The 134,584-nt window shown below is 40.6% G+C and overlaps 3 protein-coding genes across 4 annotated transcripts; 2 read left to right on the top strand and 1 right to left on the bottom strand.

Moving 5' to 3' along the window:
* The first annotated feature begins 33,266 nt into the window (after window positions 1-33,266).
* fzd10 (frizzled class receptor 10) lies at window positions 33,267-36,398 on the top strand. The gene has a single exon (XM_073465495.1). It carries the CDS (start codon window positions 33,936-33,938, stop codon window positions 35,685-35,687), a length of 1,752 nt encoding a protein of 583 aa, XP_073321596.1. The 5' UTR covers window positions 33,267-33,935; the 3' UTR covers window positions 35,688-36,398.
* A 27,024-nt stretch (window positions 36,399-63,422) lies between these two features.
* On the top strand, window positions 63,423-84,507 carry piwil1 (piwi-like RNA-mediated gene silencing 1). Of its 2 annotated transcripts, none has more exons than XM_073465344.1 (21): window positions 63,423-63,550; window positions 64,127-64,220; window positions 65,605-65,707; window positions 67,218-67,346; window positions 67,450-67,664; window positions 69,223-69,344; window positions 69,609-69,689; window positions 70,433-70,630; window positions 70,793-70,901; window positions 71,195-71,321; window positions 73,595-73,712; window positions 74,192-74,306; window positions 74,412-74,593; window positions 79,844-79,916; window positions 80,063-80,263; window positions 80,808-80,911; window positions 81,105-81,175; window positions 81,289-81,442; window positions 81,717-81,842; window positions 81,927-82,074; window positions 83,680-84,507. In XM_073465344.1, exons 2-21 carry the CDS (start codon window positions 64,152-64,154, stop codon window positions 83,794-83,796), a joined length of 2,562 nt encoding a protein of 853 aa, XP_073321445.1. In that variant the 5' UTR covers window positions 63,423-63,550; window positions 64,127-64,151; the 3' UTR covers window positions 83,797-84,507. The 2 variants fall into 2 exon arrangements, with proteins under 2 accessions (XP_073321445.1, XP_073321446.1); XM_073465345.1 differs by lacking the exon at window positions 63,423-63,550 and adding an exon at window positions 63,817-63,888.
* Window positions 84,508-89,023: 4,516 nt separating this feature from the next.
* On the bottom strand, window positions 89,024-129,378 carry rimbp2b (RIMS binding protein 2b). Its single transcript, XM_073466408.1, has 22 exons — window positions 129,295-129,378; window positions 127,808-127,912; window positions 124,132-124,182; window positions 119,103-119,307; window positions 115,399-115,532; window positions 113,365-113,444; window positions 112,563-112,672; window positions 111,947-112,082; window positions 111,210-111,898; window positions 105,684-105,835; window positions 104,007-104,228; window positions 103,557-103,817; window positions 102,893-103,046; window positions 102,634-102,650; window positions 102,218-102,349; window positions 98,036-98,144; window positions 95,904-96,085; window positions 94,772-94,940; window positions 94,155-94,258; window positions 91,272-91,343; window positions 89,926-90,060; window positions 89,024-89,050 (listed from the first exon to the last, which is right to left on the bottom strand). Exons 2-22 carry the CDS (start codon window positions 127,907-127,909, stop codon window positions 89,024-89,026), a joined length of 3,243 nt encoding a protein of 1,080 aa, XP_073322509.1. The 5' UTR covers window positions 127,910-127,912; window positions 129,295-129,378.
* Window positions 129,379-134,584: the final 5,206 nt, after the last annotated feature.

The raw sequence follows: 134,584 nt of genomic DNA, 5'->3' as shown, positions 1-134,584 counted from the left end.
ATCACTTTATTTATTAAGTACAATGAGTGTAAGGGAATTCGTCTTGTCAGCGCTGATGCAAGGACATATTGACAACCGTGTAGCAGTGCCAACAAGAAAAATCTCAGTACATCTATTCTCATTCAAGGAGTGGAGGTTACAGTTTGATTACAAAACTTCCACTTCAATCTTGGCTTTAACCTCTTCTGTCCTGCTGCACTGGCTGTGGATGATCCAAGGGGATTAAAGAATGCATTGCACAATCAAAATAACTCATTTATCCAATCATACATGAAAAAACAAGCTCTTTCCATAATTGCCTACATGGGCAGTTCAGTCAACTGTTCAATCTGCTGTGTGTGAGGCAGCCAGCTCCGCAGACGGGCACATCTCTCCATCCGGGAAGAGCAGAGGGAGGGATGGTGCGTTCAGTGGAGCTGACAGGTACCTACCTCTCATCCAATGTGATTTATTTCCGCGCAGAGCTTGGACGTGGCCAGTGCATCGGCAGGTCAATTTGGTTTGGGTAGAAGAAGAGTTGTCTGATTGATAGAGTGGGGGCCGGCCATGTTCTCTACGCTTGGCTCCCCCTCCATCAGGGCCCCTGCTATGGCCGATTAATCCTCCGCACACAGAGCAGAAGCTCTGGCAGTGATTTTGTGTGTGTGTGTGTTTGGGTAAGCCTTTCGTCTCTGACCTAAGACTGCCTCCTCCTGGAAGCAAGCTGTCGTCTGGCTCGTGTTGGCATGAGTGCATCTTGTTAGCTTGTTAGTTTTTAAGAAAATATATATTTCCATAATATAAAGCCAAGAAAGTTATCTGGAGTCCTCCATTACCTGTGAACTTGAGAAATTTGAATTAATCAAATACAATTGTCTCACCACTAGATGGCAATATTGGCTAAAATACGTTTGGTAGTCTTAAATAACAGCAGAGCAGACTGCACAGTCCACATGAATTTAACCCTTTCATGCATGCTCTCCACGAGGGTTGACAGATATTTGGAGGTTATTTTATAACCATTTAAACTAGAATACAAAGTCCATGACTCCAAAGCTCTGTTCATAAATCCAGTTGATTGTTATCCTTGGCTCTCTTTGTCATTTTGAGATCTGGCATCATAAATTCAAAATGGCGGAGGAAGGAGGAGACGCACCTCTGGAAGAACTGCTAAAATAAGACAGGGGAAAAAAAGTCAACTACATAAGGTGTTAGAAATAGCCTACTTTTATCCAGATTTTAAAAACATTTTCTTCTGTGATTTGTTTAAAATTATGATTTAATTTAGATGGAATAGTTTAATTAACCAACAAAATGAAATAGTCATCAGATGTTATCTTAATATTAATATCAGTTAGCACAATATATCCTTGGCACACTGCAGTGGACAGATGTATTTTCAGTTGCAGAACAAAGTTTTGCAAGAAAATTCTAATATGGATGAAAGTATTTCTAACATCTTATTTAGTTGAGAAATATCTATCTGTCTGTTTGTCTGTAATTAAAAGGATTTAACAGTTATTAATAGTAATTAAGTAAGTAACTTTTTATACCATTGACCTAATATAATTTCTGATGAGTTGGAAATGAGACTCAGAAATCTACTTTTCTTACAATAAGTACCTATAAGGGTAAAAACAAACGTTAAAAAAGTATTTCTTTGTGATTGAATAATTCATGCATGAACAGGTTAACAATCTCTGTATGTAAACTTTAGATGACAACATTTCAGAAAAACTTCACTAATACTACATGTTACCCCAATCATTCATTCTGTTCCCTCAAGCTGGTTACACACATTTTTAGACTTTCCTTCCCATGATTTAAATCAGCACTTCTCAGCCCGGCCCTGTCAGATGAACTCATGCAGGCAACTCCTTCGTTAACACCACCCTTCATGTTTAAAATGTGCTCCATTCAAAATATTTTGAGTAGGAAATTGTTCAACCATTAAGAATATAAAAGTGGATTTAATCGTGGATGTTCCAGTCACTCAACAGAACTGTCATGCTAAGATGCTTCGGTTGCATTTGTACTTACCAGGATGATAAACGTTTCAAAACATTTTTCCAATTATTTTTAGCCAACTAGTTCCAACTAGAACCATTCATCCAATAATAAACTGTTTGTCCTTGGGTTGCCTACAGTCGTGGTCCAAAGTTGACATACACATTTATGTCTTGGCAGTCTTGAGTTCCAATGATTTCTACAACTCTCATTTTTCTGCGATGAATGAGTGGAACACACACGACTGTGTCACAAAAAACGTTCATGAAGTTTGGTTCAGGAATGAATTTATCATCTTCTGAAAATGTGACCAAATCTGCAGGGACAATATACACACGGCAACTTGAATGATCAATTTTGGTGATTATAGAAAGTCGTGTGAATCAAATTTACTTTGTAGCATGGCCTCTTAATGGCTTCTGAGTGATTCTGATTGATATTGGCTGATGACTTTTCTGGGCCCATTTTAATTGGGCTTGTTTGATACCCCCATTACCCCCACTAGACCACGAACACTGTAATGGGAAAGTCTAAGGAGCTCAGCATTGATCTGAAAGAGCACTTTATTGATTTGAACAAGTCAGGAAAGTCACTTGGAGCCATTTCAAAGCAGTTAGGCTGCCGTGCAAGAAAGAAGCCCCTGCTCCGGATGTGGCACCTTAAAGCTCGACTGAAGTTTGCTGCTGATCACATGTACAAAAAAAACCTTCTGGAGGAAAACTGTGTGGTCAAATGAAACAAAAAAATAGTTGTTTGGCTGCAATGAGCAGCAATATGTTTGGAGGTGAGGCCTTTCACCCCAAGAACCCCAAACTGCTGCCAGTAGATCAGCTGCTCTAAAGAAAGTAAATGGAATAATGAAGAAGGAGGATTGTCTCCAAATTCTTCAGGAAAACCTAAAATCATCAGCCAGAAGACTGGGTCTTGGGTGCAGTTTGGTGTTCCAACAAATCCCAAACATACATCAAAAGTGGTAAAGGAATGGATAAATCAGTCTAGAATTGAGGTTTTGGAATGGCCTTCCCAAAGTCCTGACTTGAACCTCATCAGAACATGTGGACTGTGCTAAAGAAACAAGTCCGTGCCAGGAAGCCAACAAATTTAGTTGAACTTCACTGATTCTGTCAAGAGGGGTGGTTAAAAAATTCAGTCAGAGGCCTGCCAGAAGCTTGTGGATGGCAGGAAGTGCCTAATTGAGGTGAAAATGGCCCAGAGACATTTAACCAAATATTAAGAATTAGAATTATATGTATATTTTTGACCAAGCAGATTTTGTCATATTTTCAGAAGACCTATGGTAAATTATTATGAACCAAAAAATGTTTTTTGTGACAAAGTAGTGTGTTCCACTCATTCCATCACAGAAAAATGAAAGTTGTAGAAATCATTTAAAGTCAAGACTGCCATGATATACTGTACATGCTCTTTACAAGTGTATGTAAACTTTTGACCAGGACTGCAGATATAAAGCAAGAAATCTCTGTCTTGTCCATCTGTACATTATTTGCATGTCTCGAGAACCATTCAGACTATCTTTTTCACACTTGGAAGGTGTATTGCTGTGGACCCAAGGAAGTGCAGTGTCTAAATTGGTGCAATTTGGACTTGCACCACCTTCAATATTGATCATTTTTTAAGAGAACACCACAGCAGGCGGGGCGTGACTTCAGCGCTCTGCAGACTAAAGCTGGGCAAACACATGATACCTCTCTCACATGACCTCATGGGGAAGCAGACATAAACAAAACAGAGACTAGCATGGTACATCAAATTGCTGTGGTAGCACATCCCAGAAAGAAAAAAACAAAAGCAGAAGGTTAAGCAAGCCTGGATGAGTGGGGAGACGTGGTCAACACAGGTTTTCTATCCTTCAGCAAGAACTGGAGATGAGATTTTAAGTTTCTGTCGACAGTAGTATGCTAGCTAAAGTTAGCCTCAAGGGCTGAAATGTATTCTGTTGCTTGGCTGCTGCACCAGGATGCTTGGTGTGCCAAGCAGAATGTTTTAAATGGGCACTGCACTGGCATAAATACAGTTGACATGACTTAATGTGTGGAACTGTCATTTTTATTTTATCAAATGATGGCTGTAGCTCAGGAGGTAGAGCAGGTTGTCCAGTAATTGGAAAGTTGCTGGTTTGATTCCCCTGGCTGCATGTCGAAGTATCCTCCAGCAAGGTACCGACCCCCATATTGCTCCATGGCAGCCTCTGCCATCAGTGTATGAATGTGTGTGAGAATGGGTGAATGTGACAAGTGTTGTTAAGCGTTGTTTAAGCGGTCAGTAGACTAGAAAAAGTGCAACATAAATGCAGGTCCATTACCATACGTCCATTTACCTGAGCTATTTCACAATTTTTCCACATAAATCTTGGTAAGTGCAGAGGTACCCCTAGCTGGAAATCACTGATCTAAATGTCAGCTTCACTGTTGTTTTCGTATATGCACTCAATAAGACATTATCATATAATGCTACCGAAACAGTCTCAAAAGCAGGCAAATGAAGGAGAGCACGGAGCTGCTAACTCTCTGCTTTATCAGTCACAGCTGCACAGCCGGCCTGCTCCCTGTAGTTCACTTCAATCTCCCTCTCCTGGTGCTTTCTCTCAGTGCCCACCCAGAGCCTGGCTGTGTTGGATGAGACTTAACAGCCCCTCAGCCCCTCACATCTTCAAGGCTAGCTGTGGTCAAAGTGATGCCTGATGTCCCACTGACCCAGCCCACCTCAGAGTATCTTCGAGGCCTCCCTTTTGGCCTGAACCCCCCCAAAGGCTTTTTATCTCTTTATCCGGGCATAAGATCAGAATTCCAGATCAGGATTAGGGTCAGTGTCTGGATCAGTTGTATCAGATATCTATTGAAGCATATCTCTCCATCTCCCTTTCTCCTCTCTAGCTTTGCTGGTCCACCAAAAGGCGTTTTATCTTGTGTTCTTCTTCTCCTCTCTCCTGGAGATGAGTGACACATCAGAGATAGCCTTCAACTAATCCCATCCTTTATGCTCTGTGAAAGTAAGTTGTGAGCCTGTAGCCCTTTCGCACTTTATTTGTTGTCGTTTGAAATCATACTTAATGTCATGCTCGACGTCAGATGGGAACTCGCTGCCTTTTTAAATTTCACTCAGTCCGTGATGTGCCTCTCAGAAACACAGGAAACTCAAACATCAAAGCGAGACAAGAATTCTTCCAGTCAAGCTGTTGGTTATTGTTGGAGTTGCTCCAGGAAACAGTTGATGAATGCATTGGCAGCGCGCCTTTCAAGCCTGCATTGTTTTGGGTTGGTTTTGGTTTTGAAAGCTTCCCACTCTGCTGTCATCATTGGACTCCAGACACCAGGGAATGATATATGCAAGGCTGTGATGATTAAAATTAAACTTCATCCTCTTATATATCTCTCTAGCATCCATAAAAAACACTTCACAGCTAATCAGACTTTCTTGTTAACTTTTCTGCTTTGCTAACATCTGCTGTCACTCACATTGAGCATCATCTGCTTTGTTTGCTCATCTGTCCAGCAGGTGGTGCTGCAGAGCTGGCGTTCCCGCAGAGAGATGGAGGAGAATGGCGTGAAAGAGGACCTATCCCCAGAGCTTTACCTGACCTCCCATTCCCCTCCGCTGCACACACCTTGTCAGCAGGTTGGGCCTTATCTCTCTCCGACTGAACTGAGCCATTGAACGCACACTTGACCTTGTCATTATCTTGTACCTGGCTTTGTTGCCACTCTCCTTTCTACCTTTTGTGTGTTTCCTGACTTTCCCTTTCCACACTATTTGAACAAAGATAAGAATAGAGTCTATTTACACCCCCTACCCTCACCTCCCTCATCACACACACTCACACACACCCTCTCTTCTATCTTTCTCTCTCCTTTGTTTATGAAAGAAGGCTTGTGTTTATAACAAAGTGAGGCCCTTACCATGACCTTCCATGGGGGTTTGAGGCCTACCAGTCAACACCACTAAGTCTTCTTTCTCTCATTTGCAATATAGAGGAAGGGCAGAGGATCATATTTTTTTGTCATAGTACAAAGCACATTTAATGTTGTATACATGTCCTCTTCCTGTTAAACATTAAAGAAAGAGACTACATATAATGAACTAACTTGGACTATAACGAAAGGCAGGAAGAGGAAGAGCTCTAAGGCCATTAATCTCATCGCTTATGTGCAGCACAAAGCCCAAACAACAAGAGAAAAGTCATTTCAAGAGCACCGTGTAGACCTGAGAGTGATAAGAAAAGAATGTGATTATAGCTGTTAGATAATCACAGGTGTAACTATAAATATGCTCACATGTTTAGTACTTCCATTAAAGGTGCAGTATGTAAGATGGTTAAATGTGGAGTCTCATTCCCAGGATGTCAGAAGAGTAGGGTCAGTCACCAACACAAAGTGTTGCGATTTAATGACCAGTGTGGTCAGACACTTGGAATAAGTGTTGGAAGGCATTTTAAAGAAAAAGCACCATCCTTTTAATGAGGTGCATGCCCCAAGATCATGGCGATGGCTGAGTTCAATCAGGCGTGTTGGTGCAGCTGTTTTTCTTTTTCTTTCTTATGAAGAAGTCAGGGCCTGCTAGCTGCTGATAGCCGTGGCTAAGCTGTGTTGTTAGCATGGCTTAGAAGTGATATTTTTGTTCGGTTTATGCTTCAATGATGCAAGCACCTCCTAGAGAGAAGTAAGTGAAAGTTTGATGGCTTGGTCTCGTCTTTCGGTTGCCTGTTTCTCTTCATTTTATTTTCCATCACTGGAGTTGATGTTTTTTTCTTGTCAAGCAACCGCCATTGCTGATTAAAATCCACCTGACATGACTCAGGCAGAAATGTTCACAGACGAGGTCAGTTTCAAGTTTCAAGTTGTTTTCATGTTTCATTCAGTCACATTCTTCATAACTCTCTGAAGTATCATCTGATGTTTACCAGGAAGTTATGTTGACAGATGACCAAATGAAACACACCATTACCTCAATAAAATCTGGGATTTCTCAGGGTTTGAATTGTTGAAAACATTTAGGATAATGTAAGTGACAAAATATATGACAAAAGTTTAGTTGTTTTTTGATATTTTAATGCAGAAATGTTTCATATTATTTCTTACAGTGTACATAATATAGGATATCCAATACTTCCATAACAGGAATACTTTTTTATTTTTTTTGCCAAGAGTTATGTAAGAATATTCATTTCTCTATCATGTCTGTCTATCAAATATGAAGTTTCAGCCCGAAGAGTGTTAGCTTAGCTTGCCATAAAAACAGGGAAACATCTAGACTAGCTCTGTCCGGAGCTAGCTGCAGAAATCGCCCTGCACATAACCCATGTGAAATCAATTGTTTTTCCTTTTTTCCCATGGGTTAAACAAACAAGATAAAACATGTTAATTAGTGAGCTTTGGAGTTATCTCACCTCTGGCTAGCATTGCACTGTGTGACAGTACAAGCTAGCTGCTGCCTCCCTGTTTAGCTAACCACCTGTGGTCGAGTTCATGCACCCACTTCAGACGGGGTATGCTTTTAGCTTAGCAGCTACAATGAATATTTTATCTTTTAAAGGTTGTAAAGGAAAAATGCTGCACTGTTTTGAAGCTCCAGAAGTGTTCTGTGGACTAAGCTTCACCTGGCTTTCTATGGTCCCGACGGTGAGTCGTTTTGACTACATTTTCATTTTTGGGTAAACTGTTACTTTAACTTACAGTGATGCTAAATATTCCAGTCTCATAGTAAAGCGTAGTTTGTAGTTTGATAAACTGAGCTGCAGGCGTTGCTCTAATTTTTGTCCCGATACATTTTCTACAGTATTCTTCTGACGTGAAATGAATGAAGGAAAACTGTGATGGTTCCCATTCTGACTGTAACCATGAGATGCACTTGTGTTTCAAAGTCGCTTTTGGAATTACAATACGCATATGCTACCCATAAAGCAAGCCTCAATATATCTGTCTATCAAAAGGTTCACTGACAGCATGCAGAGAGATGCTCGCCTTTGATTCTAATGCTAAGAGCATAATTTATGTAAGATGTTTGAATGGCTTTTTGAGTAAGAATAGATTAAAGGGAGTTTCATGCTTGAGGAGTCAAAAAAGTGCCTGCAAAGCACTGTTTTTAAAACTCCTGGGGATGCAAGAAGGTTGATGAACAGGGCGGGTGCAAATGGTGATTAGCTCAAGCCATTTACTGCGCCAACAAAACAGTGTGCCAATCACGGCCGTCCCTTGAGTTTTCCCCTCTTTTCTGTAAATATGAAAGACCTTGTCCCGACAGTGACTTCAAACGTGGCAGCGGCAGGCCCCATACTAGGCCATGGCGTCTCCCTGAGCCCTTCCCCTCCACACATCAAACCCCAGCTGACAAAAGCAGCTCTAGGTGGCATAATGAGACGCACCGCTCCTTTCAACTATGTGTGAAGTGTGACATTCTCTGTCTTCTTGTGTCATGTGTTGACACTGCAGCCTGTGTGTGAGGAGTTGACCGGACAGTCCAGACAGCACCCCCGCTCCTTGGACACTAGCCATGAAGGGCAGCATCAAAGCCCTGCTAGTTCCTTAGGTCAACAGTCAGGGCCGTGTACACACACACATACACACACAACTGACTCAAAGGGAGAGAGCAGTTTTGGTGCAGCCCTCCCCCTCGTAGCTTCCTCAAGACTGTTTCTTGTGTGTCCAGAGGAAGGCCTGCAGACTAAAACGTCAACTGATAACTAAATGTTCATGAATCCTTCTTGGAAGGCAGTGTCAGTTCCAAGGAACAGTTCACCCAAAAACGGAAATTCAGTCATGATCTACTCACCCGCCAAGTTCTGTAGTCCACAAAACATTTTCTGGAACTTCACATCAAAACAGCGTTGCGGCATTCTCCTCGACAAATGAAACAGATGGAGAAAAAACAACCAAGAAAAACAAAAATGGTTCCACAGTTCATCCAGTGTCTCCAGAAGCCCAGACATCCCACACTGATTTGAAGAGATGTTATTTACATCTTTTCTAAAGCCAAAATCTTCGCTGTAGCTGCTTAGCTAAAAGTGTTAGCAGTCACCCCGTTTAAAGCTACAATGAAAATTTAAGCTTAAAAATGGGTGTAAATTACGTCTTTTGAAATCAATTTAGGATCTTGGTGCTCCCAGAGACTGAGATCCTGCTGGATGGGCTGTATTGAACCGTTGGACTTGGTCTGACGAAGGAAATGGTTCTATACAGCTCGTCAGGCGTAATCCAAGATATGCTAAAATAAAAGTGTTAACGCACACCCCGTCTGAAGCTACAATGAAGATTTGTGCTTAGCAAAGGGTGTAAATAATGTCTTTCAAAATAATTTGGGCATGGAGCCTTGGGACTAAAAAAATACAGCTGACAAAAAAAGAAAGACATAAAATGGCTCCATACAGGGTTTATGTGTGGCATAATCCAGTGGCAGAGATTTACTTGCTTTTGAACCACATGTTCCCGTAGACAACTGGCTGTATCGTAAGCGTAGTTGTTCCCATACTCACCGATATACTATGCGTGTTACTGGAGGGTACCACGTTGCACACATTGCCTTGTAGTCCCTGCTGCTGCTGACATGTTTAATGACTATATTGCATCTTGTGACACATAGTGTTAATTTTTGAGGATGTGCGCAACCGATGGTCCAAAATACTTCAGACAGGTTGTTCTTTGTTAGCTTTACAGCTAGAGTGAAAATTTTTGCTGAAATCAATTTGGGATTTCAGGGCTAGATGAGCTGTATGGCGCTATTTTATGGGTTTTTTTTCTGTATTTATTTATTTTTTTTACATTTTAAAACAAGTCTCCAGCTACTTCAGTTGTTTAGGAGAATGCTGCAATGCTGTTTTGCTGTGAAGCTCCAGAAATGTTTTGTGAAACTTCAAACGACTTTCCATCAGCATGGGGGTTAGGAGATAATGACTGAATTTTCATTTCTGGGTAAACTATACCTTTAACTGTAATCAGATAGGAGATACTGGTCAGCATGCTTCTGCCTTATGACTGACTCTCTGGTATTTTTGGGGGTGATGAGGGCCATTATCAGTGGATTAACAGAAACTAAGATGGTGGGGGCTCACAGTGTTGGAACATACTGCCCTAATTCTCCCTAGCCTGTATCCCACGTATTACCCTTGTCTACAGGCGGGCAGATAAGATCCCTTGGAGAGACGGAAGCTATGCAACCACTCGCTGCATCTCTCATATGACCATAATGCAAGAGCCAAAAGTAAAAGGCAAGTCCAATAAGCTGCATAAGCCTTGCCTCGCTCCAATCCACTGACAGCTTTTCAAGAAACCTGGGCTCTGAAACCTCCGGAGGCACATAAAGTAGCATTCAACATGTCACAACACAGCCAAAAAACAAAGACTGGTTTCTGCTCCCTGGAAGCACACACACAACAGCTGCATTCATATCCAACCACCATTCATCCCGATTCATGGCATAATACAATTGGACAGGTGGATTGATAATCTAATATGGCTTAGTTTTTTTTTTATCCTATTCCTCTCACTTTTCAAATAGTTTACTTGGAGCCCGAGGGTGTGAGCCATCCTGTTTTCTATGGCCGCCGAATTACCTCAGAGCATGCAGTGCCTAGCTCACTGCCAGAGAGGGAGGCGAGTATTGTTTTCATGACAGAGATCAATGGGTGGGTGAATGTGCTTTAATTCTGCAGGAGCTCCTCTCCCAGGCTAATAAATGCAAGCCTCCCTGCTGACTGGGCTGTCGTGCTGAGCCCAGCGGGGGTCAGCCTTTTTGTGTTCCTGTGCCCAAATTATGGAACCATCAATACGCTCCCTGGAACCAGTCAATAGAAGCCCGCTTTGTGGCCGAGGGGAGACCAACTTCAAGGCTAATCAAAAAAAAAGGAGGAAAAAAAACTAAGCTCTGACACATTTACCAAATAAGATCAGGATCAGAACATAGAGATATATAATACATTCAGAAATTCAGAGTCGCTTGTATTGCTTGTGCAACAGATATTGGGTGTGCCCCTCCAGCCAAACCTGTTTTGAACACTTTGTTAATCATTATTTACATGTTGCAAATTCATTCATGGTTCATGGTGTCAGTGCACTATAATTGAAGCTGCAGCCACTTCTGCATCATTGTAGTTGTTCTCTAAATGTCTATGCAGGGATTAAATTGTTATATTGGCTCAAATGTATAAGGAATTGAAGCTAGACATGACAAAATGTTTTACTTTTGTCAGCACAATTAATGAAATCCATTTTCCAACATTGGTTTGCTTTTGACGATCCCTAAAACACGTTTTTTAACAAAATACTACATTTGTGTTGCCTGAACCAGGGGTTGTTGTGACACACTTTCTTTTGACAACGCGTGGCCGTTGAAAACTGTTGTCATGCATGAGCGTGTTTCCATATTGCCTTACTGCTGCATGTAGCATCAAGAGAATTATTGAGTATCCGGCTTCAAAAACCATGTAAAACTCTGTCCTCAAAATCTCAAACTTTTTTCCTCGCCTCTTGCCTTTTCTCTCCCTCTTTTATTTTTGTTGGCTTCTCAAACATCAAGTTGTCTCCGGATTTTCAAACGGGTTGAAAAATAAGAGTTTCCCCAGCTTGCAAGCACATTCAAAGGGCGCGTTCTTCAGATGTGCCACCTTGCAGCGTGGCGGTGGCTGTGCAGGAACAGGATCATTCAGATATGCTAATGGATCAGCGGGGTAGCTCCAAGCGCGGCTTACCCCGCTTTAAAAGACAGCTGCCTTCTCCCTTTCTTTTCATGCCCTACTCTCAGCCTGCCTCTCTCTTTCCCACTCTGCATTGATAGCAGGTTGAAATTTAATAACCATTAAATTTCTACTAATTAGACAGATAGAGCAATTAGCCGGGTGCATGTAAATCCAGGTTGTGAAATATGTTGGACAAAGAGAGTTCAGAGGATGAGTTTGGGCAGTCGTTGAGCGCAGATGAGGTTGGAGTCGGCGCAGTGTAATGATATCATGCTCAATGCGGAGAGCTGAAGATAATAGAGCCAGTGCCCACCGGCCCTCCCCTTGGTAAAGTGGCCCTCTGTGTCAGAGCCTGTGTATGAGCCGTTGGCGCTGCCGCCGAAGCCCCAGTCCCACACTCTCCTGGGCTATCTATTCTCTCCAGCCAGAGTCATGCTGCGCAGGAATCCTGGGTGATTGGGTTTCTTTCAGGGGCCTTATAGTCAGTCATAAATCGGAGGGGATCCTGCCCGGCCCCTCGCTCTCGCCCCTAACCCTGGCTCCAGCTGGCAGGGGACGATTGTTGGAGAGCCGAGGTCATTGCAGGGTCGCTCTCTGTGGCGCTTCTTAACTCCCCTTGCCTATTTTTTTCCACCCCTCCTCTCCTCTACCCCCCCTCTCTTTTCTCTGTCTCCCGGCTGAGGTTGCTAGGGCTTGGTATTTGCTTTTTAAGACCATGTTGTAATTACAGAGGAGCTCTACTCCCCTTGCTGCCTCTGGCTCCCTCTCCTCTTTTTTTATCACTGCTGATTGGTGGTAAGAAGCTATACTGGGGCCATCTCACCCCCCACAACCAGCTTTTGTGCTGCCTCTTCCCTGGGCACACACAGAACTGATTCATTCACATCTCCTAACCTTTACAGAAGTAGAGAAAGACCAGGGTGGCCTCCTCACGCCAATCGGACAGCAACCAGAGAAGTGGAACACCTACAGAGTGGAGATGGTGCAGGATTCCCAAGAGTCTCTGCAAAACAACCTGTAGAAAAACAGGTATTATCAGTTGCACTGTGCTATAGTCTCAACACAGTGGTAGACGTGTTATTTTTCAGTTATGTTTTCACTTGTGTTCATTTGTTGGTTGGTTGGCTGGTTGGTTGGTTGATTCGTTGGTTGGCTGGTTGGCTGGTTGGTTGGTTGGTTGGCTGGTTGGTTGGTTGGTTGGTTGGCTGGTTGGTTGGTTGATTCGTTGGTTGGCTGGTTGGTTGGTTGGTTGGTTGGCTGGTTGGCTGGTTGGTTGGCTGGTTGGTTGGTTGGCTGGTTGGTTGGTTGATTCGTTGGTTGGCTGGTTGGCTGGTTGGTTGGTTGGTTGGTTGGTTGGTTGGTTGGTTGGTTGATTCGTTGGTTGGCTGGTTGGCTGGTTGGTTGGTTGGTTGGTTGGTTGGTTGGTTTATCACCAGGATTACACAAAAACTACCAAACCAACTTCTACAAAACTTGGATGGAGGATGGGTCACGGCCCAAAATAGACCCCATTAACTTTTGGTGTGGATTTAAAAGGAACGGGTCCATATTTACGTGTTTCCTGTAAAAGGGTAAGGTAGGGAGGGACATGCTATTGTAGCCGATAGCGTTAGTGCTGAATGTGAGTCACGCCCCCTGCCACAAAACTACAAAGTCAAAGTCAAAGTAGTGTCTGACTGGATCACTGGGAACTCGGAGTGAACAGCCGATTAAGTGATCAGCAGGCTGGCCAAACATGAGCCGGACCTAATGCAGCATCCAAGACTGACAGCTGCCAATTTGACAACAGGGAGTATAGTACTTATCTTGCCAGGTTTGAGTCCTGACAACCCGGGCCAGGACTAATGTTTTTTCAGCTAACAGGACCGCTAATGTTAGCTGCCTAAACAGTCTAACAGCAGTTAAACTCCGTGAACCAACTCAGCACTAGATTCCCTGTCGTCAGCCGCAGTTGGTCTTGGAGTTTGTGTTCAGTTCCGACAGCGGCTGTGTTCACTTGGAGGCCGGTACAGTTACAGGCTAGACACACTAGGTGCATGTGCAGTGCTGCTGCGTGGCGTTACCTCTCGCTTTTCATTTCGGCATCCATGTTAACAGGTTGAACCGGCCACACTGGACGCATGAGTCCCGCTTCTCATGCGCATGTCAAGTGAGGCTGCTGCATCACTTCATCTACAGATTCGGAGTCTTACCTACATGCACGCGGTTCTCAAAATAGACCAAATTAGACCTGAAAACAACCTGTAGACAGTCATATCGACATCATACCAGCGTTTCGCTACAGTTTTAAAGTCTGTATCTGAAGAATATGTCACAGACATGAAGAGAATACACATAACAGGTGAAGGGCAGTTTTTTCCCTGTGCTCTCTCTTTTTCTTTCTCTCCCTCTCTTTCCCCCTCTCACTTTCATATTAGGACATAAGAGGGAAAACACCATCTCAATAAAATATGATCCATCCATCCATCCATTGTCTGTAACCTCTATCCTTTTCAGGGTCACAGGGGGAATGGAGCAAATCCCAGCTGACATTGGGCGAGCAGGCAGGGCACATCCTGGATATGTCGCCAGTTCATCACAGGGCTGACATATAGGGACAAACAGCCATTCACACTCACATTCACAGCTACAGACATTTAAGAGTAACCGATTAACCTAACTTTTTTGCATGTCTTTGGATTGTGGGAGGAAGCTGGAATACCCAGAGAGAACCCACGCATGGAACCAGCACAATCATGGCTAGAATCAAGGGGGAGAACTCAAACTCTTGCACAGTATAATGCCATGAATTGTTAGTAATAATAATTTATATTGAGATTTTGGAAAAATAACTATTTTTAGATTTTAGATATTTTTATTCTTGAATTTAGTTATGTTTTCTGATGAAAGCTCGTATAATACAGTTCGTTCAAGATATGATGGACATTTTTAAAATGTGACAATAAGTAAGCCATATCATTTTTTTAGTTTCTGGCAATGATAGTGAGTGACAGATAACATGCCTTCAAACCTGCATGTGGATTTCAAGCTTATGTAAGCACACGTGACATTTTGATATAAAAATACAAATGGTAGTGTAATTTTCTTTGGCATATATTGTTAAATAGGTGGATGGATGTGATGTAAAATGGTTAAAAAGGCATTTTTCATTTCAGCTAGACTTTTACATTGTGTGGAGATGATGATTCATTCTGCATTGTGTTGTTGTCCTCGTGGTTAGCTGTTACAGATCTGGTGGGTTTAAATTATGGTTAAGCAGTTATAGGTGATTAAAGATTTTGAGTGATACAGAGCTGTCGAGTTTGATATTGGATTGAGTGACATTCTAGCTTGGATATAAATCTGCTGTGATAGAATCAATGGGATTGTAATTGCAAAACAGTAAATCCTATTAACTTGGTCAACCAAAACAGTTTGCCACAGGCTCAGGCCGCATTTCTTTCCTGTATCGGCCGATGGCTGCGTGGGTTTTCTTGGGAGAGAGAGTCTGTGTTTGCTGTTTTAAGAGAACTGCACCACAGAGAACATCAGACGCTGCCCTAAATTGTCTTTTCTGTGGGATTGCACCCCTCTGCCAACATCTGGGACTGTAAACCAAGATCAAAAGTGACAGTGAAAACAATAGTGTAATGACAACAAACAAGCATGCCATTGGACAATAAGAGGAGGAGGAGTTGCCTTGGACTACACTTTGGCCGAGGGGGGGTCCTCACAAAGAAGAGAGCAGTCACTAAACTTTGCAGCTGCTCTTGTGCTGTCTTTACTTTAATCTCATTTGTAATATAACAAAAACAAGCTGTAGGTGCAAACTGCCAACTAATGTTGCAGTAAGAGCTAAAGTCACACAGTTCATCATTCACCGCAGCTGCTGCTCAAACTGTCCTGGGCCTGAGATGCAGCAGCTAATCATAAATACACTGTACGTATAACTATTAAAACACAGTCTGGAACTAAATGATTATATCCGCTCCACAAATCCTTTTTTCATTTGATGCTATGCAGAGGCTTGTCTTTCCCCTAACACACTTCAAAGCAAACGGAACCAAAATATCACAAAAATGCGTACAGTGTATAGCTACAGAAGCATGGCTTGTCTTTCATGTGTATGGAAAAGTGCCACAAACTAAGCATTGTTCCCTATGAAATAGGATACGGGCTTGGAAGAGCCATTGTTCTATTTCAGTTTGCTTGAATCTCCTCTGTTGCATGCTGGCTCGCTGCTTCACCGTTCTGACTTCTGACAAACAGCATCTGCACCAGGGACGCCGCTTCCTCCCACGAGGCAGATGGGAACAAACCCAGTATAATCACTTCAAATAAACAGGATGCCATTAATTGTTTGCCCTATCAATTGAAGTGTGTCCCTTGGTATTCAATGAGAACTTGATTAATCGTTTTAATGGTTTGACTTATTGGATGCCAATGAGGAGAGATAAATTGTCTGGAAAAGAATGAATCAGTGGTTAAAGCCCACATTACTCTGCAGAGGCCAGGCTTATTCATAACTATAGACGGTTAATCCAGTTATACTGGAGCTGTACTATAACCTCATGTGACTGTAGAGAGCTGATGTGAAACCAGAGCTTCAAGGTTTTATTTCAGAAAACTTCACGGCATGTGGTTCACTCATTATGTCTTGAGGAAGCGGACTTTTCTTAAAAACACAAGTTCTAATATGGATGTTTCTTTAATATTTCATTTCCAATGAGCCTTAAAACCAGTGTTTCTCAAACTTTTTACATCATGTACCACTTCAGAAAATATTAGGCTACCTAGTACTACTATTATGACCAACACTGAACGCCCCTTAAGTGGCCACCAGCACAGAACAGACCCTCCTATTTTTTGTGACATCCATGCAGCCACTATGCTACAACAAGTTACTGTTCCGCTGTACATGAGGGAAATGTGTCCTCCAAGTGGACACCAAAATGTAATATAAACATAACTACTACGCATCTGTTGTGTCCACATCTGTCCATGTTCTAGTCATTTCTGAGTATAATCCAGATATAATGCTTCATGAACATTATGATTTACTTGCAGTCTGTTTTCATTTGTTCCTTGTGGCATTTTATTTTTGTTTTTTGATGCCTCAGCCAAGTTTTAAAGCTTTATTAGTTGTTTGTTTGTTTTTTAAGAATTTTGTGTGTTTTCACTCAGGTTTTTATGATCAGATTGAAAATGGACATACAAACAGGTGGATGTAAACGCGCCTACAGACGATGAGTGAGTACTCTGCTGAAACAAGTATGCCTATCTGATAGAAAGGCTTGAGGAGTAACAGAATACATGTAATATAGGATTAAGTAATTAGGATACAATAAAGGTAACTGGATGTAGTTATAGATTTACTGAAAACAAAAGGGGATTACTAACTGAATTACACTTTCAAAATAAAGTCTGTAACCATGCACATAAGCACACATGACAACACTTCAAGCGTCTCACACAACATCATTCTGGTCTCGAGTGAAACTGAATACATGAGTATGTAATACAACAGAAGACACACTTTTGTATCAAGATTAAATAAAAGTCCTCTTACTGATATTTCTTTTCTTTATCTGCACGTTTTTTGTTGTTTTATTGTTTGTTTTTACATGTTGATATTGTGATACGTTGGATAAACTACATTTTTTAACAGGTAATCAGAATCAGAAATACTTTATTGATTCCTGAGGGGAAATTGCTTGCATTGCAGCTGCTCCCATTCAAAGTCCAGAAATATGCAGAAAAAAAACAATGATAATAATAATAATAACAATAATAATAATACAAACTATATATAAGCAAGAACAACAAAAACAAAACAACAATACAAGAAATGTAAGTGACTGCAACAGGCTGCATGCACGGTGGCTCATGCGCACTACGATGATGTACGATAATTAGTAACTGTATAGGAATGCATTTTAATGTAACCCTCCCAATGTACTTTTTACAAGTAAAATGTGTCAATATCCATCCATTCAAGTTTATGTAAAAACAGATAATTCAGTTGGCTGAACAGACACAAATAGAGATTCTTGCTTATTCCTGCTATAGACATACCCACGTCTTAAATTGACAAGTATATGGAGCTGTAGTTGGGATTTGTTTTTGTAATATCTTCCTAAAAATTGTTTACTTATTTGATATAACAAAGGTTTTTCACTTGACATAAAAAGCAAAGTAGAAGATAATCATTCATCTCAGAATGCAGAATGCAAGTTTTCCATAAAGGTCAAGGAAAAGTGTTTAGGTAAAGACACAGGAAGTACGTTTATTTTACTATTCAAACACAGTCCAGGACTTCAGCTCCATATACAGTACATGCCTGCAAAGTAAACAAGAAAAAATGTTTGCTTCATATTTCTGAGCTAAGACAAAAGTGTCAAATACTTATCTCACAATGGACTGCACACTGGAATGACATTCACACATGACATGTATCCCTTACACATATCAGATGTCAGCACTGAGCCATATGTCAACAGACGTAAACAAACACCTCCAGACAGCAGAGCAAACAGTTATTAGAGCGGGAGCAAACAGAACTGAAGACTTCCTCGCTGTGCTGTCGGGTCTGTCTGCCTCGACGTCGTCACAGCGGCAGGTTAACAACTCTGCCATGGTCAGATCACAAGGGCTGTGACGGCTGGATGAAAGGGCTTCACCAAAAGGTGCTAATGGAAACGTCCTGAACCTGAAACACCAGCCTCTCTGTCAAAACCACAGAGGGAGAGGAGGAAACAGACACTGACATGAAGAGAGGCTACAGTTGTTTGTCCAGACTGAGAGGGTCATGGTGGTGACAGCATGTCCTATTCTTTACGGTGATAGCTAGAGGATAGGGGACAAGGGTGTCAGTCGTCACAAGGGAGCGGAGTTGGGGGTGGGGGGGTGAGTATGTGTCAGCTCGTGGAGGACAGAGGGAAAGCTGACGGTGTTGTCTTTCACTCCTGCTGACCTGAACCTACTGTCACCCTGTTTGGACAGCTAACAGTCTGCTCACACTGAAGCCAGACTGTCAACAGCACTTGACACTCAAGAAGCCACTTAAGACAGAAGTTTTGTTTACCCAACGTTTGGTCTTCCTCTCAGGCGAATAAAGGCTCAGATCTTCTCAACATCTGCAGCGAAGATGAAACAGAATAATAATTGGAGGAAACTATTGAAAAGGCTGCTGTCACCCAGACCTCAGCCTTATTGTAGGAACACCTGGTAGATGCTGTGGAAGGATCTGCAGGTTAGATGGGTTGTTACTGTAAGAACCGCAGAGAGAAGTTACAACATGCACAAACAGACACAAACAGATCTCGATTATGAAGTATTGTTGATTGCATAACAAAATGAACACCAATTAAAAGACATTAACCTCATGGGTGTGTTAAATCCCATTTAGATTTGAAGTGGTGTTCAGACTAAACACAGAACGAAGCTTACAATGCACAATGGCACCTACTGCCTTCAATAGTTCTGGACGGCAAAAACTGGAGTGCTTATTCAGAAGGAAATAACTTCAGTTATGACGGAACAGAAATAACATCAAGATTTTGTTTGACACTCCTGGTGAGTTCTAAAATTAGTCAGAGTTGTCACCCAATAATAAATACCAGCATTCAAAAATGTCAGATTAATGGAAACAAAAATGTGCTCCCTATTCAGTCTAAATACTACGGAAGTGAGGAATTTTTTTTGATGTGATGCATTTTCTAAGTCTTGTATAAATTGTTTTCTCTCCTGTATTAAAGTTTAGAATAAAAGTTTTGCCAGAATAGTCTTTACAAGTTCCTTATTTTCTTTTCTATTTGTGAAAACTACTTTTTTCAGTAGAGAAAAAAAATGTCATGTGAAACTAAGTCAAAAGATTTTTCTTTCACTGAAAAAAATGTTTGCCATGTATAAAACCAAGTGACATTTTTTTTTTTTTTTTGGGGGGGGGGGGCAATTCAGGAGGAAAGTTGTTTTTGTATGGCTCATTTTTCGAAGTGTTTGCTTTTGTAATACTCGTTTTGACGACAGGAGGCTGAAGTGCACCACTGCCTCATGTTCTAAGCAGGACACGAGGTGGTGGTGCATTACTGACCTGCCGATAGTACGCAATATTCCATCCGTGACACTGACAGCAGATAACTAGCAATTATAAAAACTGATTTTTTTTTTTCAGTTTCACACATGAAGAAAAGTCTGACTAGGTCTCATCCATGGGAAAAAATCCCTAAAGAGCAGCCCACACAGCAGATGTAACCTCAATCTATAAAAAGAGAGCAAATAAATATTTTACAAACTTTTGAACTATTGTTTTAAGTCTGTAGCATCCAATGCACAGCATTATAGCTACAACATTCCAGCAAACATTCCAGTAACATTTGTATGTAGAAATTGGTTTCAGTCTGAACAAACCTTTTCGCCAAAAACGCAAATTCCTTTTGACTGTGTTGCCATGATTGTTCCTAATAAGAAACTTTGTTTTAAGAGAAATAATAACGACTTTAAAAAGCAGACAAAGAGCTCTAAGCTTTAGGCCGTGAATGCTTTTAATAACGAGCTTAAGGGCTCAAACCTGGTCTGAGTCTGTCACACCTAATCACATCGTAACAACAGCCATCTTTGAGCACTCGGTGTATACTTTTTCTTTGCTCGAGTCACTGGCTTCTTATCAGAGCCACAACCAATAAAACTGCTGTAAAATCCCTTTACTCTGCATCAACATCCTTTTACCGTGACAAGAAGCAGCAATGGCCTCGTCTGCAGGAACTATGAAGAAGAAAAAGGAATGTGTGTGTGTGTTACGTGTGTGTGATGGATGGAGATGAATGCATATTGTTTCATGTGTTGTTTAGTTGTAGGAAAAACCAGCCTTTCCCCAAAGATACCATTCTGTTTTACTTTAGAGATAAAGCTGAGGCGTATCAAACAGGATGTATGAAAGTCGCATGTCAAACAGCTCCAAACAGGACGACTTCTGTCTTAGTGGTTACGTCTTTTGACAGTGTTGGATAGCTTACAGGGTTGGAAATCACTTGGTGTTAAGTTTGATATCATGTCTGGGACACCTTCTTGAACACCAAACATGAGAAGTCAAACAGCCACTGCACTTGCTCAGAGTGTAAGAGGAGGAGAAAAGCCCATGGGCACGTTCCATAACTGGGTTACCAACAGTTGTCTCTCTGATGAGGCCTGAAATTTGTGAAAACAAGATATTTTTATTGCTACTATCATTCAGTTTATTTTTGAGGCATTTTACTGCAGTACAGATTATAGATAAAAAAGTTTACTTGATAACAACACTCCTTTATCTCCTGAGGTCGGAATTTCAAAACGTGTAATCTGGATCTGAACGATTAAGAACGTGAAATCTAACTTTTCTCAGTCATTGATCAAAATGATCTCACTGACTTTGTCCGTGTATCTCAAAGCTTTGGCAGACTGGATCACAGTGATCCTGATCAGTGTTAGGTGGTACTACTTTTGAAAAGTAACTTGTTAAATAACAACATTGCTGCCATTAATACGTAACTTGTTACATTCCCAAAAATGAAAACGCCTTTGCAATGTTGTTGCTAATACTGTCCCAGTGGATCCATACCTCTAATGACCCAGAGGCTGCCCTCTCTGCTCTGTCCATCTTGCAGAGTTACACCTGCACACTGACACAACACAACTGCACTTACACAACCAAAGGTGGCTGCATGCTGCCTGCCAAGAAGTAGGAGAGAAACAGGAACAGGGAAATATGGTGAATTTCTTACAGTAATGGATTACTTATTAGAAAACATAACTACAAAACGGATTACCTGAATTGCAAAACTAACTTGTTACATTACTTCTTACAAAAAGCAAGCCAGCTACTCAAATTGTCACATATTTAAAACAAGGGCATAATGATCACTAATTGTTTTCTTAGGTCATGCTAACGGGAGCTAACTTGGCTCTGTTGACCTCTGGGATAAGGAGCTGTTGGCTTTGTTGATGTTTGGACCTTGATTTGACCCATCCTGTTGTCTCTGCTAGCCTACTGCACAGTGGTGGAATGTAACTAAGTACATTTACTCAAGTAGTGTACTTGAAGTTGTGCTTTGAACAATTTTGAGGAACTTGTACTTTACTTGAGTATTTCTATTTTATGATACTAATTCATTTTTTAAATGAATTTATTTTATCTGCAATCAGATAAAAACAACACTGATTTGACAACGAGAAAAATACTAAATATTGGCTTTGATTACTGGCCAGGCCAACTGACCTATAGTATACATGTACATTGTATTCAGCACATATATATAAATATATGTATAATTTATTTTTACCTCATTTTTACTTTTCAGATACTTTAAGACTTTTACTCAAGTACTTTTCATATGGGTGACTTTCACTATTACCAAATACTATTTTAACACAATATCTCTGCTTTTACTCAAGGTTGACTTTGAGGTACATTATACAACAATGCTACTGTGTGACCACAAACACACAGTGTGTCTGTTGTTGTTAGTGTTTTTGCTGTATTACAGCAGCTTTTCAATGTTTTCATGAAGTAAAGCGGCCCAGCCATACCTTGCATACATTTCTTCAATTACTTGGTTCTGTTGGAACTAAAACACCTCTCACATTTGAAGGGTACATTCAGTTTATTGTTCAGATGTAATGACCATCTTTGGAAACGGTATCTGTAAGGAGATAAGCCTAGGCTACCTGTAAATCTATGTCAAATCCACCTCTGAGGTGGGATCCAAATGATCCTAAAGTCTGGCATCAAATTGATCCAGATCTCTGCTTTAAATTTCGAAATACCCAAATGCAGCATTTTATCTGGATTAAAGATAGGATCGGATTTCCAAATCTAAATCCAAATCTTCAGGATCATAAAAATCTTTGGCTCTGCTTTGAAATAGCTGATTATCATATCAGAATTCAATCCAATCCAAGCAACATAATTCTGTGAGATCATTCTGAAATACTGCCTGTCTGTCTATAAATCAACCTACAATGGTCTGACCTTTACACTAGAGGTTACACCATTGTAGGGTTTTTTTTTTTTTACACTCAAAAATGGACCACAAGCTTGATCACGCAGCAGCGTCTATGTTCTGGGGAAGGAGAATGACAGGTTATTTAGTGCTGTTTTGATATTTGAGCCTGAGGAATTCCTGCAGATACAGTGATCCTTCTGTCTGAGAAGGAAGCTTCATAGATGAGGTAAGACTGCTTACAGCTATGAAACAATATCTGAAACAGATTAAAAGACATTTTCCTCTGCTTGATTCATGTTCCTTTCAGCTCGCCCAGGTGTTACACCTCACAACAGAAAGGTGAAGCGAGCATAAAAGATGTGCAAATGCGCTCTTGCATGTGTTTGGGAGAAGCAGAAAACAAAGAGAGTACATTTTTTATAAGTTGCTGAAACCTCCAGTGTCGTCTGGCAGACATTTTAGATTTCTCATCAGCTTTTCCAACATCTTTGCCACATTATTCTACTATAGATAAAGACTGATGTGCAAGAGTGTGTAAAGATCCAACACGAGAAGAATTACATCAGAAACAGAGAAACACTCTTGGTCTGCGGCGTCTGATTGTTCCAGCTTGTCTTCATACCTGCTCAGGTTTCACTGCAAGGCTTGTCAATCCCTCTGCGGACTTCAAACGCAGCACTGAATCCTTCACCTGCACCTTCACTCATCCCTTCACACCTTGCCGACAACCCGCAGCGCAAATACAACAATTGTAAATTATACATAATTACCGAGATTTGAGTTCCACATAACAAAGACATTTTGTTTGCTGTTGCGTTATTATTGGAACATCACATTCAAGCTCTCTCTCTCTCTAATTAAAGCTGACATCTTTCCCATGTGCAGTTATCTGCTGCGCGGCACTGAGAAAACTTCATCTGTGCCTGAGTCTTTGTGCTCGCACTGAACATAAAAGCAAATAAAAATGGCCAGAGAAATGTCTGCAAAAGACACTCTTCAGTGTTCTTGTAAATCTAAACTTCAGAGACATAGACTCCACATGTGGTTCCTTTAAAAATGCACCAGATAAAAAGACAATGACAAAACTTGGCTCTACACGCCTGCTTCTATCCAGAGAATCACATCTAATAACAGCACTAGACAATGTCTTTCCAATGCTCGCTCTTGATGCCACTCTCATGCTTGCCATTAGATGTTCTCATTATTCTTCCCTGTGTCTCAATGCAAAGTGAAAACAGATTTGGACGGCAATGAAAAGTTACCCAATCACTTAGATCTCTTGCGCCCTGTGAAATCCATTTATCCCTGATCATTATGACAGTGTTTTTCTGTCTGTATCGATAGTCATTTCCTCTCTCCCTGCAGCAGCCTCACAGTCTCCGATGCTGGCGCTGAGCACAGCACAGTCCCACGGAGTGCAAGCAAAGGAGGAAATCAATGGAGAAAATATTGCTGCAGGCTCACACATTTTTATCTTGCTTTGAACGAGTCAGCTTTAATTTTGCTTTGATCTCAATTTGCTGCTTTTGGGATAGCTTGGCTGCACATTCAACCAGGAGGAATAAGCTTCCACCAGGGCTTACTTACAAAAGACCCTTTCAACTGAGGCCTTTATTTTGCCTATTTGTGTCAGTGTCCATTACTGCGTTACAAGGAATAAAGATACAAGGAATCAAAACAACTAATACTACAGGACTCTGACACACTGGTGCACATCAAATGCAGACACTCCGCCAACTTCACTTTATCTATTCTAGTCAGGGAGGATTTATCGGCCAAGCAGAGCAAATGTTGGACAATGTTAGCGAGGGGCCACAATAAAGAGATCCTTAGTGTTGCTGTCAGAAACGGCTCAGTGTTGTTTTGGGGTAACAGGTTGACAAGATGCACAGCTGGCGTTGTTCTCACTGCTCTGCCACACCACTCTGCTCCCCCACACATCATTAGAGCTGACACACCAAAGGGATGGCGATATCATAGCATCACCTAAGGTCTGCTAAAGATGTCTGCCTCATCCTTTTCCAAACCAGCGCATTCTTTGGAGAGGAGTTGTTTGGGAATTTGTTTCTCTTTTATAAAGCAGAGACAAAGGGGAAGGATAAATGACCGGGCAGAGAAAAGACCAGCGCCTTGCTGGGGAGAAAGGGAAGGGTCTAATCTAATTTGGTTAGAGGAGGATATGTGTGTGTGTGCGCACATGCATGGCTGCGATGCACAGTGTGAGGGGACTGTGGGAATGGGACAGGAGGGCTGCGCTATTGAATGGAGCCTCCAGAGCCAGAAGCAGTGGGGAGTCTCCCCAGACGCGCTGATTCCAGGCCGGCCACTCAAAGAGGGATTAGACCAGAGAAGGCCTTCCTGATTAGCAATTCACACTCAAGTGCCCCCACGAGGACCTTGGGTAATAATATTGCCATCAGTGTCCTTCACTGATCCAGGCAATAAAATGTTTACCCCCTTTTTGACTTTTTTTCCCCGCTCCTCCTTCATCTATAACGTCCACTAATCACTCTCATGTTTTTTGAAAACTTTACAGAAAAGTTGCCGAGCTTTTGCACATTTCTCCGCTGTGACTTCCTACAACTAAAATGCGTTTTGCGAACAGTTGACTGTAACTGTTTTGGTTCATTTCATCGTCTCAAGCTACTGAACTCCAACACCCCTCCTCCTCCTCCTCCTCCTCCTCCTCCACTTCTTCCTCCCTTCCTCTTTTCTGTGCTGTTAAACGACCACCACATGAAAGGGTATGATGTAAGAACCCTAATATTGCTGTTTCAAAGCAGCCTCAACACTGACGTTATTGGGCTTCATAACAAACAAGAATTCATTACAACACTGTTTATTGCAGATTGGCTGACAGCTCATATAAAGTACCATGCTTATAATTATACTAATCTACTCTATAAACACTTGAAAGGTTACAATAACGCAGTGACTTCCTCTTATCAACCACAACACACAATGAATGAGGTCAGAGGGTTAACCTTCAACTGATGGGAGCCTCACCATAATAACAGCAGTGAAACAAAGCAGATTTTAATGGAGCAAAGCAAAAAGAAGAGTGAGACAAATTAGTCCTCATTAATAAGTTACTTTATTGAACTATTTAAACCATATGAGCAAAGAATACTGCCGGCTTTGATGTTGACAGGGCTCTTCAATAATTAATTGCTTGATTCATATGCGTTTCCTCAAAACATCTGACCCTTTACTGAAAACTGGTGCTCTTATTAGAGCTCCAGCAGTTCAAACAGGACAGAAAAATACCATGTTTATTATAAGGCAGAATTATCTCTGCTAGCAGCTGCAAAACAATCTTTAAAAACTGGGATAGGACACTTTAATATTCAACAATTTTACTACTGATGCTTTGCCATCTTCTATTTTTTTTTTTTTTTTTGGCTCGAACCTCTTCACAAATCGTGGAGTGGCGATAAGGGAGAAAATAACAGATTATGTTGATAAATAGGATCATCCTGAGCTAAACGCTGAATGCGTGCGATCAGGAGGGAGAACAGGATCCTTGGACAATGTGCAGGGCATGTGGACAAATAGTCTCACCTCCAACTGAGTGTGTTGTTTCTTCTCATTGTGCCCTCTGAAAGAGAAGAGGAGGGCCTTGGTTAAGAAGATTATAGTCCTACCCCACCCGTACGTTTAATCAACATGCCCTTTCAACGCCAGCAACAATGCCAAACATGTCTAAAACGTCCCCCATCTCTCCCATAGCATACCTCACATGTTGGAACAGCATGCCAGTCATCCAACCACAGCAATTAAGAGGAATACTAAGATTACTGATACAGAGTTGGTGTAAGTAGATCATATTTCCCATCAAAGAAGTGACGGCGTCATTTCCAGAAATGTCACCATCAGTGGCGTGTTTGATACCCGTCTAATTTCAGGCTACGCAAACAAAAATGTATTAGCTTCAGTTCATTTTAACTGATCAAAACTCCCTTAAGGACCCAAGGAGCTTTGCTTCCTCACCCTTCATTTCTTTCATCCATGGTTAAATATGTAAATAAAATGTCTAAAGTCATTCTTCAAAGGGGAACAAAAGAAAAAAGGGGGCTGAGGGAAAAGACAGCCATAAAATTCCTCCGATTCTCCATAACATTAGCCAGAGGGGGGCCAGCTTCCAGCCAGAGCCTAGCAGCAGGGGAGCGAGCTCGCTCCATAGAATCACACATCGCAAATCCCACACACAAAAAAATAAAATATCTTTTCAGCTTCAGCCATCAAAGGGCCCCCCCCCCTTTCACTTTATTAGTTACAGAATTATCTCACAGTTGCTGATTTCTCAGAGATGGTGGAGCTGCGCTGCTTTTCTTCATCACACTGTTATGGTTGCAAAGATGAGATAAAGTTGCTGTGTGTGTGTGTGTGTGTGTGTGTGTGTGTGTGTGTGTGTGTGTGTGTGTGTGTGTGTGTGTGTGTGTGTGTGTGTGTGAGTAGAAATGAGCTATAGGCGGGGGTTGTATATGAAACGGGGGGGGAAAAAATCATAAAAGAGGCTGTAGTTGCTGCAGAGGCTACAGATGCTAAAGAGTGAACAGGGCTGATTCCTCCCTTTTCTTCTCATTTTCAAAGAGATATCATCATGACCAGCAAAACAATCATGAAAGAGAGGGAGGCAGAAGGAGAGACAGGAGCGAGAACTGAACAAAGGCGACGAATTACCACAAACCAGTAGTCTGTGTCTTCTTATTAGACTGTGTGACAGTATTATCTTGTCAGCTTCATTACACCAAAGGCGGCGATAATAAGGGCAGATATTTGCTTTAAAATATGCCAGACAGGGTTTCCTGAAAGCTGGATGATCAGTAAATGAAGAGCAGAATCGGCCCCGGCTCTGGGAATGCATTGATATTACATTATTCTTCTTCACATTAAAGCCGTCATCTCTTTTTGTTCTACTCCTACACATCAGCTCCCTAATAAAAGTCTAGTGGAGAGGGAGGGACAGAGCAGGCATGTCAGCTGTTGTCCTTGTCTTTGTGAGGGGTCACAGTATATGAAATGCATGCTGCTTCTGCATCTGGGCTTTTTTTTAACAAAGGGAAATGGTTTGCATACAATTACGAGTTTCCCACCAATATTATTATAACTCAACAGAAAAGGTTCAAAAGGCCGGAAATCAAACAGTGTGGCAGCAAAAGGCATGACTTACAGACTAGGAACAGATTAGCAGTTGAACATTGAATATGACTTTTTCAGTCCAATCTCCCAGATAAAATGTTGGCAGTAAACATTTCTGCAAACCACTGATACATTCACATGTGTACCTCTAACAGGCTACGTACCATATTGACACTTCTACAAAATGTGTTAGTTACAGTAGTTACAATCAAGAAGAATGGCAGGCCAGTGACCACAATTCAAGACTGCATTTCAACATGTGTGTGACACCACTGGATATTATCAACACATACAGAAACGACTAAAAAGGTCGATTTCCATTGACCCCCAAAATGAGTCACACGCTAGCAGTCTGGTTAGATTTAGGCACTAAAACTAATAGGTTAAGTCTGGCAAAACATGGTGGTTTGGCTTCCCTATACAGACTTTTCACCAGAGATGTCAAAAGTCCACATATTGGTGACTCAAGTACAGGCACAGATATTTATGTGAAAAAAGACTTGTAAAAGTAGAAGTACTGATTCAACTCTTTACTCAAATAAAGGTAATAAAGTACTGGCTCTGAAAAATACTCAAAGTATAAAAGTAAAAAGTGTCCCTCTGAAGGACATTTCTACCAGACATTTCTGTGCGAAGCTAACTGAACCTCACGTCATATTAATATAATTCAAGGACTATTAAACTTAAAGGTGGAATCAGTAGGATTTGTCCAAGCTGTTCACAAATGCACCACAAAGATAGCTGATTGTTGAGTCTCATTTCCAGCAAGTCAAATACCAACATTTTGGGTTGGTAAAGTGTCCCGAACACAGCAACAAAGAAAGAAAAAGAAAATAAGAAAATCCAGGCAGAGGGCTGCAGGGTCTCTGCAGATATGAGACAATAAACACACCTTTTCTCCCCATTCCAGTTTCCCTCTCCGTCTGTTTCCATCTCGACACGTCTTTTACATCGTTTCATCTCACTACGTCTGCTGTCCGTAATATGCACTGATAGGTTGAAATAAGTCTTGTGATGTTGGGAAGGTGGCGTGCAACGACGCAAAAATAAAAATAATCAATAATTCCCCTCAATTGCATTCAAACTAAAGTTGGAGAAGGTAAAGTAAGAGAGTACAGATATTTGTGTTCAAATTAAGGGAGTAAAATTAAAAAGTTGTCAGGAGAGTAAATACTCAAGTGAAGTACAGATATCTGAAATGTCTACTTAAGTACATGAAAAAAGTATTTGTACTTCGCTACTTCCCACCTTTGCTTTTCCGTCTTCATAATCCTTCTCCTCCTTTGCAGATCACTTCAGCCGCTAGAGAGCACCACTTAACAAGAAACGTAAAAAGGAGGCATGATAAGCTGCTTTCCCATTCAACCTATATGGTTGTTTTTTCTGATGAGGACGGCCTGGATATTTTTGACGAGGGACCATGGCATTTTAGCATTTGTAAGCTTGACACCACAGGATATTTTTAACGAGACCCCGAGACATCTCCAGCTGTGTTTGTGGCAACCAAAACAGTTTTTTTTAATGCAAAACATGATCTTTTCCTGACCCTAATCAAGTGTTTTTTGTGCCTTAGCGTAACCAGAGCATAGGCGCAGTGTTGAAAATTGGACCTAAAGAAACGTCAAGTTGCAGCACAAAGAAATGTAAAGTTTCAACAGAGCCGTGGTTTGCAGAAACCTACATCGCCAAACATTTATTGAGTGACAAACAGATATTTTCGCCTCAACTTTGGACCAAACGTCTTCAAACATTAACAGCTGGATGAGTGAAATCTGAGAAGCACATGCTGCATAGGAGTAGGTCATTGTGTTCATAAGTGTATTCATACCCTATATTTATGCTCCTGCTGCATACACTGAGTGCTAACAGCTGAAATGCCACCACTCAGATATGCTGTGCTTAAACCATTTAGGCACGCTGGTGCCAGGTTTCTCATCTTGCCCGGACACATTTCTGAAATAGTTCTAAAAGCACTTTAGTGACTCTTGTAAAAATGTACTAAAAGCACTCCTGTTTACTTGTGATCAGTGTTTCAGCCTTGATGAGGACCATGGCGGGGCTGGAGTATAAATCTTACCACCACAGACTTTTTACAAGGTAATGTGAGTGAGGTCTGGAGGATCTCACACACTATACACACACGTAAATATGGCCTCATAACCTGTTCGTCTCTCCACCTTCTTGCTCCTCCGTGAGCAGACTGACGCAACATGTAACCAAGATGGAGTTGTTATGCATCATCAGGGTTTACTAATGCTGTTTATTACAGCAGTCTGTGTATTGATGAGTTGTATTCGGTTTATTTTACGACACACTGTGACTTTGTACTGCTGTGTCTTATGTAGGCCGGCTCTCTGCAGGAATTGTTTCGCTTTAACAGGCTAATAAAAACCCATCCATCCATTCATTTTCTAAAGCACTTATCCTGTCCAGGGTCACAGGGGGCTGGAGCCGGTCGCATGCAAGAGACAGGATGTATACAGGGCAGTTTAACACAGGGCTAGCACGTATATAGTGAGTATAACATCCATACTCATGGCAAGATGGTCATTTGACTGAACCTAAATGTCTTTCTATGCATAAACATATCCTTTATACAACTCAGGTAAAAGCCTCTTTGAAAAAAAAAATCTCGCTTTCAAGAGTAGAAAATGAGTTAACACAATATCCAACTAAAGTGCAACACAAGATCAGGAAAACAAACTCTTATGATGCATAAACAACAATATTCTAAAACCATTTCAGTAGAGATTTACAGTCACATTGACCATGAGTACTATAATCAAGATCTTTTAGGATTGACTTCAACGCTGACAATTTCAGGTCCTTCTGTAGATTATTCCAGGAATTTGGGGCAGCATATTTATTTGGTCTTTAGCCTAATTCTGAACTAACTCTGGGGACCAACATCTGTAGAATACTGTGAGAGTGCAGGCCATATTGAATTTGGTTTTTAATTACAGATAAGAAGGAATCAGCCCAAAGAGAGATTATACAAAAAACAGCAAAAGTGACAGTCTGTGGACACAAAGAGAGAGGGCCATTTAGCAGCAACATACAGAGTACAGTGGTGTATGGAGTTGGAGTGTGAGAGGAAAGTGGAGCACCTACAGGAGACCCACATACGAGATCAACTTGCTAGATATTCTTCCAGCCACCACTGATTCATGTGCAATCGTAAGAAATTATTTCAAAATAAAAGCATTCATTCTAAAGACAGCTGAAGCAAATCACTATTCAGGCAACAGTTGGGCAGCTTGTTAGTGCCCTTTTCTCCACTGAGTTGGACAATATATTCTTAGGGAGAATGTTCACCCTCCAATAAATTGAAGCTTATTAAAATGTAAAAAATGAAACTATTATTAGTGTTTATTATTAGTGTATATTATTAGTATGTGTCTGTCAGGCCGGATTAACAAACTCTTAAAGTGTCTGATTAAACTTTCCAGGATTTTAAACTAGATATAAGGGTGTATTTACAGGTGCATTTGTGATATCACTCCCAGTTGATCTAAAGTAGAGCCTGACTGATACTTGAAATGTGGGGCCACTGCAGATACCAACCTAAGGGATTAATAAAAACATTTTTTTAAAGCGATATAGTGGATATATTGTTTAATATCTTTTATAACATATATACACGTTTGCCTCAAATTATCAAACACTTAGATAGGTCTGTAATGGAAGCAGGATATTTTACAGTTTAAGAAAGAATGACATCAGTGCACTGATACAGTAAACTAATTCAACAATACACAAGCATCCTTTTCTGCATTACGCTCTGTAAAACAGTTTTCATATTGGCCCATATTGGACAACATACACAGCACTTAGATACCAATAGTTCTGTGTTCTGTGAATGTCACATAAAGTCAATCGGAGCCAAAACTCAAGACATTGCTGTGACGGTTCATTTATGGCTCAACTAGAGAAATGGACACCAGGCAAAGTGATGAAAATACTAAAATTGTCACTGTGAGACATGGCAAGTAAATTCTGAATTATTGATGTGAGCTCCTCTGAGCTTGGCAATAGAAAACTGTCAACAATTTAGCAAAAAGAATGGAACCTTCTTATTTGTTTACTGGATCACTTCCTTTATGGGAAAAGACAGGATGTGACTGCAAAGCGTTGTTGAGTTTTACACTTTAAGAAGACAGAACACACTGACCCTATCTTATTTATCCCATTATTATAAATGAATCTTGCTTTTATCAACTTCTTTAAGTTTCATACAGACTGACAAACACTCTCTTTGTCAACCGAATAAAACTGTTATTGTTGTGTGTGTGTATATTGGATGCTAACTCGCCTACTAAGGAATGAATAAAACCTATTCAGTTGAACTAAAGGGATAAACCCATCAGCATCTTTTACTCACAATCAGTAGTTCAGTCGCATTTACACATGTGTGTATATATATCATTACATAAAACATTAGATGGTATTATTTAAAGGGGAAATTCAACTCATCTCCATATTACAGTGATCAGCATTCACTATGCTGGCATGATATTGAGAGGTTTGGTCTATGATCATCATATTTTAGTTTTTATATACCAGAAATCACTATGGAGGATTCAAGTCAGTCTACAAGAAGTTGTCAATGACAATGATGGAAAGTAATGAAGAACATTTACTCAAGTACTTTGCAGGTTCAGATTTAACACACAAAAACAAATAACATTCGGTGCATTTGTGAGTACTATACTCAGCTGCAAGATTAAAATGCTGCTTAGATGTTAATAAAAGAATAAGAATAATACCTTTATGTTGTGTATGCTTGTTTTTACTTAAAGCGCTTTATTTTAACAGTGAAATATCGTTACTTTTACCTAAATAAGTACTTATTCCAGCTCCTGGAAGCATGATCTCTGTTTCTGCGTCCATGCATGTTCAGTCCTGTCTGTCTGTGCAGAGGGGACAACACTGAACTAACTTTCATATGAATTCTCTCATTATTTTTTAGTTTAAGTAATAACATATATTATATGAAGTCTGTAATGCAAAATGAAAGGTTGCACTGGTCCAAAACGAAAAGAGAAAAAAAGAAAATGCACAAAAAGCATTGATTGCAATAATAAAAACTTTAAATATTCTGTTTTTCCTTATTTGTCTGCTATTTCAAGGAGGTAAAATGGATTGCAAACATTTGGAAAAGCAATTCAATGGGGGAAATAATAAATACGTCTCATATGTGCAGTGAAATCATGACTTGTGTGGACCGGTGCGCCTGTGAGCCATATTGCGCAACATTTTGGTTATCTCATAAAACGTGTCTCTGTCCTGTTGTAGTTTAAGTTTGTGGCTCTGCACAAACAAACAGAGAGAAGGAAGTTCGCTGTGAGCCTTTGAAAGTGCTGTAATGAACAAGCTGTTCCGCACGATTTGAAAATAATCCGCGTGTCAGTGTCATCTTTCTTATGCAAAGTAGCTGTCTTTGAAGGCGGATCTTTTGGCAGGTTAGACCGGGACGGAGGCTTCGACCAGCTCAGACGAGCGCTGCCACCAAACGCATCGACTGCCTGCTGACGGGAGGAGCATAATCCTGCATTTCTGGGACACATTTGTTGCCATCACCGAGGATATTTATTTAACTTTATATTTCGCTGATTGACTAACTGTTTCGGTGCCTCGTGAGCAGCCATCCCCGCCGCGTAAAGGACCGGAGGAAATTTATTTTGTTTCTTTTTCCAACTTGTCGCACAAGGACTGAAATCGCGCTGATCGCGCAGACAGATACTCCCGAAAAGTGACATGAAACGTGAGGACGGACAAGTGAGTCTTTTGGAAACATGAAGGGAACAAATCGGAACACATGATCCTTCAGTTCCACTCTCAGTAGACTGATATGCGACGCGCAAGAGGCTGAACAAGTAGCTCCAACACTTCAGAGACAAACTGAGCGCATGAAAGCATGGACCTGAACGCACGCTGCTCCCAGCGAGGAAACATTTTCGGACCATTGCGGGATTTATGTTTTTATTAAACTCTCCAAACCTAAAATGAGGAACCGGTGGTCTTGCAGCAGGTAGTTCTGTAAGTTTTTCAATTTATCTGACAGAGGAAGAGTAGCCAGGTTTGACTTTTTTAATGAAAGAAACCTGAGTGTTGTGGCAGTGGTGAACATTTGGCCTATTTTTTCTTTAAATCAAGAGGAGACAATGAGTTCATCTATTGAACTGAGCCTCATCTCTGTGCTGCTGGTTCTGTGGAGCAGTGGGGGATCAGCCATCAGCTCAATAGACCCGGACTGGTCAGGAGAGGGGAGATGTCAACAGATCAACATCCCCCAGTGTAAAGACATTGGCTACAACATGACTCGCATGCCAAATCTTATGGGCCACGATGACCAAAAAGAGGCAGCGATAAAGCTGCAGGAGTTTGCGACGCTGATACAGTTTGGATGCCACAGTCATCTCAAATTTTTCCTGTGTTCGCTGTATGCTCCCATGTGCACAGAGCAGGTTTCCAACCCAATCCCAGCATGCAGAGTGATGTGTGAGCAGGTCAAACTGAAATGTTCACCTATCTTGGAGCAGTTTAGCTTCCCCTGGCCTGACTCTCTGGACTGCTCCCGGCTGCCAACCAAAAACGACCCGAACAACCTCTGCATGGAGGCGCCAAACAACGGCTCCGACGAGCCTCCCAAAGTCTCCCACACCCAGCCTCCTGACTTCAGGCCACAGCGGCCTCTGAGCGGGCAGGACCTGCACCTTAAGGACAGTGGCAGCAAGCAGACCTGTAGCAATCCTGGCAAGTTCCACTTTGTAGAGAAAAGTGAGTCATGTGCCCCCAAATGCTACTCCAAAGTGGATGTGTACTGGAGTCAGGGAGACAAGCAGTTCTCCCTGGTGTGGATGGCCATCTGGTCCATCCTCTGCTTTGTCTCCAGCGCCTTCACTGTGCTCACTTTCCTCATAGACCCGCAGAGATTCAAATACCCTGAGAGGCCGATCATCTTCCTCTCCATGTCCTACTGTGTTTACTCTGTGGGCTACCTCATCCGACTCTTTGTGGGGGCTGACAGAATAGCCTGTGACAGAGACAATGGGGTCCAGTATATTATCCAGGAGGGTCTGGAGAGCACCGGCTGCACTATTGTGTTTCTCATCCTGTATTATTTTGGCATGGCCAGCTCCCTCTGGTGGGTTATCCTGACCCTCACATGGTTCCTGGCTGCAGGGAAGAAGTGGGGTCATGAGGCCATCGAAGCCAACAGCAGCTACTTCCACCTGGCAGCGTGGGCCATCCCCGCCGTCAAGACCATCATGATTCTGGTGATGAGGAAGGTGGCGGGGGATGAGCTGACGGGCGTGTGCTATGTGGGCAGCATGGACGTCAAAGCTCTCACAGGATTTGTGCTCATTCCTCTCTCCTGCTACCTGATTATCGGCACTTCATTCCTGCTGTCGGGCTTTGTGGCCCTCTTCCACATCCGGAAGATAATGAAAACAGAGGGAGAGAACACAGACAAGCTAGAGAAACTGATGGTTCGCATTGGAGTCTTCTCTGTGCTCTACACTGTCCCCGCCACCTGCGTCATCGCCTGCTACTTCTATGAGAGGCTCAACATGGACTACTGGCGCATCCTGGCAGGGGAGCAGAAGTGCGTGGACAGCAGCGGGCCGGAGTCAGATGAGTGCGTCATGAAGACGTCCATCCCTGCTGTTGAGATCTTCATGGTGAAGATCTTCATGCTGTTGGTGGTGGGCATCACAAGCGGCATGTGGATCTGGACCTCAAAGACGCTGCAGTCTTGGCAGAATGTGTTCAGCAGGAAGCTGAAGAAGAGGACGAGGGGGAAGGCTGCCAGTGTGTTCACCAGCAGCAGGCCTTACATCAAACCTCACCCATCTCTCAAAGGGCACAGTACTAAGTATGAGCCTACACGGCCTCCTCCGACATGCGTATGAGCTGGCTCTCTTTGTATAAACCCAAAAATACATGTAAAGCCCTTACCTAAACGAGACTTTGTAATCAGAGTGCCATCAAAAGAATCAAGGTTTATGTTTTATTTATGCAAACTCCATTGAAGACCATGAAATGTGGGGTTTTTGTATCTTGAGCCATCTCATGCAACAAGAGCTGCCTTTGTTTGAGAAAAAAAATCTGCTACTCCTGGATTCACTTATCCTATTGAGGAACTTGGTTGAGGAAAAAAAATCATATTGTTCCCGAGACAAAAAGAGTGGAATAAACCATTTGGATGTGCCATGGGGTTACTTGAATAATGTGCAATAGATGTTTTCCTTACAGGCAAAAAAAGACACTTGTACTGTTAGTGACAGATTACAGACAATGAAAGGACCCCACAGACAATGGAGGCGAATGGTCAGAGAGATGAGTGTTGTGTTTGGAGGCTTTTTAATGGAAATTGAGGCAGTGTCATATATGTTTGAACTGGAGTGAGAGCAGCTGTTGAGAACTGCCCATTGTGAGGCAAATCCATGCCATAAATTAATCAAGCACTCATTATTGAAAAGTTATTTGTACACAGTTGAGTTTTCCATTTTTTTGTCTTTTGCTATTTTATAGCACAAGGGAACGTTTGTATATATTTCTAAAAACTTCAGATTTTATAGAAAAATTAATAAAACGTTCTAGTTTTAAATGTTTGTAAAGCTGCAATCGTGTGCTGCGACTGTGTTGTTCTTCCCTCCATCCTCATGCAGCCGCATGAAGCTTGTTCTTTTATTGCTGCAGCACTTCTGCTTTCCACCCTCGCTGTTTATCTGCAGACAGTCATTTTAATACATCATAAAAATCTAAATCATTAACCCTAATTTGTGAATGTGATGGTATGTCAGAGCTGGGTTTTAACAGTATGTTTGGCTTTCAGAATAACTTTAAAATAATTGACAAAAAGTGACAAAAGAGACATTTCACTCAAGTAATAACTGACTGGTTTTATGAGCATTTCAGATCAGCTCAAATAAAGTGTAAACAAGCTTGACATGTTGGTGCTTAAGTCAAGAGACCAGAAGCAGTAATATCAGCATCTTTATTCTTGTTTTTAAATGTTCATAAGTAGGCAATGGGATAATAGTCCCATTGTTTCCTGTTTCCTGTTTGTCCTGTTTGATGACTTAAAGCAAATAAAAAAATAAATGTAAAAGCAGTGTTGTAAAAAGTAAAAAGATAGAGATATCATGCTAAAATATTAGTCAACCATACGAATAGTACTTGAGTAAAAGCCTTAAAGTATCTGATATTAAATGTACTTAAGTATCAAGATTAAAAAACTATTATACATATATCTACATGTTTGTACAGTATAAGTACTATGGGTTGACCAGTTATCACCCTGGCCAGTTATCTAATGCCGTTTTCAGCATTTTTACGATTATCGGAATCAGTATTTTTGTAATCCAATTACCAATAAATTAACTGAAATGTACTGCTTTAGCTGTAATGCAGCATGCAATCTGCAAAGTAACTAGTAACTAAATGTAGTGAGTAAAATGTACAGTTCTTGCCTCCAAAATCTAACCATTTTGACATCTTGGTGCTTAAGTTAACAGAGAAAGAAAATAATATCTGCATCTTTATCTTTTGTTTTTAAATATTTATAAGGAAATAATGGGACATTTGTGTCTGTCCCTATGCATGAATGTAAAAGCAGTGTTGTAAAAAAGTACCAAATTCACTTGAGTGAAATACATGCATTTACATTCATATATATATATATATATACTGTATATTATGGGTCGACTGATTTTCACATCCAATATTCACCATTCTGATAATCCGAGTCAGTACTTTTGTGATCCGACTGCCAATAAAATTAATTAATTTAAAAATGTGGTGCTTTGGCTCTGATGGAGCATGCAATATGCAAAGTAACTAGAAACTAAAGTTATTAAATTAATGTAGTGCTGTAAAAAGAATAATATTTGCCTCCAAAATGTAGTGGAGTGGAAGCAATACTTAAAGTACCTCAAAATTGAGTACAGAACTTGAGTAAATCTACTTACATTCCATCACTGAATATCAGCATCTCTATTCTTGTTTTTAAATGTTTTATTCAGAAACAATTTGACATTTGTGATTGTCCCCCCAAAATGAATGAACAAAAACAAAAAGTGGCATAATAGGATTGTCCATCTGGGGTCTTCCATTTCCTGTTTACATCCAGTACAATAAGGCAACAAAGTCAGTGGTGCAAATAGTTTTATCTTCATCTTCATCTTCATCTTCATCGTCTTCCGCTTTGTCCGAGGCGGGTCGCGGTGGCAGCAGGCTCAGTAGGGAGCTCCAGACCTCCTTCTCCCCAGCGACACTTTCCAGCTCCTCTGGGAGGTTTAGGTTTAGATGTATTGAATTTTGAATGTAAAATCCCATGTTAAGTTTGTGATTTTAACACGTTTATTCCTGCGAAATTATCAAAATGTTTTTTCAGGTTTGATTACAATTTTGCAAACAGAATATGTACTATCTGACTACTATCTTGAAACCATTACTCCTGTCAGTCAACTTTTAAGCCAATAGTCATACAGCTCAAAATGAAGGTGGTGATGTCATCAAAAGGACAAATTAACATTTGTTGGTTGGGTTTGTTTGACTAAATGTCCTGGCTGAGTTCTGATAACCTGTCACTGCCTTCATGCTGGTTGTTTACATAACCCTCTGTATAGTTTTTCACCTCACCTGAAGTGGATATACAACTTTATATTAGTCCAGTCTCTTCTTCTACCCCCCACTATCACCCTTCCTTGCTGTGTTGCATGTGTCGGTGTGTGTATCAATGAAGGGGTTATACAATAATCCAGCTCTCATTCAGGACAGGATTAGACTGTTTGAAGGGTTAGACTTTAGGAAGAGGATCAGCTGCAAACCCAAAAATACAGAATATCAGTCATCTCTTCTCATCTTATCAGCGGGGCATGGTGGCATTTCTAAAGACACATCTGGCCTGGATTTGAAGTCATTACATATTGACTGAAGCGGCTTTTTCTAGCATGAACAGACTGAATACATTGTGTGGTGTCCTGAGATGTTTGGTGTTAAATGATCCTTACACTGTCAACAGTTTTAAGGTACACACTTCGAGAGCAACAAGTCTCGTCTTGACTGCAGCACAGAGCTGTCAGAGCAACAGGAGAACATGGATACTTAAAAGTCATTTACAAGTACAGTATCTCAACCATTTAGGACGGAAACACATGCAGTGATGGAATGTAACTAAGTACATTTACTTAAGTACCGTCCTTGAGTACAATTCTGAGGTAGTTGTCTTTACTTGAGTATTACCATTTTCTGTGACTTTATTCTTCCATTCCACTACACCGTTTACTCGGTGATGTAATGTAACTAACGACATTTACTCAAGTACTGTGCTGAAGTACAATTCTGAGGTAGCTGTACTTTACTTGATTATTTCCATTTTCAGCTACTTCATACTTCCACTCCACTACATTTTGAAGGCAAAATTATGTAGTTTTTTCAACTTTAGTTACTATAGAAACTATAAGTTTCGTTACAGGGCAAAAGTAGCACATTTTAAAATTGATTTATCTGCAAGTGGATAAAAAAAACACAGATTCCAATAATCAGAAAAATGCTCAATATCTTGATCTAATAATGACTCAACCCATAGTATACAGTATATACATACACTTAAATATATGTATGATTTACTTTTTACTTGGACTTGTATTTTTGATATTTGAGTACATTGTCTTGTCTTGTCTTTATCAGATACTAATATTTTAACATATCTTTACTTTTACTCAAGTTTGATTTTTTGGGGGGTATTTTTTACAACACAGTTTTAGCTCCACTACCTTTATTGCCACTAGTTACTTTTCAGATTGCATGCTGCATCAGAGCTTAAGTAGTACAATTTTAAATTAAGTTGTTTTTTTTATCGGCAGTGGGACAAACAAACAGATAATTGGCCAGGATCAGTTGAGCAATAATAGTAATAAACATACATGTAAATATATGTGTAATTTTACTTTTACTTGTCCCTTTATACATTTATCCAAGTACATTTGATGCAAAAAAAATACTTCTGTAATTTAAATATATTTACTATCAGACACTAAAACTTTAAATGGTTTAAGATCCTAAAGTCCCTCAAAGGGTAACTACCAATTTCCCAAGTCTTGGGAGGTACTACCGCATGTGTGAAAAAGTAGTATAAAGTCTTTTGTGGCTCCAGAGGAAGCTGCATGTAATCTGATAAATTGCCTCCAGTGATGTCGCTCAGTGACTACGTTGCATTTTGGGTAATATGGGCTCCAGGTTTTGAAAAGCAGTCCGCTGGTTTAGCATTGCAGTCCTTTAATACTGTTGGATGCATCAAAATCAGTACAGCGGAACCAGAGAGATTTTTTTTTTATTATTCTACGCATTCTTTTTGCTTTTCAAAACCAGACACCTACATCACCCATAATGCAACTCAGCCACTGAGTGACATCACTGGAGGCAATTCATCAGATTACATGCAGCTTCCTTTGGAGCCACAGAAGAAAGAAACTTTTTCAAACATGTTGAAGAAATCCCCAAAAAACTGTGAACACACCTTAATGTGTAAAATCAGTAGAGATACCCTTTAATTGACTGTCTCCCTGTACAAAGTGTCCCTCTGCCAGGCATATTCAGATTATGAAAAATAATAAATTGTGATTTAGTTGTTTTTTTCAGACCCCACTTTGGCCAGCCCCGCTTTACAGGAATTAAACTGTGACTCCTGTTGACAGCTAAGGTTGGACGCTTACCCAAAGTGTCAGTATTTGACAATCTGAGGATGTGATTCAACAATCAACCATCTTTCTCCAGGAAGTTAGCTTGCTACATTTACATAGTATACAAACATGTAAATAAATGTATGATTTACTTTTACTTGTGACACTGAAGTACATTTATTATCAGATACTTAAAGACTTTTACTCGAGCACTATTCGTATGAGTGTCTTTTACTTTTACCAAAGTATAAACACTATATCGGACTCAAGTGTAACTTTTGGTTACTTTTTACAACACTAATCACATGCAGGAATAGTGATAGATTAGTAAGCATAAGTATGAAATTATCCTTTTTAGTATTTGAAAAAAAAAAGGTTCAGTTTTGGAGTACAAGCCCTTTTCTGCCTTTATCGGCCTCACTTTCAAATCCTTTCTGAGAGTTAAAACCTATGGCAGAGAGTCCTCTCTGGTCTAATAAAGTTTCAGAAGTGTAGTAATGCTTTTTCCCGGAGGGCATTCAAGTTCCAGCGTCAACCCAACCCGTTTTAACAGTCAAAAGCACATGACTCACAACCTTTATGTGGCTGAATCAAAGTCAGCCACTGTCTATTGATACTCCAAGTTGCGAAAAAGGTGTGAGTGCTTCTGAGAACTTCAACAGAGGCCACCTGGATAACAGCCCCTGAGGTGTGTGGGAAGGCTGTAAATATAAATGACAGTTACCACCCCCCTCCAGGGCTTCTTCAGCCAAGCAGCCTTCACTTCTCTTCTTCTCCTCTCTTCAAAGGGAAAAATCCCGCTCAGAGCAAGGGCAAAGTATTTCTAGCAAGAAAGTTATTTATTTATTTTATTTTTTTTGAAAATCAAACTGAACTGTATGTATTACTGGATTTAGGCCTTTAAAAGTATAGATCTTATTTCATCTGATCACAGGTTACCCAGCCAGGCGTGTCTGGCAGCAGAGTGATACATCTTTCGTCTTCTGTTGCTGATCAAGTTTTGTTCTTTGTGATGGCATGTTTAACTGGCAAAGTGGGGGAATCCCGCCACAACCATGTGACTAAGTCTGATGAATCTCAGACACACATATTCATAAACTCCACCGGGACAAATGCACCCCACACCCTTCTACTTCCTGTCTCTCAGTCCCTCTGCTATGCTGTGCAGGAGAAAGCTGAGTCTGTGTTTCCCTATGATGTTTTGGCAAAAAGGAGATCAGTGTTGTTGAAATGGCATCAGACCGTTGATAATCACTTGATTTAATTTAATGCGACTGATGCGCTAGCGAGCCAGGACTTTCAGCTTTTCACACTCAGAAACTGAGCTGATGTTGAGTGTCTTTGTGGAGCCCAACATGAAGTTAAAATGACATAACAATTAAGCCTTGTCTGCATGTCAAAGGCTGATTTGATCACTCATCGAAACCATAAAGCTATTCTTCAACAACAATAAATGACTCCTCCCTTTTCTCCGTGCCGTGTTATTGTTTCTGAGGCTGTGGAGGAACCTGTGTACCTTTACTTTGTCTGCTGCTGTTGCAAGCAGTCATAAAGTTCTTTGACACAGTGACATAAATCAAGTTGCAGGGATGACTGGCGGCTGAGGCAGCTCCTCTTTGATCAGGCTTTGTGGAGACGCCCCATGTCCTCATCCTCAGCTGCTCCAGCAGCACCTGTTTACTAGTTCAGGCCTGTCTGTTTGGAAAGCAGTGCTTAGCCTCTCAATGTCATAGACTCATACATGACACACACAACATACACACAAAGGAATTTGGCTTGTGCTCGGGGATGGGTGGGTTTCTTCCAACATGTATGCTCCTAATGCGCTACACCATACTGATTCTTGGCACTCGTTCCTCTTATTAGACAGCTGCTCTAAATGTAAATCTGTCGCCTTTTGGAGAGCTCTGCCTCCTTTGGCTGTAGTAGCAGAGATGAAAAATAGCTGGTGCATCATGACAACTGAAACAGCTTTGTTGAAGCTGAAGAAGTAACATGGAATAAAAGGGTTATTGATGAACAAACTTTACAGAGAGAGCTGCAAGTTTTGAAGACCAAAGTGTTATCAGAGAATGCAGTGAAAGCACTCTTTCATCCCTCAAGTTCTTCTGCTACATAAAGCCCGAGTTCTGAGGATTATGGTTGAAGGAGATGTGGGTGGGCTTCATGTTCTGAATCGATCTATGTAGCAAAGAATCTAGGGCAATGTAAGAGTACATTATATGTGCCCAATCTGCAGTAACAAGCGCTAACAGCTCACAGACACACACACACACACACACACACACACACACACACATACACACCTCAGTCTGCTATGGAAGCATTTGTTCCCAGCCACTGCTGAAGGTGAGAGTAATTACATAAAAACCTGGCAACAATGAGTTCTCTGCCTGCGAGGCGGGGGCAGGGCACTTTTTCAAATGCATAATGAACTGCCTCGCAGGCCCTCTGCTGATCAAACAAGTGTTTGATAGTGGCTTTGGTTTGAAAGAGGACTGAATATGTTTATTTGCATGTGGAGAAGTGAGTGACTTTGAGGTGGAGATCAGGCGGATTAGTGTTAACTGACAGAGACCTGTGCAAACAGACACTCCCCCTGCATACAAGCAGGACAGCGACGCACTTCCTCACAGGACTAGTTCGACTGAATGCAACATCAGACAGACCGAGCATGGCGACTGCTGCTACTTTTCATGCATTGTTCTTTTTTATGTAAGGCTCCTCCCACACTTTCTCTCTCTCTTTTTTTGTGTTTGTGTTTGTTTAACTCGGTGCATGTGAAAGCATGCAAACTGATTGCTGGCACACCTCGTGTATGAGGGATGAGAACACCGATAGCTGTCAGATACTCATCAAAGATATTTCCTTAGAAATCATTTAGAAAATCTCTTAATAAACACAGTGTGTACTGTGAAACATATTGGCATCAGATAACCAGGGGCAAAACGATTTTAAAGAGTAGACATCAGACCACAAAATCTCATTAAAATGCAACCGTAGTTTAGGCTGCATCATCATCATCTCTTTCAATTTAACCTTAATGTTTTTTTTTTTCTATTCCACTGCCAGACAAAATTGTCAACAGAAGCTGGAGAAGTAACTAACCCCAAACCAATAGTTCAACATTTTGGGAAATGAACATTCACCTTCTTGCTGAGAGTTGGATAAGATGATCAATACCACTTTTAAATATTAAACTGCCACAAGTGCATAGCTTGAAGCCTGGTAAGATGGATTTGATGGAGGTCACATGCGATGTGTGATGTGATCTCACAAATCCATCTGCCTCTCAAGGTAACCTCTAAAATCAGGATTTTGTTACTTTAAAGAGGCTCTACTTTTCACTTTTTATCGGCCATATGTGAGCAGATTGTAACGTGACGTGGAAAGTGAGATCTTCCCCGTCTCTCTCGGTTGAATACACAAACCTGTGAATGATTTGTTGAAGTTGTTTAATGCTGCTGGACTGTGGATCTCTTTGAGAAGGGCTTGGGTCAGATTTTTGGTGACAGTACAAAGGATGTGACTTTGCGTATGTTCTCCAGTGCCTCGTCTCAGTGCCTCTCCGCTAACAGAGAGCAACAGTAGCTAACGTGAGTTCAGAAATGGGTTCCGTTGACATAAACCAACAACCTGCTTCTAGCACAACACAGGAGTTACACAGAGCCCCTTTAAGACAGAGCCAGGCTAGCTTTTTGGATGCTATAGTGCTGCAGGGATGACGTATTTTTGAAGTTAACATCATGCTGGTTCCCTCAACAAAAAGCCTGGGGAAATTTGGGTTATTGCAGAAAATAAGCTCTGTAGTAAACACCAACTTCATGATTTTTGAAGCGTAAATGCAATCGCCAGAAGTAAAAAGCTGATGCTGGGCTATAAACAAACTACATGCAGTCACATGACTTCAGTGTCACCATCACTAGCTTCCCAATACACTATACGCCAGAGTTTCTCAAACAATTTACACCATGTACCGCCTCAAAATATTAGACTCTCCAAGTGCAACCTGTGACCCACGTTAAAATACAGTAGCGTAGGCTTACTCTTTTTAGCTTACTGTTTTGTGGCACTTTCTGCTAATGCTAGCAGGTGCTTTGGACACTTCAGCGGTGCTGCTTAAGTAACGTTAGACACTAGCACTCATGCTCAGTCCATCTTGCCACCACAGTTTGACTTAAGCTTGTAACTAATCATGGATGACGTATGCACCCGCAATGTGGGCTGAAACAAAAATATTACAGGAAAGACAACATTTATTTCAAATAACATTTCAGTTGAAGTATTGGAATTCAAAATTCTGCAGTATGTTGATAGTAGAAATATATGTTTTTGAAATAATTTCACTTTGAAACATATCTGGGATTACTCTATGTATCTCTAGATGGAGCTTGGGTCCCCCCAGTGGAACTCGTACCACAGTTTGAGAATAGTGGCTATTCACATTTAACTATAAATTGATCAGTATACACGTTTTAAAGTTATTGTTTGAAAAGTTTGCCACCAAAGTCCTCATGTGAAGACAGACTAGTGCGTAGATGGGTGTCAATGTTCGGTGGGATGATGTTTAATGTCACTGACAACCTCTGTAGTCTCATTTAGCTACTTGTTAGCAATCGCCATTTCAAGGACACATAATCAATTTTTAATTCATACATGGGGTATTTACTGACGGATATCATGTCGTAAAACAAAGCATGAAGCTTTGTTTTTTACGACACGAAAAAACTCATTGACTTCAAATTGGATTAAAGACTCATTCCTGAAGCGCTCTATTTGTAGTTATACTGCAAAGCTGAGATGACCGGATGCTGGTTGTATAGTTAGTGTACAAATGTCAGAGTAGTATCGCTCTTCTCATCCTATTCTGCAAGAAAGGGAATGAGCTCATTTCCAAAAATGGCAAACTATTCATTTTTTTGTCAACAACAGCAAGTAGAACGTAATGCTCACGTTATCTGCCATCACAATGACGATATGCAACATTCAACACAACGCTGTCAGATGTAAGGAAGAAGTAGTACAAGGAGCGCTGGTACCCATGCGCTGCAACGTGACTGAGAAGGCGAGAGATTGTGTGGTTAGAGGGATGTGAATCGTCTGGTGTCAGCTGGAAGCAAGGTTTCACCATGGTGATTTAGCAGCAGACTCTAATCTGCCACCTTCCTAATCCACACTGCAAAGAGCTCTGATCATTTTAAAACACAGCTGAATCACAGGGGCAGCTTTCTTTTGTCAGTGGACACTCTCATATATACACCCCCACACATATACAGGCTGTTTGTGTTGATGATTTGTCTTCGAAAATTCAATATGTTCAGAAAATTGATGAGATTCATGTTAAGTGTACGCAACTGCATGTATATGTGTGCTTCTGTTTGTCGTATAAGTGGCGTTTTTTAGAAATTTTGATGTAGGCAGTGACAGGATTGATGGTGGAATGGAGCGAGCCGGAGAGAGCCACAACAGGAGACTGTCTACATGTGTATATATTTCTGTGTGTGACATTACAGACAGTATGGCTGCTATAGAGGGATAGACAGAGGGAGAGGGATGATGATGGATCTGGCAGGGCTCATGAGCACCGCTGGGAGAAAATGCCTGTGGTTCAAAGACGCTCTCAGCAAACTTAACAATGAAAGATGGCACAGAGGGGGAGAACATGAAAGGAAGCTACACGATCATCTCTCACATAAACTTGGAGAAAACATCCTGGTCCTGCTGGCTGAATATACTTTAAGCAGAGATTTGACTATTTTTACATAAACTCGAGACACAGAGACACATAATAGCACTACTACTACCACCACCCATTTAATAATGATTTAGTAACATAACTTAACTATAAATCTCACACCTAACACGCATGCTAAAAAGACTTACATCAACACGTAATTGTGGGCTCGCAACTTGGTGACCAGAAGATTTACGAAGCCTTCTAACCACTTCTTTTCTAATTATCCAATAATTAAATCAATAGTTACTTCTCATATGTGATTTACTTAGCTTATACTATAACTTGTATAAAAAGCCATAATCAAGCTCGAGATTCAGTGTGTTGCTTGAGTTAACATTAGCAGTCTTAAGGGGACGGTTCCCCACAAAATCAATTATTTTGTTAATCTTTTTATCCATCTAGATGTTTTTGGAGTGAGTCGATGGGTTTTTGAGATATCAGCCTTAGAGACGTCAGTCTTCTCTCCAATATAATGGAATTAGATAGCACTAGATGCACTAGAGCAATGTCTCTCTCAGGAAATCATGACCCGGTTACTCTAGACAATCCACAGACCTTGTTGTGAGCAGTTTGTGTTGGAACTTCTGTATAATCATGACAAAGAAGAGTGCATCTACTCATGAACAAGAGGCTAACTAACTAAACTAGCTAATGTTAGGCCTACAGCTCAGCTGAGGAGGACATTTACATCCCGCGCTCCCGTGAGCATGAGCCTCTTGTCCATGAGTAGAAGCATGCTTCTTTTTGCACAGTGATGCAGTTGGTTGGTGTAGTTGGCCATTGTGAGTGGTATATTATTATATACTATATCATTGCATTAGTATTACTGATACATTAATGTGTAAGTGTATTCTACTGTTGCAACTGGCAGACGTTTGAACTATTGAACTATTTTAAGAGTTGGGTAGTTAAAATTTAGTTTGAGGGGATAATTTGACATTTTGGGACATAATGTTTTATGCTTTCTATCCAAGAGTTGGATGAGAAGATCAACACACCCTCTCTCCTGTACATTAAATATGTCGTTGAAGCCCACAAGTGGGTGGCTTAGCTTAGCATAAAGACAGGAAACAGAGGGAAACAGTTAGCCTGTTTCTGTCCAATAGGCGATTTGAGGGGAGATGATGGGGGGATGCCACCCCCCTTGTCAGCAAAATGACCAAAATAACAGTAAACAACTTGGATGTGAGGCATTTAGCCATACTGTTAGTAGGCCTATGACTGACCTGTTCTCCCCAGACTCTGATCAGTGGGTCATGCCTTTGCCATAGTAGGATTCAGCATACATCCTAAAGAAACTGGCCACATCAACAGATGAAAAAACACATTTGCTTTCAATAAACAACCAGGATGCGAGGCCTATCATTACAGTGTGTTTTAAACTGGTGTACAAACAATACATTACACTCCATTCACTGTGTTTTCGGGCATTCATGCAGTACTCCAAAGTTGGAGTACCCCCTGTGGTCCACACCGACGCAGCATCAACGTTCTACCTGATTCGCCGGATTCTGTCTGAATGGGGCCTTAGTCTAGTCTGCCTGACTTATCAATCCTTTATCTAACTGAGGTTGGTAAGAGTTGGGAACTATTGCACTGACCAGAGCTCTTAAAAGAACAAAAAGAGACTGTTCGCCAGTCGCAGGTGAATGAATCAAGAGTCCATCAGCCCTGTGGAAAATTAACAAATTGCAATCCTCTGATTGAACTCTCAGCAGGAAAGTGAATAAGAATATTTGTCAGTAGTATTTACTGCACTTCTTTACTTCAGTTAATATATTTTACTATGAACACATGATGACAGCAGGAAGAAGTAAACCAAAAAAAGTCGAATTGTGTCTTTTTTTGCATTTGGTTTGCCCATAATCAGCTGTGGTGTTCAGCTACTTGGTATCCACACTGTCAGGATTTGCAATTCAAAATCTCACTTTTACATAGTGGGAAAATACAAAGCAACACAACTACATTGTTTGTCAGCTTGCTCATGTTTTTTCTGCTCAGGTTTTGGGCCAAGTTCACTTCAGCATGGCCAGAATCCGTGCAGAGATTTTCTTTTTTCTTTGGGCATCAAGTTTATTTGAGTGGGCATGCACAACACAGAACATGTGTTGCTCTACAGCAGTCCAAGACAATGTCTCATTTTGCTCTCAGCTTGCTTTATGCAGTGACAAGACTGGAAGCAATTTGGGATAAGTATCGAGGAACAGTTGAGGAGATGATAAATGACTTTATTGTTGGGTTTTGCAACCGTATCTGATACCAGTGCATGTGTTCCTTTGAGTAATCAAGCTTTAAGCATGGTAAAAAGAATCTTGGTTTCCTGGATGCTGGTGGCAGGCCAGATTGTCTGGTCCTGATAATAGTAATGGGAGTGATGGCAGCAGCAGCTAATCTGCACAGAGAAGGGGTCAGGACCCACTTATCTGGCCTGAGTGGAAAATAACGGCCCACTTAAAGAGCCAATCTGTGATTGCAGTATGACAACCCGACTAAAGCACTGTTGCCCCTCTGCAGCCTTTGTTTACAAAGTGACTTTCTGGAGTTTAGACCGTTTTTTTTTTTTCATAGTCACATTTATTTCCTGAGCTTTTGATGTGGGACTTCTGGCTGCTCGAGTTTTGTTTATGTTCCTAAACTTGTCAACACTTGAATAAAAAGCACTTGTATTTTTAGTTGCCATGGTTTAGGAAAGTTTCAAAAAGATTTATTTCATTGTACATATCAAAGACTTTAAGAACAGATGTGAGCATAACTAGATTTACACGGCCAAATAAAAAAAACTTGATTGTAGTCCACGAAACAGCTGTCATAAGTACAAGACAGGCCCAAGCCAAAGGCATGCCATCGTGTTCTGTGGTAATGGGTGTTGCACAAAAGCATGCAAACTATGTGTGCACATATTTACTGCACAACACCTGCACAGCATGCTTATGAATGTTCATATTATAGTGTATCATAAGCGAGAATGGCTGACATGGAAATGAAGGACTAAATTTAGCTCCCTGTTTGATCAGAGCCTCGGGTCACAGACAACACTTTGAACCAACCAGGCCAGATTCACAAAACAACATGAAGACAAGCCTCTGTTCTTCTGCTCTTCAAAGGAGAGAAAGGAGCATTGCAGCAGACAACAAAATGTTCTATTAAGCAGGAAACACATGACTTGATGCAGATGGGGAATAAATTGATTGGTGGCGCTGCTGTGGTTTTTTGACAGTACCAGGAGTTTGTTCACGTGCTCGATAAATGTGTTCGATTTAAATACTTCATGGTGTCTGGCATAGAGAGGATTTTTATCACAATGGTTGTACCCCCTCATCCCAGTCAGATCCCAATCAAGTACCAACTCACTGATGACATCCATCATAGCCTATTCCAGATGCATTCTGAAACGCATGGAATTTTATCATACAAGAATGAATGAGTGAATGAATTCAAGTTTGGTCCTATGTTGTTGGTAGAAGCTAGGCAACTCTGAGGAAAACAGAAAGCGACCTGGTTATTTTGTATCAACAATAATACCACTTGGACACGCTAGGTGGAGGAGAATTATGTTTCCGCTTCAGAGCTCCGGTGTGTAGGATTTAGAGGCACCTAGTGGTAAGGTGGCAGATTGCAACAACTGTATACCCCTGTATCCGTTAATTAATACAACTGTGTATCAGTTTCTCTTGGTTAACTCTTTCAAATGTTTCCTCTCTTAGCAAACAAATGAAACCTTTACATTGGCTACATCTGGCAAAATATTTCAACCATTTCAATCACTCATTTTAGGTGATTATTAAGTGTTTATCAGTTATGGTAATTAATTCAAATGTAGCTGATATTTGTAGCTAACCATCCACTAATTTTAGCTGACTCCTTCATATTTATTCTCTCTAAGCTAACTATTTTGGCTAAACAACTAGTCCATTGTGATCTATAACTGTACTGTACACTGCATTTAAGGCATAGGCTGCTAGAAAAATGTCACTACATTGAGTCTAAAATAAATTTAATAAAATATAAATAATTATAAGAAATAAATCTGAATTCTAATATGTTTGTTTCATGTGGCATGACTTGTCATGTGGCATTTTTCTGCTGTTGTAATTATTTTTGGTTAATTATTTCAAATGTTTCATTTTAGATCACTATCCAGTACTTTTAACTCTTTCAAAAGTTTATCTTAATCATAGCTTTCTGTTCAAACCCTTTATCCATTACTTTTAGCAAGTCATTTTGACATCTTTTCTCACTTTCTAAATAGTTTTAATGCAAATGCCATGGCAACTTCGGGCTTTAAGGTGTTACAACCAGTGTTGGGGGTAACTTCTTACAAAGTTATCCATTAGAGTACTCGGATTACTTTTTGTTGTAACAAGTAAAGTAATATGTTAGTTCTGCAATTGAAGTTATCCATTATTTAGTTATTTAGTTTTTCATAAAAGTAATCTGATACTGGAAAAAAATGCTGTCTTTTCCTTTGCTATTGTCGCCACAATGATAAAAGAAAATCCCTGATGCATTCGCACTGTTTCTGTTTCTCTCCTGCTGCTCAGCAGGTGGCTGTGTGCCAGCAGAAGGTAAACCTACAGTTTATTATTAGGCTGCAGAGTTACCGATTGTTGGCCGTAAAGAAGGCTACAAAATGACAGCAGAGTCAATATATTCAAAGGTACATGTGCAGTTGGCTACACACAGTCTGGACAATATAACTGAAATGCCGCAATGAGTCGCAAAGAGGTTTTGCCGTAATTTGTGGTAACTCTAAAGTACTATAACGCGTTACTTTTCTCAGTTAATAACGCAGTAACGTAACAAGTTACTTTTTAATGGCAGTAATCTTGCAATATAATGAGTTACTTTTAAAAGTAACGTTACCTAACGCTGGTTACAACTGACACAGGTCAGAGGTGTCTCCTCAGCAATCTTCTAGTTCTATGTTTGTTTTTCACCTGCAAACAAAAATGTGGATATAGTTTTCTTATTTAAGTCATAGTTTAAATTTCTTCAGAAGAGCAGAGGAACTCCGGGGACTTTCCACCTGGCAGCTGCAGAAGTATCCCCTGCAGTACAAGTGTCTCTGGTTAGAAGTTACTGATCTAGCAGACAACAAAGTAACTGAGCCAACTTTAAACTCGGAGCAGGAATGCGTGTGTGCTGATTAAGTGTTGTTTAACCCTGTGGAATGAGTCTGGCAAGAGTCTGGAAGCAGGTCAGTAAGGGTCAGAGAGGACAGCCAGAGCTTCTTATGAGAGTTGGACACTTTTGAGGACCACTGCAAGGGGCACTGAGTCAGTTCATTGATATTCAAGGATTTGACCCACTGACAACAGGGATGTCACAGAGGTTAAGACAGCCGTGCCTCTTTGTATTGTGTCCACCGAAAAGCCAGGGGGTCCCCCAGCCCCCCACCCCCCTCTGCGCGGTTGTCATGGTGAGCAAATCAGTCCGGCAGCACTATGTCACACTCATGTGGGCACATTCTCTCTTTCTTCCTCTCTTTCTTTTCTTCGTCTGACTTTGTATCGTGCTGCTTCACCGAGGGGGCTGCCAAAGAGAGCTTTCTGTCCCCTGACAATGCCTGGTGTGTCATGGACATCCCCATACATATACAGTGCAAAGAAGAGCAGGCTCTGAAAATCCAGAGGCTTCCCTTCTCAAAACGCATGGCAACAGATATATTTCCTCTCTGTTGTGCGATCTGAGTGGCTGTTTTATAGCCAAGGACATGTCAGATCAGGTGGTGAATCGACACTGCAGTTCACCAAGTCCAAATACCCGCCAATCATATTTCATCCAGCAGCTTGGGCGAGGGACTGTTGCACCAGTTATGTCTCATTATTACTTTGAGCTACCACTAGTCTGTTTATGGGACAAAGTAAAAGTAAAGCTCACTGATAAAAGCAAAAATCAATCAACAGAAATTAATTTTCTTCACATTTTGCAGAGCATACGTTCCTCATAACCTTACTGTGTCATCTAATGGAAAACAATTGACTGATGTCTGGCGCTGCGATGTCTTGTTGTCACACAAATATGTTCCAAGAGCCAATGTCAAGGAGATTAGGCTGAAGGGAAAATTGCAGCTGTATTCAACAGTAGAGCTGGCGAGTGGCTGCTCTCAGGTGATGGGGCATGTCTGTGCTTCACCCTATCTGAACCTGAAGGCTGCTGCGGTTGGCACTGTAATTACAGAGGTTAGGCATAAATCACAGAGCAAGACATTGGAGAGAGAGGGAGCGAGAGGCAATGGGAGAGGGGGGAGAGAGAAAGTAAAGAGGGAGAGACTAGTATAGCCTGAGGGCCAGAGGAGGCCCTGACACTCAAAAACATACTGTTCTCTGCAAAATGCTCTCCCCCTCAGTCCCTTCTTTGACTTTCTTTCTTTTTTCTCTTTTTCTTTCTCCCACACAGTCAAACACAAACACACACTCACAGTCTGTCTGTCAGGGTTTACATCCTTCCTGTGGCTGTGGCAGTCAGACCATAGTGGGTCCTTTACTGGTCCTGTGGGATCCTGATTACACCATACTCTTTCATCCTGTACATATTACAACATTAGCACCAGGCCACAGGAAATAATGGTTGGGACTGCTGATGTGGACCTTTGCCATTCTTCTAGTTTCCACATCCATCTGAAGGGAAATTTTGGATTCTCCACAAAATGTGTCACAGCCAGCGTCACAGAAAAGACCAGATTAACCACCTTCCATTTTGGGAAAATACTCCTCTCAGACATCTTTAGTGGAGAAACACAGTACCACAATACCACATCAGGTATATTTTAATGTGATATTTTGTGCATCTCTGTCTTTATTTTGAAGCTATACAGTAGTGCCGCTGAAGTTGTGATTACAGTATGCAACATTCATCTTAACCCTTAAATCACTAAGACAGCCCACCACAACAGTTCTTAGTATTATTAAGTGGAGCTGGAGCGTCTTTTTTACGTCTTTACGTCCCCAGCTACTTCCCTTGTATAGGAGAATGCTGAAACACTGTTTTGCTGTGAAGCTCCAGAAATGTTTAATGGACTACAAAACTTCCCCTGACTTTCCATCAGCATGAGGGTGAGGAGATTTGAATGATTTTTTCATTTTGGGTGAGGTTTTCCTTTACTTCAAGGCAAAGGCAAGGCAAACTTGTAGTACTATACAGATTACACAGGTGAAAGCACAATTATAAAATCAATAAGAGGAGGCATAGAAATGCATAGAGCTTGGCACTCAGTAGAGTGCATACCTTCACCATGGCCCAACAGTCTCATTTTGTACTCACTCATGCTCATGCATTATTCTCTGAGAAAATGAATGATTAATGAAAATCTTGAAATCTTAAAGAAAGTGATTCCACACCAAAAGTTAATGAGGTCTATTCTGGACTGAGACCAGTTCTTCATCCAAGTTTTTAAAATCCATTCAGTATATTTGGTGCAATCCTTCTTGGCAGAGGTAATGAAACAATAAGACGAACTAACAAATGTTGTATGGGATAAAATGTATTAAAAGCAGTGGTAAACTGGTAGGTATTAAGCTTTGATTGAAAAGTAGTTAGCACTGTCTCAAGTCTAAGCTCTTCAGGCAATTCGTTTCACATTTGAGAATCAGCAAAAGCAGCTTTACCATTTTAATTTTGACTCTGAGAACAGCAAGTAATCCAGAACCAGCCCACCCGAGAGCTCTGTGAGGTTCGTACTGGGTCAGAGATCTGACAAGTACTGTGATTTACGGACAAGTAATACAATTTCAGGTTAATTATTTGAAATTGACTCTGTTTCTGTGGAACTGATATTCTTGTTACGACAGCAGCAGCATTCTGAATGAGCTGGAGCTGTCTGATTGCTGTGAACAGTCTACTGCAACAGTCCAGCCGGCTAGAGATAAAAGCATGTACCAGTTTCTCCAGATCATCTTTAGAAACCATGTCTCTGATCCTTGTGATATGTCTGAGGTGGTAAAAGGCTGATTTGTTATTGAATAAATGTGACATCTCAAATTAAGGTCTGAGCCCAGGACAACAGAGAGGTTTCTAACTTCATTTTTACTCTGCAGTGACAGAATATTAAGGTAGTGTCTTTCTTCATTTGCCACCTCAGCAAGACAGAGTTTTATATTCTATTATTAGCATCTTTCATGAGACATCTTCAGGGTTATTAAAGTTTAGAAAGATCCCTTCATAGCCACAAAAGACATTGTACGACTGTTTGTACAGACTGAGGACTGCTCCTCATGAAACAAGTCCTCCTAGTTAAAATGCATATACACTGACGCACTGTGTCCATGTCCTCCTGAAATATACACTGAAGCATTTTCTGATCTGAGGCCCCTCAAAAAAATGATGTGGCGGCACTATGGTTAAAGGTGCCTTGGGGAGTTTTTTTGTCAACAAACAAACTATACTCACCAAAACGCACTGTGTGTATCTTTGAGATCTTATTTTAAATCAAGCAGTGTTAACATGTATGTTTACTTGCTAGCAGTCGTTGTATTGCAGTATATCGATATATTGATGTGTCACAGCCACCAGTTGATGAGTGGAATAGTGTGAAACCGTTGGTAGGACTGTGTATCTCGTCACCTGCAGTACTGGAGTAAAAACTCAGCAGGGAACGTTTGGACACAGAAACGACTTGGTTAAACTTTAGCTCACACTACATGACATTAGCCAACCGCAAATCAGGCGCAGATGGGAGCTTGCTCCCGTGTGCGACGATCACCATGTCTAAACTGTTCAAAGACGCAATCCAGGAGTTTGCTGATAGATCATTGATATCTAGCAGACACTCCTCTCCTTTCTCTCCCTCTCTCCTCTGCTGTCATCCGCAGCAGCTCTCTGAAGCTGAGTCTTCATCATGCATCTATTTGTTTGGAGCGGCACAGTAATAGCATGTTGTTTCTATGAGAAAAAAAAGATCCCTTGCTGCTCTTGACGTCCATCCTCTCTCACCCATTGTTTGTTTCCTTGTCTCCCTTGCTTGTTTGGTACAAATCAGCGCACAAATAACCTGGTCTGTTCCTGTGTCATGACTCGAGTGTGTGATCTTGTAATGTGTGCACTGATTAGTCATGTAGTGTGCAAACCACAATGACTGCACGACTCCCAATTACAAGACAGTTACAGTTGTGTATTGCGAACATTACCGCGATCCAACAACTTTGAAAGTTATACATTATGACCAAGGCATTATGGAAGTCTTGTGGTTTTGGGGAAAACCTAGTACTTTGTAAAGGTTGGTGGACCTTGGTCATCTTGATTACAATACTGGTGGTGTAGTTAAGGTTGGGGCATGACAAGAGTCGTGGTAAAAATAAACCCATGGTGACGGCCACTAAGGAAGGGAAACAAGCATTGGTCTCCTGTGTCACAGTCTGATGTTTTCTTTACCCAACTGTCCACCCTGACCTCCTCCCTCTGGACTCTGTCGCTCTATAACAACGTGACATTATATCCCCTTATAGCACCCTGCAGACGAGAGTCATAGTCTCTCTACCTGTCTCGTTCAGTGTTGTTTTTTCTATTAGTAGGAAAGTCTGAAACTTGCCTTTTTTGACCTGTGGTGTACCCTTTTAAAGGGTAACTCCACCAATTTTACACAGATATACAGTAGTACTCCCCAAGACCTGTAAACATATTTTATTTTGTGTAAAATGTATGAATTTACCCTTTAAGCAAAATTAAGACAAAACAACTGCAAAATGAATTTAGAAACTTTGAATGACAAAATGCCTCACATATTATTATAATCTCCAGGAAGAAAAATCTCTTTTATTAACGTTTGCATAATGATGATAACTAAATCCTCAGTGTATTCACAATGGAAAAGACCTCTTCTGAATACATCCCATAAAAGCAGCTAAAATGCTTCATCAGTCAAATAGAGTGCATCAAAAATAATGTTAAGAGAAGCCTTTGATCTTAATCTCTTTATGCTTTCCATAGGGGCAAAGACTTCTTAAGATATTTAGAGAGAAGGAGGAAAAGAAACCTACTTACAAGCTCTAAATGTGATGGTGTTAAAGAAGAATACTGCAGGTCACAATCTCAGTTACAGCTTGATGATCATAAATTGTCTACAACAGCTTCATTGGTAATTGTGACATTAAAATTTAAACATCAGATATTTTTGAGTATCTACAGCTGTTGAAGGACATGATATCAGCTCCACTGACAAGCCTGGAACAGGAGAACCAGTCTTTCATGATTGGCAGTCAGTTGTACATTTCCTCTCTATTATCAGGCCGTACGTTACCCTTCTGTTCAACTAGCAATATATCATGCTGGTGGGAAAATCTATAGACTGTCACGACAAAATCCACTGAGTCTGGATCATTTCATCCTTTGAGCTGTAAAATGGGAGTCTGAAGCCAGCCGAATTAGGACATATGGAAATGAACATATCTCTGCCGCAGCTGCTCCATCCATATCAGACAGAGATGGAGGCACGGCACTCAAGGTCAACACTTTTCATGTAAAGATAATGTTGCTAAGAAAACAATCAACACTTCTCATTGCGTTTGGAGCCAGAGACCGTAATATGACTTCTACTGATCCATAAAATCATTACCAAGAAGCTTTTAACAGGTTCCAAGGACCACGGCTTACTTTTTGAATAAAATATAAACAAGGGAAAATATCAAACCCATTAATCTTTCATTAAGCTCTCCGGATAAAAAAGAATCGCTTAAAGTATCATTCGTTACCATCACTGCGAGTGCAAAAGCCCCCTGCTAACATCAAAGGCTTCTCAAAGAAACAGAGCGGGAGAGAGTCAGTTAGCTGAATTTGGCTGAGAACCAGCTTGTGGTTGGGTTTTAATTTCCACTGACTCATAATGGCACCGAGGAGGAAACGGGGACCAAGTCTGTAATGGTTTTTGTGGCATCGAGGCCTTGTCGAGCAGACACTCACATAAACAATGTGTTGCCGTTACTAAAAGAGCTGTGGATTCAGGCTGGATGTTGACAAAGGTGGAGAGCTCATCCCCATCTTGCACAAGTCTTTGTGGCATTGAAAGATCAGAGGCTTCTCATGGCCAAAGAATGGGGATACTCCATTTCAAATACATACGCTACACACAGAAACACACATTTGTGCAGGAGGAGGGGGGGAGGAGGAGTGGTTGGCATGTTTGTGAGGGAGATGTAACAGCACTCTTTAGGAACCGTCTTCTCCTGCTTCATATGTTTGGGTGGGGCATCACTGCGCTGCAACTATTTTGTAACTCGTCAACGTAGGATCATAAAACGATATGAAAATCATACGCAACATGTTGGAATTTCTTCATCAAACCATTTTATAGATGCTCCCACTGTCCTTGCACATGAGAAGATCAACATATATGTACGTAAGAACTGGCAACTGAAAGACATACGGATTATTTACCTGAACGGAACACAATGATGCTCCTGCTGACATCCTGTCTCTTCCATTAGCTCTCCTGCTGTCATTTCAAAGCACAAAAACAGCCTGGCAGTAATGCCAAGTAGGTTAATAACATGCAGTGGATTAAGGTTTAAGTATAGCTCTGCTCTGCTGCTATACTAAAGAACTGATTTAGCAGGGAATAAAATAAACCAATCCCAATGTATTTTCCTGACTTGCATCGTGTGCGGAGGTACATCTCCGTCAAAATACAGTGACACCCTCATTTCTGTCTACAGTACACAAAGCGAGCGAAGACGCATTCAATAGACTTCAGAGGCCCAGTGTATTACATGAGTTAGTCATGGCTCATACTGAATTAAACATGGGAAGAAGAGTTTCTTTTTATCTACAGCCAAAGTACTAAATCTGACCACTGCAACCAATACTCGCCCACTTCAAATCCTCCCTTTGATAGTGAAAGCGTAGGAGCTTCAAAATCTATCAGTTTGTCCTCGTTTTTTTAATGGGTTTTAGTAGCAAACACCGGTTGATGTTTGCAGCCGAAAACAAAATTATACAAAGCACTTTTTTCTGCCTTGTTCCCTGCAGAGCAAATGCTATGTTTTGGTTATTCTTTCATATCTGATTTTATTCTTTGTTTCCTTCTCAGGTAGATTTAATCAACCAACAGCAGGGTGACAGTTTCCCTCCAAATCATCCTTGTTAGGCGTAATAATTATTACATTGGACATGAAGAGACAGGCTTTTGTGGTCTCCCACTGTTCTTTGGAGTTGGATGATAGTTAGATAATGCTCTGTTTATCTCAGAGATGCCACAGACGTGTGTTTTTGCTTGTGCCGGGCTCATCTTTGCTGTTGTGGAGTTGTGATATTTTTGGACAAGCAAGGATGAAAGCCCTGGGTCCTGTGGCTAATGAGATACCGAGGCAGTGGGAATGATGGTTTTAATTACTGCCCAGGCCTGGTCTAAAGGGGGTGATTGCTGAAGAGCCTGCTGAGTGTCCTAGGTTGGGAGTTCAGACCGATGCCAGTCATGCTGTGCCTGGCTGCCTTTGATGCTCCCTCCCCTCTGCTTTATTCCCACATTGTGCTTATTAGATTCTTTGCTGCTGATGCTTCACTGCACCTTTGTTCAAACCAATGCTTCAGACAAAGAGAAGCATAACCAGTGAGATTTCAACTTCAAACCCCTAGAAAGTTTCAGTGATGCAGAAGGCAACTTAATCTTTTGTGGAAATTAAATCTGCAGCGCTCCCATTGTGCGGTGGCTCTCTGGCACAGAGGAGATGGATTGTGAGTTTGCTCTGCGGAGACGACGTGATATTTTTCATTGAAGAATCAAAATGCAGGAGACCAAGGGTTAGTGTCAAACCATGTATGTAAACTAAAATGAGCGCTAAAAATAGCAAAGGCTTCTGAAACGATGGAGACTGAATTGGGGAAAATTCCCCCCCGCTGTCTGCTCACATTCAGGGAGAGAAATCTACAGAAGATTCATGAGCAGGCTGTGTCCTCCGTCTCCTCGGCAGCTCCCAGCAGGAGGGTGTTGCTACGTGTCTGCTCTCTGTTCTCCTGCAGCCCAGCTGTGGACCAACCCTTGTTGACTTTTTAGAGATCACATGGCATCCTCACTGAGGCAGGCTCTGCCTCTGCAGGACTCTGCCATGGTCAGCACGGCCTCCTCCTCCTTCTACTCCTGCCTTTACCCCCTGCATCTCCAAAAAAAAGAGGCTGGGCTGGCCGGTGTTTGAACACATCAGGAGTTTTCACAAATACAATATTTCATTTTTCTTTCACACACAAGTCAAATGTTGTGATCACTTCTTCTTAGCAAGCTGACAAATGATTGACAATTTAATCCATTTCACTTTTTCAATTGTTCACTGTCTACATTTACTTTATTCTCCATGACTATTGAATCAAATCTGTCTCTACCTAGAATTCCTGTATCTGTATACACAAATAATCTTCAACAAGTCAAGGCCTCCAGCTGGGGGATTTTATTTTCATATGAACAGGAAACAACATTTGCCAAATAAACAGAACTTGAATGGGATATGTCCTTGGCACTCAGGCTTGCAGGAAGTGTAGATAAAGGGGTGAATAATGATGATGTGTGAACCTGGTTAGAGTTTTGTTTTTATATGAAGTGATTAAGTGTGTGTGGTATTGAAGGGTCATTTTTTGCTGTATGGTCTACCAGAAAATGTCCCTGAAAGACATGGAAGTGAAAGAAGAGATCATATGTGGCAATTTGAGTCAAATTTTAAGCTCTTAAAGGAACAGTTCAACCAAAAGTGAACATTCAGTCATTAGCTACTCACCCCCATGCCGATAGTAAGAAGAGTGAAGTAGAGATAGAGGTAGGATCATTTCCAAAGAGATTCTGAATGAAAAAAATACTGTAAGAGATGTTTTTCTTCCACAAAACATTTAAGTAATCACCTTTTAAATCATTTCAGTTTCTTACCGTGCTCACTTTGTCATAGTAGGTAGCTAGAATGCACCTTAAAGGATAAGCTCACCCAAAAATTAAAATGCAATCATTATCTCCTCACCCCATGCTGATGGAAAGTCAGGTAATGTTTTGTAGTCCACAAAACATTTCTGGAGTTTCACAGCAAAACAGTGCTGCTGCATTCCCCTGAACAACTGAAATAGCTGGGGACTTGTTTTAAAACGTAAATAAATAACCATCTAAAAAATATATAAAATGGCTCCATTAAGGTCATTTGGCATATTCGAAGTCTCCATAAGCCCTGAGAGCCCACGTTGATTTGAAAAGATGTTATTTACTTTTTAAAGTTGAGTGCAAACAGAGAAGTGGGTGCATGTCTTTTTAAATCACTTTGGGGTCTCTGGGCTTCAGGAGACTGCCAGATGAGCTGTATGAAGTCATTTTATGCTTTTTCTCAGCAGTTTTTTAACAGCATTGGGGTAAGTAGATAATGTATATATAATTATTTTTGGGTGAACTGTTCCTTTTAGGTGCATCGCAGCCACCTACTATGACAAAACGAGAATGGAAAGAAACTGAAATTATATGAGCGGGAATGTATTATTTACACCATATTATCATATGTGTGTCATTAAAGCTGCTGTAAGCATTGTGGTCATTTCAGCTAACTCCCTTTCACTTTTCCAGGTAGCAAAACCCTCCCTCCTCTCTGTCACTACACTTGCACGACTCCTTTCTGTTGTCGAGGCAGCTCTCCTCTTTCTTTTCTTCATGCATTTGTCATCACTTGGCCTGTTTGGTAGTATAAGTCATCACTGGGAGTGGAATTGGTAGCTTTCTCTGTTCCACCATAGCAGGTGTAGGTACCAGAACAGGAGGATCCTGCTCTCTTTGTTTTTCCCAAGCAAACAGGACGGCCTCTTTAAGAAGTTCTCTGTTTTGATTGGATGAAGTGGGCAGGGATACCAGAAGATTTCCTTTCTCTTTTACTGCATGAGCAGGGGGAGGAGAGATGGGTGTCTGGTCAAACACTCTGTAACAGTGATTACTGTTATACATGAATACAGAATACAGAGCTTTATAACACATATTTTATCAATAACACTTACAGCAGCTTTAACACAATATCAATATTTTATCTTTAAATATGACCTTATAGACAATACCAGTATATTGCAACCCCCCGAAGGAGGAACTTAAATGCTTTGAGGAAGAAAACCATCTCTAATGGAATTTTGTCATGCAGAATCTGTTTGGAAATGATCCTCTCCTTCTGATGGAGGACTGCTACCATTGCGAACAAAGACAGTAACTGTTACGGTGTTTTCTGTTGTCATTATAACACCAGTTTGCCTGAGATCTAACATTCTGTATCCTTGGTTTGGCTGCTTATTCTGCATGGGCTTCGAAACCTATGGTGCAAGTGTGTGTTTGTGTGTGATGCAGTGCCTGCGTCTTTTAAAGGATGAACACAGTGATGCTGAGCAGATTAGGTTCCACGGCAGGCGAGAGAATAATCTAATTTTACTAACCCGCTTACTGATATCATGGCACGCTAGATCCGTATTATTCAGAATCCGCTCTTGTTTTAGTTCTGCAATCAGGAGTTCAAGCTTAATAGGACCTCTGTGATACATGTAGAAGAAAGCTTTCATCTGGTTTTGTCGTTTCAAACAGGAAAGATGAGGTTAAAGGCTATGAATATCATGCAAATACCATCTTTTAATATAGAAACATCTTCCTGTGATGACGATGATGATATTCTTTGGTTGTGATGATAATAATATAGGAATAAAGGGTGTGTGTTTTGTGAAAGTGCAGCCAGTTTGATATACTAACTGTGTTGCATGTTTCCTTTCATCAGCTTTGGGCTGTAGTATTTCACAGAGCATGATTAGCGTAAGCGTGGAATCCACACCGCTGGGGGCTGCGGGGCAAGCTTGAAGCCTGAAGCGCATTCATCAACGTCCCTGGCAGGGTGCACCTTTCTCAGCCGCACAACGCTCAGCTTGCAGCCATCTCCCCAGCCAAGTTTTAGTCTTTTTCTTTCATTTTTACTCTATTTCAATGGCCTTTGTTGTTTTTTAAGAGATAGCAAAACCTTTCTTCTTTTTTTAAATCAAAGCTTCTACAGTGCTGGACTGTTTGTGTCAGATGCGTATTGTTCATCATTATGACAAAATAATATTACTTTGTGTATGTGTGTAATGTTGAATCACATCTGTCCCTGTTCAGATGCTCATAGGCACACACACCCAAGTGGATTTTGGTGTGTTATGTAGCTCATGGTTTTTACCCCACAGTCAGGCTTGATGACACTGATGTCCCTGCCTTTTTCTCCATCTCCCCTCAGTCTTCTTCCAGCAGGTAAACAGTGACTGAAGCAGGTCCTCTCAGACTGGTCCCTTAGGTCTGAATTTGTAATCACTCTAAGATCTCAGACATGAAAGACTTGCGTACATCTTCCTAAAAATGCCCTCTGAGGTGCCAAGTTCTGTTTCAAATCATAGGATGTGGAGAAGAGAAGAAAAGTTTGGAAAGAAATAATAGCTTGTGATCAGTTTCCTCTTCGAAGGAGTGGAAAAGAAGAGTTTTTGACTTGGTAAAGACATTCTCAACACTTATATGTCTAAATCAATCAAGTTAAACTTCACGAGAAAGGGAATGATCATCTTAACAGACAAGGCCTTCAAAAGGTCTGGGAGCAAGCCTCAGCCTGAATCCATCTAGGCCTTACTTACTGGCCAACAAGCCCCATTAGGACTAATTTCTTCTGCATCTAAAACCTTTACTTGATTTATAATGTTTAAACTTGACATATATTGCAAATGTAACATTGTATTAATCATAACGTTTCACAAGGTTTAAGTCATGCTAAGCCTTTCATTTTACCTCTTCATCAGTGATTATGATCAATAACAAAAACTGACATTTTGGGGTTAATGTTCTTATGGTTCTTGTTATAATTGTGGTTCAGACTAATTTGTGGCCTGAACAGCACATCTGGACATTTGTCAGTTTATTTCTGATTTATAAAAAAACAACGATACGTCTATCAAAGCCCTGAGTTTCATCAATGAGTCAGTGAAGAAGGCGCTGCTCTGTTTACCAGCACTGGTCTGGATATTTACTGTACGGGCGTTGCTGCCATCTAGTGGTTATTGTTGAGATCGCAGCATTGGGGGAAAAAATGACACAACAGCACTAGGTCAAACGTATCACTGCGCTTAAAAAAGTAGTCCAGAGGCTTGTCTGATAAATAATTTCAGCAACCCTTGGATGACGTCTGTATTAGATTAATTATAAACAATTGCACTTTTAGCAGATGATGATAAATGCCTTGTTTAAACCGAAAAAGTGATGAAAAGCTGAATGGCAAGCGTATTGATTTTCTAAGTGAAGAGGCCTATAAATTAATTGTCGTAAGCGTGTCTTGTCCTTTCCATCGTGGACTCACCTGTGGTGATTAACTAGCTGATCTCCCGACATCGAATTGTCAATTTCAGCAAACTTTCTTCAAGAGTGAGTATGTTTATTTAAATTGATGAAACATAAGTTAATATTGACACTAAATTTGGAGTCAATTGGATCTCTTAGATGTCACTTTTAGCCAGTCAGTGAGGTCACGGTCACCGTAGCTGTTGACTAATGTTAACTAGCTAAATTATTTGAGTAGCATAACAATTACATTTTAATGTGAGTGTCGTATCCTACAAAAGTAAGAAATAGAGTTACTATTTGTCGGTGACTCTTATTAGCATGCTATCTTAGCTAGCCACAACTTTAGCTAGTTCACTGAGCACGCAACTAGCACGCGTTGTGGGCTCACTTGTCGCAATGAGCACGTGCAGCTCAAGCTTGTAATTAAGTACTACTCCCGATTTACTTATTTACTTTTTGTTTTTGTGATTTAACAACTCGTATCAAATTATTTGGCTGGTGGGGTTTTTGTGTTTTTTGTTTTATATAAATTAGTTCTCTTGAGCTTTCAAATGTTGGTTCAAGTTGGCTAAAGATACCGTGGTCAGAAAATGTAAATTTTCAGTGATTCCTTTTTTTAATGTTTTGATGCCAGAATAACGTTATTTTTCTAAACAGCGCTACCATTTGAAACGATCCGAAAATGACTGGTCGCGCCCGAGCAAGATCAAGAGGCCGAGCACGGGGTCAAGAGACCACAGCACCGGGAGCAGTATGAGCAGTCTTTAACTAATGTCACTGTAATGTGTTGGTAGTTTTACATGTTGGTCAACCTTTCATACCTTAATGATACTTGTGTGACTATTTCAGGTCCACCATTATCAAATATCACTGTTAATAGCACACTGTGTAGCTGTACAAATATTTTTTGCTTTCTCTTGTGAAGGGATGAAGGACTCGCTCAGTTTTGTGTTACCATCCACTTTAATTTGAACTTAACAGCAGTTGTGATGCTCAGCGATGACACATGACATCTAAGTAATTATCCCTGTATCTGAGAAAAGTATCCACCAAGCAAAGGACGTCATTTAGTCATCTCTGCTAGATAGAGATCCAATGTAGTCGACTATCTGTAACACAGTTCTAGCCGAAAGGATCTTGAAATTGTTTAGATTTAGTTTTTGGTACTGCAGCTTGCAGGATGGATGATGTTTTATCACCTGAGAAAAGTAGATAGTGATTACAAGGTGATCAGGTGTCAAGACAGTGAACATTATTACAGCGTCTTGGCTACAGCCCTGATATAGACCGGCAGCAACCAGCTAAATTGCGATTACAACATCAACTTGTCACAAAGAATATATATCATATTTAGGTTTTTATAATTTGTTTTTGTAGGCTGAAAGAGACAATATTGATTTCGTTTTAAGTACTTCTCCAAAGTCACTGGAAGGTGAAATGTGGTCTACATGAAGACTTCATTTCAATGCATTTACTGTTTCATATAAAATGTGGCAAGTATGGAACCATAATGGGAACAGTTCTATACATTAATGTAAAATAAAAACATTGTGCTTGCTGCTGTAAAGTGCATGCAACTTGTGGAGCAAAAAGTCAAAGAAATGCATGTGATGCTTTACACTAAGGATTGTATGTGGTTGCAGTAGTGTAGCAGATAGAGCAGCCGCTCGCTACTCAAGAGGTTTGTTCCCCGACTCTCCTAGTGAAATTTAAAGTGTGAAAGTGTTTTTTTTTTTTTTTTTTTGTTTTGGCTATAAATGCACCTGTTATCCTCTACAATGTGCAAATAAGACCTTATTATTTTTCAAATTTCTCACTTGAAAGCCAGTAATCCTGATGAAATATAGTTTAAATGTGAACGTTTAAGCAACAGCTTTAAATAGATGTCTACTAAATCTGCAGCCAAAATTTAGCTATGTTCTAGCCTAGATGTCAGTTATCTATGGAGAGCTATTATGTCTTTTAGACACAAAATTGCTTGCTTGAATGAGGAAATGCAAGTAGAGGACACACCACTTTACAGGAAATCTGTTGTTCAATACTGCCCTTAATAAAAGTATTTGAAATGTCTTTTGAAAATAATGCATTATTTCTTGAACACAATTCCCACATCTCCAACTTTTTCTTTCTTGAAGAGCCAGGCTCGAGAGCCTGCGCCAGCAGCTCCCCCACCCACAGAGGGAGAGCTGGTTGGTAGAGGGAGGCAGAAAGGTGCTCCGGGACCTTTTTCTGCAGAAGGTACAGTCAAACACATCTTAATATATTTGTTTCTTACTTCAAATGATCTTGGCAAATCCCTGTTTTTGAAAGTCTGTGAAAATGTAATTTTAAGTGTCTTCCAGAGAGATGATTGCATTATCTTTCAGTTGCATTGTCTCCACTCCAGCAGTGCAGGAGAATTGGGTATTTCAAGCCAGGGGATATTTTTCAAAAACCCATAGAAAATAGGCATACACTGTACTTGTGGAGTAAATACTCCAGCTTCACTGTGGTGATCAGTCCCTAAAGTATTACCTATGCCAGTCGTAGACTCTCAGGGCAATAAAGTAGAGGGCGACCAATTAATTGCTTTGGCCGATTAATGAGCGCCGATGGACCTTTTTTACAAACTATTATTGGCTGGACTTGGCTCCGATGGCTGCATAGCCTCCTCCGACCACATGGGAGAGTACGTTACCATTTTGCATGGACGATACGCTGAGTCAATCATCATTTTAGGGCCACTTCTGCTGAAAATATGTGTGATTGACTCCTGATAATCTAAAGTAAACAAATTGATACAATCATATCTAGTCTTGCATACCCAGACCCCTCTCATCTGACCCGTATATAACGTGACATCATAACCTTGTCCACGATAGGTACAGGGCTCTGAAAGACGCCAGGCAGGCAGGAAAAGAAACCATTCTGTTAATGTTACTTAATACTGTATTTACCAATGTGGCGTTCTCTACTCCAAACAATCCAGCCACGTAACTATCCATTCATGAAATGAAATTGCACACTGCAAGATTCTCCTTACTCCAAGAATATGCAAAATATTAATGCTTTGTAAGGGTGGCATTTAACAATGTAACGGGATGCGCGACAGAAGTAATCCTGGCCAGTTCAGCCACAGAACATTGCATTGTCCATTGTAAATAGAACAGATTCCAACAATGTAATCCACTAAATCACGTTTCCAGATCTTGTGTATTTATCAAACAGCCACTTCTAGCTTTTCAACTCAAATTAAAGACTGTGTCCTGCACATCTCCAAAGTTACTCTATTTTACTGATGTAACAAAGCACGAGTTTCACTGTAACTTATCACTGAGAGGGTGGGAGAGAGAGAGACGGCCCTAATGTTCAGTTTAACAGTTCAATAAAGTTAATACCAAAGATGTTCAATTTCAACAGTGTTACATTTTATGTATGTATGTATATGTATGTATGTATGTATGTATATATATATTTTATATATATATATATATATATATATATATATAAAAAATATATGTGTGTGTGTGTATATATGTATGTGTGTGTGTATGTATGTATATATATGTATGTGTATATATACGTGTGTGTGTGTGTGTGTGTGTATATATTTTTTTTTATATCGCCTTTTTTCTTCTCCCAACTATCATTATTATATCGGCCTTAAAAAATCCACTATCTGTTGACCTCTACTGTGTATTTTTAGGTCTGTCATTTGTATTGTGAGGTACTCAAATTCGTCCTTGCAGCTTCACTTTGTTTTTATCAGCTGTTCTGCAGATTTCAGCTGGATTTCAGCAGGTGAAGCTTGGAGAAAGAGGTGGACGCCGCAGGGATTTTCATGATTCAGGGGTTAACACCAGGCAGGCTATGGAGCACGTTAAAGAGTCAAAGACTGGTCTGTAATTAGTAGAAACTGATATACTCAGCAAAAATACATTTTTTCAATTGGTGCAGAAGATTCTAAGTTGCTCACTTAAATTGTGTGTGTACTTTTTCAGGAAGTACTGGTAGTCCCATTCCATTGACTGCAAACTTCTTTCGCATCCTGTCACGCCCTCAATGGGTTCTGTATCAGTACCACGTGGACTACAATCCACCAATGGAGTCTCGTCGTCTGAGATCTGCTCTCCTCTTCCAGCATGAGGAAGCACTTGGCTCAGCGCGGAGCTTTGATGGGGCTCTGCTTTTTCTGCCCCACAGATTGCACAGCAAGGTAATCTAATACCAAAATGACACACAATGCACAACTGTTTTTACCAACTGTTGGAATAAGGAGTTTAAAAGACAAAAAATCTTTTATGGCTTATCAGACTGTTGGATGGTTATCGATGTTATGTAATCCGAGTCCACAAGTCCCCAGAGTTGCTTGCATTCTATTAGATCAGAGTTAACTCTGACCAGTCAATTAAGATTGCATCATTAGAGCCCCATGCTGTCAAAGCTAAGATCATTGCTGTACAGAGAGTTGCTATACCTTTTTAAAATCACTAGTTATCACAATGTGATGAAGTGTGGAAAGTGAGCAAAAGGAAATAGCTTTTGGATGTTTGGCTAAAATTGGGTTATTTTGCTAAAGCCTGCCCACTTTTCAATACTATCACTTGTAATTTGAGTTGAAGGTCCAATTGTAACCATTAAACCATTTTTCCTACTCGATTCCAGTACCTGGGCTTTGGGTATCAGCTGATACAGAGTACCGATCCAATACCAGTGCTTGTTTAAGGAAAATAGATTTTCATTTAAAAGCTGTATATATTACTAACCCTATGTGGATGTGGCATGTTTGCCATCATTGTTGTATGGCCTGGCTCAGTTTAAACCTTGCAGAGAGTGATTGCTGTACAATATTCTTTAATTATCTATTTCTACAGTCGAAAAAGAACAAAAAAAAGATCTAGGAATAAAAATTCCTTTAAAATCTGTTTAAGTGCAGCCACTTTTCAAATAGAACAGTTTAAAACAGTAGTGCAACAGCAACTTACATAAATCTAGGAATAAATAATTCCCTTTTAAAATATGCTCACGGAACTGGTTTGCTTGCAGCACCGCACTTTGAAGGGCAAATGTTGATATTTCGATACTGTGTCCACCCAATGTGCAGACTCGGCAAAGACGTGGGGCACACGTCGGAGGTAAAATTTCAGTAGTAAAGCTGTTCACCTGCACGTCTTTCAGCCTATGTGAAATGTGTTCCCTCACTATCTCATATAGTTTGGGGAGAGCAGTTTTGTTGTGCTCTCTTGCATGATGTGTCTACAAATGCTTATAAGTTTGCTTCTGTTGAAATTGGAAACACTCATGCAACCCCTCAAAATGACAGCCTTGCATACTGAACATGTGGCCATTTTACTGGTGGGGTTATCGAGAGTAACATATTTAACATTTTTGAATTGCTGACATGTTGACTCAGGTGAAATCAAATTATTCGCCACTCTAAAACAGTACTTGCCAGGGGCAACACAGCACAACTTCCTTTGTTGGCTTTTAGAGCAGCGAAGAATTTATTTCCGATGTGTAATGTTAAGCAGAGCTAATGGAGCTAACTGGGAAGTAGCAGGGTCCCGTTTTTAAATTTCGAGGTATTGGATCGGTGCATAGACGCGCATAGACTCACATACACGCCGATGCCTGCATTTTGGGCAGTATAAGCAGCATTTCCGATACAGGTATCGTAATCAGAACAACTCTTAACTTCATTGGGACAGAGAGTCTGGTTTCCTCCTGATAAATGTTTTCCTTTGTTGTGCTGCAATGTCTAACCTTGTTTTTAGGAGACTGTACTCCACAGCGAGACAAGGAATGGAGAAAAGGTTCAGATAACAGTCACCCTGACAAATGAGCTGCCACCCTCATCTCCAGTGTGCATTCAGTTTTACAACATCCTATTCAGAAGGTAGATTTTCCACTTTTCAGGTCTTTTTGAAAATAAGTAATGCAAAATAAAAATGTACTTATGTAATGCAGCAGTCACGTTACATGAAACATCCTCCAATAATTGTATTTGCCTATGACTTGTGTACTTAAGGTTATGGGTCTTACTTGTTGAAATAGAAGTAAATCAATACACCAGCTGTGACACTAATACAGTTCACCACAGCATTTAAGATCTTTGGAAACTTCCAAACAGCTCATTAATGGTGTCATTTCCTTTCTACAGGATCTTGAGAATCCTCAACATGCAGCAGATTGGACGCAACTACTACAACCCTGATTTTGCAGTCAACATTCCACAGCACAGGTATACACGCGCAGCATTAGAGCTATTCAGTCCATAAAGGGCACACTCGGTTCACTTTTTATCAAACTGGCCTTAATGAAAAATAAAAATGGTTCCTCATTATCTGATTGCGTAGCAGCAATAATATAATATGAAATGTGCACAAAGTCAAGTTGCAAGTAAACCATTAGACAATTAGATTAACCAGGCTCAAACTAAGTGACATTAAAGAGAAAAAAGTAAATAAAGATGAATACAATTTAAATGGAATTTAATAGAATGAAGAAGAAAAAACAACAACAACGAAGCAGGGGGGAGGGGGTTTAGCCCACCGATGAGGTTGGTAAGGAATTAAAGTAGTTTATGAAAGACTTCTTTTTTGGGTAAACTTTGTAGAGTTGCCTTTTACTGTTAAACTTATATTTTCTAATTTAAGAAAGGACATAACATCCTTAAGCCACAGAGGTATAGATGGGGGTTAAAAATATAACATCTCACCAGAAGGGAAGTAAAGGCCAATATTTCAGATGACTTCATTTTAGGGTCAGGTGAGGCTCCAAATATAGCAATATAGGGGTCCAGCTTTACCTGGGTTCTGAGAAGGTTTTTTTTTTTTTTTTTTTTTTAAAGTTATCCTTATGTTTAATGGCTAAAATGATTGAACTGTAGCAGAAATTCGGTTTTCCGTTTTGCTGATTACAAGTCTTCCGTGCTGTTTTATTAGGTATGGAATGAAAAATGTGCACCTGTCCCTCTTATCCTAGGCTGACAGTCTGGCCAGGCTTCACCACTGCCATCTTGCACTACGAGAGTTCCATCATGCTGAGTATTGATGTGAGCCACAGGGTGTTGCGCAGTGAGACAGTCCTTGACTTTATGGGCAGCCTGAGGCAGCAATGTGGAACCCAACGCTTCCCCGAGATCTGCGCTAAGGAGCTTGTTGGACTGATAGTCCTCACCAAGTAAGATGCACATTTGACACACATTCTTGGATTAATATGTAGAGGTATTGGATGCAGAAGTAATGTTAATCTGTTTCAGAGCACCTCTACTTAACTTCACCTAATTTCATACTAGTGCTGGACTAACTCTTCTCTTGTGGCCTCTCACTTTTGTTTTTTTAGGTACAACAACAAAACCTACAGGATTGATGATATTGCCTGGGATCACAGTCCCAACAACACATTCAAGAGGGGAGACTCTGACATTTCCTTTAAGAACTATTACAAGTCTGTAGGTGTCACACACTCAACATAAGTATTAGTCCAACAGGGACAATAATAATCAACTTTTCTGCCTCAACAAATGCACACTGACACACATAATAAATGTTTTATAGAGCTCTATATTGGCACATTCAGTTTGAGTATTGGGATTGGGCAACAAGAAGGAAACAGACTCGAGACTTAATAGGCAGTTAATGAAATTACTCCTCTTTAAAGTTTGATGAATTTTTAGGTTAAATATGGAAAGCGAGCAGACTGATGCACTTAAATATCCTGTCCTGTCATACTTTCTGTTCTAAGCAATACAACCTGGATATCACTGATGGGAACCAGGTGCTGCTGGTCAGCCATGTGAAGAGGTTGGGCCCTGCTGGAGCTCCTCCTCCTGGCCCAGCCATGCTCATCCCAGAGCTGTGTTACCTGACAGGTTACTGTCTTATTCTGTGTCACTCTATTCACTCATTTTAACATGTTGACATTTTTGGGCATTTATTGCTTTATGCATTGCATCGGTATCAAATGTATATTGAAAGGTAATTTTACTATACCTGAGACTTTTTTTAATAAACCTTTGCAGTGGTGGAGAAAGTTTTCAGATCGTTTGCTTAAGTAAAAGCACTAATGCCACACTGTGAGATACTTTTTTTTTTCACATTATCTAATTCCCAGTTACAAATTTAAGTCCTGCATTGAAATTGTTGCTTGGGTAAAAGTATCTAAGTATAATCAGGGAAATGTACTTAAAGCGTAAAGAGTAAGAGTACTCTGTGGAAAATGCCCCAGTGACTATTGATACTACTACTGATAATATTATATCATCAGGTTTCTTATTACTCATGCATTAATGTTAAAACAGTATTTTACTGTTGTAACGTTTAACATTTTTGTATAGGACTGCAACTGATGATGATTTTCATTATGGATTATTCTGCTGATTATGTTGTCCATTACTAGATTGCTTGGTCTGTAAAATTTCTGAAAATAGTGAGAAATGTAGTCACAAATAATTAATACAGGGTTCCCGCGGGGTCTTAAAAAGTCTTAAAAGCATTGAATTTATGAATTTGGAAATAATACCTTTAAAAGACTTGAAAAAGTCTTGAATTTTGATATCTGGGTCTTAAATTTTGTGCTGTATGCATGGATTAAAGTTCTCCGTCGCTACGACGGATTTCCGTCATTCAAACTTAACAGAGGCGACTTATGAGATCAATGTAGATCGGAGGAGAACTGTTGGCTGATTTTTATTGACAGATTGTCACACTCTACAGCCAATTATATCGTTAACAGTGTGTGCTCGCCTGACCAATGACAGTGTAGTGACCCACACAGGGCGGGATCTCAACACGGAGCGGCGCTAAAGTTTAGCTGCTTAGCTAGCAAGGACTCGTCGCACTGCTACGTTATCAACTGAGTTTAGTCAGCACGTGAGAACTCGTCTGACACGGAGAGTCTCCTGTTGTGTGCTACATGTGTGAAATAACAACTATAGTCTGGACTTTGTCTGCAGTGTATCTGTGTAAACGGCTTCATTCAGCTTCTCTCCCTCCCCTCTGGCACCGTGAGTTACCATGGTTACAGGAACGCCCTGAAACTTTATAATGTTGATCAAAAAGAAGTTTTTGGTTAGTTTGGCTGAACAATATCATGAATGTTGCCTGATTGTAGCTCAATGCTGAAATCTTGTATTATAACATATAGAACAAAGCCTCAGAGCTTCTTTGATTATTAACAGTGTGTTAGTGATGACAGAAAGGTGATAACTCGCCATCAGACTGACAAGGCTGCAAAAGTTGCTGTTTGTATGATGTATTTTTCTATTAAACGATAAGAGGCTCACTTTACACAATATTATTAATAATAATAATTGATGATGATGATGATGAGAAGAAGTAGAAAAATAGCTTACTGAAAAGTTCTATAGATGGTTGATTATTTGAAAGAGTAAAACTTGGCCACAGCTAATGGGGGGCAAGGTGACACCACCTCATCCCTTACATACCCACAGATTTCTGTATTTCTTTATTTATTTTATTTAACCAGTAAATCACATTAAGACATGTCTTTTGAGTACTGTGGACGTCTTTTGTTTGTTGAATAAATGAACACTCTGAAATTCAAGGATTTCATTCTTCTTTGCCGGTAGGGCCATGAAATAGGCAGAGAAATAGGTATTAATTTTTGATATGAATGGTCTTAAAAAAGTCTTACATTTAACTTGAAGAAACCTGTAGGAACCCTGTAATAACTTGCGCCCAAAGTGACACTAACAGTGTTTGTTTTTTCCACTCCAAACCTCCACGTAATTTAAAAAAATAAATGAAGTAGAAATATTCACATTTGTGAAGCTGGAACCATGGAATGATTTTAAATGAAAAATCTGTTTCTGTGTAAGTAAAGCGCTTCATGTTTTGTATGCAAAAATCTTTAAAAAGTAACTAGTGTGGCATAAAAGTGCAATTTAAAAAAAAAAGTACAAGTACTGCATGATAAACTTAAGTACAGTACTTGAGTAAATGTACTTTGTTGCATTCCACCACTGTACATTTGTCATCTGAGAGTTTTGACAATCTCCTGATCACAACACTACAGTTAAGAGCTTGGTGGCAGCATTTGTCTGTTGGCTGTCATCCAGGGTAAACTTTAACCATTTGGTGAAATTTATTACAACTTTAATTGGAAATGAATTGTGTTCGACAGGCTTGACTGACAAGATGCGAGCTGACTTCACCATCATGAAGGACTTGCACGGCCATACCAAATTGAGCCCAGGGCAGCGGGAGGAACGCCTAAACAAATTCGTCATGAACATACAGAAGTAAGTGATAATCATTGTGTTGCAGAGATCATCAGTAAACCAAGTTTAATTGGTGTAGTTGTGGCTGAAAGTTTGATCTGGCCACATAAGACCAACATGGTAATTCATGACCTGCTCCCCGCAAAATATGTCTAATCAACACATGGTAGTGTAGATAGTCTCATAGGCCTTGAAAATATTAATATTCCTTATTAGTTTCTCCTTGAGTAGATAAGTTGTAAGTTTTTTCTCGAATGTTAATTAAATCTGTCACAACTGCTTTTCCCTGTATGTTTAAATACTTTAATTTATCTAGATATTTATACTTCTCTTTAAGTCAATCATGTAGGCTCTTAACTGTTTTCCTACAAGTTGTCCTCATCTCAGCAGCTTGTGTAATAGTCTCTTCATATGAAGTTAAAATGGCATTTATTCCTGTCAACATTTTCAGGCAATATAATCCCAGGCTTTGATTTAAATCCTTAAAAATTATTTCATAGGGATGCTGACGCACAGGCAGAATTGGATAAGTGGGGACTCAACTTTGATAAGAAGCTCCTAAATCTGAATGGCAGAGTCCTCCCAGCGGAGAAGATTTTCCAGGGATCAAGATCGGTATAATATGCTTTTGGTTACATACATTTGCTCTTTAGAATTCATTAAATGGATTTATTCATATTATCTTAATTGAGAGATTAACAAATTATTTGTGTCATCTAGTACGAGCCCTGGAAAGCCGAGTGGGCAAAAGAGATGCGTGGGATTCCTCTGATCAGCGCTCCACCGCTGGATAACTGGATCATCCTTCACACCCGACGTAATGGCAATGAAGCCCAGTCCCTCCTGCAGACCATCCACAAAGTCTCAGGTCCACTTGGTATCCACGTAAAAAGAGCTGTCATGTGAGTTCTCGCATAAGATCAAAGGTATCCTGCAGTCAAACCAGGGTGTTGCTTTGCACGTTGATCAGCAAACTTACTCCTCCTGACAAAGGTAGCCATTGATTGTTGATCTGTGGCTGGCTCCTCACTTTCTGCTGGGTGCTTTACTCTCAAATTACTGTGCAACTGTTGATTTGTGGTACGTTAGCTTTATGTGGCTGAATTTGCACTACACCTCGTTTTGTTGATTTTGTTTTGGAAGCAATTCTACACTGAACTTTTGACAGCTGTTGTAGTCTTTGCATGTTTCTGCTGTTTATATGTACTGTAGCTGGGGTTTGGTACCAAATTTCAGAAATCAGAATCAGAAATTCCTTTTAGTCCCGCAAACGGGGAAATTTGTGGGTTACGGCAGCCAAAGGACAGTTCAATGTAACAATAAACAATATAATAAAAGGGTAAGAAGAGCTAGAACAGAAATAGAAATGGAGTCGTATATACATAATATGTACAAATATAAACAGTGTAATTATAAACAGTGTGGGCAGTGTATTGTTAATAATAAATATAAGTATGAAAATTGACCAGTTAGTCCAAACCAAAATGAGTTACGTATACAATTTTTATTGCACAGTGCACAAGTGAGTAGGGGTGTCACGATTCTCCAAATCCTCGATTCGATTAAATTTTTCGATTCTAAGGCCACGGTTCGGTTCGATTCTCGATTTTTACATTTATTTTTTGTAAAGCACAGGTTGCTATACCATTTTTAGACTAGACTTTTATGCAATATAATATCTGACCTTTGTTCGCAATGTACCACACTACATTGTCAAATTTAAAACATTTATTAACAACATAATGTAACAATAACTTATATCTTCAGTCAATTAGAAACTTAAACAAAATAACCTGCCATCTAGTTTCTCTTTTGTAACTGCAGTCTTCTTCAAAGAAGATGACATTCAAGTTCACAACAAAACAAACAAAAAAAATAGAGGAGGGGGTTCAAGTTCTGTCGATGGGTCTCCTGCATCTGCAGTTGCCATTTTTGTAAAAGTGGCGTAGCCCCTTTCAGGAATAGGGCATGGTGTGAGTTGGCGAGCGAGAGTGAGGGAGCGTGCGTACGTGCGGACAGTGAATGAATGGGGGAGGAAGGAGAAGCGAAAGAAGTAGCAGTAGTAGCGACAGCAATAAAGTGTACAATATAGGCTGCAGTTTGGCTGTGAATAAAGGCGACGGCTCCTCAAGATAGAGCAAAGCTCCCTGGTATTATTTCCCGACCAGCTTAACACGTGAAAGGGGGTTCACCCCGAAGGTAAACATAAAATTCAGCCCTGGAGGAAATCATCTCCCCTGTGCTTCCCGACCATGGTCCGGGAGCCGAACAGGAATGGTGTAACACCATGCTATCGTTTGACTGGCTGTAGCTAATAGCTACTGGCTTAGCTAGTAGCTAAGTTGGAGGAGGTTGACTCGCAGCACTTCAACACGTGTGTTTTTTTCCCCTTGGCAAGCCGACTGGCTGGACATGGGGGCGTGGCAGTATCGACGATTCCATTTTTTAATTCGAAGTTCGAGATTGACTTAATTTTGGTCGATTTCGATTTAAAATCGAAATCATGACACCCTTACAAGTGAGGTCTACTGGGAGCAGTGCTGATTGTAGAGTCTGACAACAGCAGGAAGTAAGGACCTGCGATACCTCTCCTTCACACGCTTGGGGTGTATCAGTCTATCGCTGAAGGAGCTGCCCAGTGCTGTGACTGTCCTTCACCAGCAGCGATGACAGCTTATCCATCATCCTGCTCTCTTCCACCACCTGCACTGGGTCAAGAGGGCATCCCAGGATGGAGCTGGACTTCTTGATAAGTTTATCAAGTCTCTTCCTATCTGCTGCCGAGATGCTGCTGCTCCAGCAGACTACTCCATAGAAAATGGCTGATGCTACCACAGAGTCATAGAAAGTCCTCAGGAGTGCCCCCTGCACTCCAAAGGACCTGAGCCTCCTCAGCAGATGGAGTCTGCTCTGACCTTTCTTATAGGTTGCTGCAGTGTGATCAGTCCAGTCCAGTTTATTGTTCAGGTGAACTCCCAGGTACTTGTAAGATGTCACCATCTCAATGTCCGTTCCCTGGATGTTCACCTGTGTGCAGGGTTGTTTGTGCCTGCGGAAATCCACCACCAGCTCTTTGGTCTTCCCGGCATTGAGGTGGAGGTGGTTCCGCTGGCACCAGTCCATAAAGTCCTTAATAAGTTCTCTGTAGGCTCTGTCATCCCCATCCCTGATGAGGCCGATGATAGCAGAGTTGTCAGAGAACTTTTGTAGATGGCAGTGGGCTGATTGGTGGGAGAAGTCTGCAGTGTACAGGGTGAACAGGAAAGGGGCCAGGACTGTTCCCTGTGGGGCCCCCTTACTGCAGACAACTGTGTCCGACACACAGTCGGGAGTCCTCACATACTGTGGCCGGTTGGTGAGGTAGTCGAGGATCCAGGACGTGAGGTGTTGGTTGTCCCCCAGAAGTGCAGGCTGTATGGTGTTGAAAGCACTGGAGAAATCAAAGAACATGATCCTCACAGTGCTCCCAGGCTTTTCCAGGTGAGACAGTGATCTGTCCAGGAGGAAGATGATGGGGGCCTCCACTCCGATGCCAGGTTGCCTCCACTCCGATGCCCCCCCCCCCCCCCCCCCTATACAACGGTAGGGGAAACACTGCAGTACCAAAGACCCCTCACCCAAAGGACTTCAATAGCTACAGACCAGTTGCTCTCACTTCACACCTGATGAAGACCCTTCATCAGGTGGTCCTTGTCCATCAGCTGGTCCTTGTCCATCTCCGCCCTCTGGTGGGTCCTTTTATGGACCCACTCCAGTTTGCCTACCAACCTGGCATCGGAGTGGAGGCCCCCATCATCTTCCTCCTGGACAGATCACTGTCTCATCTGGAAAAGCCTGGGTGCACTGTGAGGATCATGTTCTTTGATTTCTCCAGTGCTTTCAACACCATACAGCCTGCACTTCTGGGGGACAACCAACCACTCAGTGATTTTGGTGAGGCAAACGTTAGCTCTGCTGCTAGTAGTAGCGAGAGTATCTCTGCCGCTGCTGGTTCAAGCACAGAGCAGAGTACATCCATGGAGCAGAGCAGTAGCCCACCTGCTTCACCCCCTCCCCCCGACAAGCAGCACAAGTCCAGTCATTATAGGTTGACAGGGTTCGACCCAACTTAGCTGTCAGAGAGGAAGTATTCCTCCTGGCTGTACAAAACTGATATTGGTAAGTATGCAAAAAAAGAGAAACAAATAAAACACAGATGGATAAATAAACAAAAGTAGATTAATAGTTGTAAATAGTTGTAAGTAATTGTATCTGTAATTTGTACAAAAAAGAAAGATATTGCAAAAGTAGTTGTAATTGTTGGAGAGAAAAGAGAAAAATATTGTCAAAGAGTGTTCTAAAGTATTGTTATTAAAATGATTCCTGTTTGATGCCTGTTTGGGCTGCTGCTCCAGCACTGTGTGGTACCACTGTACTGGTACCACGCAGGAGGTTTTCCACAGCATTGGCACTTTTCCCAGCTTCAGGCTCATTTTGAAGAGGTACCTGCACAGGACTTGAGGAGCCTGAGCTGATCCCGTCTGGACCCGTAGCCTTCTTCACTTCATCTTCCTTAGCTCGTTTCTCACCTGGATAGTGGAGAGGGACATAAAGGCTTCTTAAGGAGAGCCTTTTGGAGAGCCAATATTATGTGAATTGCATGCTACCTCTGAGGAAATATTACCGTATGCATTCTTTGATTCCGAATCGATTTTATATAACAAGCGCTTAGACTGTTAGCTCAATGCTAACACATAATTGGAATTCCTATTAATGCACTAACGAAGGTTAGCATCGCGGCCACAATAAAACTATATTTACAAAATGTTTTTAATTTACATACTTTCCATAAAGTCACATGTGACCATATTTACAGGCATATACAGTAATATGTTCTGTACAGCAAGCTCAAAGGTTCAAAACTCAAAATGCCCAATGTGTTTAAATTACAGCCACCACTGGTGGAGACATTGCGTGGCAGGAGAGGGCAGCACATACAAAGTGTATATCTTGATGTTTTCTATTATTTATTCTTATAGCACTCAGTGGATGAACAGGAACAGCTAAATGTAACATTTTACTTAATAAAGTGTATATATATTTTTTGTTTCTTTCTATTGTACATTATATTTTCCACTTTTATGAGGTTAGGTCATGGGGTTTAAAAGGACAGATTTCGAGTTCAGTTTTATATGTGAAGGATATTTAAAGGCTGATGTTTGTGCAGAGTGCAGGGCTTTATTCATATTTGTCCAACATCTTATTTTATTTAGCCTGTTATTTTATTAATGCAGCAGGGATAGCTAAATGTAGCAGTTTACATTTTTAAAAATATTTCATTTACCAGTTTTATATACAGTTTAGTAATGACGCTGGTGAAATAAAACTCAGAAAGCGTGACTGACGTGATGTGCATTGTTATTGGAAATATGATAAATTGTCCGTAGCAGTGCATGACCTTTTTTCCATGGGCAGAACTGTATTAACACTTACTACACTAGTCAAGTACTGAAGAAAGGTACTGTTGGGTATTGGTTCAAATGTGCCGGTACCTAACCCTAACTGTAGCATATAGTGGCATGGGCTTATACTGACCCCGTGCAGGAAAGACCATACACCATTTACCAGAGCCTGGCAAGAATGAGATTCTACAAAGGCCTGTTACAACTTTATTTCCTGGTGCCGGTAAAAACAAGGGAAAAAACAATAAAAACAAATTTTCAGAAAAAAACATAGTTGCACAGCGTAACCAAATTATTCTAATTTAACAAATATTTGAAAATCATGACCCATCCCGAGTCAGTAATGCAGTTCAGCAGCACACAAACTGCAGTCTCCAGAATGACCGTAAAGCTGAATCAGCACCTCTCTAAAACAGTTGGAACAATAACTGAGAATAACTTTAATGAAAGGAGTGTCGTATTAGACCACAGTAGTTTTAGCTTAGTGTGCCTAATTAACTGGCAGGTGAATGTCTAACCATGCATAACAGTGAATTTTTTTCAGGCATCATGTTAGTAAATTTTTTTTATGTTGTCATGGAAGTTAAATATTTTTAAGGGTTTATAAACCTTAGTCAGTGTATTGTTAGCTTACTCCGTAAATGTTGATTTTAATGCCCAGCCCTGTTTGATCATGTTTATATTAATTATTGGAAGCTGCCCTTTATTCAGGATCCAGTATGAAGATCATCAGGAGTCTCTCCTCAGATCCCTGCAGCAGAATGTTGGACCCCAAATGCAGATGGTGAGTGACTGAATATATGATGCACAAAGGAGCAAGTCATCTTAGCTTTTACTGTTGTTCAGTGCGGTGACATTACTTGTGAAGTTTAATGTTAACATGTTGTGTATGTATGAGACGTTTCAAAGCAGTATATTTGTGTTTGTTAGGTGGTGGTGGTCCTGCCCAGCAACAGGAAGGACAAGTACGACACAGTCAAGAAGTACCTCTGTGTGGACTGCCCCGTTCCCAGCCAGTGCGTGTTGGGCCGTACTCTGTTCAAGCCTCAAACGCTCATGACTGTGGCTACCAAGATTGCACTGCAGATGGCTTGCAAGATGGGAGGAGAGCTCTGGAGTGTGGAAATCCCTGTAAGTCCTGTGCACACAATGTTGGATAGCTTAAATAAAAGTTGAGGTGTGTTTTGGAAAACAAATTGAGTGGTTCTTAAATGGATTCAGATGTTTTGGAGCGGATAGAGAATGAAAATGGTACTGTGTAAAATCAGTAATTTTAATTGGTGTCGTTGAACTCTTTTAAAATCGGCATAAGTGTATCAACAATGTCAGGGTCTGAATCAGGTTTGTTTATCGTTAGATATGGGGCAAATATATAATGATATACAGTAGATATATAAATATACATCCAAAGCCTTGTGCTCAGTGTTTGTCAGCCCCAGCTTACAAACCTGGATACCTGAGACCAAATTTTACTTGCATGGTTTCTCCATGGGTGTAGGTTAATGGAAAAAATCTGTAACTTCTTGAAATGAAAAGCATTTCTGGCTGAGGAAGTGGCAATGCAATAGTTTCCATGACTGTTTAAAGGTGAGGGTTGGGGTAAAACTTAATGCTGTTTGAAGTAGAACAGGAACATAACACTATGCTGCTAACTTGTCCCACCTGATTTGTGCAGCTAAAACATCTGATGATTGTCGGCATTGACTGCTATCATGACACGACTGCTGGGAAAAGGTCGATCGGAGCTCTGGTGGCCAGCCTCAACCACAGCATGAGCAGGTTAGTTTCTAAAGCACAGACTTTTTTTTTTAATATACTGTACCTTGGTCTGCAGTGAGAGTCAGGTTGTGGTTAAGACGTGCACTTCTGTGCTTTACACTGAATGTTTTGGTGCCCTCCAAGTCCAGTATTTGATGCAGTGTCATAGAACAACCGTTGTTTGTTATTTTGTCTATGTTATGTCTTTGTCAAGGTGGTTCTCAAAGTGTGTGCTTCAGCACAAAGGCCAGGAAATCATGGACGGACTGAAGATGGCCTTAAGTGGTGAGTTGCTTTCTTTCATTTTACAAAATTCTTCTTTTATTTTCAATATACACGTTAATTCTTCTAATTCTAATCAACAGTCCCAGTATAAATGTCATAATGTCGTTTTCCAGCTGCACTGAAGGACTATCTGAAGTTCAATGACTGCCTGCCTTCGCGCATCATTGTGTACCGTGATGGAGTTGGAGATGGCCAGCTGCACAGTGTGGTCAACTACGAGGTCACACAGATCATGGACTCCATCAAGTCCATGGGTCACGACTACATGTGAGTTTTTCATGTGAAGTTGTCAAGTGTTTTTTTTTTTTTTTTTTTAATTTAACTTTTTTTTTTATCATTAAGTCCCCAAAGTGCTGATGACATTATCACCTATATATAATAAAGACCTCCATGTCTTCTGATTTGTGTATGACGGAGAACTGACTCTGGTTTGTCTTTTTATATTGGTTGCTTGGTACAAGAGCTTACTTGCCAAAATAAGTTAAATACAGCTCAAATTATACAGTAGGTTGCTAGTTTTTGATCCGTCTGCTCATGGTAGGCCCAAGCTGAGTGTGGTGGTGGTGAAGAAGCGCATCAGCAGCAGGTTCTTTGCCCACATGGCAGGCAACACTACCAACCCTCCTCCAGGCACAGTCATCGACTCAGAGGTCACCCGTCCAGAGTGGTATGCTACTTAGCTAATCCTGCATAGTTTCATGTATTTATTTAGTAGTAGTGGTCTTGAGCTGCTGCAACCCTTGTTTGCCAGGTATGACTTCTACATTGTGAGCCAGTATGTCAACAGTGGATGCGTCTCCCCAACCCACTACAATGTTGTGTACGACACCAGCGGATTGAAGCCTGATCACATGCAGCGACTCACCTACAAGCTGTGCCACATGTACTACAACTGGCAGGTAGGCTGGCTTTGAAGTGCGTAATTACGTTTTGTCCAGGATGGACGCACTCACAATTTCTCACACAGAAGTTTTGTGAACAAATTTAAATCTAATAATTGAGATTACACTAAAAATTTCTTTCAGTACAGGTGTGGACATGAGGATGTCGGCAGGTCCTTTAAAGTCTTCAAATGTCAGTTTTATAAATACTAGGCTTTAGAAGTCATTCAATACTTAAATTTGTATGTGTGCTGACTTAATTGCCACGAACAATTAATCTAATTTCATTTATCCTTTTTAATTTATTTTTGTCAAAATGAGTTGCTTTTCTGATGTTACAAATCTTCAAACCTACCACTAAACCAAGACTAGAGATATGGACATTTTTCGATTAGAAGATGCATCGGGATGTGGTGCAGAGGCCTGTGATCAATATGAGACAATATCATATGCTCATTTAACACAATCAGTTACATTTACATCAACTCACAAAAAGCAACTAAAATGTGATTTGACAATCTTATTACTGAACTCTTCAGTGGAATTATAGTTTTATCAATGGTTCCAGACATTTTAATTTAATAAAAAGAAAAGAAATAGACCTTTTGTTCACTATAAAGTGCCACATTTCTTAAATGCAAATGTTTCAGTTAACTTAAAGGGCCCTTGTTGACCTTTCAATTTGAACATAAACCATGAACATCTATGACTGCTGCTGACTTGTTCCCGAGAGGGGAGTAAATATCGTCTTTTTCTCCACCTTTTTCTTGGCTGCTTGCCATTTTCTTCCGGGCGCTAACTAGCACTGTTTAGAAAGGAGTTGCGCATGGATGGAAACGGTGACTCAGACGTGCCATGGGAATTTCATAATAAAGGCGTATACAAATCGATGTTTTCACTTTGCATCAATGCTGTTGGGTCATTGATCATTGAATTGATATATCGATCTGGATCGATGCATCGTTACACCCCTATAGATGCCTTATTTTAAAGCTGTTATGTGCAAACAATATTATTGTAAATTATAACTATCATGTAAGGCACTGCAAATGGATAAATGTTTATGTATTGAAAAGATGCAGCTTTTATTTTGTAGACTGCTGTAGTCTGATTATTGGAAAGACTTTCTGAATAACAGGGGAATTTAAATGATGAAAAAGTAGCCATGTGGGGTAATATAGATCATTGAGGATGCCATACACTGAGATGCATTGAGAATTGTTTTGCATTCAAATCATTGACAGCTGAATGGTAATCAAATTGTGAGGCCAGTCAAGATTCTCACCTCTCACCAAGACTGCCTTTTTTACTTCATACTTGTTACATGTTTGTAAAATGTAGATTAATCAAACTCACTGTAATAACCATATTAGTACATAAAACCTCCCTTTGCATGGACCCTATATACTAATCTGCAATACTTGAAGATAAGATTATTAATCTGAACATGACCTTTACAAGGTCATAAAAAGCATTAAGTGTAAAAGATACCCATGGACACCCTGGACTTACAAAGAATAACCAATCAAAGCCAACAGCATTTAACCCTGTAAAGAAGTAATAAAGGTCAAAGAGTGATTTTTGAATTGCCATGCTCTAGTTCATTTTCTCTATTTGCTTTAGGGGATCATCCGAGTGCCAGCTCCCTGCCAGTACGCCCACAAGTTGGCTTTCCTCGTGGGTCAGAATATCCACAGGGAGCCAAATGTGCACCTGGATGACTTGCTCTTCTACCTATAAGGACACAAGATGAGCAATTTGTTTGGCTCTGTCTAGCTCTGAAGTTTCCTTGTAATGAACCATATATATGTAAGCCTTCGTTTGAAATGTTCACGTCACCAAGTACGTTTTAAGTTTAGTTTGGTGCCAAGAGTTTGTTTGCATTTCTAGCTTCAGATTGAGTCAGATAACCCTGTGTATTAAGTTACACAGTTTAAGAGGTTTGTAGTGCACATTGAAGTCTAATGTAAAGAAAAAGAAACAATCGGGAGGTCAAAAGTCGTATTCTGTATGCTGAAGTGATTAATATGCACCCTGTCTGCTGTTGGAAATTTGTAACGTGAAGTGGATGATGTTCGGACTGAAATGTCACTTTATCTGAGAGTTGATCCAAGCAGAAATAGTTCAAGGAGACAATGTTATGTATTCAATAAGAACTTGATTACCAAAATAAGATGATTTTGGATTCTGGCTTTTGAGCAAGTAAAAAAATATCTAAGAAAAGCTTTTTTTTATTATTATTCATAGAGGAACCTAAAATCTTTGTTTACCTTTTTGTTAGGCCAGTGAGCCTCCAGTTGATTTGTTGATACTGTTCTCCATAGTGGGGTGTAAAAATGTGCTGAAATGTCCCAATTTGTTAGTAGTGTTTCTCATGGGTCAACATCTTGGTCCTGTTATTGCTGTGATGCAAATGGTTCTAATAAATATTTGTTCCTATGGTACATTCAAGATCTGGTGTTTATGTTGAATAACATGCAAACATTACAAAATATCAAATTTATTTAGATTTTTTTTTTTTAGAAAAGATTGCACATGCACACTCACACAATAATTTGTAATCATCAATATAGGCTGATAATTCTTTTCATAAAGCTAGCACACAACTGCAGACTTTTAAACAATATGGTCTTCAAGACACCATGGGGAAAGCTTGCACTGTTGGATTATAAAGTTAAATGTACAAAAAAGGCAGTTTGAAAATCAAGTATAAACATTTAAAAACAATTTTACAAATGGACAAAGTACAAAAAGAGCAACAGTCACTCAAAATGAATTGAAGCAATGTCTGAAGACATGGTCCATAAATAGGAAAAGATGTACATCAGTTGACCGCAGGTTAACATGGCTGTTGGCCGAGAATTGTACAGAAAGTATTACAGAATGTTTTGCATACATTCTTTTTTGGCAGTTTCAGTTCAACTCGTGTGTGTAGAAAAAATAAGCTCAATTTGAAAAGACATGAGGATGAAATGGAAAAACAGAATGGTGTGAGGAAATAAACGTGGACTGTTTCATTCCACGCACAATGACGGACATCTGCACAATCCTTTTGGGCAGCTCTGAAAATACATTGGCTTTCATTTCATCATACATTCACTACTCTACATTAAGGTGTAGATATATATATATTGATATACAGTACTTGTATCCTGCACCAACATAACTCGGGACATACTGAACAGGCATCGATGACAGATTGGCTTGAACAAACATTTCAGATCTAATAGATTTTGGGTTTGAAGGGTAGAGGGGCAGTGAAGAGGTAGCCTTGTGTCTCACTGCTAACTACTGCGAAAACAGTCAAACCTTTAGTCTTTTGGTGAAGCCCAAAAGTGTTTCATGTTGTGAATCATGCAGTACAATGAAAAGCCTTCATTTGCTGATGCTATATCACACATAAATTATTTGTATTTATATTTTTATCTGCTAATATAATATTGTTTCCTTAGTAGAGTAGTCATCATTTTAATTAGATGTGCATCAGTGTGGCTTCAAAAACAGTTAAATAAAGTGCCTTCATACGCAGGGAGGTTTTTTGACCTTTTTAGAACTATTTTCTAAAATATATTTTTGTAAATTTATTTTTTGGGCTCAACTAAGAATGATAAACACAGTCAATACAGGAGTCTCAGATGGTTATATGTAAGCTCTGGTCCTATGGAAATCACGACAGTCACACAATACCCTGCACATCACAAGTCAGGATTAACATCTGCAAACATTTCTTGTTTCATGAAGTCACAACATAAATGAATAGTAGGCATGAAACTGCACGCTCTACTGGACAAAGTACTAACCATTGTGCGATCATAAGGCAAATACATGGAGGTTGGATCTACTAGGCATTTCCATTCAGGCTGATTTCACTGCAGAGATCCTGTCGTAGGTACAGTATGTGCTTGTTTTGTGAGTGTCTGACATGTTTGTGGTGGGAATGCTCTGCTCTATCACAGTTGTTGCAATAGGGCATTAGAATAGGAGTGAATTCTGCTGATTTGTCACAGTTTTACTGCACAGCGTGTCAGCCATGCCGTATTAAAGTAGTACTGCATGCTCCAGGTTCCATACTGAGCCCATCACATGGCATGCACTCTCAGGGGATCAGGAGGGAATGTGCTGAAGTTAAGCATGCAAACCTCTCATACAGGTTAAGTGACTTTTTTTGTGATCTTTTTCTTCAGATTCAAAATAGACTCCAAGGTTTAACTGAGCCCTCGGTGTTCGAATTACATTCTGATTTCTGTACACAGAGACAGCGGTCAGCCTCATAATGTGGTGGTGTATTAAGTGCCATCGGACTTGACCAAGTGCAAAATGGAGCCCTGTCTCTGTCTACAGCAGAACTTAATCAGCTTCAGACTTGGAGGTAAGATGCTCTATACTAAATCAGCCGACACCACAAGGTCTCGGGACCAGAATATGAAATGTGTTATTGAAAATATGTTGATACTGTTAACAAAATACAAATATTCTAGTATACAACAGATGTACAAGAATAATGCATTTGCTAAGCTCACAAATGCCACCTGTCCACTGTGTTATATAGATTTTTTTCTTTTAACACTACAAGAAAGTGAATAAAACTCTCCAAGTATGTCAAGATATTATTTTACAGCGCAAGTCTTTGCAATAGTTTCTTTCCTTTGGAGAGCAGTCCCTTTTTCTTTTTGGAGGAGTACATGTCCAGTGGGGCCCTGATGGCACTGCCGGGCCCCACGGTGGCAGGGCCTGAGCCAGGGATGTGTGGACGCACTGTGGGAGAGGCTGCTCTTCTGGGCGGACCCGATTTTTCCAATGGAACCTAATGGGAGACCCGTAAGGGACAGTTGAGGGTGTTAAAAAGCCAGCCGTCTGTCACACCTCAGTCACTACTCCCCTCCTTCTCCTAAAGTCCTTTCTGTCTCAGCAGGGCCACCACAGATCTGAAGTCTACCTTCCTGAAAGTTGTCCTGTGCACTCAGGTATAGACACACTCCCTCCTCCCCCGCCCCACCTCTCCCTCCCACTCTGTCAGGTAGAAACAGTGTTTTTTTTTTTTTTTTATCAAACTGCTATGAATAAGCTACAACAACACAGAAGCATGATATTGACTAACTTCCACATCAATGTAAGGTGACATTTCCCAACAATGAATATCAAAAGCAGGGCAGTTTCTCTCACATAAACAGATACATTTGCATTTTGGGACAAGTGGGACATATTTATAAATATCACATTCACTTTCCTTTCTCTGATATATATATATATGTATATATATAGATATTTACTGATACAACTGGGTTACAGTGAAACTACTAGTCACTATTCCTTTTCTGTAATCATGAGCTAAAAGGCTCCTTTAAATTGCACTTTGGGAAGACAGATGGTTCAAGATTCCCATTATATGAGGCTATATTTCTATAAATATTGTACGTGTGAATATAATTTAAAAGCCAGAACATGTAAAATATCAAAATCAATCTGCTACATTTGCTTTTTTATTGAAATGAGTTTAAAGTGAGACTATGTGTTGTTGGGATAAAGGGATAACGGGGGTTTTTCAGACTTCAAACTGAGGGTTATTAGAATTCACTGTTGTGTCAATATATTATAGTCCTTTTCTTTATAAGCAAGCATAAAACAATCGTTAATAGTCTGCTGGTATCCCGGTTATTAACTAGCTTGCTAGCTAATGTTACATCATTGTTGCTGATTTGTGCATGACAGTCCCGCATATTGATGTATTTAAAGCGCACAATTTATGGGAAAAACGCCTTTTCAACCCATAAAGTCTGGTGACTTTTGGGGCAAAGTTACCAAACTTATTAAGTGTTATTAACACAATATCAATATTTCATTTTTAAATATCACAATTTTCGTCATTATTGTTATATCGCAACAGCCCTTTACATAAATGCCATCAACGACTGCTGATGATGTATGAGGGTCTTGAAGCGTTGTCTCATTTCATAGGGGGGATTTCAACCTCTTCCCCTTGTAAGTCTGTTCTGAGGGGCAATGCGGCACTCACAAACAAGGGTTAGTGGTAAAATTGTACATGGGATTGAGCCTTAGACTTACTGCTCAAGCCTTACTTGGTCTGGTAACACTAGTAGTTTATGGTGGCAAATGTTAGCAAAACTGTAAATATTGCTGTATGACCCAGATTACTGAGTCATTTTCCTGATTTTGTGGCTCTTTACCAGTTTTGCTACTATTCCAATACCTTAGTATTTTAGCTAAATCCTAAAAAGTAGTGTAGCAATTTAGCATTATCCCATAATGGTCAATTGTAGCTGCAGTAGCCGCTGCTCAGAAAAAGGTGCATAGTCTCACTTTAAATCAATAACGTGCAATTGAATTGATGGTTCACAAAATTAGCACTTATTTGAAAACCAAAATTCATTTAAAAAAGTGTTTTGTATTTCATACATTTATTTCTAATTATTCTTTATATAAAAGAAAAGGGTTCCAGATATGGTTAGAGCAGGGTAAACCAAATAACAATTATTAAAAAGGTTTTATGCTTTTCTTTGGGTTTTTGCATAGAATTGGTAGGATTTCTGTCTGGGATGCAGCATGTCACACTGCACTGAAGGTAGTCTAAATGTTAGTACCATTCATTTGATTTGAACTTATTTATAATTGAGCACAATTGTACAACTATGGCCTTTTAGCTTACCATGAGTTACAGCAGGAGACTTATTGCAGGAGACGGACATTGTCATGTACAACACTCAGAGAAACAACTGAAGATACCATACTTCTTGTCTAATGCATTGGCGAGGGTTACGATCTCCAACCAACAGACAGTATCGAGAGTTTTGGTAAAACAAAGAAGACCCTATCACTACGTAAAGGAATGTCATATAAAGTACACATGTTGCATACCAGAAACTAAGGGTACCCATGTCATCTGCATTAGACGAGGGGAGCGTAATCTTGGTATCCTCAGTTGCTCACTTACGTGACGGAAACAGAGCCTTTAAGGTGTGAAATGAACACTCTTCTTCTGTTTTGCCAAGCGGGTGAGGAAAAGAAATAAAAAAAAATATATGGTGATGGCATTTCAATAGTTTGCACTATGATAATGGCAAATTAGAACACACTGAAAGAAATATCTGATGACACCTATTAATATTTCAACAATTGCATTATTTGTTAAACACGAAAATAACATCACATATTTACATTTAGTAAATAATTACTTCTGAAATTATTCTCTGATGGCAACATAGGCTAAGTGACCTTTGCGTGCTACTTTACAAGAAAGCAATATACAAAACAAGGCGTTGTTCAGGAGCAGATACAAAAGTTGTACTACACTAGACTTCTCTTTATATAAAATGTTTGAGAATTCATGCATCTGGACTATAGAGCATGCTGAGCTACAGACTACATAGTTCATCTTTCAGTACAACAAAACTATTTACTCTATTAGAAATTATTGGAGATCAAACACAGACTATATTCATAAAGCATCTGTTAGAATGCTAAATATGCATGTGCAAAAAGTGTTAACTGCTGTTTTCAAGACATGACAGAACAAGTAAAAAGTCAAAGGAGCCCCCCCTCGTTTACTCTCATTGAGAATGCTTTATGAATACAATATATCCATGTATTTTTATACAATGCAGAACTTCCCCCCTTTTCACAGCAGTAAACATGAAAAATAAAAGTTCCTCTGTCAAGTATTAGTCTTAAAGTTTTATTTTTTTCATAGATTTCTTAGACATCTATTTATTTACAGTGTAATGCTCCAAAGTCAGAAATCCCATTGTACTTCAATGAGACACACACACGCACAGACACGAAACTAAAGGAGATAGAGGGAACTGAAAAGAGTAAATGGATGACAGAGGGCTAGTACTGCAAAGGAGCATGTACCCTTTTGGTCTTTATCCGTGCTGGAGTGTCCTGGGTGTAACGAGATGGTGAGTCAGTGAGAAAAACCTCGACATCATCAGGCACTTCTTCTAGAAAGTTGGAAGGAACGAGTCCCTTGTCTCCATTGAGTTCACCCTGTGGAGTACAGAAGGACAGTGAGCCTCTCTCTGCTGTATTTATCAACTTTAAAGTTCCCATTGACAGCTGGTGGAGTGTTGTTCACATCCATTCCCTATAGTTCAACAATTTCTACCCATACTTGTTTATATTATGACTGGACAATGTGCTTCTCCCTGGTTTGATACTATCACAATACATAGACGGGAACTTTGACCTTTTTCAATCAGCTTTGTATTACTACAATGTTGGTAGTATAAGCCTATTAATTATGTTACAACTTTATCTCCATGTCTGAAGTCTGACAAATGACGCGAAACACCTTATCTGATTGACTTTAGGGGTGTTGTATCAACTACGTGTTGCTCTGCACATTGTAGACAGCCAAGTTTTATACAAGGGCCATCTCTCCTGTGGTGAACTACTTCAAGTGCCAATTTGATGTATTTTGTTCTGAAGTATTGAGATTCTATAATTATGAATATATTAATATCACACATCACAGTCAGTCAGTATGTTTTCAGCAGAATCATTGCTTTAGTGCATATAAAAGTGGTAAGTACAATACTTAAACACCTCACAGTTACTAGGGGCCACGGGGGAAGTCAGGCAGTGTGCATTTATACAGAGCCAAACCTCTGAAACCTCTGATTTTTTCAGTTGGATCCTCCAAATTTAGCTCTTGCTGGTTTCTACAATCTTTAACAACCCTGGCTTTAAGTGGCTCTTAGCTTTTTTTAGACTAATCAATACATGCAACAATCATGTAAATACAGGCATACTAACTGGGTAAGCTGCTGAAGGCATAAGGTCGCTGCTGCCATTAACAACAATAATAAATAAAATAGAAAATGAAATATATACACAGTATATGTGCTTCCCTCTCCTGGCCTCACAATGTCTCCACCTAGTGGTGGCTATAAACCCGTGGGGAGTTTTGATGTTGCTGTAGCTCATGAGTGTAAAATGTTAAGTCACCAATGTTAAGCAGTTGAGATAATAAAATCACGGTCCCGTTGCTAATTTCTGTTAATGGTAATTCTCATTATGTGTTAGCATCGAGTTTCAGGAATTGTAAAGAAGCTTATCACCATACTTACTTGAGTATGTGTTTTTTAAATGTAAATCTGTGTGTTCCGTAGGACACCTGTAGGGATACACTGTGCTCTAAATAGTTAGAAAAGAACAAAACAGAAACTGACACTAAGACAGAAATGTTTGGTACTTACGTAGTAAAAGCCGTCTTCATCTATTTCACCAAACACTGTGATGACGTCACCGGCACAGAAAGTCAGTTCAGCCTGTCGGAGAAGAATGAGCCGTGAGACACATTTGGCCTGTAGTGCTTTGGTTCTAGTTTACAGCAGTGTAAGTTTGCCGAAGACTTTCCACTACATCAAATCTACTGGGGTTTGATGAGTTTGAAATGCTGTGCTTCCTTCTCCAAGTCAATGTGATGCATCTTAAACATGAGTTTCAATTCAGTCTCGGCAGACGGACTGTTGCAACTGTAAATGCATCAAATGTTTGAACTTTGAAGACAGGACTGCAACACACTGAGCACATATCTCCTACGGGATTCTTGAGAACACACAAACCAAACAGAGCGTATGTACAGTATGTAGGAGACAGGTCGACACAAGAGACCAAACCGAGGAGGGGAGATGCTGGCTCAGGCAATGCATGAGGGCCTATTATCATGACCACCAGGGACAGAGGGCTGTGGCCCCTCATCTGAAGCCCGCCTCCTCGTTTGCACTCCAACAAACGGGGGAGGAAACACACACAGAGCAGACAGTACCGTACCCTCCTCACCCTCACTCACCTCCTCATTCAGTCTGTTTCCCTCATACTGTGTCGGTGGCAGTGCCAATAGAAAGGTGAGAGTAAGTGAACGGGGGGGAGGGGCAAAAAAACAGAACGCGAAAGTAATTTAATTTTCTAGCTTACACAGTGCTAACTGAAACCCCTTATTCAACCTCACCTGTGCACATATGAGTCACACATAAAGGAATAGTTCAACATCTAGGAGATGGTAAACTTAGCCTAACATCAAGATTTGAGGCAGCACAGTGTCCTTAGTTACCAAGGTCTTATGTTCCCTAATTCACTATAATGTTAACACACATTAAAGGGGAATTCTGGTATTTTTAAACCTTCATACTTATCAAAAGTTTTGGAATCAGTCCAGTATATTACCTTAGCTGGCAGCCATGATATGGCTGCTACAGCTGCAACATAATCCTTTGGGGCAACCCCGACCATCAAAGTTACGTTCACTGAAAATGCTAGTTTCTGCAACTGACAGGCTCAGGATGTTATTCTGAGTGTCTGACAACATTATGGAAACGATGCCTCCGCAGAGATACCCTTTTGTTAAATAATACGATATTTTTTGAAAAAAAAAAGTCTTGTTCAAGGAGAAGTCTTGCTCTGAAAGCTTGCAAGGTGAGTTGTTACAGTCGTCTAAACTCCAGATTGTCAAAATCATTTAACTAGACAGTCATGACTTTGGAAGTAATTCTTGCTGGCAGTTCCTCGAGGTAAACTCCAAACTCCACTGTCCAACTCTGACTCCTGTTTCCACCTTCATCTGCTCAACTCACATCGTGCAAGATTTCAGAGCGAGTCTTCTCTTGAATGAGACTTGTGTATCTGGTCACAAAACTGATCTTTTTTTTTTGTCACAGAAAAGGATAAAGTCGTCAGCCTGTCAGTGGCAAAAACAAGTACTTTTAGTGGATGTAACTTGACGGTCAGAGTTGCCCCAAAGGATTACATTGCAGCCATGTCATGGCTGCCAGCTGAGGCGATCTACTGGACTGATTCCAAAACTTTTGGTAATGAAACATGCAAATATAGGGCCCAGGATTAATAATGAAAATACATTTTCGCTTTAACCCTCCTATTGTTTTCAGGTCAAATAACCCTAACTGTAGAGCTGGGGAACATAGGAACCTGTGAACAAAAGAATGACTCCAGATTGGAAGCAGGGATAATCAGCTAGCCTGGCTGTCTGACGGTAACAAAATCTGCCAACCAGCACCTTGAAAGTTAATTAATTTATGCTTATGTCTCATAAGAAGAAGTAAAAAAAACATGGATGTCTTGTCAGCACTGTGAAATAACTGTTAAAATTGTCTTTCAGGTTTTGTCAAGTTTAAAAAATGAGTTAAATTGGGTTGAATAAATAAAAGTGAGTTAAAGACAAAGTTTACCACTCTAATATCTGTCCATTTTATACAAAGCTAGTCCGTAGCTACACTTCACATAAAGACTGGAAGCAGCTACCTTGGCTGCAGTATTAGGGATCCAACTGGATTTGATAACAAGAACTGCTGTATTTTTACTCGAACCCTAACCAATCAATCAGACTCCTAATGCCTGAGGCAGCAGTCACAGAACAGTGGCATTCGCCTCCTATGCACTTCCATTCTGTACGAGCAAATGGGCAAATAAAATATTTGCATCTGGTGGCGAAGCAAGTTCACATCTTGGCTTTGCGTGCGGTTCAACCTTGCTGAACTTTGACCAGCGAAGTTGCAGCCACAACCAAAAGCAAAGACGTGTGTGTGGTTGATCCACAAACGGACCACAAACAAGCAAAGTGAGTTCTGTGTACCTCCCATCGTGCACAGCCCTAATTAAGCATCAGCCGGTGATTTTCATTCACCTGGCTTTACGTATGTGTGGCTGTACCTTTAACCTAACCAACCCAACCAATGAAGGCAACCAATCAGTGGCAGAGTAGGGCAGGCCTTGCCAAGAAAAGCAGTTTTTGTATGGATTAAATAAGTGGTATAACATGTTCATGAGCAGGCTGTAGACAGATCCAGACAAGCGGTTTCCCCCTGCTTCCAGTCTTTGTGCAAAGCCAAGCTAACCATCTTCTGGCTGCAGATTCATATTCAACGGACAAGTACCAATCTTCTAATCTAACTCTGCATCAGAGTGATTAGCCTTCCTTCCTAAAATGTCAAACTATTCCTTTAAATTCTGAATGAACAAAATCACAAATAGAATATCCTTTGACTGCTTTTTTGTCAACATGATGGTGGTGACAGAGAATGGTCATGACAAAGCGAACAGCTGGAGCCGCAGGAGGGCTGTACCTCTACATCAACGTTAGGGGAGCTCTCTCGAGGGTCGTAGTCATACAGCGCCACCATTCTCCGCGTTGACATGGGATGTTGACGGCCACTTCGCCTGTTCCTCTCTGTGGAGAGGAAAAGACAAGAAAAAAAAGACTAATAAGTGAGAATGTAATGTAAAAGCTTCACTGAAAGATGTGATGGTACATAATGCCTTGCAATTCCAACAATCTGATCATCTGGCTTGCAAGGTAAACTATTCCTATGTTAATTAAGAGAAAGCTTAGTGACGGAAGATATAGTGGAAACTAGCTGAAAGCACTTCACAGATGGATAAGGATGGTGAGGAGTGAAAAAAGCAGTAAAGATGAAGCAGAAGGGCATCTCATTGGACACAGACCTCTCTTGGATTTTCTGGACCTGCGATTTATTGAGCGGCCATCTTTGAAACGATCACAGTTCACTTTACAGGAAAGCAGAAAAACATAATTAAGAGGGGAGGGTAGAGGACAGGAGAAATATGTCAGCTAAAGACAGTTCAGCAGAGCATTAAGTTTGCCAGACTCAGGGTGTAAGAGCAAAGTAAAAAAAAAAAAAAAAAATAGCTGAGGAGGTCCTGTAGGAAAATGATGTCTCACCTAACTTCTCCACAGGAGTGTTGAGTGGCAGGAAACCCTGTTTGAGTAGCTGGTCCATCATTTCGTCATCCTCTGTTTGGATCTCTGAGACCATGTTACAGGGGATCAGACCCACCCGGTCTCTGATCTCTGCCCTGTAGAAGCCATCCGTGTCTTTATTCCCAAACACCTGAAGGAACAACAAAGTGTAAAGAAACCGGCACAGATAAAACCTGCAACAAGGACTGAAAAGCACTACTAATATTTAAATGTTATTCTAAAGGCACTGGCTAAGATAATGTTTAAAGGGACAGTTTACTTAAAAATCAAAAACACATTTACGTGTAGTGCCATTTATCCATCTAGATCTAAGTACATTTATTCAAGTACTGTACTCAAGTACAACTTTTAGGTACCTGTACTTGAATATTTCAATTTTTTCCTACCTTATACTTCTACTCCACTACATTATGGAGGTAAATATCCTAGTAATTACTCCACTATATTCATTAGATGACTTGAGTCACTAGTTACTTTACAGATTACATGTTACATTTACTTTTACTTGTACTCTTAATACTTAAGTACACTTAATATCAGATACTTTACTTACTTTGAGTACTATGTGAATTTTTTAGGAAAAAAATATATCAAAGTTCTTTGAATTCAGTTTCTTAAATTTGATTATTTTCTGTTTTCTTTCCTAAAGTAAACTGAGTATGTTTGGGTTATGGACAAAATACACATTTCAGGATGTCACACGTAACGCTGACTGACATTCACCATTTTATGTTTAATAGACAATGAAAAAATTCTTTAGTAGAAGCCAGATACTGAACTGCATCCATGGACCGTAATGCTGCGCTGAAGTTCCAAGTGCGCTTCCACTCATGGACGAGAGGCTTAGCCAACTAAGCTAGCTAACGTTACAGCTCAGCTTGAGGAGGATGCCATTAATGTTTATATCCCAGTCTCTCTGGACTCTAGTCCACAAGTAGATGCACACTTGACATTTCCTCCTGCCGAATAATATAGTTGGCAGGTGCAGGTCGGCAGAAAGAAAATAGTTCATACATGAAACTGCTCACAACAAGGTCTGTGGATTATCTTGAGTAACTAGGTCATTATTTTTAGAGAGAGATCAAGTTCCCACCTTGATGATCTGTCCCTCCTTGAAAGGCAGCTCCTCATCAGCAGCGTCAGGGTTCGGCGACATAGACATGGGGTCGTAGTCAAACAGAGCCACAAACACGCGGGTCATCTCCTCCGGCTCGGACTCGTCATAGTAATCCAGGCAACGCCGCCCCCGCCCCTGCCTCCGCCCGCCATAGCCGTCTGAAACATAGAGGAGGCCTCTGCTGCTACTACCAGCCTTATACAGCCACGCTGGCTGTAGAGGCAATGAGAGCAGAAGATGTCTCTCTGTTAGAGCTGACAGGGGAGAGGGCGATGAGGTGCATGTGTGAAAAAAGAGCCAGAAATCGAATGAGATAATTATCCTTTTGGTTTTTAATTTCTTCTGCTGTTGTTTCACGCACTAAAAGCAAAGGATGCATTTAACAATAAATGCTCTGCACAATCGTAGAACAGCAGGGTTCTTCGTTCACACATCTCTGCTTGCTGGCGTGATAGTCACCAAACATCAGAACACAGAACAACACAGCACAGACAGGAAACACATGTCAAGCAGTTGTTGGGGTGCAAGGGAATACTGAATGACTGTGCACACCAGGAGGACACAAGTAACACTGCACTATTCATTGCTGTTTCACTGCCTTATCTCACAGAGGCTGATTAACATGCATGCTTTCCCGGAGTCAGACACGATGAGGGCTGCATTCCTACAAATGCAGGTGTACCGTCATGCTTATAGGACACATTCGGAAACAATGTGCAACAAAAAGGTCAAAGGAGGCATGTTCCTGAGGGAGATAACACATCAAATACTCAGCAGGTTCTAGTGAGGCAGATATCAGGGACAGTGAGGGGGAAGGGATGAACCTGATATCAGTTCCCCATGCTTCTCATGGATCACCATGTTAAATGTTTAAATGGCAGATTGTAGGTCTGAAGAATGGCTCAGCGACTCTGCAACCAGTGCTAACCAAGCAACTGAAATGTGCTTTTTGGGAGATGTAAAATGTGCTTCGACTTTGATGGTAGCAGAGTTAATGAATGTGCAACCGAGCGATACCAACAAGGCAAGAATGCACCAACCCATCAAGTAATGTTTCTTTCCTTCTCGCTGTATTGTAAATGGCTCATGCACAATTAAAGAAGACGGGCTGCTGGCCAATGTAGGTGGGAGGAGAAGGTAAAGAGAAGGTGGAAGAGGAGGTTGGGCTAAATTGAGGTGGGGTGAGAGAGTGGCCTGGATATGGAGGGTGAACAGGAAAAGTGAGTGAATTAGGGTTTCTTGGGATTGAAGGTGTAGGAAGGAGTACATACAGGGAAGGGATTTTCATTCTCCAGCAACAGGAAAAGTGGCCAGTCTTGTCTTCCCCCGTCAGCTTTATTCAGCTAAGGTAAGCTAAGCTGACTAAACAAAGCAGCTGACTGTCCAGCACAGAACAAAGACCACTGTGATATCACTGCATGTGTTCAAGAACGATTCTTTGCCTTTTCTGACCTTGTCAAGGTGAATTGTCATCTTGGAGAGAAGCTGCACCACATACCATATTGATCCTCTGAGGACATAGATCGCCATATCCTGCGCCGAGCTACACTGCCATAGTAAACATCCTCCTTGACGGGTGAGAGGTTCCCCTCACTCCCCTCACTGTTACTGTCCATGGTGATCTCTACAGAAGACACCAATCACAGCATTACGGTCAGAGATCCCCCGCACACACACTCTGCTCTACCCCATGGCCCATTCACTCATGCTGAGACAGTAGGATGATGAGGTTGCCCTGAGGTGAGGAGGGGTGTACAAGGCAACAGGTTTCACTCTGGAGTCACTGGGTGTAAAACAGCAATGCTTGCTCTGTTGCAGGGAGATCAAATTGGGTGGTCATGTCAACATGTTAACCCACAGTAAACACAGGCATTGGGGGTGTATCGGGGATAACTTTCCTGCAAAACTGCGTGTGAACATTTGGCGATTCCAGCTGGTGAGGATGGACAGCTACATAAAATAAGGGTCTACATGGTTGTTTAAGCTCTATGGGCGAGATGTACAGCTCAGCTCACATGGGTAAGGGAAACACATGGAATAAATAGCACAAACATCAGTGGCCCTGCAGGTGGGGATGAGGCGTCTCCTCATGTGGTGACCTCACTAACCAATGGATGGGATGGGCCGTTGCTGAGGGGGGGTGCCGATGTGAACTAGCCTCCTCCCTGAGTGGTCCAGACGATCAGCGCTTCCGTGTGATGGTGAGTTCCCAATGATCTTTAGAGTGAAAAACAACAGAAAAGACGTTAAAACAACAAACTGCCTGCATTTTCTAGATGACTAAACATTTAAAAGAATCCCACCATCCTGTTAAAACAACTGAAAAACCATAAGAGCAAATGATGTGGCTTCCATTTGTCCTTAGGGAGGCAAAACAATAGAAAAAAAAAATCCATCCATCAAAACAAGTGAATCAAATCAACCCCAACAGAACAACATGGACTGGGAGTTAGGAAGGGTCAGATGTTTAGCTAAAGACCATTTGTTTGGTTTGTTTTGTTCTGTGCATGTCAGCTCCTTGATGAGAAAAGAAGCAAATGACGGTATAAAAGACAGAAACGATGAGTGAAGAAGAGAGAAGGGGGGATGAGAAGAAAAAGTGATTATTGAGAATGGACAAAGATGTGGTTAGATGAGCAAAGCCATTATAGCTTCAGCCTGGGGCTTTGCATTACAGCAATCAAAACATTTAATATATGAAAACTGATGATGAACAAGATAATTTTTTTGCTGAAACAAGTGAAAGAGACAAGCGAGAGAGGATGTGTATGGGTTGATGGCTAAATGAATCACCGCAGGCAGCAGAAGTCTCGATCTGGCCTTTTTTTTGTACGTGAAGCAATGAGATGCAGGAAATAAAGCTCCAAGCACAGGGTGGAGTGATACGACTGCAGCTCTACAGGGCGAGACACTGAGAGCACCAAATGAGGTTGGCAGCTGGCAGAGAGAAGGCGAGGGCAGGGGGAGCAGAGACGGGAGCAGCATGTCCCCATGCACTGCACAGACACTTTCCTTTAAAAGGAACCTTTCCCCTCAAAGACATGAGAAGTCAAAACTTGGTTAAATGGCCTTTAGGTAATTGAAAGCTTTACTTTAAAATCCACCATCCCACAGTCTGAGTACGAGCAAAGTAATTTACACAAAATAAAACATCAAATCAGACCAACCATGAACATGTGATACTTGAAACAAATGAAAAACAAAATGCCAAATAAAAAAGGGGGGGAGGGGTTAAATCATAAAGAAAAAGACAACATTAATAAAACAGAATGGCTGCAGCTTGCTGATAGAAAGTACAGCAGAAAGTCTGAATCACACACCAGCGGCTGGTCCCGGTTGAGCCTGGACAAAGACTGGGCCCTAGCCTCCCTGTGGGGGCTGTAATAGACCCTGTCCAGCTCGTTCAGCCGACCCTCGCTCAGGGTCCCGTCCCTGGAGTAGTTTCTTGGCCCGGCCTCCCGACCAGGCCCAAAGTGGTCCCTGTTCCTAAAGTCACCCGTGTGTACCGACTTGGCTGCAGTCATTGGCACATCAGAGAACTCCTCCTCCACGCTGCACTGGCGGGTCAGAGTTCTTTTACGGCCCATCGCCAGCGCCCGCCTTTCTATCGGGCCTTCACAGTGAATGATGTGCACGGGCCCCCGCATGGGGCTCCCATGAACATAGTACCCTCGATGACTGCGGCCTAGAGAGCCTTCTTCCTCACTGCCACAGTCTAACCCACTGTCAGGACTCTTGGTGTTCTGGCGGTTGGGTCGTCCATGACTGCGGTCGTCTGGGTTGTAGCCGTAGCGGCCGTCGGTGAAACGAGGGGAGGAGCGCTGGCGCTGCAAGTGGCGGGAGCTCTTGCCATGGGTGAGATGGTTGTACATGTGGGAGTTTTGGGGGTACATCCTCCGCTGAGTGTGTGGTGTTCCCGGCCGCCCGCCGTCTTCAAAGCACAGGCGCTGGCCCATGCCGTCCATGCCATCCAAATCTTCCTCAGCCACCTCAGGGATGCTGTGGAGACGTTTGCTGCGGAGCGACTTCTGCTTTACAACCTCCCTCTGGAGGTCCCAGCAGTCTCTTTCCTCGGCTAAGTCCTGACGCTTGTAATATGCCTTCAGTCATGACCAGGAGGCAAAGTTCCACAATTTCACAGTTCAGTTAGTCAATTCAAAAGGTCAAAGGGTTGAAAAGTTTTTCGAAGGTTTTAGAACAGGCAGGAAACAACACAGTATGTGAATAGAACAAATGGGGGGGAAAGACAAAATAAAGACAGAATTAGTTATTTGTGGCAATGTAGTAAGACATGCATTCTCATTCCGTGAGAAGAAAATGGCATGCTCTGAACAGGAATCTGTGAAGGCTCAAATATGGAGTGATAACTGATAAACTGAGCGTGGGCACGGAGGTTAAATGTGGAAAAAAGAATTTGCTTGTGAGAAAATAGAAATATCCAAACAAACATTAAGTGAAAGGCTTAGTTAGTGCCACAGGTGAGGGATACATGAAAACATCAATGTGGATAGAATAAATGAATCTTTAAAGAGCAAAAAAAATTGACAACATGAAGCTGAGTGAGTAGAAGAATCAGTTGCTCAGGACATACTGCATCAGGACACTTCAGATGTAGTCAAACAGACACAAATTCCTTCCATGTGCTCACAGAAAACAAGCAGAGGGAGATTTGACTTTAAAGGAACAGTTCACCCATAAGTGAAAATTCATACATTATCTAGTCACCCCCAGGCCGATGGAAAATCGGGTGAATTTTGTAGTCCACAAAACATTTCTGGAGCTTCACAGCAAAACAGCAGTCCAGCATGCTCTTAAACAACTGAAGTAGTTGGGGACTTGATTTAAAGCACAAAAAAACAACTAAAAAAACATAAAATGGCTCCATACAGATGGTCCGGCAAAATCCAAGTCTCCAGAAGCCCCCGAGATCCCAGATTGATTTGAAAAGATGTCATATATACCTTCGATGCCAGGTTGAGCTTGTGCACCCACTTCAGACGTGGTACACTTTTAGCTCATCAGCTACAATGATTTTGGCTTAAAAACAGGTGTAATAACATCTATTTGAGGGCTTCTGAAGACTTGGTTTACGCCGGACTAGCTGTATGGTGCTTGTTATGTTGTTGTTTTTTTTATGCTTAAAATCAAGTCCTCAGGTACTTCAGTTGTTTAAGAGAATGCTGCAAGGCGATTTAGCTGTGAAGCTCCAGAAATGTTTAATAGACTTTAAAACCTCACCTGACTTTCCATCGACATGGGGGTGAGTAGATAATGAAAGGACTATTCCTTTAATAATTCCCTTAACAATATCTAAGTCAAATGTTTACATCATTACTATACACATTTTGAAGTAATTTATTTACAGAAATATAAGGGAAGGATAAAATGCAACAGTGATTTACAAAATAGGTGGCGATGATGAAAAGGAGATGCTGTATTGGTGTATTTAAAGGGTAAATACACCAAAGAATACACTTTACACCCCATGTTGTACAGGTATCTAGACACAAACAGAGATAACTTAACGAGATTTGCTTCTGAAAGCAAGTCTGCTTTATTACAAAGGACCAATCAGCCACTACAGTACACCTCACACTCACAACAGGATGCTTTTCTATAATGATGGCAGATTGGCTTTACATCCACACATCCCCACTGAAATGAAGACAGGATCATGTACTGACAATGTTCTACATCCATAGAAAAATTAAACATTAGGACATGACAGACACAAACAAAAGTGAATATTTCCATTTAAGTACTCACTTAAATGAGATTCCCATATGCACTTCATATGCCATGACCCTTTGATACAGTACAGTATATTAAAATTTGCAATTAAATATCAAATTCTAACATTTGACTTTAACACTTGTAACACTCCTTCTGTGCAATATTAAGAGCATCAAAATGCAACGCAAGCCTTAAAAAAATGCTCTGCTCCTAGAGTGCAGCCTCCCCCTCTCGCATGCTGTATTGTTATGTTTACACAGCCATTCCCATGAGCTCAGCCCTGAATGAATAAAGCGGTGCTGGAGGGTAGCGGGGGGAGGAGCAAGGCTGGAGTGGGGAGGCTGATTCGGCTAAGGCAAGGCACGGGAGCTCAGCCAGGCAAAGCCACGACGGGCCTGGTTGTGGAGCCTGTGAGAGAGAGCAGTTACCTCTGCAGTTGGCAAGACCCTCCCTCCCTCTCTCCCTCCCTCTTTCCCTCCCTCCCTCGACCTCCCGTCTTCCCCACCTTCTTCTGTCCTCCCCCTGGTCACTACCGAATGAAGGTGTGCAGTATGTACCTTAAGAGTGTTGTGAGAGTTGATGCTGCGCCTGCGACCCTCCTCCAGCTGCATCTCAGAGTAGAGATCTTCCTCGTCCTCCTCCATTATGTCAGACAGGTCAGAACCCCGGCTGCTCTCTGTGTGGTACTCCTCACTGTGGCTGTAGTGGTGTTGATGGTGCTAAGGGAGTTGGAAGTTGGAAAGAAGCATATTGGGTAGAGAACAACAAGTTCATAGTTTTATCAGGGCTCTTGCAGATAGTTTAAGTCAAATTAAGTGCTATTTATGCCTTTGTAATACCTCAACAAATATAATTTTAAACCCAAAAAGTTTCCAAACTATTTCTCTGATACAATGAATGCCCCTCTGCCTTTTGTGTTTCTGACTGTGATTTTGCCAGAATACACGCTGAGGAAGGGCGTCTTGCACGAAACGTCCTTGTGGCAACAATAAACAGTTGGATGAGAGTGCTGTCCTTTACATTTCCTTTCTTTATACAAGACTGGAAAATAGAACAAGTCTACAATATTGATGCATTCCAGGTACACAGATACAAACACCATTTAGGAGGTGATATGATTGGATTGAATTTGTGTTCACCTACATGTAGGGAACTGAGTCCATGTTCTTCCTAGAAACAAGTGACACAAACTCATTGATTGGCTGAGCAAAGCTTGTTGTGTTCTCTGTAAAGTACCTGTCTGCCCAACTCTGAGCCTCTGAGGAATTCATCCACCGAGGCTCCTCTCCTCCTCGCACGAGGAGAGTCATAGCCATCCTCCTCCTCGTCAGAGTTGAGTGGATGCAAGGCGTTACCTCGATCACTGAAGATATTCCTTTTCTCAACCTGAGAAAACACATTGTAGTAATTAAGATTGACAAATCGAAATAATTTAGTGTAATATTCCTAAAATCATATTTTCTTTCTGGATCCAAGCAAAAAATTGAGTGAGATATTTCTATCCTCACTAATTTTATAATACCAGACAGACCATATATATTTATATATATATATACACATATATATATACAGAATATATATACATATATATATATATATATATATATATATATATATATATATATATATATACACATATACACATATATATATATATATATATATATATATATATATATATACACATATATATATGTATATATGTATATATATATATAACAATCCGTTATATATATATATATATATATACACAAATACACATATATATATACACAAATATATATATGTATTGTGTATATTATCAATAGCACAGTGAAAAATCCGATTTCCAGGATCAATACTAGATTCTTCCACATGCTGAGATAAATACTGTTCTATAATTAAATACCCACTCACCCTGTTGCCCTCTGCAAACACTCTCTGGGCAGCTTCCCTGGCCATGGCCTTGGCGATGGTGTTGGGGATGGGGACTCCCTGAGGCTGTGGCAGGATCCTCTGAGGCGAGGGCGATCGCCGTGGCGGGAAGTGTGGTGGCTCCAGGTTGGGTCCGCGCATGGGAGGCAGCGGAGAGGGGGAACGCTCCCAGGGCTGGGCTGATCGCATGCCCACCTCGTGCTCTTTGGTTTCTGGCTCTCTGGCACTTACTAATGGTTTGGACTTGGGCATGGGGTGGCGCTGGAAATGAGGCTGGGGCGAGGGATGAGGAGGGGGGTGGCTGGAGGGCTGCGAGTGCGGCTGTGCGTGGGGCAGCGTGTGGGGCTGGGCTCGTGGCAGAGGCTGCACCTGGGGCTGAGGGTGATTCGGGGGGTACGTTGAAGGATAAGGAGGATGGGTTTGTGAGTGCACTGGATGGGACTGTGGGAGGGGGATCGGGTGGGGAGGTGCAGTGGTTCGGCGGGAGAGGTGTGGAGAGCCCAAGAGATTGTGCGGGATCATGGCCACGGGCGAGTCCTGGGACTCTCCTTGTGTCGATAACGTCCTTACAATGACTTCCCTGGCCTCCAGACACTGAATCCTGTTTAACTCCACGGTCACATAGTCTGCCGTAGGGTATAAGACCTCTGCTATCTGCATTCACAAAGGAACCAGAGAGTCCTTACCAAAGGGCAATTCAGAATGTCAGCATGCAAAAACACTTCCTCTGTAACCCTACCATCATATACACATATCTACTGGGGTGTCACAATTTCTATTTTAAGTGTAAAATCGATCAAATGAGCCTTCAATTTTAAAATCAAAAGCAGGATTGGTTTATTCTCCCAGTGTATTTAGCCCTTCTCCACCAGTGATGTGCATCTGAAGAACAAAAAAACACAACAACTAAAGGGCGATACAGCTAGCTTACTGGTAGCCTGCAGCTACACTTCCAGACACTTATCCTGTGTGCATGAAGACGATCAACTGAGTGGGACTGGAGGAAACTTCAACAGTGTTGATGGTGATTTACTTTTCTTTCACATAGATCCTTTATGGATTTTTTATTTGAGAAGAGGGTTTACTTGTGACAGATTAAAGAAAACATTCTATATTTTGTTGTTTACTGGTGAATTTGCAAAGGATGGTATTTTTACCCTTATTTTTGGTGAATTATTAAACTTGTGTAACCCCAACCTGCAAGAAGTCACCAAGATAAATCAAGCTGTTGTTGTTAAATATCCCTATTATTTTGAAGAAGAATCTGAAAATGTAAATGAAAAGTTGTCAGGACGTAAAACCAATGATCTGTTGATCCTGACAAATCCAAATGTGATAGTTTAACAACAGCAGTCATTTCAGTGCTGATTAAAAATATTTTGAAATCGAGAAATCGAATCGAAAATTTTGGATTTGGAGAATCGTGACACCCCTACTATCTACATGCATTTGTTGTACTCATTTTGTACCCAAGAAGTACCCATTTCCCCATTAATGGAAAAAATTCATAAAAAGTTAATGTGGTTGGCTTTGAATCTCCCAAAACCCACCCCACAGAGCAGTGTGGATGTCACGGTCCCCTCTTATGAATCTTATAGTCACTTTCTCATAATTAATTATCTCATTTTCTCGGGTAAAACAACATTTATTATTCCGTGATAATGACATAAATAACTTGTGATCCGGAGAAAACAAAAAAATTAACTCATTATCACAGGAAAACGGAGGAAATAACATGTTCGACCCATGACCTTTTAGGGCTTCCATAGCTTTCTTATCTGTTGGCTGGTGAGAAATACCTGATTATCATAACACAGAGATTTTTTTGTCTCCAGTGCATTAAACGGACCATGTTTAAACCTCAGCTACAGCCCCCACTTCAGGTCTGTTGGAAAATGGTCCACTTTATTTCTTTAACTCAGCATGCTGATTTTATTTTAAACTAAAAGTTGACACTATCATGTTTGTCCCTGGGGGCTGAATATCAGCATTATGTAATTTCCCCAGGAGGTGGCAATAGAGCACTACTCACAGAAGTCAACACAGAGGAAGGCAAAGGTTTTTAAGCACTGTAACACACAAACAAATGACTTGTCTGACATCAGGTACCTTTTGTCCCTTTGTGCACACGGCGTAGCCAATCACGCTGGCCCCGTTGGAGGTTCCTGAAGACGTCAGAAGTGGCGGCTTCCATCTGACCTGCAGGAGCCCAGGCGTCTGACCACACTGAACCTGCACCTCCTGGGGAGGGAGAGGGGGTCCTGGGGAGCACAACACACACACTGGGTAAGAAGAGAGAGAAAAAAAGATGTCTCACCAACGAACCATTTCTGCCTGTTTGATGAAAAAAAAAAAGAATTCGCTGACGTCAGTACTATGCAATCACATTCAATAACTGCTTAATAAATCTGACATCTGAAGTACTGTATAAAGCCGAACCTTGTGGCATTGCTAAGAATTGTATCAAAAACATTATGTACACTTAAGTATTTTAAAAGCATTTTCAATTTCACTGAAATTAACAACTGGTGTGTGAGTCAGTGACAGCAGAATATTATGCTCATATCTTTGCAGGTTTATGGCGTGTATCTCGAGATGAGTCTGTACGTGTATCGTTGATTGAAAAAGCACATTTTGCCAGCATTCAGCCATCAGTGTGTGTGGAGCAATATCCCGATGCCAGATTCTCTCTGAAAATATTCTATGGAGCATAAAAAAAAAACACAGTTTGCTTTTTCCACAATCTGTAAGTGCTGCCTGCATACTAAACAACATCCCCATCTGTGCAGGGCTGCTGCTCCCCTGCAGTGACACAGGGAGAGAGGGCGAGCAGATGCAGTCAGCAGTATCTAGCTGCAACGTGCAGCTGTTTGTGTGTCTGAGAATCTACATCGATGCAATCTTAATCACATTTCTACGCTGACTGTCAGCAGACAACACACACAGTCTTGGAACAGCAGCAGGGTCTGTTTGGAGATTTCATTTCCTCTTGTCACAAACAAGCTCCTCTGAGAACTAGAGAGAACTAGAGAACTGAGACTTTAAATGAACATTTCAGTGGAGACTCTTTTATTAACACTGGACACGAACAGCGGACACTGACTTCCAGGCAGTGAATTGGACGCTGTGACTAATATTAATAAAAATGTTGAATCACTAATAATGAAGCCACTTGCTTTGAAGAACACATGCTGAGTGTGAGAGCCTATTATAGAGCCTCCAGACGCTGTCCTCTTTATTGACAACAGTTGTTCACACCGATACTGACACTATTTCAGACGCCTCTAATTAACATGTTCAATAGATGGATCATTTAATGAACTCACAGCATGTTAGCTCATCAGCTGCCAACAGAAAATGTCAATTCAAACTTCAGCTTTTCACTCTGTCCTCCCCTTTCTTTCTCTCACTCTCTGTGTCCTCCCTATGTTCCTTCCCTTTCACTCTTTCTTCTATTCATTACTTGCCTTCATAATCTCTCTGTTATCTCTGTAATTTTCTGAACTGCTTCTTTCTTGTTCTGGCACCTTAAGAGTTTTGTTCTCCTTTCCATGTCAAATAAAGGCTAAATAAACACAGTCACACCAACCCTTTATGCAATGAAAACATATTTTACATATACTGTATACTATATGTTATGACGGTATTTGCACCTTGTAATTACATATTATATTAATTGAGTATTGACACAGGCTTATGTTTTAAGCAAGTGGCAACCTTCAGGGCTAAGAAATGAAGCCAATGCAGAAGTACCAAAAACAGCAGTTCCTCGAAAAGCCACTTGAGGTTGGCTCCAAAAGCGAGTCCATGGTAAAATGCCAAACTTTACAGCAAGGAATAAACATGTTTACAGCCCCGTACACAAAATGGTTTTGGTCTTTACAGCTCATTTCCCTGCTCATTAAAACTGTACAGGGATACATTTTTATACGACACACTCGTTTAAATGATATTAAGACTTAAAGTTAACTGGCAGACAGCTGCTGGACAGAGCCCGGGACCGGGAGGAATAAACACCCGGAGTCGAGGAGAGTACAGAACTGTTTTGTACCACTGATGTACAATTGATTATAAAATGACATATTCTCTATATATTCACTAAGTATATCAATTATTACTGTTTTACAGGGCGCTGTTTAGCTCAGTTGGTAGAGCAGGCGTCCCATGTACAGAGGCTTTGCCCTCGCTGCAGCAGCCCTGGGTTTGAGTCCCGGCCTGGGGCTCTTTGCTGCATGTCACTCCCCCTCTCTCTCTCATCCTGATTCCTGTCTATCTTCAGCTGTTCTGTCAATAAAGCCATGAAAAGGCCAAAAAAAAAAAATAATTTAATTATTACTGTTTTAGATATATTGTAAAAAAAAGAGATGTTTAAATTCATATCACTATATAACCAATATATTATCAAAATGAACATACATTCAATTTTGTATTATTTAAGCATAATGACAACATGGTCATTGTAATAAGTATTGTCATGTATTGTGAAATATATTTGGACTCCTTTTCAGATTTTTCATTACATTGTATTTTTCATCTATCCATCGTCTGTTACTGCTTATCCTTCCAGCTGACATCGGGCGAGTGGCGGGGTACCGATAAGTCGCCAGTTCATCACAGGGATAACATATAGGGACAAACAACCATTCACGCTCACATACACATCTACAGAAATTTTGGCAGTAGAGTTTTTGCATGTCTTTGGATTCTGGGAGGATGCCAGAGTACCCAGAGAGAACCCACGCAGACAGCATGCAAACACTGCACAGAAAAGGCACTGCCCCAGCCAGGTCTCAAACCCAGGCCCTTCTTGCTGTGGGGCAACATTCACCACTGCACCACCGTGCTGCCCTATTTGTATTTTTCAGTATATGTCAATATATGCTTGTTCCATAAGTGCTTGACTACTTAGACCTATAAAAAGCAACAATATGTCAGGCCTAACAATATTTTATCTGCATCCACAACTGCCTAACTACACTATGCCTGTACATTTACACACACAAAACAGTGCCATAAATGTAGCTGGCTGTAGAGAGAATCACTCTTATTACATTCTCACTTTCCTGTAGTGAGGCAGTCAGGCTGTGAGACCTGAGTTAGTGCTGGCAGCAGCAAAGCATCAACGAGCCTCATGGGAAAAGAAATCCCAGAGACCTACGCTCACTATTTACACTAATTTGGCTTCAAGAGACTTGTTTCCAGTGTTGTGAAGCTTTATTCAGAAAACCCTTCTTCGATGTTTTCTTGTTGCACTTTTTGTGTGTGCGTGTGTGTGTGTGTGTGTGTGTGTGTTACCATGCATGTGTCTTATGCAGTAGTACACGCTAAAATCCTTGAGGGCAGTCTAAAAGTGGCTGGGGAAAAATGAAAATGCCTGAGATGTTTGTCACATTTGTAAGTGTAAAGGGCTCAAAGCATTTGGCAGAGTAAATAAATAGATTGCTGTGTTTGATATGAATTATCAGATGGCCTTCATTGTGAAATATCAGATGACTTTGAAACAGAACTAAATATTACAGTACAAGGCCAGCGATCAGATTGAGGAGAATAGGAGAACAATGTTACCCATTGTCATGAAATCATCTTTTACATAAAAATATCAAACTGACTGTGGAAAGAAAAATAAGGCTTTGGTCAGAGAGCTCTCAGCAACCTTGTCTAACCACAGCCTACACTTATTTTCCATGAAAAGCTCTGATAAACCCACTCTATGTTACCTGCCCATAAGTAATGAAAGAAAGCTAAAAAGGGACTGAATGTTGGACTTACATTTGCCAGGTAGTCAAAAACAGGTCTTCAGATGAATGCTAATGTGTCTGCTGGATGTTTAAATAAGTAATAATTGGCTGACAAGTTCATCTCAAAAACTTTATATGGCCCCCAGGTGGCCTAAAAATCAGTTTAAGATCAGGACTAATGATCCACAGCCACATTAACCACTTTGTGAGGCTGTACTCAGGTAGGGAGCTGCTTTGAGCTAAAATACGAATAGAACATGCTAGCATGCTCACAATAACAATGCTAAGATGCTGACATTAAGCTGGTATGATGTTAACCATGTTCTCCATCTTAGCTTAGTGTGCTAGCTTTCTATCTTACTTTAAGCACTAAACAAAAGCAGAGCTGAGGCCAATGAGAATGTTGTAAGATTTGCAAGATTTGGTCATAAACTTTGCTTTATTGAACAAATTTTTAAAAATGACCTAGGGTTTCACAATATACTGGTAAATATTGATATTTACACATATAATATTATCATGAATAATCCAGTGCAGTTGTGGTGGATCTTTTGTGTTCAGTTCATCCGGTTGTCATTATTTCTAACAATTCATTAAGTGCAATTGTTCTTTTCACACAGCTCCAAATCACCACATTTGTATTTTAAGTGTAATTTATTCACCACAAAAAGAGAGAAAACACCCAATATACAAATTGAAATGTTCTATAGATACCACGGAAATATCGTTATTGTGAATTTGTTTGGCCACAAGAATCGTGCAGTGAAAATCTGGTATCATAGCTCTATTTTTATTCTTATACTTTACGGGGATATGAATGACCTGAATGTCTGAAATTTCTTGGCAATCCATCCCACATTAGTTGGGATGATTCACTCAAAACGTGAAATCAGAGACTGTTGTGCCCACATCTTTACAGAGAACCTGTCTCCACCACAACATCTTGGATCAAACTGCAACACTCGACGGGCAGACCTTGTTCTGAGTGGACTACAGCCGAATGAGAAGAGGTGGACTTTATTTATATATATTTATATATCAATATATTTATTTTTTTATAACATTGAGGCTTGGTGCTTATACACTGTCAAAGTGGATGGAATGTGTTTCCCAAATGTCCAACTTGATATGAAGATGCCAATCATATCATCATCATCACCACCATCATATTGCTGCTTTATACATACACATATGTGTTTATGTATATTTGTATATAAATAGGCTAACTTTATGTATGTTATGTATTTTGTGTAGCATGAAGGAGTTTACAAACTTTCATTCCGTTATGCAACCCTGCATTGTTTAATGACAGATAAATTACCTTGTACCTTGAAAATCACAAATGCTAACATCACTGTGGCACTAGAGGAAAAGTCAGAGGATCCCCAGAGTCATTAGGATAACTTCTCAATGCACTACTGATATATGTACTAAATTTTGCAGCAGCGTTTCAGGGTGCATTGGTTAAAGTAACTCTGAGAGCCGCGACGCACTCTAGTACAAACTTGACAGTTTTTAAAATCTGAGCACTGTTGGAATATCCCTTTTGGTCACTCAGAACACCAAACTCTCGTGGTGGCGGAGCGCAATCTGGGCTCTCTGTCAGAGGAGCTGCAGCAGCTAGCCCTGTGGTAATGGAATTGCAAATCCCTGCCATGCTGAGGTGCCGAGTCAAACAGAGTAAAGCCGAGCTAGCACATGTGTATGAAAAACCCCCAGAAATGGGCCAACAGACCAACCAACAGACCAGCACCTGCCATGCTAGCATGGATAAAGATATTCCAGAGGGTATAGCCGTAGCTATACAATCATACAACACGTTAAAAAAAGTCTCTGCATTGTTGTGATTTACTGAACAGGTGAGTGTGCTAATGTGAGTAATGTTTTGGAGGCTGACCTGCAGGCTGAGTGCAGAACTCCACTGAGATTTCCCTCTTCTCCCTTTGATCCATCGGAAGCTGCCAAGGCACCTGATGCGGCTGCGCCACAACCTTCACCTTGTAAACTGTCATCGCCTTCAAGTTGAAGAACTTGTACTTATAGCCCCCTGCCTTGACCATGTCATACTCTGCACCGTTGAGGAAGATGGTGTGACTGTAGTTGCTGTTGCTGGGCATCCAGGAGAGCTCAGCAGAGACCTGCGTGATGCTGTCCACCTGCAGGTAATAAGGTGCCACCACCACATCCTTTCCCACGAGCATAGTGCACCGCAGCTCGTCCGACGGGCCACGTTCAGTGATGCTCTGTACTGAGATACGGTAGGTGTTGGTGGCCAGATTGAGCTTTTCAATAAGAGACTTTGTCCTGCCCCCGTAGGGGACACTCATGCGTACCTCCTTATCCACCAAGACATTGTAGCCACTGATGGAGCCCCAGCCCGGTGGGACCACAGGAGGATCCCAACCAATAATCACACTCTTGGCAAGTTGTTTAATCAGGTTGATGCGGCGGGGATAAGGCACAATGTCTTCACCGACCTCGTCAATGCTGACATCCAAGGTTCCTGTCCCGTTGCTGGAGGAGCCCAGGAGGTCCATGCCCAAGCTGCTGGTGCTTAGACAGTCTAGTTTACTGTCAGACAGCATTCTGCTTATGCCTGTTCCAGTCCCAGTGCCGACCCCCAGTCTCTGAGACCCCAGACTACTGTGGTTGAGGTAGCCAGGTTCTTTAGCTACTGTGTCCCTGTGTTGGACAGAGGGTGTCTCCTCATCTTGGACAAAATCCACAAAATTGGATGGGACGAGTCCCCGCTGTCCATCCAGCAGCTCTCCTGAGGAACAGAAAGGAGATAGTTGGTATTGAAGTGATGTTAAGCACAATAGATTAAAGGATAAGTACACTCAACAATCAAATCTCAGTCATTATCTACTTACCCCCATGCCAAAGTCAGGTGAAGCTTCATAGTCCACAAAACATTATTGGAGCTTCACAGCAAAACAGTGTTGAAGTGTTCTCCTAAACAAGCTGAAATCTTTACTGTGGCTGCTGAGCTAAAAGCGTGTGTGCATGAGCTCGACCGTGCGTAGAGGGTGGGATCTCAGGGCTTCCAGAGCCATTCTATGTGTTTTTCTTGATTCTTTCTACTGTACCTCAGTTGTTTAAGAGAATGCTGCAACACTGTTTTGCTGTGAAGCTCCAGAAATGTTTTGTGAACTATGAAACTTCCCCCAGACCTTCCATCAGCATGGGGGAGAGTATAATGACTGAATTTGCATTTTCGTAGTTTGAACAATAACAAGGCAGGTCAAACCTTCGTAAAAGCCGTCCTCATCCATTGTCCCGTAAACGTAGAGGTACTTCCCTGCCACCAGGGGGAGCTCTGCCTCCGGATGCTCATTAGGCCCATCGTAAGGATTATAACTACAGTGAAAAACATTACTGAACCATTCAAATGCCAGTCTTATTTCACACAATTATTTGTACAATTATTCTTTACCAGGGTTATTTCTTATGTCAAAAAGTCCAATTCGATAATACATATGTCAAAGAAAACAAATTGCAAGGTGTTACTTTGAAAATATGAAGTTTGTGTCTATTTTGTTTTTTAACAAATATGAGGCAGCTGAGGACTGTGTGGGTTTGAAGCTTTGGCCCTGTTTCACATATTTGTGCTCTGAGGATTCCAATTATTTTTTGTGCTGACAGGTAATTTTCTTTAGAGATAGAAACACTGAATCATCTTTAAGACCCCGGGCCTAACGCTGTGAGAGAAAGCAAATTATCTCAGCAGGGTTTGTCCATGACTTGTCTACAGTGAGCAGCCAGTTCGGTTTACTGTAAAGGATTTCTGACCAGCTCTCTGAGGACGGTCACCTGTTTCACTTTGGTTTGGGGGTTTCTGTAATCTGACCACAAAACTACTTTTAACACTTACTCTGAAAATGCACTGAAACCATATAAATACTGTTATAGTGAGAGAGTTAAAGCACCTTTCAGAAGGAAACAGTAACAGTTTTATTCCAGTCAGAGGTTGTTGTATTTGTCTGTGTTCAGTGTTTTAAATAAAACAAGTAACACCGTGAATAAAGTGACTGTGTGTTGTGTATACGCACCTGTACCGAGCAATACACAGCCGAACCTTCCCTGTGAACCTCAGTTTGGACCTGGTAGTTGAGCCGAGCTCTTTGTCCATCTAGAGAACACAAGAAAGGAACAAATGATAGTGTTTTAAACATTCAATGGTCATTCTTTGTTTTGTCACCAGGGATGCACTAGAGATGAGTGTTGGCTGGTATTCACCTTGTCGGCCTATGGGCAAACAAGATGTCCTTCACTGATAGTACCAGTGGCTGATGATGTGTTTTGTGCTGGCACATTCATGAGTCACCGGTTCATGACATCCCTGCCATCAGTTTGTAAGACTTTGTAAACACTGAGAAATTATCATATCATCATACCATTGAGTATGTAGATGTGTTGTTGGCTAGAAAGCAGTTGGGTTTAAAAAAAAAAAAGTATCTTTTTCATGAGAAAGAAGGTTATATTAAAGGTTGTTTCATGAATTGTTATGATCATTCTTTCAGAGATAAGGTAATGAAGGGCTGAGTGACTATTAAAAAGTTAGCTTTTTATAATGAAAACGTGATTGTTTCCCTGGCCCAAAACAAGGAATAAACAACAACAAAAAAACATAAACAATGTTATTTTTAAACATTGGCACTGGCTCATTATTTTACAATCGGTGCATCCCTTATTTGTTACCTTTCACCTTATTTTCAGTAGACCAGTGAGGCAAGCTTTGTAGTTGAAATTATTTTGCATCTTATGGAGGAAGAAGCTAATAAACTGATTTGAATGTTTGTATAAAATTGTAAATATGTTAAAAGCAAAAAAACTGGGTCTTTGAATCCAGGTGGCTGTGCTTTTAAATACAGTGAAAATCTTCCCAAAAAGATGAAGAAAAGGTTTTGCTTTTCTTTGGTTTAACCTACCAACTGCCAACTAATTGTATATCTCAAAAAAGCACCCAATATACATTATATTTCTTTTACTTAAAGGTCATATTGATAACATTTGTATGTAGACAAATCATTTTACATCTGCATAGCTTGTAGAAAGGTGCAGAATAAAAAATATTATTATGATGAAACAACATATATGATAATTCCTTAGCCGATGTTAGCGTTCAACAACTTCTTAGCTAACATTATCGTTTGATTACATCCTGTGTGTTTGACTTCCAGGTTTAGACAAATGTCTCGAAGATGTGTGCTGATATTTATGAATTAATTTACTCCTTTCCTAATCTTATCATACCAAACAGTAATGTTAGCTAGAATGTTGTTGAATGCTAACATTAGTTGTTGTATAACTGAAGCTAATCGGTTATCAAACTTGTTTTACCTTGAAATATGGTCTGGATTAAACTATTCATTGTCTTTACAGTTGCTGTTCAATGGAGGAGCAGGGAATGATAACGGTTTGTCAGATTGGCTACATTCATATGTCTTGCACCCTAGAACAGGATTGTACGACAATTGAGATTCCCACCCTGAGTGTGATGTCAGAAGAAAATGACATATGGTCTATGGTAGTGGGGAGACGGAAAATCTCTTTTACTGGCTGAATGTTATCAATAACAACTTTGCACAATTTGTGTATTAAAATATTTTGATGAATCCCAAATAGTAAGGCTGCAGGAATAAAACCAGAAAGCCTCCTGCATTGATGCTGCAAGGATTTTCTCCTTTTCAGTCTTGCTCAAGCATATTGCTTTTGATTCATTCATTACAATGAAGCAGCATTTTTCAAAGAATTGTTACAAAGTGCCATCAAAACTAAAGATTAAAAAAGGTATGAGTGGAATCAGATCTCACATTTGTGAGATGAGTCACTTGTTGCTGGACAACAGGATTTCATTATTGCAAAAAGGGAGGAATGAAACAAAAAAATGATTGGGGATTCTTCTCTATTGCAGCCCCACATCATGTCATCATGTCAGGATATTTAAACAGTCTTTGTTTGTGCAGCTTGGAGCTAATTACACTCCCTTTTTGTTTATGGATGTCATTCATAGTGCAAATGGAGAAATGTGCAATAAAGCAGAAGCCATTTGGGATGCAAACAGATACCTCAGAGAGGAAAGCCCGTGCTGGGCTGCGGGCTCGACTGCGAGTGAGGAATGTTGGCTTGACAGAGAGGAGCTCCGGCTTGTCTCCACTGATCTGGAGCGGTCGAATGAACTCCGATATCAAAGATCTGCCTGTTGGAGCCTCATTGCCTGTGGAACAAACAGAACTTTGTTCATCAGATCCTCACATCTCAAAAACAGAATAAACATCAAGCTTGTGACAAATACTCAAATTACAGAAGAGTTCATCAAAGCTAGGTTTGGAACGTTGTTCTAGCTGCATTTTTTGTTTTATGTATTCCCGACGGCAATCAATAAATCAAATGCTTTGCCAAAGTGCATACTCCTACCGAGGCCCAACAGTCCCCTTCTTTGCTCTCATAGAGGCTGTTCACATTTCGTTTAACCATCCATTCTGAGTAATTTGATCAAAAGTCGACAGCTTGAAGCCCTTCAATTTACACCTGGCATTAGATGCATCTCGACATACAGTATGTCTGGAGTCAGCTCTTGTGATCAGATTTCACTTCTCCACTGTATGCAAATACACACCTACATCAGTGGAACAAACCGATAAGTTTCATACATAAAGAAAGAAATATCTTCATGTATAATCTTTGCGAATTAACAAGTTGGCACGAATAGTTAAGAATTTGTTACAGAAAGCGTTTCACAAAGTTTATAAAGTTTCTCCTGAGACTCAAGATTTAGCTTTTTTATAAGGGAGTCTGGGGGCTTTCTCCACAGGCATCAAAGACCTAACCTTTAACTGAATTTGTAAAATATGACGTGCGTACCGTCTTTATGTTATGTTACCTGATTTGTTTTTCATCAAGATTCATGCATAATTCCCTGAGAAACGAGAATGAAAAACGCTCTATCTCACAATGTTAAAGTGAGAACAAATTCCTGGATTCCTTTAGCAGTTTTTGTGTAATCCTGCTGACAAACCAACCAGTGAACAAAGGAACAAACAAACACGAGTGAGAAAGATAACCTCATTGGCAAAAGGTAATAATAGCCATGTACCTGTACTACTACTGACTCTCTCTTCAAAGGTACCACTATTTAAATAAATGTACTGAACACGTTTTTGTTAAGCAGATATGATGTGGGTGTCTATATCACTGTCCCTTAATTCCTCTGTTTCCATATATCTGTATAAAAATATGAAATAAATTAAAACTTCACAGCAAGAGTTGAATGATACATATGATTGTAATTAGTGAGGCGTTCATGTATTCAACAAAAAACAAGTCAAAAACAAGCAGAGAACAAGTCTAGCCAGCTAGAGGCTATTTCTCGCTATGATTGATTATTTCATTAACAGTTTGTGTTCTGCAGATTAAGTCCGAAGCCTCTCAGACTTCTAATTTCAGCTGGGATTCTTTCAACTTGTTGTGAGGTAACTGTGGAGTAACAGCCAGCAGCTCTCACATGGCAGGCATGATGCATTCATTCAACTACACAGCACTTCAGTAAGAGTGGGCTACATCCAGTAAAGTTCATTTAGTGGCCTCCTGTTGATTAATTTAAGTCACAAATGAGTTTCAGCCACTTCAAAATATGACAGTAAATCAATTTCTATACAAAAAAATACTTAAATATTATTTTTTTAACTTGATAGACATTTTATTTTGCTCTGACAATCAACTGAGTGGGTTACAGTTTGCTGTTCTCAAAACTCAGCTGACATTTATCATTTACAGCAGCATATTTTTGTTACTTACACCTAAAATGTCAATCAAAAATCACGCCCACTGAGTAACTGAGAGAGTTCTCTACAATCACCACAAAATTGGACTTCATTAACTGTACATTTCTTGAGATAATTAAAGGTAAAGTCAGCTCTAACTGCATTACAGTATTGATAATTGTCTCATATTTCAACTGTAATAAAAATCGGGTTTGCAGAAGTTTTCAAATGACTTCTGTTCAGAATGACCCTGAACGAGCATGACAAGTCTAGACTCATTTTACACTCACTGACTCCATCCTGTCCACATTGTTGAAAATACTGAGGTTGGGTTCGTTCCCCACCAAGTCAGTGATCCCTCTGGTCTCCAAAACTGTTTAATTGTATGTACATTTTTTAATGGTTGGATTAAATTGGGTAAGGATTAGATGTAGTGAAATGGCAGTGGAGTGTACTCCAAACAGGGCCCCTTAAAAACTTCTCACCTTTTCTTACTCAAGGTTTTCTGAAAAGTTTGCAGCCCTGCAAATTCATCCTACAAAAATCTTATGGCAGTCCAAAAATTAAGACTAAAGCACAACTCAGACACACTCATGCGCGCATGCATGCGCCTGACTAACCATGGGAAGTTTTTTGATCAAGCTTGGTTGACATCTTGTGCTTTTCTTTAACTTGTGGAAATGTGTTTCCATATTTATCACCGTGAAGCTCGCGCAAAGCCTGGCACAGGACACTTTTGGAGTAGGTGACAGTCTAACTCCTTGACTGCAAGACGGTATGCTGATTGTTTATTCAAAGCTCGGCTGTGCACATTTTGTCATAATGTTTGTCCCACTGTGAATATTTTTTCCACTGAAAATGTCAGAGTGGTTCACTGAGTGGGCCAGATCTTTTTAGTGTTAGGGTGGAATAACAGATGTCAAGTTTATTAAATAACTACTTTTTAGGTCACATACATTTCATTACTTTCATAATTATTTTGTGAGCATTTTCATCACCTATATTTAGGTGTTTTTTGTTACTTTCACCCTGACAAGTGGCTTTTTTAATAATAAATGATGAATGTGAGATGGGGAAAATGATAAAACATCATCATATTACGAATGTTTACATTAAATTGGCATTTATCACTACATTTTTCATTTAACATGCATTTATCAATTATTTTCTGTTAATTCAACCACTCAAAATATACAGTATGACTTATCCGCATACTTGCCAACCTTGAAATTTAAAAAAACAGAGGATTTTGAAACCAAAGTGTGGTTCTGGGAGTCCTGCCCTTGAAAAATTTGAGATTCACAGACTGTTTCATGCGTTCTGGTGACATCTGAAGAATGAAAATCACAAAATATACAACAGCATTCTTTTTCATGTTAAATCATTTGAATTTTACTATTAATTATCAGACAACGCAGAATAATTTGCCTTTTATCTTTACATTCATGCGTTCATTTTTTGCCAAGATTTTAAAGATTAAAAGCAATGCCTACACATGTGACAGTTGAGATTTTGCAAAACCATCAAAGTCATGTCTGATGTTGAAATGCGCAGCACAGAGGACAGGTGTTTATCAGTCATCTGTGATCTGTAACATGACTTGTTGATGTTCAGTCATGTCTCCATCTTGACAATCGTGACAACTGCACGTTGGCAGATTTTACAGCCCCTTTTCTTTAAAACTTGATGTACTTTTATGGACTTTATTCGTCTTTCCAGGGCGTGTGAAATTTGTTTAAATATTCTGTCTCTTCTCCTTATCTCTGTCCGTCTCTCACTCACTGAGGAGGACGAGGCTCAACTGAACAGTAGACTACACGCTGTACAGGGCCAGAAACAGGTTGTGATTACTAAAAGTGGAGAAGTGTAAAAACTTGTTATAAATCGGGAAAAATGCGGACGAATTGTGACCCTGGAAGGAAACGAATGGCAATGAAAAACGCAAGTCTCCAGGGAAAATCGTGAGGGTTGGCTAGTATGCTTATCAGACATATTAAAGGAAAAAATCATGATCCAATACGTACCTTTGCCTATGGGGGCAGCCAGTCCATTAAGGAGCTGTGACAGGGACTTGTTAGGCGACCCAGGAGATTCACATAAAGTTAAGTGTTCAGCGCTGAGGATATCAAACTTCCCAGCCTGGAGCCGGAACTTCTCCAGCTCTTTTGACAGGAGGTTGAACTGCTCACTCTGAGTCCGACATTTTTCCTCCAGCTCGCGAACTTTGGCCTGATGACGGCGAGGGAGGAGAGTCATCGAGAGAGGAGTGAGAGGGACAGACAGACAAAGAGAGACAGACAGACAGATAAAAAGGGAGAGAAAGGATGGGAAACAAAGGAAAACAACAGGAGAAAAAAATAAGGAAACCACAGGATGCAGGACTGAATATTCTGCACACAAAAATACAACAGTACACATATGTACAGTAGCCAGTATATGAGGATATACGTCTACTGTGTACACAAAGATAGAACATGGAATGAGGTTCACTGTAGACGTGTGGATCAGTCATTACAGAGAAAAAACCTCTTCAAATGACTCTTTAACTACAGTTCACAACCCTGATTCCAAAAAAGTTTATACGCTGTGTAAATAAAAACAGAATGCCATCATTTGCAAACTAACTGTGTTCACCAACAACAGTTTTATAAAGTGTTCCTGAGCCCATGTAGTAAGTGTTGAACCTCGTCCCATCCTTACTTGTGAACGACTGAGCCTTTCAATGATGCCACGTTCAGACCCATCATGATACTATCATTTGTTACCAATGCACCTGTTTACCTGTGGAATGTTCCAAACAGGTGTTTTTGGAGCATTTCACAACTTTTCCAGTCTTTTGCTGCCCCTGTTCTAACTTGTTTGAAACAATCCAATTCATAATAAGCATATATTTACAAAAAACATTATAAATCAATATATTGTTTATATTTGTTTTCAATTTAGTATATGTCAAAAAGAATTAGCAAATTATCACATTCTGTTTTATTTATGTTTTACACGGCGTCCCAACTGTTTCTGGTATCGGGATTGCTGTATACAAATCACATGCACAACTACAGTTAATGCTAATAATACTGAAAATAAAAAAAGGCTCTTGCTTCAAGGTGGTATGTATTTTTCTTTTCCTATCATTGTCAAGTAATCCCATGAAAAGAACAAAACCAACATTAATTCAATCATACTAACGAGCAGTCTTGTAAAAGTACCCAATAGTTATACTTGAGCAAAAGCAGAGATATTGCGCTAAAATATTATTTTTGGTATAAGCAAAAGTCCCCCAAATACTTCAGTAAAAGTCTTCAAGTATCTGGTATTAATGTACCAGCCTGGCAGGTTATCGGACCTAATACTTTTGGATTATCAGAATCAGTGTTCATTTTTTATCCAATAAAATTAATATATTAAAATGCACTATTTTGGTTTTGATGCAGCATGTAATGTGCAAGGTAACTAGTAACTAACGTTATCAAATAAATGTAGTGGAGTAAAAATAAAAATACAATATTTGCCTCCAAAATATTGTGAAGAGGAAGTATAAAGCAGTAGAAAATGGAAATACTGAAAGTACAAGTACCTCCTAATTGTACTTAAGTACAGTAAATGTACTCACGCCATCACTGCTAACAAGTACCGTCTGAGTAACCTTGGTGTGCAAATATCTTGCATACACGTACTTCTTGATAGGCAAGATGTTCCACCACGCGAACCCACCAGCCATGCAGGAGATGAAGCTCAGCGTAAGTTCATTCCGGAAGACTATCTTAATGTTCAGTCTTTCACAACTCTCTCCATCTTACTGTCTCTCTCGAAGTATTCAGCTGCCTATGGGTGTTTACTCTTTCAGTTAAACCAACCAGATTTGCCTACATTAAATCAACCAACAAATCATGTCATCGCTAACAAACTTCAAACAAACTAACACACAATCTGTTCTCCTCTCTGTTATTGTCAGCTGTCATTTCAGTGCAAAATCCTTGCGACCCTCCTCCACCACATTCAACCCTTTTCGTTATATCTGGTGCCCAGGTCCAGCTCACCAGAATCTATCGCATCACATCCAGATCTTGAGCCATCATCCTAATCCTAGCACCGTCACCAGCATGCATTTAAGCTCCATCAGGGGGGTTTCCTACTATCTCCTAATACTACTACTTCCTACTACTACTTTCTACTAGTCACGGCTTCAGCTTCCCTCAATAAATATTATTCATTCAAAAATGAAGTCTCTCCTAATTGAAATGTGTCTGTTGGAGCCACAGACAGGGTAGGGAAGTTTCAAAATATTGTTGGTAGTGGTCTTTTCATGGAATCTGATAACATTAACAAAAATAACAGCAGTCGTTAAGACCAAGAAACTTCACTTCACATACTAAAACTAAGCATAACTATGTGGGCAGGTATAATAGAAATTCCAGGTGTTGGAGCATGATATCTCAAGTTGAATGATGGATCATCAAAAATCACTTCAGACTGACGATAATCTGAAGCAGAGATGCTCTGGAGGACACTTGGAATTTTTAAGCACTGCCCAACACACAGCAACACCCCTGCTAACACACTCCTGTCTATGCTGCTCTGTTGAGTCAATATCATGCAGACAGGTTGTTGTTGGATAAAACATGCTTTTAGCAGACAGACGACAAAGGAAATCCTGCAGCTTTGAAACAGAGTTAGTAAATTAAGATACTAGTTTTTATAGCAGCATACAGTTCTGTTCTGTATGGCAAGAAGACAGTTTTTAAAACACATGCTTAATAACACCCATGCAATTCTACAAAGGTAAAGGATCACATTCATCAATGTGATCCTTTGATTACAGTACAAAAACTAATATCTACTATTTGCATCATATTACAACACATTAGATGAAAAAAAAAGAAGCTTTAATTCTAATTAAATAGATTTTCAGCATTCACTGATTGTATTCTGATACTTTTGTTTGTTCACATCTAAACACACACTTCTAACACGTGTTTGGTTTTATAAAGTTAAATTTGCTCGCCTCAGTATGCTGATGGGCTTTGATTATGTGGAATTGAGGTCGGTCAGTGAGGCCCCAGGCATTCGTCTTTAAGTGAAGTCGATCCATATTCTGAAACTTCACGGGTAGAATCTTTTCATCAAATGTTAAGTGAGCGTGGCTGAATATTTCTTTATGATCAAGTCAGAAAGACCTCCAGTTTGTGCTGTCAGTCATGTCCCAGACTTTCAGAAAGCACTACACTTGTGAGTTTGCTTTGATGGAAAATGTGAAACATAGCTGAGCGGGTAGTAAAGCCCAGAAGAAGCAGCCCTGAATATGTCTGAAAACCAAAAAGTGAAGATCACACATCACATTAGTTCTTAACTGACGAATGCTTAATGTTACCTTTTACCCTCTGAATACCACTTGTATATTTATCATGTTCATCATTAATAATAAACTAAGATTGTGATGAATGATTGTGTTTGTACTGTGCTGTTACATCACAATACGTCCTAGGCCATAGGAAGCATGGGGCTATTATATACTGTACTGACTATACTGGGAAAGGTGTAAAAAGAATATCAGGTAAATAAATAAAAACAATTCTGAAATACCTGCATGCTGTCCAAGTGGTTCTGTATAAGCACAAACACACACCCATTCAGTAAAAAGAGATGTAGGAAAGAAATAAAGCACAATTACACATGTGAGCACTCGTACACATCTTGAAAGCACAACACTCTTGAAATTATGATCTGCTTTGACACTTTGTGACCTTTTATTTGTTGTGATTCATTCACCTTTCTTACACAACTTTGTTCAAATGTGCACTTCACAAGTCAATTTAAAGAACCAGTTCACCCCAAAATTTAAAATCAGTCATTATCTCCTCATCCCCATGCTGATGGAAAGTCTGGGGAAGTTTCATAGTCCACAAAACATTTCTGGAGTTTCACAGCAAAACAGCACTGCAGCATTCTCCGAAACAACTGAAGCAGCTGGGGACTTCGAAAAAACAACTGAAAGACATAAAATGGCTCTATACATCTCCTCTGGCGTAATCCAAGTCTCCGGAACCCCCTATATCTCAAATTAATATGAAAAGATGTTATTTACACCCTTTTTTTAAGCCAAAATCTCCACGCTACTAAGCTAAAATCTGAAGCCCATCTCAAACATAGACTGTCAAAAGAGCAGACAGTCACCCACAGGTTTCTGAAGAGCCAGAATGAAGCTCAAAGTGGGTGGTACCGGCCGTCGCCATCTTGGCTGTACCTGACTCCGCCTGACTCCCAGCTAATCAAAAATGGGCAAAAAGGGGGAGAATGGGTGGAGCTGAAGTGAGTCTTGTTAGTTAAACAAGCCTAGCTAGAAGCTACCAAGCTAGCTAAGGCTAACAAGCTATCTGTGTTCACACATAAAGAGAAGATAAATCCACTTCTTAATCCCAAAAGTTTAATAAACAAATATGGCCGAGAGGTGAAGATTGGTGACTGGAATTAACTCAGACGAGCACAGTAGCAGCTCACGGCTAGCTGTTGTGTAACTTTAGGCATAAATATAATTCAAACGAGTCAGTTAAATAAAAATTCACCGCTTGTACAGTTGTCATGAGAGGGGAAATTAGCCTTATAGACCAAAAATGTTTTTTGCACCAGGCTGTAAACATGCTGTTATAGGGATTGACTTGCATAAATCTTTTCAAATCAATTTGGGATCTTCCTGAGACTCGTTGAGACCTGTTCCGGGGAAGGCTGCATTGATATTTTGCTGTGAAGCTCCAGAAATGTTTTGTGGACTATGAAACTACAACCTGACTTTCCATCAGCATGGAGGTGAGGAGATGATGACTGTATTTTCACTTTTGGGTCTGTCCCTTTAACATCATTGTGACTAGAAATCTTTATACTCAGCCTAGGATTCATATTTCAAAACATAAGAACTAAAAAAGAAAAGTGTGGACTAAAAAAAGCAGGAAATGGCTCTAGGTATACACAGGTCTGCCCCAGGGCTGACTAACCCCCCTATCCTCCAGCAGCAACCACATAAACATACACAGTCAACCCCCCCAGAGTCCAGACGCTCACCTCTAACAGATGGACAGCGCCTTCATGTTCCTTTTTAGCCTCAACCTGAGCCTGGGAAACACAGGGTGCACCGTTTCAGTTCACTTTCATTTATTTAATTTCAGTTTAAAACACCAATGAAAGCCTTTACAAAATTGGAAACACCTTTTCATTCAGTGTTGTTTGGGGTGAAAATGGTTGAAAAGAAAGCCACTATCTCTGTCCTCACTAGGCCATGTAGGATGAAAGTAAAGTGCAGTTTATTTATTAGTATTAGTATTATAGTATTATTATTTATGAGGTTACCAACAGTGCCTCGCTTTGAGAAGAAACCAATTCTGACTTCACCACGATGGGCTGAAGATATAGTGGCTTTTCTTACACTATTTTCACCTTTTATTTTTTTATGTTTTTCATGTTCAAGGGAGTATTCGTATGTCAGTTTACTACTAAACATATGAAGACTGAGAGCATCGGCAGCAGAGGTCCCAAACTACCAGCCTTGAGGCCAGACGCAGCCACAGAAGAATTCAAATCTGGCACATTTTGGTCATACAATCATTAATTTCTTTTAGAGCTGAAACTGGTTTTGCTTTCTGACTGAGAGTTCCTTGAGAAGATCAATACCGCTCTGATGTCTGTTTGTTAAGTATGGTGTTTCTATATTCGTATGTGTATCTAAAGGACAGATGTATCGGGTGGTGATGATCTTCTCGTCTTACCCTCTTTCACATTCAACACGTTAACAATGACCAACAGCACCTTTTACAGCACTTTTGGCAACTACATGGCTCTTTCTTAAGCTAAAAGTCAGGCTAACCTGGAGCCGAGACAGTTTCAAGAGAAGTGGACTTCTTGCTCTTCCTCTTATGTGATCCACAAGCAGAAAGCTGCAACACTTCATGAATTCTAGGAAAGAACAACCTGGCCACTGGCCTCCAGAGAGTTTGAGTTTGAGACCCCTTATCAACGCAAACTGTCCTTGAATATTACAATTTTTGCCCTTATTCCAAAAAAACGACAATATTCCTACTTATCTGTATACATTGCTCATGAAAATGAATATTTCACTAATATCCCATAATATAACATGCAGCCATGCATTCTCTGATTAATGAGCACATTCTCCCTCTTTTATTTGTCAACCTCGCTCTTGAAAAGGTCGCCATTGCGATATTTGTGCACATCCAAAAACTTGTTGATATCCAAGTCTTGTGTTTTCACACCTTCAGTTCAGTTCATTCCATCCGAGCCGAAGGAAAACTTTTGTATTGTTGCATTTCAGTTCTGTTCCGGTTCTTGTCCACACTAACTCCAAATGAACCAAGAGGAGTGAACATGAAGTTATACAGACACTTTTGGCAATTGTCATATTGTCAACCTGCATTATTAGTGCATACTCATGTAAAAGAAATCAAAGTCCACAGCAGTTTATGCAGCACTATAATGCTTCTGATGTGTATGTCTTTGGTGTCACAAAGAGCTCACAAAGAATTAACTGATTATGAGCAATATTGGTACTGTTATCACTGCTTAATAACAGATAGAGACGAGGAGAAAAGGGGGTGTCTTGTACAGTCATGATTCGAGGGTAATTACTGTGGATCCAGTGGCGGACTCAGGATGGACCAGAGACCCGTCTGCACCAGAGACCCACCTCTTCAAGCAGTCTCGGTCCAATTGTTTGGTCCACACTAGGGTAGGGTTTGATTTAAAGCTTTCAAACCAGGCCAAGTGAACCACGCTAACTGGAAATAAGGTACCAGGGTCTGTTTTAACGGGGCCGAAGGTTAGGTGTGAAAGCATCCTAAACGCAGGTGTATTTTTCCTATTGCCCCGGCAATGTGCGTTTTTCTTTTGTGTATGCATCTCTACCCCAGCCTTGCAAACTGTTGTTTAGGAAACACACAGAGCTGAGCATAAACAGGCAAGAAGCTGTGTTTTACAAACCATGGTAAAAACACCAATTCAGATGCATATTCTGAAAGTGCTGAATTCATGTCCAAAGAATGCTCCCATACTGCAATGTGAGCATATCCCACAATGCTACAATTTTAGTACAAATTCATGACCAACATTACCTGCATCAAAATTGGAACACTGTCAAATTCTCAATAATAGTGGACAACGAGTGTACATGTCAATGTTGTCAGTGTAGGTCTGAACCTGCCCATTATTTCCCTTATATGATGATTACCTACCATAGAAGCCCATCCAAAAATTGTACATGTTGCCAGCATGTTGTTTGAATGGTTGTTTACGCTATGTTGACGAAAAATGGCCTAGACTGATGCTCTGTGCAAACCAGCATTATTTTGAACAGATTTAAAACGTTCAATGTTCTTTTCATAATAAATTAAGAAGGCTGGTGCATTCAAGAGGATTAAGGTTTGGGTATTACAGAAGCATTGAACTGTTCTGAAACGCAGCATAAAACACGCCATTTTTCTTATGGGAATGAGAAACATCTGTTGAGAAAAAACAAGTGTTCCACATGAATATGAGAGCATCTGTGGACTTTACAATTTCATAAATCTACTGCGCAGGCAATTAATTTAGGAGAATGCAGAGAGCAGCCAGTGTCTGAAGGAAGATAAGGCAGTAATGAGCTTCTGTTAATGAGAGAAAAAAGCTGAGAACTCTGCCTGTGAAAGGCTGACTGTGAAGTCAGAGCAACACTGCAGCAACAGCAACACTGGGATACACACACTGTTTCAAGAGAAGGCATTGGTGACAATTCCTATCAGGTTCACACTATCAGCAATCTCAGCCGTTGCTGGGCTTGCTCTGACATTACAGGCAGCTCCAGTGCACAGAGCAGGAAGCCCAGCCATCAAATGGCCTGGGCCAGCATTTTCTGTTTAAGCAAGCCTCTATAAAGTGTCATATCTACTCTGGGGTTTGAAAGTTTGATTTGCTTGCTTGTAACAAACAAGAGGAGTGCTACTGTAATGTTAAGCACTCAGTTTGGAGAGTGATAGACAGCTGAAGTGTGGGTTGAAGAGGAAGCACTGGGAGAGCTGTAGTAGTGCCAGTGATGGGAATGTTTAGAGGTGAGCCTATTCACAAATCTGGGGAAATGGTGGTAGTAGACAGGTTGTCATTACTGCGGTGGCGTCTCCCTACAAGTGACCAACTTTCTACCTTTACATATACTTTTTACAGCAATGTTAAAGAAATTAGGAAGATCCTGCGCAGCTCTCAGCTGCTCCAACAGTCCTGGCAAATTTCAATTTTGGAAAAAAATTGAAACAAGCAAACCTTTACTTGATGAAAAGTGCTCCTGTCCTGAGACCACAAACTTGACACAAATCCTCAGGGTGTGCATACGACCCAGATGTTCACCAGAAGTGGCAATATTAAAATACTTATTGATTAATCAATATTATTATCATTGTACTTTCGAACCTCTATGAGTTTTTTCCAAAAATACCTGTGTATGTGTGACTAGACATGAGCTGCCATTGCGGTAATGGTGGTGATGCTAGATGGCGTAACACACAAATCGCTCCCTGGATTTTCTAGAGAGAGCACTATTCTTTCCTCTTCTCTCTTTAATGCAGTCTTTTAGGTGACTTTAGCCTTTGTTGGACTGTTGAGCACCAGTGCTCAACAGAAAGCTTTTTGACCCATCACGTGGACACAGGCTTGGCCAACATGAAGGCCCAAACCTCTGGTGAGTGTTGAGTTTCCTTACCTTCTGCAGAAGGTCAATCTCCTGCTGCTTTGCATTGAGTACAGCCAAGGCCTGCTCATGCTCCAACTCTAGCTGCTGCCTCCGCTCCGCAGCCTCGCGCATATGCTGTCCGCAGGGGGTGCAGGGATGGAGAGCCAGGGGGGAGGGTCGTGGGGGGGAGCATAGAGAGGGCTGCTGTTAGTGGAACTAAAATCCAACGGCACTGAGCCAACACAAAATGCATCTCCAGTCTCCTACTCCACACTCAGAAAACAACACAGGTGTTACATGTGCACACACATCACACATACAGAGGCTGGTTAACAGTGTACTGACCTTTAAAACCCTTAAGAACAATAAAGACATAAACTATGCCACAGCAAATGTGAGAACAGTTTATGTCGAATGATCTGCGGGAGAGATCAGATCTAATTGTGCACAAAGGTGCTTATGGATGAGGACTTGAGATGCTTTGCTGTGTGAACAAAAAAACTAACATCAATCCACAGTCAGGTTTGCTGCCCCCTTTAGGTAACACGATACCTGTTAGAAGCCCGGTTACTGGGACTGTTTGAAAAGCTGTCCTCAGCGCTGTTGTCTTTGCATGATCAATACAGGGTTTTACGTTACATGAAAAGGGTGAGCAAACTCCATAGCGTGCTCACTTGTCTGTGGTCATCCATAACAACAAAAGAAGCCATACAATACAAGGGACTGAATGCTAGGCTCTTCATAACACAATCTGCCCGTGTCATCCAGTCACATCACTGCTCCCACTGTATGTGAATATTTGTCAGGTGAAAGAAGCAAATGACATTTCCATGCCAGTAAAGAATCGAGGTCTAAGATAGGTAATGTCATCAAACTTTAGGTGACATTATCATCATGAGGGGTGACCCAGTCTCTCTATCTCCTGCTTCCTCCCCCTCCCGTCATCATGAAGCCAAACTCTTTGTCCTGCCTCATGCAAAAGTCACATTCCACAGTGCTGTGCTCATATAGCCAGGTGACCATTCATATGTCTGGTAAGCAGCCCACGGGTAAAGGGGGAGATAAGCACAGCCACTGAGGTGGACAAAGCATTCAGAATGGGACTGTAAGGACTGCTCCCTAACAGATGGACATAGCAGTGATACCTTATAAATCTAGCAGGGGGAGAGGGGACAGGGACAGGTGAGGGAGGGGAGGACAACATGAAAGGGTGGGATAGGAAAGGAAAGAGGGGCAGACTGCTCCAAGCTTCTACTCTTTCTTTCACAGCTCCTGGTCAGACCTCCAGACACGACACTGGAAGGCAACAGACATGTCAGGGACATTAGACAGTATAGCTGAAGAGAACCAGATGGAGGCAGTGTAGCACAGGTAGGAGAAGGGGTACTAGCAAAGGGTTAGGCTCCATAAAAACACCTGAATTAGAATCCCAGGATAGACGCACTCAAAGAACTGGAAATGCACACAGTACTGACAGATAGTGAGTTTGAGTCTGCCCTCGGAGCTGGCCTCCTCACCTTGAGCACCTGCTCTAGGTTCTCCAGTTTGTCTTGGAGCTGGTTCCTCTCCCACAGGGCTAAATCTCTCTCCTGCGTCACAGCACCAAGGGTCTCTTTGAGCTTGGCATACTCAGACTTCACCTGTGCAGACAGAACAAGCAAGAGCAAGGTGTTTTAGAGTGAAGCTCTACTACAGTTTATTTTATTTGGGTCAAACTAGACTGTTTTCAAATACAGTAGGGTTGAGAAGTCTGAGAACCCTAGTGAAAATACTTCTATTTTGCATTTCTTTCGAATTTAGTACTATTGTTTTCATTACAAATGATAATAATTAGTATTTCGTTTGTGCTCCCATTGACTTTAATGATAGCATGCACCTGATGGTCATGTCAACGACCATCACGACTCCTTGGTCCTCTTTGGTCTTCAAGTAGTTCTGTCAAAGCTTTGAGGTGAGTTTGGGCCCGTCATCCGGCTGCAGTATGAAGTCAAGTGAAATCATGACTAGGCTGAAGGTTTCTGAGGGGCAGTGCATGGAACTCTAAAACGCTTTAAAGAAACTGGTTCAGTTGTATCCAAAGCATAATCAGGCAGTGCAAAATGGACCAGAAAAATCAATATATCAAACTTTGTTCACTGAGAGATAAAAAAGCAGTCTTCCCGTCAAAAGAAGGCTGTCCTGTAGTGTCTCAGAGGATGAGTAGCAGTTTCTAAATCACTTCTCAGGAGGGGGAATGAGAACAAACACTTGAGGTGGGCTGAGAAATACCAGAACTTCACAGTGGATCATGAAAAAAGTTCTAGATTTCTGTCAGTAACAGAAGGGTGTATGTAAGGAGACAAACTAAGAGAGAATGAAACCACAGTGTTTCAAACCCACAGTGAAGCAGGGTGGTTGGAATATTCAAGTCTGGGAGTGTTTTTGGACACCTGCATTGAACTGACTCCACCCTGACGAAGGAGAAGTACCAATCCATTCTACAGAGACATGCTCCACCCTCTGGTTTGATCTTTGTGAAGAGGGATTAGTACTGCAGCAGGATAATGAGCCCAAACACACATCAAAACTTTGACTGAACTCCCTCTGTCACACACTTTCCCTCATGTCAGGTGCATGCTATCAATAAAGCCGATAGGGGGAAACGCCAAATACTAAAATAGTCCATAATTCATGAACATTTTTCAAGATATAATGTTTCACTTGTGATGTTAGGCTTATCTTATCATTTGTAATGAAACACCACACCACACCATATCTCCCAACTGACTATAGAGTAACATTTTTATACAATATCTAAAAAACTGAACGCTTTATTTTTCTTAAAGGTTGAGCCGTTGCTTTGGATTGAATTCAGTTAAACAGCTGTTCCTATTTTTCAGGCAGTCGGTGCTGATTTGAAGCACTACGCTGTAAAGAACGATTGACTTTAATGGCACCTAAAACAAGCTGAGCTCTTAAAACAGGCAGAAAGTGTTTGGGGCCATATGTGGGAGCAGGCTGGTTTCGGTGATAAAAGCCTTTAAATATTATAATAATCCAACAGTAACATAATTTCACTGACTCCCAAGAATGTGGACCACAACATTACTAAATTATTCATGCTTCATTGTTACCCAAGCACTAAACATTCAGCAGACTGGAGCAATTGCACATTCTATTAACACTGTACACCAATTCACCATCAATGAGGTTTCTACTGCCGCTATGAATAAATATCTGAAAAATGTGACTATTTCTATCCCAACATATTCTTCATAATCCCACAGACTAGTTGTGTTGTTACTTAAGAGGCAGTGTTTTTCAATCAGCTTTTTAGAGGTCCCTCATCTGCAGCGAAATGACTGGTTCCTGCAGCCGTAATGTGGCAAAGCCTCTTCCTCAGAGCAGCCATGAATGACTAATGATTCCTCGAGGAGGGCGTTTCAACAAACATCAGCAAGGCAAAACACAAACAGAAACCAGTGACTGTGCCTCTGAATGGCCCGCCTCCACACAGAACAAACTCTCTGCATGGATAGGAGCAACTGTCAGACTTAATGTAGATGGATTGAACCAAACTATATTGGATTCAGTAGAATCAGGTCAATAGTCTATTCTGAGTGGAGGGAGGTGCCGTTTGTTGCCCCTCCTAGTTCATTCAGAGACGATAGGGATCAGAACACGGGGATGTAAGCGAGGGCTAATATCCGCTCTGCCCTGCAGAGTGCTGCTCTCATATCCGTCAGTGTGATAACGGTTCAGGACAGCTGCTCCAAGAGCCACCCCAGTCCTGATAAGACATCAATAACCAGCATCCCGCCCTTCAGCAACTACCTGCCAATCAGCTCCTCCAGGAAATTGCCTTCCTGTCCATAGAGACAGGCCTGGTGCTCTGTGTTTGTTGAGCTACTCCGACTTTATGTTTTGGGGCTAAGCGGAAGGTGAGGGTGCTTTCATATGCTGTTCATTATATGAAAATCTTAGGGCAGTTATGGCAAAGTTAGAGTGTGACCCAGAAAGCTCATCTGAGTATTAATGTAAAGACCAGAGAGGCCGTGACCTACGAAGAAACAAGACTGACAGTCGACAGCCACGTAGCAGCTCTGGGTGGTTATACACAGTGGGGCCTTGTGCTATGACAATGCTAACATGCTATAGTTTACCAATAAGTGTAAAACCTGCACATTATTATCAAAGGCCTGATCTGAAAAAAAATAAAATAAAATAAAAATGTTAAAAAAGTCTGATATTTAATGTTTACTACATTCATTCTGCTGTGCTCTGCTACTAGCCAAGAACAACAGTTATATCTTGTTGTTATGTGAGAGCCTAGAATCTTAAGTTTTGTCAGTTTTAATTGTGTCAATCAGTGTCATTTTTTCCATGTGGTATATCGAAAATAGTATTGAATATTAATCATTTTCCAAGTATTGTATCAAAGTTAGAATTTCCAGTTTTGTGACATTACTATTATAATATAATAAATGTTTGTTAAATAGAGTGTGAGGAAGGATTGCTGAAATGTGACTCTCTCATCGTTTAGGGTTGCTTCAAACACCAGTGTGGTAACAGCACAGGTAGAAGTCCATCAAATCCAAGCAGCGGCTGGCATTTCTTACTTCACGCACTGAGCTGAACTAAAGTGAGTTTGGGCTTTTAAGAAATAATGGAAGCCACGCTGCTGTAAAGGGAAGGGGTGAGCTGAATTTATAACACAGACGGGAAATGAGAACTTTACGTTGAAACAGAATCGGGCACAATAAACATTTTATCTTAACTATTTATCACAATTTTCATATTTGTCTTAATTGAATATTCAAGTCATTGTCCAGCCATATGAAAAAATCAGGGGAAAATTTGAAAAGTCAGTGTCCATCACCATCCTCTGGTCATAATAAAAGTCACAAGTTGATCTGTCAAAATTTCATGGCAATCTATCTAATAATCATTTAGCTATAAACATGTGTTAGGTGTACTCATGCACATGTGAGCTTAAAATTAGTGTGAATGGAGCAGCACTGCGATGTAGTTTACAGTCAAAGAGTCAAAACCAAGGCTCTTTCCTGTCCTCTTACCTTCTCATACTCAGATGCCTTGTGGCTATTGTTGAACAACTGGAGGCTCAAGTGCTTGTTCTCCTGCAGGAAATCTTGAAGCTCATTCTCCTAAAGAGGGAGAGAGAAAACAGTGTTGAGAAGCCAAGAAGTCACCATGATTAGACAGGCGCATAGCACCCAAACTCAGCGTGCTGTTAGCAATAGCCCATGCATTATTCATCTGAGGAGACTGCTGAGGAGGTTCTCTAGTATACTCTCGGAAGAATGACTAAAAGAAGCTGCCATTTTAGCCACCACAGCAGAGCGATAATAGTAATATTAGCTTAAATGTCAATGTCTAAAACATACTGGAAGAAATGTGATAAGAAACCATGAACATTTTCTTTTTCAACGTTTTCTGCGAATGGATGTAGAGCAAACATGCATTCGGATACCTTCCTAGCCACACACACACACACACACACACACACACACTAATGGCCTCCTTTCCCCACTCTTTCCTGCCAAATGTGTTGAGCTGAGGGTATAAAAAAAATCCCTTCATTGCAGAGGAGGAAAACTTAATTACATTCAATCAAGCTGTGGATGCAATTTGCAGTGTCGACTGGAGAGTTCTCTGAGATGTGCAATTCAATGCAGCTACAGTGGCATGTAGGCCAAGTGTTCGTCTTGTCAGGAGCTAAGAAACCTACTGGCTCATGCATGATACATTTACAGTAAATACAGTGCTTCTTAATGGCTAGTGATGGAGCGCCTGCTCCTGCTCCCTTATGTTTTAATTATAAACGATATTTCGGACGGCAAATGCAGACAGGAGTAAACATAAAAAACTGACGTGGTGCAAGTGTACACATGTTAACAGACTAGAAAACGTTAAGCAATTTCCTTTGCTGTAGTAATGTGGTGAAAGCATTGTAAAATCTGTATGAGTTCTCCAGTAAATAAAACATATAATATTATAGGTACATATCATATCATGGAAATACTCCTTTTTCACAGATTCCATTTAGCTGCTTCAGTTTCAGTATCCTGATATTGTGCATGCTGTCCCACTGTCACACTGTGACATGAACGGAACAGACTCATCTTTACATTTTTTTAAGAAAATCTGGAATGTTCCTACTAATAGGAAAAGGAAGAAGAAGAAGAAGAAGAAGAAGAGGAAATGAGGAGGAAGAAGTAAAAAGGAAGAAGAAGAAGAAGAAGAGGAAACGAGGAAAAGAGGCGGAGGGAGACGAACAACAAGGAGGATAAGAAGTAGGTGAAGAGGAAGAACAGGAAAAGAGTAGCAAATAAAAGAACAGAGGAGGAAGAAGAAGCAGAAGATGTACTGTAGCATACATGCAGTGATACGTACTGCCTGCACATCATAGAGGAGAAATTCTGTCAAGGACAACTGATAAGTAAACAACAGCCTGAAGACAGCACTGTACCAAAGTCACATCTGAGATCTTTTCCATTAATTTTATTTCTGTCACGTCCCAAAAAAAAATATTGGCATTTCAACCTGCATCAATTGTGTCCAGTCAATTTTAATCCTTCCCGTACAAGTACTAGATTGCATTGGCATTCCTATTCATATCCATTGATCCTTCAATTCAGAACTAATGTGGGCTGGCTGAGCCTCCAGGTGTTCATTCTGAAGGACAAACAGCTATCAGAGAAAAACAGAGAGCGAGCCCACGTTTGACTGTATGCACACTGAACAGAACAAAATACTTTTGAAATTCAAGCTTGTTGTTGATTTAAGCATTTCAACATGTCTGCCATC

This window comes from Pagrus major, chromosome 5, assembly GCF_040436345.1.
Source record: "Pagrus major chromosome 5, Pma_NU_1.0".
Taxonomy (NCBI): Eukaryota; Metazoa; Chordata; class Actinopteri; order Spariformes; family Sparidae; genus Pagrus; species Pagrus major.
This window is presented reverse-complemented; position numbering and strand designations above follow the sequence as displayed.

Coding starts and splice junctions, on each gene's coding strand:
- piwil1 (XM_073465344.1), top strand. CDS start 64,152: ATGACTGGTCGCGCCCGAGCAAGATCAAGAGGCCGAGCACGGGGTCAA. Junction 73,713..74,191: donor TTCGTCATGAACATACAGAA/GTAAGTGATAAT, acceptor ATTATTTCATAG/GGATGCTGACGCACAGGCAG. Junction 81,176..81,288: donor ACTGAAGATGGCCTTAAGTG/GTGAGTTGCTTT, acceptor GTCGTTTTCCAG/CTGCACTGAAGGACTATCTG.
- rimbp2b (XM_073466408.1), bottom strand. CDS start 127,909: ATGCGCGAGGCTGCGGAGCGGAGGCAGCAGCTAGAGTTGGAGCATGAG. Junction 96,086..98,035: donor ACGGCCCATCCCATCCATTG/GTTAGTGAGGTC, acceptor TCTATGTTTCAG/ACGGCTATGGCGGGCGGAGG. Junction 90,061..91,271: donor ATGAAGACGGCTTTTACTAC/GTAAGTACCAAA, acceptor TGTACTCCACAG/GGTGAACTCAATGGAGACAA.
- fzd10 (XM_073465495.1), top strand. CDS start 33,936: ATGAGTTCATCTATTGAACTGAGCCTCATCTCTGTGCTGCTGGTTCTG.